This window comes from Staurois parvus, unplaced genomic scaffold (genome assembly GCF_062004578.1).
Source record: "Staurois parvus isolate SC_StPar_1 unplaced genomic scaffold, SC_StPar_1.0 ptg000140l, whole genome shotgun sequence".
In the NCBI taxonomy this organism is placed as follows: Eukaryota; Metazoa; Chordata; class Amphibia; order Anura; family Ranidae; genus Staurois; species Staurois parvus.
This window is the reverse complement of record NW_028317936.1, coordinates 2286094-2430272: the sequence shown is the minus strand read 5'-3', so window position 1 is coordinate 2430272 and position 144179 is coordinate 2286094. Positions and strand designations below refer to the sequence as shown.

Genomic DNA, 144179 nt, shown 5'->3' with positions numbered 1-144179 from the left:
CACAGGGCCCCATGATCCCCTATTGCCTGGGGGCACACTTCTTCACTGACCACCAATATAAGAAGACACTTCTCCACTGACCATCAATGTAAAGGGGCCCTTCTCTACTAACCACCAATATAAGAAGACACTTCTTCACTGACCATCATCGTAAAGGGATCCTTCTCTACTGACCACCAATATAAGAAGACACTTCTCCACCGACCATCAACGTAAAGGGATCCTTCTCTACTGACCACCAATATAAGAAGACACTTCTCCACTGACCATCAACGTAAAGGGATCCTTCTCTACTGACCACCAATATAAGAAGACACTTCTCCACCGACCATCAACGTAAAGGGATCCTTCTCCACTGACCATCAACATAAAGGGATCCTTCTCTACTGACCACCAATATAAGAAGACACTTCTCCACTGACCATCAACGTAAAGGGATCCTTCTCTACTGACCACCAATATAAGAAGACACTTCTCCACTGACCATCAACGTAAAGGGATCCTTCTCTACTGACCACCAATATGTATTAAAGCATATTTTTTAAATATATTGAATATGGCCAAAATTGTAGTATTTCAAATGTGTCAATATATTTGGGAAGAATATTTTTTAAATATAATTTAAATATATTTTTCTTCCATGTGGGCTTTTATTTACACATCTCGAGTAAACCCGTTCTCATTTCTGTCCAGTACAGCAGAAAAATTTTAATTTTAACCTCTTTACCCTGGGCAATGTTACCAGAAATTCACACCTTCCCCCATGTAACATCACCAATTAACACATGTCCCAGACTCCAGGGCACCATAGTGTTTGAATTATGTAAATTATATTTTGTGTTTGTTTGTTTCATTTTCAATGCTCTCTTGGGTCCTTTTCATTCTTCTCCAGGGACTGACAATTACCTAGTGCATATCAGCGTATTAGTGAAGTGTTTTATGCCGTTCATGCATGCACCGCCGATCCTGCAAAGAATTCAGAATTTAAATCTGTTGTTTGAATAGTTGTGGGTTTTTTTTTTTCATTTAGATTTCAGTTTATTGTTTTATCCATCAAGTATTCCCTTTGTTCTATAAAACATGTCCTGTTCTGTAGCAGAGACAGAAGACGGCATTCCTGGCATTTAAAACACATTCTGGGTTCTATTCTTTCCATGAGTACTGTGTTGGAATTCTAGATTTCTAGGTTAGATGTTCAAATTTTTTAAACAAAGGGCCAGTTTACTGTCCTGTAGACTTTGGTGGTGGTGGGGGGGGGGGGGTCTGTGACCAGTGGGAGTAAACAATACCCCTTAATTAGTATAAGTGACAGGAATATTGCCCCATCATTGGTGTCAGTGGGAGGAAAAGTGCCCCAACATTGGTGTCAGTGGGAGGAATAGTTCCCCATCATTGGTATCAGTGGGAGGAATAGTGCCCCATCATTGGTATCAGTGGAAGGAATAGTGCCCCATCATTGGTGTCAGTGGGAGGAATAGTGCCCCATCATTGGTGTCAGTGGGAGGAATAGTGCCCCATCATTGGTATCAGTGGGAGGAATAGTGCTCCATCATTGGTATCAGTGGGAGGAATAGTGCCCCATCATTGGTATCAGTGGGAGGAATAGTGCTCCATCATTGGTATCAGTGGGAGGAATAGTGCCCCATCATTGGTGTCAATGGGAGGAATAGTGCCCCGTCATTGGTGTCAGTGGGATGTATAGTACCCCTTCATTGCTATTAGTGGGAAGAATAGTGCCCCATCATCGGTATCAGTGGGAGGAATACTGCCCCCGTCATTGGTGTCAGTAGGAGGAATAGTGCCCCATCATTGGTGTCAGTAGGAGGAATAGTGCCCCATCATTGGTATCAGTGGGAGGAATAGTGCCCCATCATTGGTGTCAGTAGGAGGAATAGTGCCCCATCATTGGTATCAGTGGGAGGAATAGTGCCCCATCATTGGTATCAGTGGGAGGAATAATACCCCATCATTGGTATCAGTGGGAGGAATAGTGCCCCATCATTGGTATCAGTGTGAGGAATAGTGCCCCATCATTGGTATCAGTGGGAGGAATAGTGCCCCATCATTGGTGTCAGTGGGAGGAATAGTGCCCCATCATTGGTATCAGTGGGAGGAATAGTACCTCATCATTGGTGTCAGTGGGAGGAATAGTGTCCCATCATTGGTGTCAGTGGAAGGAATAGTGCCCCATCATCGGTATCAGTGGGAGGAATAGTGCCCCATCATTGGTATCAGTGGGAGGAATAGTGCCCCATCATTGGTATCAGTGGGAGGAATAGTACCCCATCATTGTTGTCAGTGGGAGGAATAGTGTCCCATCATTGGTGTCAGTGGAAGGAATAGTGCCCCATCATTGGTGTCAGTGGGAGGAATAGTGCCCCATCATTGGTATCAGTGGGAGGAATAGTGCCCCATCATTGGTGTCAGTGGGAGGAATAGTGCCCCATCATTGGTATCAGTGGGAGGAATAGTGCCCCATCATTGGTATCAGTGGGAGGAATAGTACCCCATCATTGGTGTCAGTAGGAGGAATAGTGCCCCATCATTGGTGTCAGTAGGAGGAATAGTGCCCCATCATTGGTGTCAGTAGGAGGAATAGTGCCCCATCATTGGTATCAGTGGGAGGAATAGTACCCCATCATTGGTGTCAGTAGGAGGAATAGTGCCCCATCATTGGTGTCAGTAGGAGGAATAGTGCCCCATCATTGGTGTCAGTGGGAGGAATAGTGCCCCATCATTGGTATCAGTGGGAGGAATAGTGCCCCATCATTGGTGTCAGTAGGAGGAATAGTGCCCCATCATTGATGTCAGTAGGAGGAATAGTGCCCCATCATTGGTATCAGTGGGAGGAATAGTGCCCCATCATTGGTGTCAGTGGGAGGAATAGTGCCCCATCATTGGTATCAGTGGGAGGAATAATGCCCCATCATTGGTATCAGTGGGAGGAATAGTGCCCCATCATTGGTGTCAGTAGGAGGAATAGTGCCCCATCATTGGTGTCAGTAGGAGGAATAGTGCCCCATCATTGGTATCAGTGGGAGGAATAGTGCCCCATCATTGGTGTCAGTGGGAGGAATAGTGCCCCATCAGTGGTATCAGTGGAAGGAATAGTGTCCCATCATTGGTATCAGTTGGAGGAATAGTGCCCCATCATTGGTATCAGGGGGAGGAATAGTGCCGCATCATTGGTGTCAGTGGGAGGAATAGTGCTCCATCATTGATATCAGTGGGAGGAATAGTGCCCCATCATTGGTGTCAGTGGGAGGAATAGTGCCCCATCATTGGTATCAGTGGGAGGAATAGTGCCCCATCATTGGTGTCAGTGGGAGGAATAGTGCCCCATCATTGGTATCAGTGGGAGGAATAGTGCCCCATCATTGGTGTCAGTGGGAGGAATAGTGCCCCATCATTGGTGTCAGTGGGAGGAATAGTGCCCCATCATTGGTATCAGTGGGAGGAATAGTGCCCCATCATTGGTGTCAGTGGGAGGAATAGTGCCCCATCATTGGTATCAGTGGGAGGAATAGTGCCCCATCATTGGTATCAGTGGGAGGAATAGTGCCCCATCTGGCCCATGGGCTGCAGTTTGGAGACCACTGTCCTAGAGGATTCACTAACTTTCCTTCACTATTTGCACAAAATTCACCCTATTTGTAAAACATAACATTCTCCAATAATAAAATGGGGGGGGGGGGGGAATAATTTGTCATGACATTGGCACATTTGGCACCTTAAATTTTGCTCCGGGAAGCATAAAACCTAATTTTTGTTATGTAAGCGCTCCCGGTTTGGCTTGGATCACCTTGGCGGCCTGAGCGGACGTTCTGCCCCGTCCCCTTTTCCCACAGCCTTCTTGGACATATCATAGATCCCAGAAGGCTGTGGGACCATTCACAAAGTGCAGCGCGGCTCGCACATGCTCAGTGGGAAGCCAGCTTTGAAGCCACAAGGAGTCACAGTTCGCTTCCCACAATAACAGCTTGCCCGCCGCCCTATAGTAGAGGTACTGCTATGGGGCGGAAGGGCTGTGCATAATCAAGTGATTCGCATTTCTGGGTACGAGATGTGCGAGCCGCCCTACCCGCGCTGTCACTGGCGGCTAGGGATGTCAATCACCGGGTCCCAACCGAAGATTCCCCCCCCCCACCCGGCGATCAACATGTAGAACTGACAGGGGAGAGACCTGTTTGCAAAGAGATCTCTCCCCTGCCAGCAAGGACATGCTGCTGTGTATCTCTCTGCACAGCATGTCTCCCTAGTAAAACCCAGCACACAGTTAACCCTTTGATTGCCCCAGATGTTAACCACTTCCTGCCCAGTGCCATTAGTACAGTGTCAGTGCTTTTTATTAGCACTGATCATTGTATTGGTGTCACTGGGGATGTCAGTGGCAGTTACTCCGCCCCCATCAGTGTCAGAATGCCCGCCGCAGTCCCACTATAAGCCGCTGATCGCCGCCATTACTAGTATAAAAAAAAATGATGGCACCTACAATGGTGCCACCTCTCCCTCACTCCCCCTCTCTGTTGGGGTCCCCCAGGGCTCTGTCCTTGGACCCCTTCTCTTCTCCATCTACACCTCCTCCCTTGGCAAACTCATACACTCCCACGGCTTCAACTACCATCTCTATGCTGATGACACTCAAATTTACCTCTCCACCCCTCACCTCACCTCCACTTTCTCCGCCCGCATCACTCACCTCCTAAACGACATCTCTGACTGGATGTCGCTCCATTTCCTCAAACTCAACCTCTCCAAAACCGAGCTTCTCGTCTTCCCTCTTGCCCGCGCCCCCCCCCCCATCCTATCCATCACTACTAACATCACCACCATCAATCCCGCCCCGCAAGCCAAAGTCCTTGGAGTCATTCTGGACTCTAACCTCTCCTTCCAACCTCATGTCAAATCGCTCACAAACACATGCAGACTCCACCTCCGCAATATCGCCAAAATACGCTCCTTCCTTACCCCAGACACCACTAATCTACTCGTTCACTCCCTGATTATCTCACGCCTTGACTACTGCAACTCCCTCCTCACCGGCCTACCCCAGTGCAGGCTCTCCCCGCTTCAGACCATCCTCAACTCAGCGGCTAGACTCATCCACCTCACCACCCGCTCCACCTCTGCCACCCCCCTCTGCCTCTCCCTCCACTGGCTCCCTATCGCCCAACGCATCAAATTCAAACTACTCACTCTGACCTACAAAGCCATTCACAACACTGCCCCTAACTACCTCACCAACCTGATTCCCAAGTACCACCCTACCCGTACCCTTCGCTCCTCACAGGACCTCCTTCTATCTTGCTCCCTGGTCTCCTCCTCACACGCACGTCTGCAAGACTTCTCCAGGTCCTCCCCCATCCTCTGGAACTCACTACCCCAATCCATCAGACTGTCACCTTCCCTCCTCACCTTCAGGCGCTCCCTGAAAACCCACCTCTTCAGGGAAGCCTACCCCACCCTCACCTAACTGCTGCTCTCCTTCATTCCTCCTACCACTCCATTCCCCACAGCCACTTCCTCCTGTACCACTACCCCCTCCCTCCTAGATTGTAAGCTCAAAAGAGTAGGGCCCTATAACCCCTCGTGTGCTGTTTGTAGTTGCTGTAATGTTTCATGTATTGTCCCCCCCTCTATTGTACAGCGCTGAGCAAACCCTTTGGCGCTATATAAACTCAATGTAATGTAATGTAATGTAATAATTAGCACTGATCATTGTATTGGTGTCACTGGGGATGTCAGTGGCAGTTACTCCGCCCCCCCCAGTGTCAGAATGCCCGCCGCAGTCCCACTATAAGCCGCTGATCGCCGCCATTACTAGTATAAAAAAAAATTTAAATTCCAGTATCTATTCATCCATTTGTAGGCGCTAACTGTCACAAAAATCAATTAATTTAAATGAATCAGGATTTTTTTTTTTAGCAAAGAGCAGAATATATTTTGGCCTAAATTTAAGACGAAATTTGATTTTAAAATTTTTTTTACTGAACAAGTTTAATAGCAAAAAGTCTAAAATATTGTTTTTTTTTAATTGTCTTTTTTGTTTATAGTGCAAAAAAAAAACGTACAGCCGATCAAATACCACCGAAAGAAAGCTCAATTTGTGGGTAAAAAAGAACTTACATTTCATTTAGGTGCAGCATTGCATGACCGCGCAATTGCAGTTAAAGTAACGCAAAATATGGCCTGGTCGGGGGGGGGAATCCTCTGGAGTGGGAGGGGTTAATCATGCAAATTGATACATATAGTAGATCTCTTTTTTTCCATTATGGTAAACAAGGCTTTCTTTTGGTTACATAAATGATTTTTCTTACTGATTCTAATCCCATGCAATCCATAGACAACAAACATAACAAAAGTCGATAAAAAGCATAAATGATATTCTATAATTTTTCTCGTTTTAAAATGCCACTAAAATTATATTTCTGCTACACAACATTGAAAATTTATATACAAATAAATAAAAACTCTTTTTTTTCAATATTGTGGGGGGGGTTTTTTTGGTAACAAAAAAAATAAATAATAATATAAAAAAACAAATTTACATATTAATGTTTAGAAAAATAGAAATAAACAACATAAAAAAAATCAGCAGGAAAAAATTAGCTAAGGGGAGAAGAGGAAGAAGGAATTAATTAGGGCTGATAATGGTAAACTCTTGGTTAATAAGGGGTTGACTAGGGTCACATTTTATTTAAAAAAAAACTTTTTTTTTTACTTGTCAGGTTGCTTTAAAGTGGTCCTAAAGGCTAAATTTTTTTTTTTTTTGTTACCTTAATGCAGTCAAGCCTAGGTTAGTAAATATTCAACTATTAGTTCTGAAGATCATTCTTTTAAGAGGAAATGCCAGCCACACATCAGGACCTGACATACGAAACTTAACTTTTATTTATGTTACTAAGACTTTCTGTTTCGTAGCAGCTTTCTAGATTTGTTCATACTATTGCTCATGCTTAATATAAATAAAAGTGCAGCGCTAAGTAATAAATCTGAAAATTGTCCACTGTAAGTCCCGTTCATATAAATGTGCCAGGTGACAAATGGAAATCCACTATGGTGATCTGTGAGGAAGTAGCAGAAATGCGCACTCACCAGAAGACATTCCTTCACATGTGTGTTGTTCTGTGCTCACATAGGTGAGCACAGAACAACACACATGTGAAGGAATTAAGAGCAGCATGGAGGAGTACCTCTTTGCAGAGTCCTTATTAGGAATTCAAGCATCCACCTAAGAGGAGGAAGAATTTCGCTCTGCACCCTTGAGGAAAGGAAAGGCCAATCCACAGTGACCAGACCTGTTTCTTCTTGACCGAGGATCCATGAGCTTTTGATATATACTGCTTATATATATCCGCCTTCTGGTGAGTGCGCATTTCTGCTACTTCCTCACGGATCACCATTGTGGATCTCCATTTGTTACCTGGCACGTTTATATGAACTGGACTTACAGTGGACAATTTTCACATTTATTACTTAGCGCTGCACTTTTATTTATATTATTCTGTATAAGTATTTATTGGTTACTTAGAGGGCTTAGCTGCTTTCTAGGATCAGCGCTCACTTTTTTCATTTCTATTGCTCATGCTTGTTCTACATACACTATATTGCCACAAGTATTGGGCTGCCGGCCTTTCCACGCACATGACCTTTAATGGCCCCCCAGTCTTAGTCCGTAGGGTTCAATATTGAGTTGGCCCCGCCCTTTGCAGATATAACAGCTTCAACTCTTCTGGGGAGGCCATCCACAAGGTTTAGGAGGGTGTCTATGGGAAGGTTGGACCATTCTTCCAGAAGCACATTTGTCAGGTCAGGCACTGATATCGGGGGAGGAGGCCTGGCTTGCAGTCTCCACTCTAATTCATCTCAAAGGTGTTCTATGGGGTTGAGGTCAGGACTCTGTCATGTTCCTCCACCCCAAACTGGCTCCTCCATGTCTTTATGGACCTTGCTTTGTGCACTGGTGCGCAGTCATGTTGGAACAGGAAGGGGCCATCCCCAAACTCTTCCCACAAAGTTGGGAGCATGAAATTGTCCAAAATGTCGCCTTAAGAGTTTCCTTCACTAGAACTAAGGGGCCAAGCCCAACCCCTGAAAAACAACCCCACACCATAATCCCCCTCCACTAAGCTTTACACTTGGCACAATGCAATCAGGCAAGTACCGTTCTCCTGGCCACCGCCAAACTCAGACATGTCCATCAGATTGCCAGACAGAGAAGTGTGATTAGTCACTCCAGAGAACACATCTCCACTGCTGTAGAGTCCAGTGGTGGCGTGCTTTACACCACGGCATCCGACGCTTTGCATTGCACTTGGTGATGTAAGGTTTGGATGCAGCTGCTTAGCCATGGAAACCCATTCCATGAAGCTCTCTACGCACTGTTGTTGGGCTCATCTGAAGGCCACACCAAGTTTGGAGGTCTTTAGCTATTGACTCTGCAGACAGCTGGTGACTTCTGTGCACTGTGCGCTTCAGCATACGCTGACCCCGCTCTGTCATGTGACGTGGCCTACTACTTGGTGGCTGAGTTGCTGTTGTTCCCAGTTGCTTCCACTTTGTTAGAATCCCACTAACAGTTGAGCGTGGAATATTTAGTAGCCTGGAAATGTCACGGATGGACTTATTGCACAGGTGGCCACCTATCACGGGACCACTCTTGGAGTCACTGAGCTCCTGAGAGCGACCCATTCTTTCACCAATGTTTGTAGAAGCAGTCTGCAAAAGCATTGTCAAGTACAAACCAAAGGTCTGTAAAGTGGTAGCGGAAATAGAGATGGCAGCAGGAGTGACAAAGCGAGATTTTGGCTGGAGAAGAGCACAATAATCTGGGAAACAGGAAATGCAAAGGCATGGCTAAAGTAGGAAGTTTATGGGAGGAGCAAAGGGTTCAGGGTTGAATAAAAACAAGGATCAACGCAAGATTGTTCAAGTAATTGTCCATGGAGCTGTCCAGCATCCCACGTAGCTCAGCGAGAGTCCACCTTTAATTTTTTGGTCATGTCCATCTAAATCTACTAGTGTGTCTAACACCACCCTCTTTCCAGACTTACAATGCTACAGTCCAAGGGTGGAACCATTGCTACTCCATTCAGAGGGGTGACATCATAAGCCCCTAAGACAGGAAGTTTTTTATTGGCTGGATAAGCAGGTAAAAAAAATATATTGGCTGAAGAGAGTACAATAATCTGGCAAACAGGACGTGCAAAGGCATGACTAAAGTAGGAAGTTCATGGGAGGAGCAAAGGGTTCAAGGTTCAAGAGAAGCAAGGATCAACGCAAGATTGTTCAAGTAATTGTCCAGGGAGCTGTCAAGCATTGCAGGTGGCTCAGTAAGAGCCCGCCTTTAATTTGTTAACAAAGTCCATCTAAACTAGTGCATCCAACACCACCCTCTTTCCAGACTTGCAATGCTATTGGCCAAAGGTGGTTCAATTGCTCCTCCATCCAGAGGGGAGGCACCCTAAGCCAGGGCTTGAAAAAGCTAAATACAAGGAGAAATTCCTCTGTGGCGAGCGGCAAGCACAGATGAAGAAGCATGGAGCGACTGCACATGCGCTCCAAGCCTCATTGTGAAGCCGAGTTCCGGTTTACAACTTCCGGTTTTCACGGCATCGCCATTACAGTGGCAGCGCCGCTGAGGGGACACGTGCAGGAGAGGTCCGCTCTTCTACACTGAGAGGAGACACCCTCTCCACCGCCGCGGGGGACACGAGGCCTGCTCTCAACCCCCTTGGGGGACACGAGGCCCACTCTACACCTCCTTGGGGGACACAAGGCCCGCTCTCAACTGCCTTGGGGGACACGAGGCCCGCTCTACACCTCCTTGGGGGACACGAGGCCCGCTCTCCACTGCCTCGGGGGACACGAGGCCCGCTCTCCACTGCCTTGGGGGACACGAGGCCCGCTCTCCACCGCCTTGGGGGACACGAGGCCCGCTCTCCACCGCCTTTGGGGACATGAGGCCTGCTCTACACGCCTTGGGGGACACAAGGCCCGCTCTACACTGCCTTGGGGACACGAGGCCCGCTTTCCACCGCCTTGGCGGACACAAGAAAGGTTTGTTCTTGGCTAGTAGGTCTGGACTCGAAATTTTAACCCCTGCCCTAAGCCCCAAAGGCTCAGTTCTCATCTGTGCAGGTGATGCTGCTGCAGAACCCACACAAATACCGGCAGCTTCAACCATCCACAGAGAGAAATGCAGGACCCGCGAGCGGGTGCCATTAATCCTAATAGTTCGCCGACCGTACTGGAAACCGCAACAGTACTAGGAACCTTGGTTCCAGTGTGGGCTGCGATTTCAAAAATAGTGCAGGGAATTCTTTCCCCAGGACGAGGCAGCCCATTCAAATGAACATTCGCTTATGCCCTTTCAAATTGTGACCCTCACGGCCGCACAGGTGTTAACCTAGCCAAAGACAAGAAGTTTGTTATTGGCTAGATACCCACATGAAAGAAAAATATATTTTAAATATATTTTTTAAATATTCTTCCCAAATATATTGACATATATTTGAATTGCTACAATTTTGGATGTATTCAGCATATTTCAAAATATATATTTATATATATATATATATATATATATATATATATATATATTTATATATACTGTATGTTAAAATGCGTTTATATTACAAAATATATGAAAAGTATTTTTCAAAATACATTCAATCTACAGTTTTGTAATGCATTTATAAATATATGTAAAAATATATGTTAAAATGACTTTTTTATATGTTAAAAAAATCTGAACAATAAATTTAAAAATAGAGATTTTTAAAAATATTTTTAAATATATTGAATACGGCCACAATTATAGCATTTCAAATACATGTCAATACATTTGGGAAAAATATTTTTATAATATATTTAAAATATATTTTTCTTCCATGTGGGTAACCGGGTTAAAAAAACAAATGCAGCCACCACATTCAAGGATTAGTAATCTCCAATATATCACATTTCTGTTTTTGGGTTTATTACTGCCTCAAGTACATAAGATATGTCCTCGAAGTTTAAAAGCCCACCAGAATCGGGATACCCCCCCATGCTATAAACCTCAAACGACTTACATTCTCACTATCTTACTCATTTCTGGATCCTAACCGGATATATGAATTTTCAGTTTTTAATACCACAAGCCTTCTGATCTACAAATGAGCCATCGAAAAACACAGAGAGCCCAGAGGGGGCTTTGTGCCAGAGATCTAACGTTACCGAGAAAAGAATGAAACAGTTAAGAGGAAACCGAGCCGTCTCTGTTTTTTTTTTTTTTTTTTTTTTTTTTTGTAGGTAATAGAACAAAACAAAATTGACTATAAAAAAAAAAAAGTTTCTTGGAACTACACAGAATTTCTCTGTGACAAAGAGAGTTTTTTTCCGCTGTTGACTGGGCAGTGCGTGTATGTTGTCTTCTCTTAGAAGAAACAGGAAGCGTAAATGTTAATAAAGCCAAGAATGATGCAGTCTGGAAAGCCAAAAACAAGTGAAAGTTTCCACCTTGCAAGCACAACAAATATTGACAGTGTGGGTTGTTTTCCCTACCGACTAGAAGCTGTTAGTTCAGCAAAAAAAAAAAAAAAAAAAAAATTTTTTAGACTGATTTTTTCCTTAATTGGCCACAAAAGAAACATGTTTCTCTTTCTTTTTTTAATAGATGATAGGAATATTTATACTGATTTTTATGGAGAGTTGGGTAACTTTCATGAGTTTGGTACTAGGATGCTTAAAGCCCATCTCTGTGCAAAGCTTACCCTCTCCTAAATCCTGATCTGCATCAATAGTAGGGATGCACCGAGTACCAATACTCTTTATCAGGTACTCACGATACCAATTACCGATACCAATCACTGATACTTATTACCGATACCAATTACCGATACCTATTTTTCATGCAGTGAGGTGCAATTTGAGCCCAAACCAAATGAATGGGCTCAACTTGCAGTGCAAAGAATCACACGTGAGAGCCCACATATATCAGATTCCCCCTTTAGAACCCTTCATACATCAGATTCCCCCATCACAGCCCCCCATACATCAGATTCCCTCATAACAGTCCCCCATACATCAGATTCCCCATCACAGCCCCCCATACATCAGGTTTCCCCATCAGAGCCCCCATCAGAGCCCCTTTTAAATCAGATTCCCCCATCAGAGCCCCCATACATCAATTTCCTCATCAGAGCCCACATACATCAGATTCCCTCATAACAGCCCCCCATAATCAGATTCCTTCATAACAGCCCCCCATACATCAGATTCCCTCATCAGAGCCCCCATGCATCAGGTTCCCCCATCAGAGCCCCCATACATCAGACTCCTCCATCAGAGCCCCTTTTAAATCAGATTCCCCCATCAGAGCCCCCATACATCAGATTCCCTCATCACAGCCCCCACATCAGATTCCCTGATCAGAGCCCCCATACATCAGGTTCCCCCATCAGAGCCCCCATAAATCAGGTTTCCCTATCAGAGCCCCCCATACTTTATGATTCCCTCATCAGAGCCCCCATACAACAGATTTCCTCATCACAACCCCCTTTACATCAGATTCTCCCATCACAGCCCCCATACATCAGATTCCTTCATCACAGCCCATACATCAGATTCCCTCATCAGAGCTCCTATACATCAGATTCCCCCATCAGAGCCCCCCATACATCAGATTCCCTCATAAAAGCCTCCCCATACATCAGGTTCCCCCATCAGAGCCCCCATACATCAGATTCCTTCATCAAAGACCCCATACATCAGATTCCCTCATCACAGCCCCCCATACATCAGATTTCCCCACCAGAGCCCCCATACATCAGATTCCCTTATCACAGCCCCCCATACATCAAGTTCCCCCCTCAGAGGCCCCATACATCTGATTCCCCCATTAAAGACCCCATACATCAGATTACTCCATCAGAGCCTGTTTTACATCAGATTCCTTCATCAGAGCCCCCATACATCGAGTTCCCCCATCAGAGCCCCCATACATCAGATTCCTCCATCAGAGCCCCCCCTTACATCAGATTCCCCCATCATAGCCCCTTTTACATCAGATTCCCTCATCACAGCCCCCCATACATCAGATTCCCCTATCAGAGCCCCCATGCAACAGATTCCTTCATCGCAGCCCCCCATACATCAGATTCTCCCATCGCAGCCCCCCATACATCAGGTTCCCCCATCAGAGCCCCTTTTAGACCAGATTCCCTCATCAGAGCCCTTTTTAGATCAGATTTTCCCATCAGAGCCCCTTTTCGATCAGATTCCCCCATTAGAACCCCTCATACATCAGATTCCTCCATCAGAGCCCCCCTACATCAGATTCCCCCATCAGAGCCCCCATACATCAGGTTCCCCCATCAGAGCCCCCATACATCAGATTCTACCATCATAGCCCCCCATACATCAGGTTCCCCCATCAGAGCCCCCATTCATCAGATTCCCCCATAAGAGCCCCCCCATACATCAGATTATCCCATCAGAGCCCCCATACATCAGATTACCCCATCAGAGCCCCCATACATCAGATTCCCTCATAACAGCCCCCCATACATCAGGTTCCCCCATCAGAGCCCCCATACATCAGATTCCCTCATCAGAGCCCCTATACATCAGTTTCCCCCATCAGAGCCCCCATACATCAGATTCCCCCATCAGAGCCCCCCCCCATACATCAGATTCCCCCATCAGAGCCCACCATACAACAGATTCCCTCATCATAGCCCCCCATACATCAGATTCCCCCATCAGAGACCCCATACATCAGATTCCACCATCAGAGCCCCATGCATCAGGTTCCCTCATAACAGCCCCCATACATCAGGTTCCCCCATCAGAGCCCCCCCCCCCATACATCAGATTCCCCCATCAGAGCCCCCATACATCAGATTCCACCATCAGAACCCCCTTTACATCAGATTTCCCCATCAGAACCCCCCTTACATCAGATTTCCCCATCAGAACCCCCCTTACATCAGATTCCTCCATCAGAGCCCCCTTTACATCAGATTCCCCCATCAGAGCCCCCATACATCAGATTTCCCCATCAGAAGTCCCATACATCAGATTCCCCCATCAGAGCCCTCATACATTAGATCCCCCCATCAGAGCCCCCATACATCAGATTCACTCATCAGAGCCCCCATACATTAGATTCCCCCATCAGAACCCCCCTTACATCAGATTCCCTCATACATCAGATAGAATTTTTTTTGTTGCTATTTGATCTGTTGTATTTGACTGGGGATTTTGTTTGTTTGTTTGTTTTTTGTAACATAAACATTAAAAGACTGAAAAGTTTGAAAAAATACATATTTTTTGTTATTATTTATAATTTTTTTGTTATATGTTATAAAACAGAATGGAATTTGTTTATCTGTTTCAAAGTTGTGCAAAATTCTATATCTAAGGGATACATCCTAATTAGAGATGAGCGAATCGAAGTATCCGAAGTGGAATTCGAGTCGAATATCGGAAAAATTTCGATTCGTGCCGAATCCGAAAAACAGCCTAATTCGGACGCGCGAATCGAAATTTTTCCGAAAATGGCGGCTGACATGTGCGGCGACGGAGCGGGGATGTCGGGGAAGGCGCGCAGACAAGGCGCGCTGCCCCATAATGCATTCCTCAACGACATGTGATCGCATCAGCCAATCAGCAGCCAGCCAGCCAGCACTGTGTAATGGTCGAGGTATATATAGCGGCCATTTTGGAAATCTTCATTTGCCTGCAGTCATTGAACAGAGGCAGACCGCTCTGTACTAGGGACAGGGACAGAGTTAGGGCCACAGAAACGAGAATTGGGGACAGAGAGAAGTTACTTAGGGACAGAGAACCATTACTCAGGGACACAGACTTGTTAATGAGGGCCACAGAATCGTTATTTAGGGACAAAGAAACGCTAGTTAGGGCCACAGAATTCATACTCAGGGACAGACAGAATTGTTACTCAGTGCCAGAGAATTGTTACTTAGGGCCACAGAAACGTTATTAGGGCCACAGAATTTTTACTCAGGGACAGACAGAATTGTTACTGAGTGCCAGAGAATTGTTACTCAGGGACAGACAGAATTGTTACTGAGTGCCAGAGAATTCTTACTAAGGGCCACAGAATTCATTCTCAGGGACAGACAGAATTGTTACTCAGGGACAGACAGAATTGTTACTGAGTGCCAGAGAATTGTTACTCAGGGACAGACAGAATTGTTACTGAGTGCCAGAGAATTGTTACTCAGGGACAGACAGAATTGTTACTGAGTGCCAGAGAATTGTTACTCAGGGACAGACAGAATTGTTACTGAGTGCCAGAGAATTGTTACTCAGGGACAGACAGAATTGTTACTGAGTGCCAGAGAATTGTTACTCGCACAGACACAAAATTGTTACTTGCACAGACACAGAATTGTTACTCGCACAGACACAGAATTGTTACTCAGGGCCACAGAATTCATACTCAGGGACAGACAGAATTGTTACTGAGTGCCAGAGAATTGTTACTCAGGGACAGACAGAATTGTTACTGAGTGCCAGAGAATTGTTACTCAGGGACAGACAGAATTGTTACTGAGTGCCAGAGATTTGTTACTCGCACAGACACAAAATTGTTACTTGCACAGACACAGAATTGTTACTCGCACAGACACAGAATTGTTACTCAGGGCCACAGAATTCATACTCAGGGATAGACAGAATTGTTACTGAGTGCCAGAGAATTGTTACTCAGGGACAGACAGAATTGTTACTGAGTGCCAGAGAATTGTTACTCAGGGACAGACAGAATTGTTACTGAGTGCCAGAGAATTGTTACTCGCACAGACACAAAATTGTTACTTGCACAGACACAGAATTGTTACTCGCACAGACACAGAATTGTTACTCAGGGCCACAGAATTCATACTCAGGGACAGACAGAATTGTTACTGAGTGCCAGAGAATTGTTACTCAGGGACAGACAGAATTGTTACTGAGTGCCAGAGAATTGTTACTCAGGGACAGACAGAATTGTTACTGAGTGCCAGAGAATTGTTACTCGCACAGACACAAAATTGTTACTTGCACAGACACAGAATTGTTACTCGCACAGACACAGAATTGTTACTCAGGGCCACAGAATTCATACTCAGGGATAGACAGAATTGTTACTGAGTGCCAGAGAATTGTTACTCAGGGACAGACAGAATTGTTACTGAGTGCCAGAGAATTGTTACTCAGGGACAGACAGAATTGTTACTGAGTGCCAGAGAATTGTTACTCGCACAGACACAAAATTGTTACTTGCACAGACACAGAATTGTTACTCGCACAGACACAGAATTGTTACTCAGGGCCACAGAATTCATACTCAGGGACAGACAGAATTGTTACTGAGTGCCAGAGAATTGTTACTCAGGGACAGACAGAATTGTTACTGAGTGCCAGAGAATTGTTACTCAGGGACAGACAGAATTGTTACTGAGTGCCAGAGATTTGTTACTCGCACAGACACAAAATTGTTACTTGCACAGACACAGAATTGTTACTCGCACAGACACAGAATTGTTACTCAGGGCCACAGAATTCATACTCAGGGACAGACAGAATTGTTACTGAGTGCCAGAGAATTGTTACTCAGGGACAGACAGAATTGTTACTGAGTGCCAGAGAATTGTTACTCAGGGACAGACAGAATTGTTACTGAGTGCCAGAGAATTGTTACTCAGGGACAGACAGAATTGTTACTGAGTGCCAGAGAATTGTTACTCAGGGACAGACAGAATTGTTACTGAGTGCCAGAGAATTGTTACTCGCACAGACACAAAATTGTTACTTGCACAGACACAGAATTGTTACTCGCACAGACACAGAATTGTTACTCAGGGCCACAGAATTCATACTCAGGGATAGACAGAATTGTTACTGAGTGCCAGAGAATTGTTACTCAGGGACAGACAGAATTGTTACTGAGTGCCAGAGAATTGTTACTCAGGGACAGACAGAATTGTTACTGAGTGCCAGAGAATTGTTACTCGCACAGACACAAAATTGTTACTGGCACAGACACAGAATTGTTACTCGCACAGACACAGAATTGTTACTCAGGGCCACAGAATTCATACTCAGGGATAGACAGAATTGTTACTGAGTGCCAGAGAATTGTTACTCAGGGACAGACAGAATTGTTACTGAGTGCCAGAGAATTGTTACTCAGGGACAGACAGAATTGTTACTGAGTGCCAGAGAATTGTTACTCGCACAGACACAAAATTGTTACTTGCACAGACACAGAATTGTTACTCGCACAGACACAGAATTGTTACTCAGGGCCACAGAATTCATACTCAGGGACAGACAGAATTGTTACTGAGTGCCAGAGAATTGTTACTCAGGGACAGACAGAATTGTTACTGAGTGCCAGAGAATTGTTACTCAGGGACAGACAGAATTGTTACTGAGTGCCAGAGAATTGTTACTCGCACAGACACAAAATTGTTACTTGCACAGACACAGAATTGTTACTCGCACAGACACAGAATTGTTACTCAGGGCCACAGAATTCATACTCAGGGATAGACAGAATTGTTACTGAGTGCCAGAGAATTGTTACTCAGGGACAGACAGAATTGTTACTGAGTGCCAGAGAATTGTTACTCAGGGACAGACAGAATTGTTACTGAGTGCCAGAGAATTGTTACTCGCACAGACACAAAATTGTTACTTGCACAGACACAGAATTGTTACTCGCACAGACACAGAATTGTTACTCAGGGCCACAGAATTCATACTCAGGGACAGACAGAATTGTTACTGAGTGCCAGAGAATTGTTACTCAGGGACAGACAGAATTGTTACTGAGTGCCAGAGAATTGTTACTCAGGGACAGACAGAATTGTTACTGAGTGCCAGAGAATTGTTACTCGCACAGACACAAAATTGTTACTTGCACAGACACAGAATTGTTACTCGCACAGACACAGAATTGTTACTCAGGGCCACAGAATTCATACTCAGGGATAGACAGAATTGTTACTGAGTGCCAGAGAATTGTTACTCAGGGACAGACAGAATTGTTACTGAGTGCCAGAGAATTGTTACTCAGGGACAGACAGAATTGTTACTGAGTGCCAGAGAATTGTTACTCGCACAGACACAAAATTGTTACTTGCACAGACACAGAATTGTTACTCGCACAGACACAGAATTGTTACTCAGGGCCACATAATTCATACTCAGGGACAGACAGAATTGTTACTGAGTGCCAGAGAATTGTTACTCAGGGACAGACAGAATTGTTACTGAGTGCCAGAGAATTGTTACTCGCACAGACACAAAATTGTTACTTGCACAGACACAGAATTGTTACTCGCACAGACACAGAATTGTTACTCAGGGCCACAGAATTCATACTCAGGGACAGACAGAATTGTTACTGAGTGCCAGAGAATTGTTACTCAGGGACAGACAGAATTGTTACTGAGTGCCAGAGAATTGTTACTCGCACAGACACAAAATTGTTACTTGCACAGACACAGAATTGTTACTCGCACAGACACAGAATTGTTACTCGCACAGACACATAATTGTTACTCAGGGCCACAGAATTCATACTCAGGGACAGACAGAATTGTTACTGAGTGCCAGAGAATTGTTACTCAGGGACACCTAATCGTTGAATTAAATAGTATGTCAGACAACATGCAGAGGAGTGGCAGAGGAGGCAATGTTTTAGGAGCGAGCAGACGTGGCAGCAGAGGAAGGGGTCGAGGCAGCAGTATTCGCAGCCAGAGGCCAGTGCTCCCGGTGTCATCCAGCGGTCGTGTCTCCACCGACAACCCTGCCGTCATTGATTGGTTGGCTCGGTCGTCTTCCTCTTCCCAGGTCACCTCTGACACCTACAGCCAACGGTCGGTGGGTACGTCAGACACAACCGTTAGTTGGCATGGCCCGGGACCAAGCCCACTGAAATCACGTGTCCTCTACCTGCCCCTGTCCTTTGCTGTTCCCTCACCAAGCGAAGTATCGCATGCTGTGGGCTCAGCCCCACTGTACAGTGAGGAAGAGCTAACAGAGGGCGGTCAGGAACGGGGGGAGACATCGGCCTTTTCAGCAGCCAAGCGAACAAGTACTGGCGAGGAGAGTGGCTCGGTAGCCGGTCTAGAGACAGGTCTGTCTCCTGACCCAGACGCAGCCGAGGGGGCTAGTAGTGAGGCGGAGACCCTACTTGATGATGAGGAGGTTGATCGCACTTGGCAGCCTCGTCGTCATCAGGCAATTTCTTCCGCATCATCAGGAGAAGAGGGTGGCAGCTTGGCAGCGAGCAAAACAGTCGGTGGGTTGCCCAGGAGACAGCAGCAGGGTCGCATCAGTGTCAGTGGAGCCAAACGTCCACGGAGTAGAGCACCAGCTCCACTGCAGCCTACCACCACGCCGTGCCGTTGCGCACGGAGGAAGTAGCAGTCAGCCAGTGAAGAGTAGCGGGGGCAAAGTTTCCTACTCGGTGGTGTGGCAATTTTTCCTCAAGCCGCCCGAGGAAGTAAACGTAGCCGTATGTCGACTATGTGGCCAGAAATGCAAGCGTGGCCAGGGGGCCCATGTTGGGACTACAGCGTTGCGTCAGCATATGCAGCGTCACCATTCGGTGGCCTGGGAAAACCGTGATAAACATACGGCGGTTCTGCCTGCCCCAGCCCCCGCTCCATCACCCGCTCCGTTACTTGCTCCGTCACCCGACGTCGTCAATCGCCCTCTATCAGCCAGTCAAGGCTCCAACACCTCTGCTGAGGGGAGTTGTCGCTCATTGGCATCTTCCGCTCGTTCAGATGCTCCTTCTCCTGCTACTCCTCTTCTCGGATTCCGTCAACAGTCTTTCTTGGAATCCGTATCCAAGAGACAACAGTTTGCGAGCACGCACCCGACGGTGCAAAAGCTGAACGTCCTCCTGTCCAAGTTGCTGGTGCTGCAGTCCCTCCCTTTCCAACTGGTGGACTCAGCACCTTTCCGAGAAATGATGGCTTGTGCCGCGCCGCGGTGGAGAGTGCCAAGCCGTCATTTCTTTGCCCAAAAGGCAGTGCCAGCCCTGCATTCACATGTAGAAGAGATGGTGGGCCAGTCTTTGAGCATGTCGGTCTCTGCCAAAGTGCACGGCAGCGCCGACGTGTGGAGCTGTAACTACGGTCAGGGACAGTACATGTCATTTACGGCCCACTGGGTGAACGTGGTGCCGGCACAGCCGCACCAGCAACTTGGACAGGTCACGACGCTTTTGCCTCCACGTTTGCACGTCCTTGGTCCAGCAAGCATGTCCGCCTCTACCACCTCTTTTTCCGCCGTGTCCTCAGCCGCCACCCCCGTGCCAAGTCCCATTACCCGACCGGCATATCACATGTGCAGGGCGCAACGGTGTCACGCTGTGCTGCACCTGGTATGCCTTGGCGAACGTAGTCACACAGGGGAGGAACTGCTGAGTGTAATGAACAGAGAAATCGACAGATGGCTGTCTCCGCGCAAACTAAAAATCGGAACCATGTTGACTGACAACGGAAAGAACATGGTGTCTGCTCTGCGTCAAGGAAGGTTGTGCCATGCGCCATGCATGGCTCACGTGTTCAATCTGGTTGTCAAGCGGTTCCTAAAATCCACCATCCCACTGCAAGACATCCTTAAAATGTCACGTAAACTGTGCATGCATTTCAGCCATTCCTACACCGCAAAGAACACCCTCATTGAGCTGCAGCGGCAGAACGGAATTCCACAGCATCGCCTGATCTGCGACGTTGCAACAAGGTGGAATTCAACCCTACACATGTTAGACCGCCTTTACGAGCAGCGAAAGGCCATCACCGATTTCCTGATGTTACAAGCGGATAAAGGTACTCCCCTGTGTAACTTAGATGTCAGCCATTGGCAGCTCATGCGTGACACCTGCCGCTTGCTCAGGCCCTTTGAGGAGGCCACGCTATTCGTGAGTCGGCAGGACTATGGGATGAACGACGTCATTCCTCTGTTGCACGTCCTGGAACAAATGCTGTTAACAATGGCTGGTCAGGGTGCGGTAGACGTGGCGCACAGATCTCAACGCCACATGACCCCTGTGGGGGCAGGACAGGAAGAAGAGGAGGAGGTAGAGGAGGACATTTGTGCTCAGGAATTATTGAGTGAAATGGGTGGTTTTTCCACTCAGCGGACAGGAGTGGAGGAGCAGGAGCATCTGGTAGAGGAGGAGGAGGAGGAGACAGAGGACCCAGACGCACCGTGGCAGTATGCTGTGGAGATGGAGGCAGGGAGTCCCTCGCATTCCTTGGCACAAATGGCCCATAGCATGCTCGGTTGCTTGCGTAGCGACAGCCGAATAATAACCATCAGACAGAGGGATGACTTTTGGCTGTCCACCTTGTTGGACCCTCGCTACCGGTCCAAAATGGTGGCCTTTTTCACACCTGCTGAGAGGGAGGCCAAAATTACGTACTATAAAAACCACCTATGTAGTCAGTTGGTCTCTGCCTTTGTGCGCCAACGTCCATCCTCAGACACTGTGGGCCCTGTGCGCTCGCGTTCCGCTGGCATGGCAGCAGGGGAGGGGTGGGGTGGTAGGAGCAGTGGCAGCTCCACCAGCAGTGGCTGCCTCAGTCTGCAGTCGATGATGAGTAGCTTTCTTCACCAGCGCAGTGAGGAAACTACTAACCAGCCGCAGCAGCAGCAGCAGCATCAGGTGGACCTGGAGCAGGAGCTCAAACAACAGGCTTGGGCCTACTTGGACAGCACCCTGCCAACCGAGGTAGACAATCCCCTTGACTACTGGGCAACGAAACTTGACCTTTGGCCCCAACTAGCTGAATTTGCCCTTGAAAGGCTGTCATGCCCGGCCAGTAGCGTGGCATCGGAGCGCGTGTTTAGTGCGGCAGGAGGTATTGTAACTCCGCGGAGGACACGACTGTCCACCCAAAGTGTGGAGAGACTCACGTTTGTGAAAATGAATCAGGCGTGGATTAGTCTGGATTTCAAACCACCAGTTCCTGACACAACTGACTAAATCCGCCATGAATCATGCCTCAAACATGTGCCACTTTCAGGTCTCCTCACACTGCTGGTGTGTTTAATTTTTTGACATAGGGTGCTGGCAGATTACGGGCCTCCTATAGCTGCTGCCAGGCCCCTAATCTGCCATGGGCCCCTATATACCGCCTCCTCATGCTGCTGCCAAGTCTAGAGTCTCTCATGGGTCCCTGTACGGCCTCCCATTGCTGCTGTCTCCATCGCCACACTCTGCTGCCATGTGCCACTTTCAGGTCTCTTCACACTGCTGGTGTGTTAAATTTTTTGACATAGGGTGCAGGCAGATTACGGGCCTCACATAGCTGCTGCCAGGCCCCTAATCTGCCATGGGCCCCTATATACCGCCTCCTCATGCTGCTGCCAAGTCTAGAGTCTCTCATGGGTCCCTGTACGGCCTCCCATTGCTGCTGTCTCCATCGCCACACTCTGCTGCCATGTGCCACTTTCAGGTCTCTTCACACTGCTGGTGTGTTAAATTTTTTGACATAGGGTGCAGGCAGATTACGGGCCTCACATAGCTGCTGCCAGGCCCCTAATCTGCCATGGGCCCCTATATACCGCCTCCTCATGCTGCTGCCAAGTCTAGAGTCTCTCATGGGTCCCTGTACGGCCTCCCATTGCTGCTGTCTCCATCGCCACACTCTGCTGCCATGTGCCACTTTCAGGTCTCTTCACACTGCTGGTGTGTTAAATTTTTTGACATAGGGTGCAGGCAGATTACGGGCCTCACATAGCTGCTGCCAGGCCCCTAATCTGCCATGGGCCCCTATATACCGCCTCCTCATGCTGCTGCCAAGTCTAGAGTCTCTCATGGGTCCCTGTACGGCCTCCCATTGCTGCTGTCTCCATCGCCACACTCTGCTGCCATGTGCCACTTTCAGGTCTCTTCACACTGCTGGTGTGTTAAATTTTTTGACATAGGGTGCAGGCAGATTACGGGCCTCACATAGCTGCTGCCAGGCCCCTAATCTGCCATGGGCCCCTATATACCGCCTCCTCATGCTGCTGCCAAGTCTAGAGTCTGTCATGGGTCCCTGTACGGCCTCCCATTGCTGCTGTCTCCATCGCCACACTCTGCTGCCATGTGCCACTTTCAGGTCTCTTCACACTGCTGGTGTGTTAAATTTTTTGACATAGGGTGCAGGCAGATTACGGGCCTCACATAGCTGCTGCCAGGCCCCTAATCTGCCATGGGCCCCTATATACCGCCTCCTCATGCTGCTGCCAAGTCTAGAGTCTCTCATGGGTCCCTGTACGGCCTCCCATTGCTGCTGTCTCCATCGCCACACTCTGCTGCCATGTGCCACTTTCAGGTCTCTTCACACTGCTGGTGTGTTAAATTTTTTGACATAGGGTGCAGGCAGATTACGGGCCTCACATAGCTGCTGCCAGGCCCCTAATCTGCCATGGGCCCCTATATACCGCCTCCTCATGCTGCTGCCAAGTCCAGAGTCTGTCATGGGTCCCTGTAAGGCCTCCCATTGCTGCTGTCTCCATCGCCACACTCTGCTGCCATGTGCCACTTTCAGGTCTCTTCACACTGCTGGTGTGTTTAATTTTTTGACATAGGGTGCAGGCAGATTACGGGCCTCACATAGCTGCTGCCAGGCCCCTAATCTGCCATGGGCCCCTATATACCGCCTCCTCATGCTGCTGCCAAGTCTAGAGTCTGTCATGGGTCCCTGTACGGCCTCCCATTGCTGCTGTCTCCATCGCCACACTCTGCTGCCATGTGCCACTTTCAGGTCTCTTCACACTGCTGGTGTGTTAAATTTTTTGACATAGGGTGCAGGCAGATTACGGGCCTCACATAGCTGCTGCCAGGCCCCTAATCTGCCATGGGCCCCTATATACCGCCTCCTCATGCTGCTGCCAAGTCTAGAGTCTCTCATGGGTCCCTGTACGGCCTCCCATTGCTGCTGTCTCCATCGCCACACTCTGCTGCCATGTGCCACTTTCAGGTCTCTTCACACTGCTGGTGTGTTAAATTTTTTGACATAGGGTGCAGGCAGATTACGGGCCTCACATAGCTGCTGCCAGGCCCCTAATCTGCCATGGGCCCCTATATACCGCCTCCTCATGCTGCTGCCAAGTCTAGAGTCTCTCATGGGTCCCTGTACGGCCTCCCATTGCTGCTGTCTCCATCGCCACACTCTGCTGCCATGTGCCACTTTCAGGTCTCTTCACACTGCTGGTGTGTTAAATTTTTTGACATAGGGTGCAGGCAGATTACGGGCCTCACATAGCTGCTGCCAGGCCCCTAATCTGCCATGGGCCCCTATATACCGCCTCCTCATGCTGCTGCCAAGTCCAGAGTCTGTCATGGGTCCCTGTAAGGCCTCCCATTGCTGCTGTCTCCATCGCCACACTCTGCTGCCATGTGCCACTTTCAGGTCTCTTCACACTGCTGGTGTGTTTAATTTTTTGACATAGGGTGCAGGCAGATTACGGGCCTCACATAGCTGCTGCCAGGCCCCTAATCTGCCATGGGCCCCTATATACCGCCTCCTCATGCTGCTGCCAAGTCCAGAGTCTGTCATGGGTCCCTGTACGGCCTCCCATTGCTGCTGTCTCCATCGCCACACTCTGCTGCCATGTGCCACTTTCAGGTCTCTTCACACTGCTGGTGTGTTTAATTTTTTGACATAGGGTGCAGGCAGATTACGGGCCTCACATAGCTGCTGCCAGGCCCCTAATCTGCCATGGGCCCCTATATACCGCCTCCTCATGCTGCTGCCAAGTCCAGAGTCTGTCATGGGTCCCTGTACGGCCTCCCATTGCTGCTGTCTCCATCGCCACACTCTGCTGCCATGTGCCACTTTCAGGTCTCTTCACACTGCTGGTGTGTTAAATTTTTTGACATAGGGTGCAGGCAGATTACGGGCCTCACATAGCTGCTGCCAGGCCCCTAATCTGCCATGGGCCCCTATATACCGCCTCCTCATGCTGCTGCCAAGTCTAGAGTCTGTCATGGGTCCCTGTACGGCCTCCCATTGCTGCTGTCTCCATCGCCACACTCTGCTGCCATGTGCCACTTTCAGGTCTCTTCACACTGCTGGTGTGTTAAATTTTTTGACATAGGGTGCAGGCAGATTACGGGCCTCACATAGCTGCTGCCAGGCCCCTAATCTGCCATGGGCCCCTATATACCGCCTCCTCATGCTGCTGCCAAGTCCAGAGTCTGTCATGGGTCCCTGTACGGCCTCCCATTGCTGCTGTCTCCATCGCCACACTCTGCTGCCATGTGCCACTTTCAGGTCTCTTCACACTGCTGGTGTGTTAAATTTTTTGACATAGGGTGCAGGCAGATTACGGGCCTCACATAGCTGCTGCCAGGCCCCTAATCTGCCATGGGCCCCTATATACCGCCTCCTCATGCTGCTGCCAAGTCTAGAGTCTGTCATGGGTCCCTGTACGGCCTCCCATTGCTGCTGTCTCCATCGCCACACTCTGCTGCCATGTGCCACTTTCAGGTCTCTTCACACTGCTGGTGTGTTAAATTTTTTGACATAGGGTGCAGGCAGATTACGGGCCTCACATAGCTGCTGCCAGGCCCCTAATCTGCCATGGGCCCCTATATACCGCCTCCTCATGCTGCTGCCAAGTCTAGAGTCTCTCATGGGTCCCTGTACGGCCTCCCATTGCTGCTGTCTCCATCGCCACACTCTGCTGCCATGTGCCACTTTCAGGTCTCTTCACACTGCTGGTGTGTTAAATTTTTTGACATAGGGTGCAGGCAGATTACGGGCCTCACATAGCTGCTGCCAGGCCCCTAATCTGCCATGGGCCCCTATATACCGCCTCCTCATGCTGCTGCCAAGTCTAGAGTCTCTCATGGGTCCCTGTACGGCCTCCCATTGCTGCTGTCTCCATCGCCACACTCTGCTGCCATGTGCCACTTTCAGGTCTCTTCACACTGCTGGTGTGTTAAATTTTTTGACATAGGGTGCAGGCAGATTACGGGCCTCACATAGCTGCTGCCAGGCCCCTAATCTGCCATGGGCCCCTATATACCGCCTCCTCATGCTGCTGCCAAGTCTAGAGTCTCTCATGGGTCCCTGTACGGCCTCCCATTGCTGCTGTCTCCATCGCCACACTCTGCTGCCATGTGCCACTTTCAGGTCTCTTCACACTGCTGGTGTGTTAAATTTTTTGACATAGGGTGCAGGCAGATTACGGGCCTCACATAGCTGCTGCCAGGCCCCTAATCTGCCATGGGCCCCTATATACCGCCTCCTCATGCTGCTGCCAAGTCTAGAGTCTCTCATGGGTCCCTGTACGGCCTCCCATTGCTGCTGTCTCCATCGCCACACTCTGCTGCCATGTGCCACTTTCAGGTCTCTTCACACTGCTGGTGTGTTAAATTTTTTGACATAGGGTGCAGGCAGATTACGGGCCTCACATAGCTGCTGCCAGGCCCCTAATCTGCCATGGGCCCCTATATACCGCCTCCTCATGCTGCTGCCAAGTCTAGAGTCTCTCATGGGTCCCTGTACGGCCTCCCATTGCTGCTGTCTCCATCGCCACACTCTGCTGCCATGTGCCACTTTCAGGTCTCTTCACACTGCTGGTGTGTTAAATTTTTTGACATAGGGTGCAGGCAGATTACGGGCCTCACATAGCTGCTGCCAGGCCCCTAATCTGCCATGGGCCCCTATATACCGCCTCCTCATGCTGCTGCCAAGTCCAGAGTCTGTCATGGGTCCCTGTAAGGCCTCCCATTGCTGCTGTCTCCATCGCCACACTCTGCTGCCATGTGCCACTTTCAGGTCTCTTCACACTGCTGGTGTGTTTAATTTTTTGACATAGGGTGCAGGCAGATTACGGGCCTCACATAGCTGCTGCCAGGCCCCTAATCTGCCATGGGCCCCTATATACCGCCTCCTCATGCTGCTGCCAAGTCTAGAGTCTGTCATGGGTCCCTGTACGGCCTCCCATTGCTGCTGTCTCCATCGCCCTACTCTGCTGCCATGTGCCACTTTCAGGTCTCTTCACACTGCTGGTGTGTTAAATTTTTTGACATAGGGTGCAGGCAGATTACGGGCCTCACATAGCTGCTGCCAGGCCCCTAATCTGCCATGGGCCCCTATATACCGCCTCCTCATGCTGCTGCCAAGTCTAGAGTCTCTCATGGGTCCCTGTACGGCCTCCCATTGCTGCTGTCTCCATCGCCACACTCTGCTGCCATGTGCCACTTTCAGGTCTCTTCACACTGCTGGTGTGTTAAATTTTTTGACATAGGGTGCAGGCAGATTACGGGCCTCACATAGCTGCTGCCAGGCCCCTAATCTGCCATGGGCCCCTATATACCGCCTCCTCATGCTGCTGCCAAGTCCAGAGTCTGTCATGGGTCCCTGTAAGGCCTCCCATTGCTGCTGTCTCCATCGCCACACTCTGCTGCCATGTGCCACTTTCAGGTCTCTTCACACTGCTGGTGTGTTTAATTTTTTGACATAGGGTGCAGGCAGATTACGGGCCTCACATAGCTGCTGCCAGGCCCCTAATCTGCCATGGGCCCCTATATACCGCCTCCTCATGCTGCTGCCAAGTCCAGAGTCTGTCATGGGTCCCTGTACGGCCTCCCATTGCTGCTGTCTCCATCGCCACACTCTGCTGCCATGTGCCACTTTCAGGTCTCTTCACACTGCTGGTGTGTTAAATTTTTTGACATAGGGTGCAGGCAGATTACGGGCCTCACATAGCTGCTGCCAGGCCCCTAATCTGCCATGGGCCCCTATATACCGCCTCCTCATGCTGCTGCCAAGTCCAGAGTCTGTCATGGGTCCCTGTACGGCCTCCCATTGCTGCTGTCTCCATCGCCACACTCTGCTGCCATGTGCCACTTTCAGGTCTCTTCACACTGCTGGTGTGTTAAATTTTTTGACATAGGGTGCAGGCAGATTACGGGCCTCACATAGCTGCTGCCAGGCCCCTAATCTGCCATGGGCCCCTATAAACCGCCTCCTCATGCTGCTGCCAAGTCTAGAGTCTCTCATGGGTCCCTGTACGGCCTCCCATTGCTGCTGTCTCCATCGCCACACTCTGCTGCCATGTGCCACTTTCAGGTCTCTTCACACTGCTGGTGTGTTAAATTTTTTGACATAGGGTGCAGGCAGATTACGGGCCTCACATAGCTGCTGCCAGACATGTAATCTGCCATGGGCCCCCGTACCGACTCCTCATGCTGTGACGTTGCAACAAGGTGTAATTCAACCCTACATATGTTAGACCGCCTTTACGAACAGCTAAAGGCCATCACAGATTTCCTGATGTTAAAAGCGGATAAAGGTACTCCCTGTGTAACTTAGATGTCAGCCATTGTCAGCTCATGTGTGACACCTGCGCTTGCTCAGGCCCTTTGAGGAGGCCACGCTATTCGTGAGTCGGCAGGACTATGGGATGAATGAGGTCAAATCGGCCATGGGCCCCCGTACCGCCTGTTCACGCTGATGCTGGTCCCACAGTGTGACCTGGGTCCCTGTACGGCCTCCCATTGCTTCCACTCTGCCATGTGCCACTTTGAAATCTCCTCACACTCCTGCGGTTGTCCATTTTGTCATAGGTTGCTGGCAGATTACAGGCCTTCCATAGGTGCCACCAAGCCCCATATCGGCCATGGGCCCCCGTACCGCCTGGTCACGCTGCTGCTGGGCCCATAGTGTGACCTGGGTCCCTGTACCGCCTCCCATTGCTCCCACTCTGCCATGTGCCACTTTCAGGTCTCCTCACGCTCCTGCTGGTTTCCATTTTGTCATAGGTTGCTGTATGGCCTCCCATTGCTGCTGCCTCCACCGCCACACTGTGGCTCCAAACACTGGTTTTGGCCCCGTGACTGGCCAAAGGAGTGAAGTGTGCAGTGATTCTAAGATCGACGGCACTCATCTGCATGTCATACTGACAGACAGTATTATTTCTCTTCCCCAGCAGACTCCAAGGGCATTTAAATTAAAGGTACAGTGTTCTGCACTAATATTAAGTCTCTCTGAAGCCTAGAAACACCCTTTTTTAAGTTAAATTCACAGCGAATTTATTCGACTCGAATCGAATATTGTCCACGAATTCGCCGAATCAGTCGAATCGAATTTTTCATTTCTTCGCTCATCTCTAATCCTAATGTATGTTTTTATAGTTCGGTCATACTTCTGTAAATCCTAATTGAAGGTCCTGAGGAAGCACACAGATGCGAAACGCGTTGACCTCTTCTGGATCACTGGGACTGAAGAGTGATCTGTGCTGGAGAGATGGTCTGTAAAATTCAGCGATGACCGAAGACTGTCTTGAATGATGTTTGTTAGTTCCCTAGTACCAGTAAAGTCCGCCATTTATCTTTTGATCTTTATTATTATTATACAGTATTTATATAGCGCCAAAAAGTTTTCTCAGCGCTGTACATTAGCGAGGGGGACAGAGCATGAGACAATATAGTAACAATACAATACAAGAGGAGTTCGAGGGCCCTGCTCCTTGGAGCTTACAATCTAGGAGGGAGGGGATAGTGGTACAGGAGGAAATAGCTGTGGGGGGGATGGAGTGATATGAAGAGTGGAGGAGATTGGCTGTTAGGTGAGGGCGGGGTAGGCTTCCCTGAAGAGATGGGTTTTCAGGGTGCGCTTAAAGGTGAGGAGGGTAGATGACAGTCTGATGGATTGGAGTAGTGAGTTCCAGAGGATGGGGGAAGACCTGGAGAAGTCCTGGAGTCGGGCATGGGAGGAGGAGACCAGGGAACTGGAGAGTAGGAGGTCTTGTGATGAGCGAAGGGTACGTGTTGGGTGGTATTTGGATCTTTATATGAACTTTGGGATGTTGGTACAAGAAGAGCCGGCGATACTTTATTTTAGATGTTATAAAACATATCCAATACAAAAATGTAAAAAATCTAATGTTTGGCAAAAATGTGTTCTGCCACACAGGGCTATTTTCCAGCAGGAATGCAGGGGGAAACGGGGGGAACGCGGAGTGTCGTAGTTCCGGTATCTCCACCACTAAATATATGTAGCGGTGAGGGGTGCTGAGGTGGGCTGGAGGGTCTATGGATGCTGGCTGCTGGATGATCTATTGTTGCTGGGGGGTCAGTTGTTGCTGGGAGCAATCTACTGTTGAGGGAGGGGTCTATTGTTGCTGTCTGCTCGGAGATCTATTGTTGCTGGCTGGGTCTTTTGTTGCTGGGGTGGATCTATTGTTGCTGGGGGAAAGTATTGTTGAAAGTGGGCCAATTGTTGCTGGGAGGGATCTACCATTGAAAGAGGGGTCTATTGCTGCTAGCTGCTGAGAGATCTATTGTTGCTGATGGGACCTATGTTGGATCTCTTTTTGCTGGGGCGTATCTCTTGTTGATAGGGGGAAATATTGTTGAAAGAGGGTCAATGGTTGCTGGAAGGGATCTACCATTGAGGGAGGGTCTTTTGATGCTGGCTGCTGGGAGATATATTGTTGCTGGTGGGATCTATTGTTGCTGGGATAAATCTCTTGTTGCTGGGGGGATCTCTTGTTGCTGGGAGGAAATATTGTTGAAAGGGGGTCAATTGTTACTGGGAGCAATCTACTGTTGAGGGAGGGGTCTATTGTTGATGTCTGCTGGGAGATCTATTGTTGCTGGCTGGGTCTTTTATTGCTAGGGTGGATTATTGTTGCTGGAGGGAAATATTGTTGCTGGAGGAAAATATTGTTGAAAGGGGGTATTTTGTTTCTGGCTGCTAGAGGATCTATTGATGCTGGCTGCTTGGAGATCTATTGTTGCTGGCTGGGTCTATTATTGCTGGGGTAGATCTATTGTTGCTGGTGGATCTCTTGTTGCTGGAAATATTTTTAAAAGGGGGTCAATTGTTACTTGGAGGGATCTACTGTTGAAGGAGAGGTCTATTGTTTCTGGCTGCTAGATCTATTGTTGCTGGGGTGGCTCTCTTGTTGCTGGGGGGATCTCTTGTTGCTGGAGGCAAATATTGTTGAAAGTAGGTCAATTGTTGCTGGGAGGGATCTACCATTGAGGGAGAGGTCTATTGTTGCTAGCTGCTGGGAGATCTATTGTTGCTGGTGGGATCTATTGTTTCTGGGGTGGATCTCTTGTTGCTGGGGGGAAATATTGTTGAAAGGGGGTCAATTGTTGCTGGGAGGGATCTACGGTTGAGGAAGGGGTCTATTGATGCTGGCTGCTGGGAGATCCATTGTTTCTGGGGTGGATCTATTGTTGCTGGGGGATCTCTTGTTGCTGGAATAGGTCTATTGTTATTGGGGGGAATTTTTTTTTAATTGCTACTTGAAGGGATCTACTGTTGAGGGAACGGTCTATTGTTGCTGGCTACTGGGAGATCTATTGTTGCTGGTGGGATCTATTGTTGCTGGGGTGGAATGCTGGGGCGGATCTCTTGTTGCTGTTGGGATCTGTTGTTGCTGGGGGGAAATACTGTTGAAAGGGGTTCAATTGTTGCTGGGAAGGATCTACCATTGAGGAAGGGGTCTATTGTTGTTGGTTGCTAGAGGGTCTATTGATGCTGGCTGCTGGGATCTATTGTTGCTTGGGTGAATCTATTGTTGCTGGGGGATATCTTGTTGCTGGGAGAGGTCTATTGTTGTTGAGAAATATTTTTGAAAGGGGGTCAATTGTTACTTGGAGGGGTCTACAGTTGAGGGATGGGTCTATTGTTCCTGGCTGCTGGGAGATCTATTGTTTCTCCTGGGGTCTCTTGTTGCTGGGTTGGATCTACTGTTTTTTTGTGGTGTCTGTTGTTGTTGGGGAAAATATTATTCAAAGGGGGAGTACTATTGATGGCTTGATGGATTTCAATATATTTATATATATATATATACAGTGGGGATCGAGAGTTTGGGCACCCCAGCTAAAAATTTGTATTAATGTGCATAAAGAAGCCAAGGAAAGATGGAAAAATCTCCAAAAGGCATCAATTTACAGATTAGACATTCTTATAATATGTCAACAAAAGTTAGATTTTATTTCCATCTTTTTACACTGTCATGGATTGTTCTCAATCATCGTCTGGGAAGACCAGGTGATGTCAATCTCAAAGGTTTTAAATGCCCAGACTCATCTGACCTTGCCCCAACAATCAGCACCATGGGTTCTTCTAAGCAGTTGTCTAGAAAACTGAAACTGAAAATAGTTGACGCTCACAAAGCTGGAGAAGGCTATAAGAAGATAGCAAAGCGTTTTCAGATGTCAATATCCTCTGTTCGGAATGTAATTAAGAAATGGCAGTCATCAGGAACAGTGGAAGTTAAAGCAAGATCTGGAAGACCAAGAAAAATATCAGACAGAACAGCTCGCAGGATTGTGAGAAAAACAATTCAAAACCCACGTTTGACTGCACGATCCCTCCAGAAAGATCTGGCAGACACTGGAGTTGTGGTCACTATTCCACTATAAAGAGATACTTGTACAAATATGGTCTTCATGGAAGAGTCATCAGAAGAAAACCTCTTCTACGTCCTCACCACAAAAATCATCGTTTGAACTTTGCAAATGAACATATAGACAAGCCTGATGCATTTTGGAAACAAGTTCTGTGGACCGATGAGGTTAAAATTGAACTTTTTGGCCGGAATGAGCAAAGGTACGTTTGGAGAAGAAGGGGCACAGAATTTAATGGAAAGAACCCCTGTCCAACTGTTAAGCATGGGGTTGGATCAATCATGCTTTGGGGTTGTGTTGCAGCCAGTGGCACAGGGAACATCTCACGAGTAGAAGGAAAAATGGATTCAATAAAATTTCAGCAAATTTTGGATGGTAACTTGACGCCATCTGTGAAAAAGCTGAAGTTAAAGAGAGGATGGCTTCTACAAATGGATAATGATCCTAAACACACCTCAAAATCCACGGGGGATTACATCAAGAGGCGTAAACTGAAAGTTTTGCCATGGCCTTCACAATCTCCTGACCTCAACATAATTGAAAATCTATGGATAGACCTTAAAAGAGCAGTGCGTGACAGACAGCCCAGAAATCTCAAAGAACTGGAAGACTTTTGTAAGGAAGAATGGGCAAAGATACCTCAAACAAGAATTGAAAGACTCTTGGCTGGCTACAAAAAGCGTTTACAAGCTGTGATACTTGCCAAAGGGGGCAGTACAAGATATTAACTCTGCAGGGTGCCCAAACTTTTGCAGACGCCATTTTTTTGTTTTCTGTTATTTTGAAAGTGTAAATGATGGAAATAAAATCTAACTTTTGTTGACATATTATAAGAATGTCTAATCTGTAATTTGATGCCTTTTGGAGATTTTTCCATCTTTCCTTGGCTTCTTTATGCACATTAATACAAATTTTTAGCTGGGGTGCCCAAACTTTCGATCCCCACTGTACATATATATATATATTGAAATATATTGAATATGACCAAAATTGTAGTATTTCCAATATATGTCAATATATTTGGGAAGAATATTTTCAAAATATATTTCAAATATATTTTTCTTCCAAGTGGGATCGCTTGCAAGAAGCCGCCCCGCACTAAGATGCTCATGTGAGCACTTTCAATTCATGACGCAGAATCCGGAGTTTAGCTGGAAAGAATGAAACTCAACCTGAAAATGCAAGTGCGATAAAGCGGGGTTTTGCTTTCGGCGGTTGCCAACTGCTTATGCGTAATTAAAGCCAAAGTGTTACCATCGAGCTTTTTTTAAGCTGCGACAGCAGAGAAATACTGCCTGGGGGGGGGTGTTATGTTTCAAGAGGGGTGATATGTTCCTGATGAGTAGTCATGGTAATGAAGAGGTTGTCATACTAGCAGTATGTTCCAGAGAAGTTTTACTGCATGTTGTCTGAATATTGCCAGAAGCCCGAGCTGGTCTAATTTTCTTGAGGTTCAGATTTGTGAACCTATGGTGTTGAGGGATACATCTGGAAAGCTACCCCATGATTCCATGTAGCTGATACTTTTTATCCTGTCCATGGGGGAGGTAGGATGGCAAGTGCCCCCTGGGCCAACATTAATTAGACATTTTGGGCTGATGGTGGAGATTCTTGAGCCTTCAGACTCTGACCAGCGTCTGAATGCTGAAGAATCTCCACCACAACCCAGGAGGAGGACATTTGCCCCAGTTGGGTCAGTATTGAAAAGTGTATTCATTTCAGGCAGGTGGTAGGGATTCTTCAGTATTCTGACTCTGATGGCTGAATGCTGAAGAATCTCCACCACCAGCCTCAAATATCTTATCAGTACTGGCCCAGGAGGGCAGATGACCTCTTACCTACCTTGTGGACAGGATGACAAGGCACGTTGAAGGTGTCAGCTACATTACAGCACGGGGACATGGTGAAAGGAGGGTGTTCCTCAAGGACATGGTTTATTCTGAAACTTCTTTTTACATCTTCAGTCATCAACTTCTATTCAGGTTCTAGGCACTGAGTCACATGATGAGGAGGAGGACACCTTATTCCCCCTCAGGCCAGTGTTGATAATAGTATTAATTTTGGGCTGATGGTGAAGATTCTAAAGCCTTCTGACTCTGACCAGCATCTGAGTGCTGAAGAATCTCCACCACAACCCAGGAGGAGGACATTTGCCCTAATTGGGTCAGTATTGAAAAGTGTATTAATTTCAGGCAGGTGGTAGAGATTCTTCAGTATTCTGACTTTGATGACTGAATGCTGAAGAATCTCCACCACCATCCTCAAATATCTTATTAGTACTGGCCCAAGGGGGCAGATGCCCTCGTACCGACCTTGTTGACAGGATGATAAGGTACGTTGAAGGAGTCAGCTACATTACAGCACGGGCACATGGAGAAAGGTGGGTGTTCCTCAAGGACATGGGTTATTGTGACACGTCTTTTCACATCTGCAGTCATCAACTTCTATCCAGGTCCTAGGCATTGAGTCACATGATGAGGAGAAGAACACCTTATTACCTCTCCCCCCCCCAACCCCCCTCCCGGGCCAATATTGATAATAGTATTAATTTTGGGCCGGTGGTGGAGATTCTAAAGCCTTCTGGCTCTGATCAGCGTCTGAATGCTGAAGAATCTCCACCACAACCCAGGAGGAGGATGTTTGCCCCAATTGGGTCAATATTGAAAAGTGTATTAATTTCAGGCAGGTGGTGAAGATTCTTTAGTATTCTGACTCTGATGAATGAATGCTGAAGAATCTCCACCACCAGCCCAAAATATCTTATCAGTACTGGCCCAGGAGGGCAGAAGATCTCTTACCTACCTTGTGGACAGAATGATATGGCACGTTGAAGGTGTCAGCTACATTACAGCACGGGGACATGGTGAAAGGTGGGTGTTCCTCAAGGACATGGTTTATTGTGACACATCTTTTCACATCTTCAGTCATCACCTTCTATTCAAGTTCTAGGCATTGAGTCACATGATGAGGAGGAGGACGCCTTATTCCCCCCCCCCCCCGGGTCAGTATTGATATGGTATTAATTTTGGGCCTGTGGGTGCTCCTCAAGGACATGGTTTATTGTGGCACATCTTTTCAAATCTTCAGATTTGTGAACCTATGGTGTTGAGGGTTACATCTGCAAAGCTACCCCATGATGCCATGTAGCCGATACTTTCTGTGTGCCTTGTTATTCTGTCCATGGGGGAGGTAGGATGGCAAGTGCCACCCTGGGCTAACATTAATGAGAAATGTTGGGCTGATGGTGGAGATTCTTGAGCCTTCTGACTCTGACCAGCGTCTGAGTGCTGAAGAATCTCCACCACCAGCCCAAAATATCTTATTAGTACTGGCCCAAGGGGGCAGATGCCCTCCTACCTACCTTGTGGACAAGATGATAAGGCACGTTGAAGGTGTCAGCTGCATTACAGCACGGGGACATGGTGAAAGGTGGGTGTTCCTCAAGGACATGGTGTATTGTGACACATCTTTTCAAATCTTCAGTCTTCAACTTCTATTCGGGTTCTAGGCATTGAGTCACATGATGAGGAGGAGGACGCCTTATTCCCCCTCGGGCCAGTATTGATATTAGTATTAATTTTGGGCTGATGGTGAAGATTCTAAAGCCTTCTGCCTCTGACCAGCGTCTGAATGCTGAAGAATCTCCACCACAACCCAGGAGGAGGACATTTGTCCCAACTGGGTCAGTATTGAAAAGTGAATTAATTTCAGGCAGGTGGTAGAGATTCTTCAGTATTCTGACTCTGATGAATGAATGCTGAAGAATCTCCACCACCAGCCCAAAATATCTTATTAGTACTGGCCCAAGAGGGCAGAAGATCTCTTACCTACCTTGTGGACAGGATGATAAGGCACGTTGAAGGTGTCAGCTACATTTCAGCACGGGGACATGGTGAAAGGTGGATGTTCCTCAAGGACATGGATTATTGTGACACATCTTTTCACATAAGAAATGGGACTCAGCGAGCGCCTACAAACAGCAGCTATTGCACTAAAAAAGGAACCACAAACCTTCTCAATAAACAATATAATAAAAAGGTGCAGTGCTAAAGCAATAAAATATAAACGCACAACTGTCATGTGGTGCAGTATAAAACAAGGACGTGAATGTCACTACCAGTACATTAAAGGTAACTTCGGCAATTAAGAGGTTACACCAATAGACATGATCTATGTAGGAAGAAACGTCCAAATAAAGTGCAAAAGTAATTATATATCCCAAAAAGAGGGGCTAAACACTAAAAATTGTAATATCAATAGTTCAACAATGGATGGATGTTCAAAAATGGATGTATCCAGATGAATAACTTTACAATCCCAGTGTGAGAAGATAATAATCCGGTGACGTGTGATAAATAGTAAGATTGCACACTCACCAGAAGCGCAATCTTAATGCGCATTTGTCATATAAATCAGCCAGAGGTCTCCTCTATGGTAGGGTAGAATACAGCCTGGTGTGGAATCACCTCCTCTGTGGATCTGGGCGTTTAGACGTCAATTAGAGGTCCCCTTTAAGGGTTAGCTGTGATGGGGTCTGGTCACAAATCTCCCTTCTCTGGTCTGGGATGATCACCTAGGGTCCTAGGGGGGGTTTAAATGCTCGATACAGAGCAGAAAATATAGGTGCCCACAGTGTAGTATTTTCTCACAAGTTTATTAAGTATCCAAAGAATCAAGTGAATGAAAACACACACATGTAAAATCCTAACATAGTCTCCTTAGGTAGATGTAATGGAAGATATGCAGCTTAAAGCTACTTAGTGCACTGACCAGCTGGTGGTGAAAGATGGCCGCCGGACCTCCGTGATCCGGCAGCGTGACGTCACGGCGTACAAGGTTCCACCATAAAGGACCACTCACCATGTCACTGAGGTTCGGCGGCTGATCAGAGCCAGAATGCTTAAGAATCTCCACCACCCACCCATAATTATTACTCTTATCAATACTGGCCCAGGGGGGGGCAAATGTCCTCCTCCTCATGTGACTAAATGACTAGGGCCTGAATGGACTTTGATGCTTGAAGATGTAAGGACCTCTCACCATGTCACGGAGCTCCAACGGCTGATCAGAGCCAAAATGCTTAAGAATCTCCACCACCCGCCCATAATTATTACTCTTATCAATACTGGCCTGGGGGGGGGGGCAAATGTCCTTCTCCTCATGTGTCTATATGCCTAGGACCTGAATGGACTTTGATGCTTGAAGATGTGAAAAGGTGTGTCACAATAAACCATGTCCTTGAGGAACACCCACCTTTCACCATGTCCACCAAAAACAATTTGAGGGTTACATTTAGCGAGCTACCCCTTGTTGTCATGTAGCTGGCACCTTCAATGTGGCTTATCACCCTGTCCACAAAGGAGGTAGGAGGGGATCTGCCCTCCTGGGCCAGTACTAATAAGATACGTTGTGCTGGTGGTGGAGATTCTTCAGCATTCATACACTCATTAGAGTCAGAATACTGAAGAATCCCCACCACCTGCCCGAAATTAATACACTTAGCAATACTGGTCCATGGGAGCAAATGTCCTCCTCCTGGGTTGTGGCTCAATGCCTAGAGCATGAATGGACCTCTCACCATGTCCACCATAAACAATCAGAGGGTTACATTTGGTGAGCTACCCCTTGCTGCCATGTAGCTGACACCTTCAACGTGTTCTCCTCCTCATCACATGACTCAATGCCTAGAACCTGCATAGAAGTTGATGACTGAAGATTTGAAGACGTGTCACAATGAACCATGTCCTTGAGGAACACCCTCCTTTCACTATTTCCCCTTCCTGTAATGTAGATGACACCTTCAATGTACCTTATCATCCTGTCCACAAGGTAGGTAAGAGGGCATCTGCCCCCCTTGGGCCAGTACAAATAAGATATTTTGGGCTGGCGATGGAGATTCTTCAGCATTCAGACGCTGGTCAGAGTCAGAAGGCTCAAGAATCTCCACCATTAGCCCAAAATACCAATACTGCTGGCCCAGGGGGGGCAATTGCCATCCTACCTCCCCCAGCTACATAGCATTAAGGGTTAGCTTGCCAGATGTAAACCTTATCACCATAGGTTCACAAATCTGAACTTTGAGAAATTTAGACCAGCTGGGGCTACTGGCAATTTTCAAAATGTCTCCAAAACATGCTGCTTGTGTGGCACTTCTTGGGTGACATGACTACTCACCGATAACAAACGGCCTTCTCCTCACGTGACTCAATACCTGGAGCCCCAATGGAAGTTGATGCTTGAAAATGTGAAAAGGCGTGTCACAAAAAAATCATGTCCTTTAGGCAACACCCACCGTTCACCACGTCCACCAAATACTAAGGCACCATGACACACGTTCAAGAAACTTGGACCTACCGTGAAAGTGACACTTAGCTGTACTTATTACATTGGCATTGCCATACGGAAGAAAAATATATTTGAAATATATTTTAAAAATATTCTTCCCAAATATATTGACATATATTTGAAATACTACAATTTTGGCCATATTCCATATATATATATATATATATATATATATATATATATATATATATACTGCATGTTGAAATGCCTTTTTATTACAAAACATGAAGAAAAATATTAAAATAGAAAAATATTAAAATACTTTTAAAAATACATATTCAAATATACCATATGTCTTTAAAAATACAAATCTACATTTTTGGAATGCATTTACAAATATATGTAAAAATATATGTTAAAATGACTTTTTTATATGTTAAAAAAAAAATCTGAAGAATATATTTTTTAAAAAATATATTTTTAAAAATATATTTTTAAACTTATTTTAACATATAAAAAAGTCATTTTAACCATTTTAACATATATATTTGTAAATGCATTTAAAAAAATGTAGATTTGTATTTTTAAAGACATACGGTATATTTGAAATGTATTTTTTTTAAATATTTTTAATATATTTTGTAATAAAAACGCATTTCAACATGCAGTGTGTGAATATATATATATATATAGAGCGCTGAGCGAACTATTGGCACTTTATAAATACTGTATAATAATAATAATATATATACATATATTGAAATATATTTTTAAATATATTGAACTTGGCCAAAATTGTAGTATTTCAAATATATGGAAATATATTTGGGAAGAATATTTTTAAAATATATTTCAAATACATTTTTCTTCCATGTGGGTTGGAACACCTATTCCAATGACACCTGTCCAAGGAGTGATTTGCTCTCACTTCAGAAAGATTTCCTTTCATTTCCTGTTGCGTTTATGGGGTAGGAAGTGAAGGGATGTCTCCCCAGTAGAGCACACAGCAAAAAAAAAAAAATCCTAATGAAAACCGTAGAAGAGTGATGGCAGGAAAAGATCAAGTAGTCCATTAAGTCCGTCCTTTATTTGTTTATTTAATTAGTTCTTGTTGACTTTTTTTTTTTTTAACCATTGTATAGATATAATTTTGCTTTTATTTTTCCCTTTTCTATCCAAATGTGAAAAAAATAAACTTTGGCCTTTAGATTTGATGTGGATTGTAGAAAATGTTCACAAAATGGAAGATTGAGCTAGAGCACTCAATATATTTGGTTTTCATCAGTTGAGGAAGAAAAGTCCTGGATGAAGATTTCGTGGGCAGGGAGTCAGCAGGGACTTTCCACAGACGGACATTTGCTGGTATTGTTAGTTTCTGCTTGCAATTATTATTGGTTTGTTCAGTTCGGGAGTCTCCAGACTCTCTAAACAAAGGGCCAGTTTGCTACTCTCCAGGCTTTAAGGGGGCCCAGCGTGAGTGGGAGTACACATTGTCTCAGACTTGGTGGTCACCCACATGGAAGAAAAATATATTTTAAAAATATTCTTCCCAAAATATATTGATATTTATGTGAAATACTACAATTGTGGCCATATTCAATATATATATATTTTAAAAAAAATTATATATATATATATATGTGTGTGTGTGTGTGTACTGTATGTTGAAATGTGTTTTTATTACAAAATATATGAAAAATATTTTTAAAAAACATTTTCAAATATACTGTATGTCTTTAAAAATACAAATCTACATTTTTGGAATGCATTTACAAATATATGTAATTATATATGTTGAAATTACTTTTTTTTATTTGTTAAAAAAAATCTGAAGAATACATTTAAAAAAATATATATTTTTAAATATATGCCTTTATAAAATATATTTAAATTTTACATTTTATAGAATACATGTTAAAATATATTAGAGTAGGCCAATATAGAGTAGGTAAATATATGTCACATATATGATTTTTTTTATATGTTAAATAAAATCTGTAGAATATTTTTAAAAATATATATTTTTTAAATATGTTCTTCAGATTTTTTTTAACATATAAAAAAGTAATTTTAACATATATTTTTACATTGTAGAAGGTTCTACTAAGTCCAGATGCTGTTTTTTGAGATCCCATCTATGGAAGAGCTAGTGGGCCTGCACCTAAAGTCATCTTCAACCCTTCAAGACCTCACCTGAGGGATCCAGTCTGCAAAACCTCACTAGAAGGCACCTGGAGGAAGCTGAATGGATGCAGCTGCTCCCTGGCCTTGTGAGTATTGACCGTTTTTCAAGATCCTGGTGACTGAGTGCTTTTGGGATATTGGAGCCAAGTAGTTATTCTTCCACGAGGTTCCTACCTCTGGCCTTCCGAGGAACTGTATTCCAAAGTCTAGCAGAAGATTTTTCTCAGAGGATCATAGCATTGGTTCAGCCGGAACTGGCGGAAAACTGTGACATGGTGGATCCCAGTAGATAGCTGAGGAGGCAGATCTCGAGAACAACATTGTCTTCCTGTTGAAGGGATTCCACTTGGCTGGGTGGGGGGGTGTCTACCATTCTCCCTTGTAGAAGGTTCTACAAAGCCCAGATGCTATTTTTTGAGATCCCATCTATGGCAGAGCTAGTGGGCCTTCACCTAAAGTCATCTTCAACCCCTCAAGACCTCACTTGAGGGATCCAGTCTGCAAAGCCTCACTAGAAGGCATCTGGAGGAAGCTCAATGGATGCAGATGCTCCCTGGCCTTGTGAGTATTGACCATTTTTCAAGATCCTGGTGACTGAGTGCTTTTGGGATATTGGAGCCAAGTAGTTCTTCCACGAGGTCTCTACCTCCAGTCTTCCAAGGAACTGTATTCCAAAGTTTAGCAGAAGATTTTTCTCCGAGGATCATAGCACAGAGAAGAAAATCCTCCTAATAAACTTCACTGTCTGGAGTATCCCATACCCTGCACCCTCTCCCATTGTTCAGGTTTGGACATTCCCTTAGAACAGCCATTCTCAACCAGGGTTCTGTGGAGCCCTAGGGTTCCTCCAGAAGTTGCTAGGGTTTCCTTGAGCTGCGGTTGATTGCCTTCCTATCTGATGGTGCTTGCCTAGTTCCTGGGCTAACAACACTTAGCAAAACCAACAGCATGACACCAATCTTTTTAGCTGGCTCTAATGGTTGAATTCTTCCAATTGACCACCAATGTGACGGGCATTGTTCCCATAGACCTCCAATGAGTTAGCCACAGCAAGGGTTCCTCGAGACCTGAGAATTATTTGATGGGTTCCTCTGAAGTAATGAGGCTGAGAAATGCAGCCCTCGAATGTGTTCTTCTGTCAACGTGGTTTAGACTGTACTCTGGTATGATGGCAGCCTCCGTACAAGCGGGGAGAGACCCCAAGTCATCCCCATCATCTGTGCTGCTGTCATCATTATCATCTACTAGAGCAGGGGTGTCAAACTGGTGGTCCTCCAGCTGCTGCGAAACTATCATGCCTCTGCCTTTGGGGGTCATGCTTGTAACTGTCAATCTTGCAATACCTCATGGAACTTGAAGTTTGGCAACTGCTGGAGGGCCACCAGTTTGACACCCATGTTCTAGAGGGTCCTATCTGGGGTTATCTCTACCCAACCTTAACAATGTTCTTTAGATCCGCCAACAAACATGTAGTACGACCCCCACATTTTGTTCAATTTTTTGTAGAGCTGGAACCCCTAATCCCAAATCCCACCTTCAATATTATCTCTTTTTCTGATGTATCTGTGAAGGTTCTTTTATTTGTCTTTTTTATTATTTTTATTCAGATTTTTAATTTTTCTTTCACAATATAAAAAAAGGAAAACAATATTAAGGTTCTTTGTTATCCAGGTCATGGCATGTCTACTAGGAGCCAATCACATTCAGCCAAAATTGTTTTGCTTCTCCAAACCATTTCTTCATTCTTTTGAGGTCGTTTTTTTTTCTCCTCCCATTTTAACAATTTGTGGTCTTCTTCAGATGTTGTTGCTTTTGAAGTTATTGTACATTTGATTCTCATCATGAGTCACTCTCATTCCTTCTCCATCAATCATTATTGTCTTATTCCTCCGATATGCTGCCTTCCATACACATTGTAAAGAACATGTAAACCCTAACTAGACAGTGTTCAGTTTGCCAAATCCTGTTTTTTTTTTCTTTCCATAAAATACTATTTTTACCATTTTGCCTCATCTCTTTGCTTATGATTTCCTTCAGCTGCATTCAGCCATTGCCTGTCTACATGCACCTGAGCCTGTATGAGGTCTTAGTCATTTGATTTATAGCTGGGTCTTTTTTAAATTTTGCACCATTCTTAAATGCTACACTGAAAAAAAGAAAACAGCAAAACAATAAAAAAAAGTTTATATATATATATATATATATATATATATATACACCCACAGTGTGTTTATATATATATATATATATATATATATATACACATATATATATATATATATTATTGCTAAAAAAACAGAACAATATTAGCAATATTAGGGGAGGAATTTTGCACAATTTTTAATGCAAGACTAAAAAAAGAAAAAAAAAAAACAAAGACAATAAAAATGAAAGAATAAAAAAATACTATTGGTATATTGGTAAAAATAAAAATCAGAAGAAAAATAAAAGCTACACTGAAAAAAAGAAAACAACAAAACAATAGAAAAAAGTTAATTTACATATATATATATACACACACACACATAGTATAAATATATACACACACACATATATATATATATATATATATATATATACAGTGAGGAACAGAAGTATTTGAACACCCTGCGATTTTGCAAGTTCTCCCACTTAGAAATCATGGATGGGTCTGAAATTCACATTGTAGGTGCATTCCCACTCAGAGACAGAATTTAAAAACAAATTCAGGAAATCACATTGTATGATTTGTAAAGAATGTATTTGTCTTGCACTGCTGAACAGAAGTATTTGAACACCTAAGAAACAGCAAGAATTCTGGCTCTCAAAGACCTGTTACTGCGCCTTTAAAAAGTCCACCTCTACTCCACTCATTAATCAAACTTAGTAGCACCTGTCTGAGCTCTTTAAAGACACCTGTCCACCCCACAGTCAGTCAGACGCCAGCTACTACCATGGGCAAGACCAAAGAGCTGTCAAAAGACACCAGAGACAAAATTGTGGACCTCCACAAGGCTGGAAAGGGCTACGGGGCAATTGCCAAGCAGCTTGGTGAAAATAGATCAACTGTTTGAGCAATTGTTAGAAAATGGAAGAGGCTAAAGATGACTGTCAGTCTCCCTCGGACTGGGGCTCCATGCAAGATCTCACCTCGTGGGGTATCACTGATGATAAGAAAGGTGAGGAATCAGCCCAGAACTACAAGGGAGGAGCTGGTCAATGACATGAAGAGAGCTGGGACCACAGTTTCAAAGGTCACTGTCGGTAGAACACTACGCCGTCATGGTTTCAAATCATGCATTGCACGGAAGGTTCCCCTGCTCAAGTCTTCACATGTCCAAGGCCCGTCTGAAGTTTGCCAATGACCACCTGATGATCCAGAGGAGGCATGGGAGAAAGTCATGTGGTCAGATGAGACCAAAGTAGAACTTTTTGGTCTAAAATTCACTCGTCGTGTTTGGAGGAAAAAGAAGGATGAGTTGCATCTCAAGAACACCATCCCTACTGTGAAGCATGGGGGTGGTAACATCATGCTTTAGGGGCGCTTTTCTGCGAAGGGGACAGGATGACTGCACTGTATTAAGGAGAGGATGAATGGGGCCATTTATTGTGAGATTTTGAGCAACAACCTCCTTCCCTCAGTCAGAGCATTGAAGATGGGTCGTGGCTGGGTCTTCCAACATGACAACGACCCGAAGCACACAGCCAGGATAACCAAGGAGTGGCTCCGTAAGAAGCATATCAAGGTTCTGGATTGGCCTAGCCTGTCTCCAGACCTAAATCCAATAGAACATCTTTGGAGGGAGCTGAAACTCCGTGTTGCTCAGCGACAGCCCCGAAACCTGACAGATCTAGAGGAGATCTGTGTGGAGGAGTCGGCCAAAATGATTTCTAAGATGGCCTTCATGATTTCTAAGTGGGAGAACTTGCAAAATCGCAGGGTGTTCAAATACAGTACTTCTGTTCCTCACTCTATATATATATATATATATATATATATATATATATATATATAAAAGCAGAACAGTATTAGCAATATTAGAGGAGAAGGGGGGGATTTTGCACAATTTTTAACACTAGGCTGAAAAAAGAAAAAAAAAACAAAGAAAATAAAAATTAAAGAATAAAAAAATAAAAATCAGAAGAAAAATAAAAGCTACACTGAAAAAAGAAAACAACAAAACAATAAAAAAAAATTTAAAAATTGTATGTATGTACAGGTGAAACTCGAAAAATTTTAATATTGTGCAAACATTCATTTATTTCAGTGCAGCAACTTAAAAGGTGAAACTAATATATGAGATAGACTCATTACATGCAAAGCAAGATAGTTCAAGCCGTGATTTGTCATCATTGTGATGATTATGGCTTACAGCTCATGAAAACCCCAAATCCACAATCTCAGAAAATGAGAATATTGTGAAAAGGTGCAATATTCTCGGCTCAAAGTGTCCCACTCTAATCAGCTAATTAAGCCATAACACCTGCAAAGGGTTCCTGAGCCTTCAAATGGTCTCTCAGTCTGGTTCAGTAGCAATCACAATCATGGGAAAGACTGCTGACCTGACACCATCATTGACACCCTCCATAAGGAGGGAAAGCCTCAAAAGGTAATTGCAAAAGAAGTTGGATGTTCCCAAAGCGCTGTATCAAAGCACATTAATAGAAAGTTATGTGGAAGGGAAAAGTGTGGAAGAAAAAGGTGCACAAGCAGCAGGGATGACCGCAGCCTGGAGAGGATTGTCAGGAAAAGGCCATTCAAAAGTGTTGGGGACTTTCACAAGGAGTGGACTGAGGCTGGAGTCAGTGCATCAAGAGCCACCACACACAGACGGATCCTGGACATGGGCTTCAAATGTCGTATTCCTCTTGTCAAGCCGCTCCTGAACAACAAACAACGTCAGAAGCGTCTTACCTGGGCTAAAGAAAAACAGACCTGGCCTGTTGCTCAGTGGTCCAAAGTCCTCTTTTCTGATGAGAACAACTTTTGCATCTCATTTGGAAACCAAGGACCCCGAGTATGGAGGAAGAATGGAGAGGCCCAAGGACCCCGAGTATGGAGGAAGAATGGAGAGGCCCAAGGACCCCGAGTATGGAGGAAGAATGGAGAGGCCCAAGGACCCAGAGTATGGAGGAAGAATGGAGAGGCACAGACTGCAAGATGCTTGAAGTCAAGTGTGAAGTTTCCACAGTCTGTGGTGATTTGGGGAGCCATGTCATCTGCTGGTGTTGGTCCACTGTGCTTCATTAAGTCCACGGTCAACGCAGCCGTCTACCAGGAGATTTTGGAGCACTTCATGCTTCCTTCCGCAGATGAGCTTTATGGGGATGCTGACTTCATTTTCCAGCAGGACTTGGCACCGCTCACACTGCCAAAAGCACCAAAACCTGGTTCAATGACCGTGGGATTACTGTGCTTGATTGGCCAGCAAACTCGCCTGACCTGAACCCCATAGAGAATCTATGGGGCATTGCCAAGAGAAAGATGATATATTTGCTAAAAAAGCAGAACAATATTAGCAATATTAGGGGAGAAGGGAGGGATTTTGCACAATTTTTAATGCTAGATTGAAAAAAGAAGAAAAAAAACACAAAGAAAATAAAAATGAAAGAATAAATGAATATTATTGGTAAAAAGAAAAATCAGACTAAAAATAAAAGCTAAGTGGAGAAGGGGAGGAAGGAGTTAATTAAGGCTTGCTAGGGTTAAACTGGCTGTAAAATTTGGTATTACCTTATGTCTGTCCCTTTGATCTCCTTCAGCTTCATTCAGCCATTCCCTGTCTACATGCACTCACCCCCAAGCTTATTTAAGATTTTAGATTCCATTTAAATGCTTTTTTTAAATTTTGCGCAATTTTTAATGATTGATTAAAAAAATAAATAATAAAAATAATAATAAAAAAGGAAATAATAATAAAACACAAAAAAAAATAAAAAATGTTAGGTGTTTTATTATTTTTTATTTAATAAAATTAAAGTAATTAAAATAATAATAATAATAAAGGAAATTATTATTATTATTATACAGGATTTATATAGCGCCAACAGTTTGCTACAATATAATAATACACATTAAAAAAAACACATATTTTAATAAAATATGTTTTACTTTTTTTTAATTTAATAAAAATTTTAATAATTAATAATAAAATTAAAAAAGAAAAGTAATAAAACACAAAAAAAACACATTTTACTAAAATGTGTTTTATGTTCTTTTTTAATAAAAAGTAAAATAATTAAAAATAATAATAATGATGATAATAATAATAATAATAATAAAGGAAATAATAATAAAACACAAAAAAACACAAATTTTAATAAACCGTGTTTTAATCTTTTTTTAATTTAATAAAAATTTTAATAATTAATAATAAAATTAAAAAAGAAAAGAATAATAAAACCCAAAAAAACACATTTTACTAAAATGTGTTTTATGTTTTTTTTAATTTAATAAAAAGTAAAATAATTAAAAATAATAATAATGATGATAATAATAATAATAATAATAATAATAATAATAATAAAGGAAATAATAATAAAACACAAAAAAATACAAATTTTAGTAAACCGTGTTTTAATCTTTTTTAACTTAATAAAAATTAAAACAAATAAAAGTAATATTAAATAAAACTACAATAAAACACAAAAAATACACATTTTAATAAAATGTAATTTAAAAAATGTAATTTAATAAAAAAATAAATTAATAATATAAAAATAATTAATACATAAATAAAATAGTTAAAATAATTATAAAGAAAGGAAAAAAGCCTGCAAAAAGAAATTAAACTAATGCAGACACCCCATCTAAGGACTGGTAAGTTGCATTACATGACATACTGTATCTGTTCTTGAGTATAGATACACTTTATGTGAAAATATACAACAAGATCTTTCACAAAGTCTACTACCTGCTAATAAAAAACAAAAAGGCAGAGATCATACAAGATTTTGCCTGAACTGCAAAAAAAAATGGTTTATGTAAACGAGTTGGTAACAAAAAAAAAAACTGAATGGGCTCATCTTACTGTAGAGAACTTAGACTTAGGGTTCTGATATGAATCAATGTGACAGCTGTGCTATCCGCGGGGCCGCGAGGGCTAATATTTGCCTCAGTGATTGACAAGTGGTCTCTCCTGATAGATCATATCATTGAAATTTCATCAGCCCGGAGCGATGCTTGAGGCTCGATTTATGAGACCTGCAATTTAATGGCACTGGGAAGTCTACAAACCAGATTCTTCAAGGGCATTGTTTTTAAATAGCCCTGCAAAACAGTGCCGAGTACACAGAATAATTGCCGTATTCACATTTTATTTTTGAATGTGAGTAGCCAATTTGAAATATTTATAATATTTACGGTAATTAGTTTGGACCTTAGGTAGAACCCCCCCCCCCCCCCCCCATTCCCTGAGAAATGAGGAGTTCACGGCCCACTACTAACAATTGTCCTAAGGACGAACTCCAGCATGATAAATAAATCAATGAATTAAATAGAACGACGCAATGAACTCGGGCTAGAGCTGAGAGACCATTTAAATAAATATTTATTTAAATTATTATCTCATTTAAATAAATATTTAAATAAATATCAAATTTGAATAAATTGTCTCATTTAAATAAAAGAATTAAAAAAAAAAATAAACTTTTGCTGCAATGCTAAACTTGAATGCGTAGTACCATCCCCTGTAGTAATTCCTTTCCACCACTAGCTGTTGGGGAAGAATGACCACCAGCATGACCCCAGGCTGCCCTGGATCCGCCCCCCCCCCCCCTAGAGATGGGTCTTCTTGCCAGCCTGAACTAAAAATACAACTGCAGTAGGTGGAAAAATGTTACATATATATATATATATATATATATATATACAGTATGGAAATTATGGAGACACCAGGTAGGAGAATATGGTGTTGGACCGTCTTTCTTTGGCATCCAAGAGGACCTGATATCTCCTGGGAATTGACAAATAGAAGTCTTGGATGGTGCAAGAATCGTTCTACATTCCAGAAGCAGAAAACAAGCTTGAACCTTGTTCTCCAAAATTGACCATAATGGCTCTAGGACGTTGAGGTCCTTGTTGATGGCCCAGGTGCTCTCATGCCTACTATCTAGAGATGGGTCACCTTGCCAGCCTGAGCTAAAAATATGACTGCATTAGGTGGAGAAAATTTTATATATATACAGTATGGAAATTATGGAAACACAGAGTAGGAGAATATGGTGTTGGACCGCCGTTGGCATCCAAGACGACCTAATATCTCCTGGGAATTGACAAATAGAAAGTCTTGGATGGTGCAAGAATCATTTTAGATGCCAGAAGTGGAAACCAACTTGAACCTTGTTCTCCGAAATGACCACAGTGGCTCTATGATGTTGATGTCCTTGTTGATGGCCCAGGTGCTCTCATGCCTACTATCTGGAGATGGGTCATCTTGCCAGACTGAGCTAAAAATACGACTACATTAGGTGGAAAAATTTTATATATATACAGTATGGAAATGATGGAAACACCAGGGAGAAGAATATGGTGTTGGACTGCCTTTCGCATCCAAAACAACATGATATCTCTTGGGAATTGACAAATAGAAGTCTTGGAAGGTGCAAGAATCATTTCAGTTCTCGTAGAGATGCCAGAAACAGGAAAACGAGCTTGAACCTTAACCATTTGCCGCCCGCCCTATGGTCGAATGGCGGCCGGCAAATGTCACCAGCGTTCCGGGTGGACGCCATATTTCGTCCTCCCGCACATGCGCAGATTGCGCTCCTGCAGAGCCGCGCAGCGGTGCGATCTGTCACAGATCTGAGTATCAGCCCCCGTTGCCGGTACCATGTGACCTGCTGTGACGATCCATGCCATGCCATCTATTGTATACTAGTGTCTAGCTGTGAATGGTCACAGCTAATCACATGCACATGTCATGTGATTAGCTGTGGCCAAATCACACCTAAGCACAAAAAAAAAAAAACCCTGAATGAATCGATGTCATTCAGGTAAATGCTTGCTTATGGCAAAGTAATTCTTTGCTATAAGCAAATTGTGTAAAAAAAAAAAAAAAAAATACTGATCACTTCCCCAAAGTAGTACAATGTTACTATGGTAACATTGTACTACTTTGGTCATAGTGAAATATGAAAAAAAATCTTTAAAAAAAGAAAAACATTTAATAAAAAATAATAAAAAAAAATAAAAAAAATATATATTTTTTTTTTCATACTGTCACCAGTCAGTGTCCCTGATCACCGCCATGCCAGTTATATGATGACGCTGTACTGCACTGGTGACAGTATGTAAAAAAAAAATAGTGAAACTAATTTTTTTAATTTTTTCATTTTCCGAAAAATTATGACAAAAAAAATACAACTTCAAAAAACTCGCCATGCCTGTTATGAAGTACATCGGACTGTCTACTCTGCAAAAAGGGGTCATTTGGGGGATATCTGTACTGTCCTGACATTTGGGGGGATATCTGTACTGTCCTGACATTTGGGGGATATCTGTACTGTCCTGACATTTGGGGGATATCTGTCCTGTCCTGACATTTGGGGGATATCTGTACTGTTCTGACATTTGGGGGATATCTGTACCGTCCTGACATTTGGGGGATATTTGTACTGTCCTGACATTTGGGGGATATCTGTACTGTCCTGACATTTGGGGGGTATCTGTACTGTCCTGACATTTGGGGGATATCTGTACTGTTCTGACATTTGGGGGATATCTGTACTGTCCTGACATTTGGGGGATATCTGTACTGTCCTGACATTTGGGGGATATCTGTACTGTTCTGACATTTGGGGGATATCTGTACTGTTCTGACATTTGGGGGATATCTATACTGTCCTGACATTTGGGGGATATCTGTACTGTCCTGACATTTGGGGGATATCTGTTCTATTCCGACATTCTTGGACCTCAAGAAATTAGATTGGCTGTCAGTACTTCAGGATTGATCAATATTCAGATCTATACCATAGTTTGTGAACTCTATAACTTTCCTACAAACTAAATAATACATCCTAATTTGGGTTATTTTCACCAAAGACATGTAGCAGAATACATCTCGGCCTAAATTTATGAAGAACAATTATTTATTTGCAAACTTTTATAACAGAAACAAACAAAAACGTGTGTTTTTTTCAAAATTTTTGGTCTTTTTTTGTTAATTTAGCAAAAAATAAAAACCCCAGTGATGATTAAATACCACCAAAAGAAAGCTCTAGTTGTGTGAAGAAAATGATAAAATTTTAGTTTGGTTACAATGTTGTATGACCGCGCAATTGTCATTCAAAGTGTGAGAGCGCTGAAACCTGAAAACTGGCCTGGGCAGGAAGGTGTAAAATTGTCTGGTTTTGAATTAGTTAAAAAAAAACAAAATTGGTGAAGCGCTTCACATAAAAAACTTGACATATAAAACTTGATGTGTATAGTACAATGATATAAAATACATATAAAGTGACCACACTGTAATGGTAAACTAAATATACTAGTGCTTAATATTCCCCAAAACAATATATAAGTGCCAAGTGCTAAAAGTGCAAAACAGGTCATGCGGTTGCTGACTAAATAGTGCCAAAATACAGTATATGCAAAGTAAAAATGATTCAAAAAGACATTGCACACTCTAAATAAAGTGACAAGTGACTAATAAATAAAGTGACTAAATACGGGTATAAATATGGGTCAGAAATGAAAGTCCACAATAAAGTGCAATAATAAGTGCTTGACAGTTGATGTGCAAACAAACACCGCGATCAGGGGCGGACCGACCATTTGGAAACTCGGGCAGTGCCCGAGGGCCCGGGGTCAGTAGGGGGCCCCATGAGATGCCCCTGGTACCTTTTTCATAGGCTTTTTTGAGTTTGGGCAAGGACACAGGGGCCTCATGACCCCCTGTTGCCTGGGGGCCCCATGAGTTGTCAGTCCGCCCCTGACCGCGATATCAGTGTTTCAATTCTCCACTCCAAACATGCCACACATGTATATCTTAATCCAAAAGTGGCTAGAGTGCCTCCTCACCTTAACTATGCGACCCCTAAGGGCCACAATGCTTAAAGCAATATTGTTCCACAAAACTGGAAATCTCTGTTAATTGGCTCCTGTAGTACCACTCAGCCTCCTCTGCCAGGTCACTTGTGCCCTCAGATGGTAACAACCCCAGGATTATCACCAGGCCATAGAGAGGTAGACAAGGAGAGCCTCCATAGTGAAATGCCGTTTATTCCATTAGCAGATAAAAACAAGCCAAAAAGAACACTCACAGTATTTGCAGGTATCATACAGCAGGTTTCCCATGTGCTGTGGGTGTACTGCAAAGTGCTGGGTGTCCAAAGATGGCGTCTACCGGATATGCGTAACTGGAAGTACGTCACCGCGCTCTACGCGTTACTCCACGATGTCACGTGGCTTCGTCAGGATTCATCTGAGGGCACAAGTGACCTGGTAGAGGAGGCTGAGTGGTACTACAGGAGCCAATTAACAGAGATTCCCAGTTTTGTGGAGCAATATAAGCATTGTGGCCCTTAGGGGTCACATAGTTAAGGTGAGGAGGCACTTTAGCCACTTTTGGATTAAGATGTACACGTGTGGCATGTTAACACGCATCATGTTTGGAGTGAAGAATTGAAACACTGATATCGCAGTGTTTGTTTGCACATCAACTGTCAAGCACTTATTATTGCACTTTATTGTGGACTTTCATTTCTGACCCATATTTATACCCGTATTTAGCACTTGTCACTTTATTTAGAGTGTGCAATGTCTTTTTGAATCATTTTTACTTTGCATATACTGTATTTTGACACTATTTAGTCAGCAACTGCATGACCTGTTTTGCACTTTTAGCACTTGGCACTTACCGTATTTTCCGGCGTATAAGACGACCCCCTACTTTTCCTGTTAAAATGTAGTGTTTGGGCTATACTCGCCTTATGAGACTACCCCTCTTCCAATGCACACCAGTGGGAAGAATCGTGCCCCATCATTGGTGTCAGTGGGAGGAATAGTGCCCCATCATTGGTATCAGTGGGAAGAATCGTGCCCCATCATTGGTGTCAGTGGGAGGAATAGTGCCCCATCATTGGTATCAGTGGGAAGAATCGTGCCCCATCATTGGTGTCAGTGGGAGGAATAGTGTCCCATCATTGGTATCAGTGGCAGGAATAGTGTCTCATCATTGGTATCAGTGGGAGGAATAGCGCCCCATCATTGGTGTCAGTGGGAGGAATAGTGCTCCATCATTGGTGTCAGTGGGAGGAATAGTGCCCCATCATTGGTATCAGTGGGAGGAATAGTGCCCCATCATTGGTATCAGTGGGAGGAATAGTGCCCCATCATTGGTGTCAGTGGGAGGAATAGTGTCCCAACATTGGTGTCAGTGGGAGGAATAGTGTCCCAACATTGGTGTCAGTGGGAGGAATAGTGTCCCAACATTGGTGTCAGTGGGAGGAATAGTGTCCCATCATTGGTATCAGTGGGAGGAATAGTGCCCCATCATTGGTGTCAGTGGGAGGAATAGTGCCCCATCATTGGTGTCAGTGGGAGCAATAGTGTCCCAACATTGGTGTCAGTGGGAGGAATAGTGTCCCATCATTGATGTCAGTGGGAGGAATAGTGTCCCAACATTGGTGTCAGTGGGGGGTGGAATAGTGCCCTATCATTGGTGTCAGTGGGAGGAATAGTGTCCCAACATTGGTGTCAGTGGGAGGAATAGTATCCCATCATTGGTGTCAGTGGGAGGAATAGTGTCCCATCATTGGTGTCAGTGGGAGGAATAGTGTCCCAACATTGGTGTCAGTGGGGGGTGGAATAGTACCCCATCATTGGTGTCAGTGGGGGGGGAATAGTGCCTCATCGTTGGTGTCAGTGGGGGGGGGAGGAAAAGTGCCGCATCGTTGGTGTCAGTGGGAGGAATAATGCCCCATCATTGGTATCAGTGACACCAATGATGGGGCACTATTCCTCCCACTGACACTTGCTGACCCCTGTTCTAGTAAGGTGCTGCAGGCAGCATATGTGGTTGCAGCAGCACCTCTGCACGGCACACTTACCGGCCGCTCCTTCACTCGATTTTCGCGGGGCTGCTCGGCTCCACCTCCTCGCTGGTGATTGGCCACCTGTATGCCTTTCCTGAGCTACAGTTCTGGCGGCCAATCACCGGTGAGGAGGCGGAGCCGAGCAGCCACGCGAACATCCAGTGGCCGAACTGAATGAAGGAGCAGCCGTGCTTCCTGGACCGGATCGTCGCGGGACCGGAGCCAGGTAAAAGACAGCAGCCCCTGCCCACCCCTGTACTTAGTGTCCCTTCCGTTGGAAGGGGGGGCGGCGGCGGCACTGCGCCGCCCCCCTAAAAAGTGTCAGCATGCCGTATACCAGCGTATAAGACGACCCCCGACTTTTGAGAAGATTTTCAAGGGGTAAAAAGTCGTCTTATACGCCGGAAAATACGGTATATATTTTTTGGGGAATATTAAGCACTAGTATGTTTAGTTTACCATTACAGTGTGGTCACTTTATATGTATTTTATATCATTGTACTATACACATCAAGTTTTATATGTCAAGTTTTTTATGTGAAGCGCTTCACCAATATTGGTTGTTTATGTTATACATCCTGTGGTATTGGGAATAGGTGGTAGCAGCTTGCATATATTTGGGGTTGTGTCTCTTTATACCAGTGGAGCGCAGGGGGAATATTTTTGTTTATATTTGTTGAGCTTGAACCTTGTTCTCCAAAATTGACCATAGTGGCTCTATGACATTGAGGTTCTTGTTGATGATCCAGGTGCAGAAAGTGAATCAAGGCTGGACAAGCCAACAGTTTTGGCAACCTATTTTTAATAACAGGTTGGCCACTATCACCTTTTGCCTCACCAAAACTACGACTGTCATCACTGATCGCTCTGATTCTCACTGTCAACATTTCTTTTCATCATTTTCCTGCGAGATCAAGACTGGAGTTCGGCATAGCCAACATAGGCCATGGTGTACGTTGGAAGGTCTACCAGGGGTGACACACAGTTGTCCACAGATTATTTTACCGAAGGCCAGTTACACTTTTCCATGTATAATATAAGGGCTCAATCAGCTGACCTTCCTGCCGGTGTAATTCAGGGATCGTGGTTGGCAGGGACGCTGTTTTGAGTAGAAATTCACAACCAACCTTTTTTTTCAGAATGCCTTGTTCCCATTTGATGAGTTTAGAGAGGTCTGAAAAAAAGGCTATTCTTGTGTGACTTATGCAGGCCATAGATGGGGAGAAAAACGGCAGATTTTTCTTTTAAAAAACGAAAAATCGGTCGTTCAAGCGGCCGACGTTACCATCAATGGTAAAAAAAATTGGCCGATTTTCATCCCGTCTAGAGCCGGCAAAAAGTGTCCCTGCAGAGAGCTCCGCTATTTCTTTGACAGTTCTCTGACAGTTCCTTGACATTTACAGAGGTTGCAACATTGTATCTATTTGTTTCCATTTAGGATACAGATGTTTTTATTTGGAAACAAATAGATACAATGTTGCAACCGCTGTAAATGTCAAGGAACTGTCAGAGAACTGTCAAAGAAATAGCGGAGCTCTCTGCAGGGACACTTTTTGCCGTACTGGAATTCCTCTAATTTTTCATTCTTCTTCTTCTCCTGCTTCATCATCATCCTTCTTCTTCTTCTTCTTCATCATCCTCTTCTTCTTCTTTTTCTTCATCATCATCATCATCTTCTTCTTCTTCTTCTTCATCATCATCCTCTTCTTCTTCCTCTTCATCATCATCATCCTCTTCTTCTTCTTCTTCTACTACTACTTCTTCCTCTTCATCATCTTCATCCTCTTCTTCTTCTTCTTCTACTTCTTCTTCCTCTTCATCATCTTCATCCTCGTCTTCTTCTACTTCTTCTTCTTCCTCTTCATCATCTTCATCCTCTTCTTCTTCTACTACTTCTTCTTCCTCTTCATCATCCTCTTCTTCTTCTTCTTCTACTTCTTCTTCCTCTTCATCATCATCATCCTCTTCTTCTTCTTCCTCTTCATCATCATCATCCTCTTCTTCTTCTACTTCTTCTTCCTCTTCATCATCATCATCCTCTTCTTCTTCTTCTTCCTCTTCATCATCATCATCCTCTTCTTCTTCTTCCTCTTCATCATCTTCATCCTCCTCTTCTTCTTCTACTTCCTCTTCATCATCATCATCCTCTTCTTCTTCTTCCTCTTCATCATCTTCATCCTCCTCTTCTTCTTCTACTTCCTCTTCATCATCATCATCCTCTTCTTCTACTTCTTCTTCCTCTTCATCATCATCCTCTTCTTCTTCTACTTCTTCCTCTTCATCATCGTCCTCTTCTTCTTCTACTTCTTCCTCTTCGTCATCATCATCCTCTTCTTCTTCTACTTCTTCTTCCTCTTCATCATCATCATCCTCTTCTTCTACTTCTTCCTTTTCATCATCATCATCATCCTCCTCTTCTTCTTCTTCTACTTCTTCTTCCTCTTCATCATCCTCTTCTTCTACTTCTTCTTCTTCTTCTACTTCTTCTTCCTCTTCATCATCTTCATCCTCTTCTTCTTCTACTTCTTCTTCTTCCTCTTCATCATCTTCATCCTCTTCTTCTTCTTCTTCTTCTTCTTCTTCATCATCATCATCCTCTTCTTCTTCTTCTACTTCTTCTTCCTCTTCATTATCTTCATCCTATTCTTCTTCTTCTTCCTCTTCATCATCATCATCCTCTTCTTCTTCTACTTCTTCTTCCTCTTCATCACTTCTTCTTCTTCTTCCTCTTCATCATCATCATCCTCTTCTTCTTCTTCTTCCTCTTCATCTTCATCCTCTTCTACTTCTTCTTCCTCTTCATCATCATCATCCTCTTCTTCTACTTCTTCTTCCTCTTCATCATCGTCCTCTTCTTTTTCTACTTCTTCCTCTTCATCGTCATCATCCTCTTCTTCTACTTCTTCTTCCTCTTCATCATCATCATCCTCTTCTTCTACTTCTTCTTCCTCTTCATCATCTTCATCATCTTCTTCTTTTTCTTCTTTTTGTCTTCCTCTTGCAGGTCACTGCTCATGCGCAGATTTTTTTATCGGTAAAAAATCGACCGATTTGCCCATTATTGCCGCGAAAATCGGGCCGATCGGCAAAATCGGCCGATTTTTTTCCAACTTTACAGAAAAAAAAAAAATGGCCAAAACACCGAAAAACGGCCGACCAAATCGCCCACTAACGATCCGAAAATCGGCCGATTTTCGACCCATCTATGGCCTGCATTAGGATGGATCAGAGTCATCAAGACAACGGGTGACTCAGCCCACCTATGGACCTATCCAAACCCACCTGAAAGCCCTGCAAAGGAGCCAAGACTGGGACCCCTCCCGTGGCATCAAGAGTGACCTCTATAATCTTGTGCAGGGACCGGGTATTCACCGGCGTTCCAGATCTTACTACAATGCAAAGTATTCTCAGCTCTGTTGAAGGGGCTCACCGTTAATGTACTGTTTCTTCGATATAAAACATCTTTGGGCCCTATGTCTTATGACATGAAGCTTCAATCCATGGATTTCCTCAACCTTAGAAGGCCAGCTGCAGTCCGGGCTGCCATGATTGTATTCATGAATTTAAAGGCCAAAACCCTATGTAGAGGCAACTCTACATCCGGCGCTTCTTCTCCGAAGGCACCATTGGCCTGGGTCCTCGTTGTTGCCCGCTCTGCACAGCTTGTGCAATTTCATTGCCAGGGAAATATACTGAGAGGTTGCTGTTCACACATTCAGATTCCCAGGCAGCATTTCTTTCGCTTATATTTTCATCTACATCCTTTTGTAGGAACATTTCTATGTACACATCGGATGCCGGCTGCCTGGGAATCTGAATACAATCATGGCAGCCCGGACTGCAGCTGATCATCCTCTTCTTCTTCTTCTTCTTCTCCTTCTTCTACTTCTTCCTCTTCATCATCATCATCATCCTCTTCTTCTTCTACTTCTTCCTCTTCATCACCATCATCCTGCATGTTAAAAAGGGCACTAACACTTGACCTGACCATAAAGACATGGATTGACAACTACGGAGTGGAGGAACTTGAGTCGCCAGCACAGAACCATGACCTCCACCCTACTGATTACCATTTGGATGAATTGGAACTCTGAGCCAGGTCTTTCCGTCAGTACCTGACCTGACCATAAAGACATGGATTCACAACTATGGTGTGGAGGAACTTGAGCTGTGAAACAGAACGATGACCTCAACCCTACTGAATACCATTTGGATGAACTGGAACTCTGAGCCAGGTCTTCCTATTACACAACAGTTCCTGACCTGACCATACAGACATGGATTGACAACTATGGAGTGGAGGAATTTGAGTTGCTGACACATTACCCTGACCTCAACCCTACTGAATACCATTTGGATGATTTGGAACTCTAAGTCAGGCCTTCCCATCACACAACAGTACCTGACCATAAAGACATGGATTGACAACTAGGGTGTGGAGGAACTTGAGTTACCAAAACAGAACCATGACCTCAACCCTACTGAATACCGTTTGGATGAACTGGAACTCTGAGCCAGGTCTTCCTATTTTACAACAGTTCCTGACCTGACCATGAAGTGGAGGTTCTTAGAACCTCAAAGGGGTCCAACGCCATATTAATGGCCATGTTTTGGAATGGGATTACTACCAAGGTCATATAGGTGTGATGGTCCACAAACATTGTAACATACATGTGATGTTAAAATTGTACTTCAAATACAGATGGGGTAGGAAAAAAAAAAAGTACTTGGAACAACATGGGGGAAAAAAAAAATCACATTTTTATGACCGATGTGTGCGTGGATGCTGGTTTTTTTTTTCTACGTAATTTTCCTGCTCTCGGTTATGCTTAGTCATTGGATGCGTAAGTTTGGGCGTTCATTTGGGTTTAAACCTTTTTTTTTTTAATATTAAAATTGAACAAGTTTTGAGAAACCAGGCAAGGAAAGATGCTTTGATTTCTTCCTAGCAGACAATAGATCTGGGTAGATAACATGCAGTGTGGGAGTTCATATGATGAGACTAGAATAGCTGTATGTATTGCAAAACAGTTCCTGCAACTCAGAAAACTTTCAGAAGCTGAAAATGATGGAACCACAAGATCTTGCTAGCCGTGAGCTGCGTGCCATTAAGAGAACCCTGTGCTACATCAGCAGCACTGCCTGCGCACTCTGTCTAGTCTGCACAGCAACCACACTGGTGCTTTTACTAGGCGACCGAATGGTAAGTGTCCTCGTTTCTCAGCTTATGTCATTCAAATGGATTCTGTGTTTGTACAGTTTGATGGAGGTCTCAAGGTGACTTCAATCGTCTGTTCTCAACTGGTGGGACGTGCACCCAGGGGAGTCCTCCTGATAGGGCCACGGGGCTCCTACTGTATATACGTAGGTTTGGATCTTTATCAAATATTTGAACTCCTTTGTAGTTGTCTGCAGACATAATGGGTTGTTCAGAAGATAGTTATACACAATATGAGGTACCGGTGATAAATGGACCTACACCTAGGACCACAAAAAAGAGAGAAAAGAAAGAAAGAGAGAAAAGGAAAGAAAGAAAGAAAGAAAGAAAGAAAGAAAGAAAGAAAGAAAGAAAGAAAGAAAGAAAGAAAGAAAGAAAGAAAGAAAGAAAGAGAGAGAGAAAGAAAGAAAGAAAGAAAGAAAGAAAGAAAGAGAGAAAGAAAGAAAGAAAGAGAAAGAAAGAAAGAAAGAAAGAAAGAAAGAAAGAAAGAAAGAAAGAAAGAAAGAAAGAAAGAAAGAAAGAAAGAAAGAGAAAGAAAGTGTTATGGTTTACTATTATGTCCACTGACACCAATGTTGGGGGATAATATTGTGGAGAAAGAAAGAAAGAAAGAAAGAAAGAAAGAAAGAAAGAAAGAAAGAAAGAAAGAAAGAAAGAAAGAAAAAGAAAGAAAGTGTTATGGTTTACTATTATGTCCACTGACACCAATGTTGGGGGATAATATTGTGGAGAAAGAAAGAAAGAAAGAAAGAAAGAAAGAAAGAAAGAAAGAAAGAAAGAAAGAAAGAAAGAAAGAAAGAAAGAAAGAAAGAAAGTGTTATGGTTTACTATTATGTCCACTGACACCAATGTTGGGGGATAATATTGCGGAGAAAGAAAGAAAGAAAGCAAGAAAGAAAGAAAGAAAGAAAGAAAGAAAGAAAGAGAAAGAAAGTGTTATGGTTTACTATTATGTCCACTGACACCAATGTTGGGGGATAATATTGTGGAGAAAGAAAGAAAGAAAGAAAGAAAGAAAGAAAGAAAGAAAGAAAGAAAGAAAGAAAGAAAAAGAAAGAAAGTGTTATGGTTTACTATTATGTCCACTGACACCAATGTTGGGGGATAATATTGTGGAGAAAGAAAGAAAGAAAGAAAGAAAGAAAGAAAGAAAGAAAGAAAGAAAGAAAGAAAGAAAGAAAGAAAAAGAAAGAAAGTGTTATGGTTTACTATTATGTCCACTGACACCAATGTTGGGGGATAATATTGCGGAGAAAGAAAGAAAGAAAGCAAGAAAGAAAGAAAGAAAAAGAAAGAAAGCAAATGTCAGGGTTTACTATTGTGTTCACTGACACCAATGTTGGGGGATAATATTGTGGCCTCTGCCAGAAAGAGAGGTTTCTTCCAATAGCACCAAGGGGCAGAGCATGTTAAAAAGGGCACTAACACTTGACCTCTGACACCAATGTTGAGGGTTATTATTGCATCCACTAACACCAATGTTGGGGGTTATTATTGCAGTCACTGAGACCAAAGTTGGGGGTTATTATTGCATACACTGAGACCAATGTTGGGGGTTATTATTGCATACACTGAGACCAATGATGTTGGGGGTTATTATTGCATCCACTGACACCAATGTTGGGGGTTATTATTGCATCCACTGACACCAATGTTGGGGTTATTATTGCAGTCACTGACACCAATGTTGGGTTATTATTGCATACATTGACACCAATGTTGGGGTTATTATTGCTTACGCTGACACCAATGTTGGAGTTTTTATTGCATCCACTGACACCAATGTTGGGTTATTATTGCATCCACTGACACCAATGTTGGGTTATTATTGCATCCACTGACACCAATGTTGGGTTATTATTGCATACATTGACACCAATGTTGGGGTTATTATTGCATACGCTGACACCAATTTTGGGGTTATTATTACATCCACTGACACCAATGTTGGGGTTATTATTGCATACACTGACACCAATGTTGGGGGTTATTATTGCAGTCACTGAGACCAATGTTGGGGTTATTATTGCATACGCTGACACTAAAGTTGGGGTTGTTATTGCATCCACTGAGACCAATGTTGGGGTTATTATTGCAGTCACTGACACCAATGTTGGGGGTTATTTTTGCATCCACTGACACCAATGTTGGAGTTTTTATTGCATCCACTGACACCAATGTTGGGTTATTATTGCATACATTGACACCAATGTTGGGGTTATTATTGCATACGCTGACACCAATGTTGGAGTTATTATTGCATCCACTGACACCAATGTTGGGTTATTATTGCATACATTGCCACCAATGTTGGGGTTATTATTGCATACGCTGACACCAATGTTGGGTTATTATTGCATACGCTGACACCAATGTTGGGTTATTATTGCATACATTGACACCAATGTTGGGGTTATTATTGCATCCACTGACACCAATGTTGGGGGTATTATTGCATCCACTGACACCAATGTTGGAGTTATTATTGCATCCACTAACACCAATGTTGGGTTATTATTGCATACACTGAGACCAATGATGTTGGAGGTTATTATTGCATCCACTGACACCAATGTTGGGCGTTATTGTTGCATACACTGACACCAATGTTGGGGGTTATTATTGCATACGCTGAAACCAATGTTGGGGGTTAATTTTGCATCAACTGACACCAATGTTGGGGGTTATTATTGCGGCCTCTGACACAAATGTTGGGGTTTACTGTTGCGTCCACTGACACCAATGCCGGGGGTTATTGTACTCCAACTTTTTCAGTGTGCATTGCAATACGCTGTATAAAATTCCGCAGGACCAGATAGATAGATGGACAGATAGAGTTGTTTACTTTCAACTTTGGGCTTCTTGCACTCTTTGTATAGCAGGGCTGAAGTTTGATAGGAGGAGAGAGCAGAGTGATATAGAGATGAGCTCATCATTGGGCTGTTTTTCCTTTCACTGCCTAGTCACAGGATGGGGGGGGTCCAGGATGACCTGGGGTCAGAGGAAGTGAGTTGAATGATGCTGGCTGTCAGACTGAGGACATCTAGTGGCAGAAAAAAGTACTGCGAGAAAAATGTCTGCATTGGAGCTGAATATTGCAGTAAACACTGATTGGACTGTCCATTGTTATCCTGTTATTTTTGAGCAGCATTCATATGATGGTACTTTAGTGTTGGGTGGAGTGGGGAAGGGTTGGACCCTCTGTCAGTTTTTTTTTGTTGCCTGTAGAGTTTCATCTCTCTATTTGTACTGGTGACCATTGTCACCAATAAAGAAGGAGATGGGGAATCCAACATTGTGGGTTGTCTTCAGAACAAGAGGCAAGGGGAAATCTTCCAATTACCCGTTGCCTGTAGAGTTTCATCTCTCTATTTGTACTGGTGCCCATTGTCACCAGGAAAGAAGGTGATGGGGAATCCAAAATTGTGGGTTGTCTTCAGAACAAGAGGCAAGGGGAAATCTTCCAATTACCTGTTGCCTGCAGAGTTTCATCTCTATATTTGTACTGGTGACCATTGTCACCAAGAAAGAAGGTGATGATGAATCCAAAGTTGTCTTCAGAACAAAGGGCATGGGGAAATCTTCCAATTACCTGTTGCCTGTAGAGTTTCATCTCTCTGTTTGTACTGGTGACCATTGTCACCAAGAAAGAAAGTGATGGGGAATCCAAAATTGTGGGTTGTCTTCAGAACAATTGAGGCAAGGGGAAATCTTCCAATTACCTGTTGCCTGTAGAGTTTCATCTCTATATTTGTACTGGTGACCATTGCCACCAAGAAAGATGGTGATGGGGAATCCAAAGTTGTGGGTTGTCTTCAGAACAAAGGGCATGGGGAAATCTTCCAATTACCCGTTGCCCGGAGAGTGTCATCTCTATATTTGTACTGGTGACCATTGTCACCAAGAAAGATGGTGATGGGGAATCCAAAGTTGTGGGTTGTCTTCAGAACAAAGGGCATGGGGAAATCTTCCAATTACCTGTTGCCTGTAGAGTTTCATCTCTCTGTTTGTACTGGTGACCATTGTCATCAAGAAAGAAAGTGATGGGGAATCCAAAATTGTGGGTTGTCTTCAGAACAATTGAGGCAAGGGGAAATCTTCCAATTACCTGTTGCCTGTAGAGTTTCATCTCTATATTTGTACTGGTGACCATTGCCACCAAGAAAGATGGTGATGGGGAATCCAAAGTTGTGGGTTGTCTTCAGAACAAGAGGCAAGGGGAAACCTTTTTTACGCAGCTCTTTACATATACTGTATATTGTACATTTACATCAGTCCCTGCCCTCAAGGGGTGTGCAATCTAAGGTCCCTAACCTTGGATTGATTTTATACCATTTTATATACTGACTTGTCAAATACCTTTGTGAATATCGGATATTATTATACAGTGGAGTTTTATGGAAGATATCACCGGATTCCAGTGCACTCTCTATCTGTTTCGTAGAGTTGTGCAAAGATTCCCAGGCTGGAGAGCACTGCAAAGCCGTGGATATTATTATTTACTACAGAAGGAAACGCTTGAATGTATTTTTAATAGACATTTCTCTACAGTCGGGATAGTATCCTTTCATCACTTGTGCGTTGACAGTTTGTATCTATTTGCCAACAACTCCTCAGTCTAGGTGCCTATGGCCTACGGCCAAACTGTACATTGCTGTTTTCTGAGGTCCATGGAGAATACTTGGACTGACATAGGAAAATACTTTTTTTTTTTTTTACCACAATATATCAGCCTTTCTCAACCTTTTTAACACGGAGGAACCCTTAAAAAAGACTTTAGGTCTCAAGAAACCCCTGCTAATTGCTACTATATTTATAGCACATGGTACATTGAGTACTGTGGCATTGTACGATGGCATGAACTGTGAGTTATGAATAAATAAAAGAATAACAAAGGTGGCATGCTTGGCATATTTGACACTCAGGGCTGCTCTGTTCAACAAAATTATTTTCAATAATGAAAATGAAAAGAAATACAGTAATCATGTTAATGGACAAGAAAGAATGCCTACCCTACATTGCTGGTCAGTGAATGCCTACCCTACATTGCTGGTAAGTGAATGCCTACCCTATATTGCTGTTCAGTGAACGTCTACCCTACTTTGATGGTCAATGAAAGCACACCCTACATTGGTGGTCAGTGAAAGCATACCCTATATTGATGGTCAGTGAAAGCCTACCCTACATTGGGGGGTCAGTGAAAACGTACCATACATTGATGGTCAGTGAAAGCCTACCCTACATTGCTGGTCAGTGAATGCCTACCCTACATTGCTGGTAAGTGAATGCCTACCCTATATTGCTGTTCAATGAACGTCTACCCTACTTTGATGGTCAATGAAAGCACACCCTACATTGGTGGTCAGTGAAAGCATACCCTATATTGATGGTCAGTGAAAGCCTACCCTACATTGGGGGGTCAGTGAAAACGTACCATACATTGATGGTCAGTGAATGCCTACACTACATTGGTGGTCAGTGAAAGCCTACAATACATTGGTGGTCAGTGAAAGCCTACCCTACATTGGGGGTTCAGTGAAAGAGTACCCTAGATTGATGGTCAGTGAAAGCCTACACTACATTGGTGGTTAGTGAAAGCCTACCTTACATTGATGGTCAGTGAAAGCCTACCCTACATTGATGGTCAGTGAAAGCCTACCCTACATTGATAGTCATTGAATGTCTACCCTACATTGGGGACCACTGAAAGGCCTACCCAACATTGAGGTCAGTGAATGTCTACCCTACATTGGTGGCCAGTGAAAGCCGACCCTACATTGATGGTCAGTGGAAGCCCACCCTACATTGGTAGTCAAAGTATATCCTATGCTGATGGTCAGTGAAAGATTATCCTACACTGGGGGGTCAGTGAAAGAGTACCCTACATTGATGATAAGTCAAATCCTACCCTACATTGGTGGTCAGTGGAAGCCTACTCTACATCGGGGTCAGTAAATGTCTACCCTACACTGATGGTTAGTGAAAGCCTACCCTACATTGATGGTCAGTGAAAGCCTATCTTACATTGGTGGTCAGTGAAAGCCCACCCTACATTGATAGTCATTGAATGTCTACCCTACTTTGGGGATCACTGAAAGCCTACCCAACATTGGGGTCACTGAAAGCCTACCCAATATTGGTGGTCAATGAATGTCTACCTTACATTGGTGGTTAGTGAAAGCATATTCTACATTGGTAGTCAGTGAAAGCCTACTCTACATTGGTGGTCAGTGAAAGCCTACCTTACACTGACGGTCAGTGAAAGCCTTCCCCACATTGATGGTCAGTGAAAGCCTACCCTACATTGGTGGTTAGTTAACGTCTACCCTGCATTGGTGGTTAGTGAAAGCATATCCTACATTGGTGGTCAGGTAAAGCCTGCCCTACATTGGTGGTCAGTGAAAGCCTTCCCTACACTGGTGGTCAGTGAAAGCCTTCCCTACATGGATGGTCAGTGAAAGCCTACCCTACATTGGTGGTTAGTGAATGTCTACCCTACATTGGTGGTTAGTGAAAGCATATCCTACATTGGTGGTCAGTGAAAGCCTACCCTACATTGGAGGTCAGCGAAAGCCTACCCTACATTGGTGGTCAGTGAAAGCCTTCCCTACATGGATGGTCACTGAAAGCCTACCCTACATTGGTGGTCAGTGAAAGGCTACTTTACATTGGCAATCAGTGAAAGTCTCACTCTACACTGGGATTCGGTGGAGAAGCCACCATAGATTGGTGGTCAGTGGAAGAAGGACCCTTCTACATTAATAGTCACTGGGCAAGGGCCCCATTACACTGGTGATCAGTGGGAATAATGTCTCTTACATTCACACTGAATAGGAAGAATGTCCCCCTTATAGATAGCTAACAAGGATCATTGGTGTCTCTAGTCATTTATCTGAGAGGCATGAATTGCCCATTGCTCAAGGAACCCCTAGCAACTCCTAAAGGAACCCAAGGGCTCCACAGAACCCTGGTTGAGGATAACTGGCATTTATGTTTTTTATTTTGTTTTTGTTTTTTAAAATAAGGGGCTACATCCATTTAAAATGAAAAAAGGGAAGCGACTCCGTGTGATCATTTTCTAGCATTGGATCACTTCCCAATTTTTGCCTGATTCATCATTCGCATTCAAATTTCTTCTCGCTTACAAATGAATACAAGAGACAAAAAGAAACCCGCAAGACCACATGCTGTTTTCCTGATGATTTAAAGCAAACGCCAGCTTATAATCAGCAGAAGCATATATAATTCTCCCCGCTGTGCGCTGTGGATTGCTTAAAAGGGTTTTTTTTGTTTTTTTTTTAATGATATTTTGTTTTAATTGTATTTTAAATTCTATTAAAGAGAAGGAAAACAAATTGTGATAAATTTAAACCTCACCAGGATCAGACAGCAATGAATTAGAAAAAATAAAACCAAAATTAATCACAAAGTGGGATTATTGTTATAAATAATGAATTGCATTCTTTTTTTCTTTTTTTTCAATTTAATTGCTAACTCTGCGGGTTTCTGTACCTTCCTTAGGTATGCAGAGAAGAGGTGATTTTTTGCGAGTTCTGGGATTCTTAATTGCTGAATTACATTTATAATTTATATTTACATTTATAAATATTTATTTATATTTTCATTTATAAATTACATTTAGAATTGATACTTATTGTTGCAATAAAGTGTTACTAAACCCCGGACCCTGCGTTCACTATATTTGGTCTCCCTGGACCCTGCATTCATTATATCCGCTCTCCCCTGACCCTGCATTCATTATATCCGCTCTGCCCGGACCCTGCATTCACTATATCTGGTCTCCCCGGACCCCGCATTCACTATATCCGCTCTCCCCGGACCCTGCATTCACTATATCCGCTCTCCCTGGACCCTGCATTCACTATATCTGGTCTCCCTGGACCCTGCATTCACTATATCTGGTCTCCCTGGACCCTGCATTCACTATATCTGCTCTCCCCGGAACCTGCATTCACTATACCCGCTCTCCCTGGACCCTGCATTCACTATATCTGGTCTCCCCGGACCCCGCATTCACTATATCTGGTCTCCCCGGACCCCGCATTCACTATATCTGGTCTCCCCGGACCCTGCATTCACTATATTCGCTCTCCCCGGACCCCGCATTCACTGTATCTGGTCTCCCCGGACCCTGCATTCACTATATCCGCTCTCCCTGGACCCTGCATTCACTGTATCTGGTCTCCCCGGACCCCACATTCACTATATCTGGTCTCCCCGGACCCCGCATTCACTATATCTGGTCTCCCCGGACCCTGCATTCACTATAATCGCTCTCCCCAGAACCCTGCATTCACTATATCTGGTCTCCCACAGTACACAGAACATGGAAATGCAATTATTTTAGTAAATATCAACTGCTAAATCCCTTTTCTCATCAGCAGTATATAGCCGTCTTGTGACTTCTATCAGTGTCCAGCAGAGCACTGGTTAAAGCTTGTAGGAGGCGTTTTCGTTCTTCTCTCACTGTCCTATGAGCCTGCGGGACCCCTGACCCTCAGTCTGGACAGTGCTGATTGGCCCTGTGCTGATCACATGCACTCTCCCAAGAAAAAAAAAAAAAAAACCTCTCTAGAAATACACACCAAACTGAGCATGTGCAGCTTGCCTCCTAGGCTCTGTTCTATCAGCAGATGTATTGGGGACAGTAAAAGAAGGGGAGGATCAGAGAAGACAGGATCAAACAGCCTTTTTACACAATGCAGAGGATTAACCCCTTAGGTTCCACAGTGAGTATAACAAGCATGCTTTACTGCATATACAGACTGATTGTACTGTTGGGGGTTTAGTAACACTTTAACATCAGAAGGTAAGGACTAGACTTGAGGAGCTTCTAATTTAGGGGCCAGTTCACACTATGGTCAAAACTGAATTGCACAGGAACGCGCTCTGCGCGATGCGATTTCAAGCCCACTCATTCGAATGGGCTGAAATCGCATGGCACGGCACCAAAAGTAGTGCATACCCTACTTTTTGAAAAATGCGGCAACCGCATAGCATGGAACTTTCTACCATGGGCCAGTGTGGGCAAACGCAATACGTTTGCGAACAGCGTTTGGTTTGTCGTAACTTTTAACTGACCCCTGCAGCAGATCACAAGGGCATTCAGAATTCTAAACAAGCCCTTCACCTTTTTTTTTATATGGGGCCCATTAATTTTTTTTCCTGTTGCAGAAAACTGGTCTGTGTTTTATAAGAGATTTTTTTTTGCCTTCCTCTGGGTCCTAGCATTGGAAAAATGTGATGCCTTAAAGTAGAACAAAAGATGAAACTTTTTTTTTTTCAGTTTGATGGAGAAAGGGCTGCTTCACACCGTAACGCAAGTTCCCACGCGTTTCATTTTTGATAGCCCAATAAATTCAATGGGCTCCCAAATGCATGGGAATGTGTGAAAAGTACGGCAGGCAAGAAAAAATTGTGCTGCACCAAAACGTATGGTATCCTGGTGCCATGCAGGTCGGTGGCTGCAAACACAGCTTAGCTGCCCACTTTTACCGCCAATGTGAGAGAGACCTAAAACACAGAGGAAATACATACATGAGACATGGCCAGATCTAGGGGGGTACTGGGGGCATGCTATGCCCCACCATATTTTAGTTGCCCCCCCAAAGCTAAAGCTAGCCCTGTCCTCTGCCCTGCCGAATGTGACTCCTGTCCTCTTCCCTGCTGACCCCTGTCCTCAGCTCTGCTAACCCCTGTACACTGCCCTGCTGACCCCTGTACACTGCCCTGCTGACCCCTGTACACTGCCCTGCTGATCCCTGTCCTCAGCTCTGCTGACCCCTGTACACTGCCCTGCTGATCCCTGTACACTGCCCTGCTGACCCCTGTACACTGCCCTGCTGACCCCTGTACACTGCCCTGTTGACCCCTGTACATTGCCCTGCTGATCCCTGTACGCTGCCTTGCTAACTCCTGTACACTGCCCTGCTGACCTCTGTACACTGCCCTGCTGACCTCTGTACACTGCCCTGATGACCCCTGTACACTGCCCTGCTGACCCCTGTACACTGCCCTGTTGACCCCTGTACATTGCCCTGCTGATCCCTGTACGCTGCCTTGCTAACTCCTGTACACTGCCCTGCTGATCCCTGTACACTGCCTTGCTGACCTCCCATTTTCTGCCCTCCTGACATTTTTTTATTGCACTCCCAAATCAGACAGGCTAGATCCGACCCTGACACGGGAGCTACTTTACCTGCCAAGGATTAGTATTTCTGTCCATCCGGTCTGCTCCACCACACAGCGCAGCCATCCGATGCCATCTACTGTGGAGTCCTTCAGTCACACAGCATTGGCCAACCCTAGAGCTACCACTGTGTTAAAAGCAATCAATGTATTTGCTCGTCTGGATTCTGAATGCACATGTGCTCTCGAATTGCTATTTAGTATTATTGGAATCAGACGAATGCTATGAAAGTGAAGCACAGATATTCATTTTATTTCCTTCCTGCCCAACGGACTAGTTGGTTGTTGTGTCCAAAACTTAGACAATCATTATGAAACTCATTATGATGATGCAAATTAGGTCATTGCAGGAAGTGGGCATAAAATGTGTTACTAAATAACATAAAAATGTTACTCACACCCCATGAATTTCTGCACTATAGAAGAAAGTGCAAAGAGTGAGCAAATGTCAGCATGATTGGTAAGATTCATCGCCCCGTCACATCTCACCGACAATTTCTAAAAGTGAAGAAATAAGGATGACAATTCTTCTCCAAATTTTATTGCAGAATTGCTGAAGTCACCCAAGTCTGTCTCTTGGCAGCTGGGGTGCGTTGAGTTTAGAGTTGCCAGCTTTGGACAAAAATAGGTGGTATCGTAAAACGGCTTTCTTCTGTGGGTGTTGTCCAATGGCTCTATCTGTGGTCACTGGTCAGCGATATTAATGAAAAGCTTGCAAAAGCTTCCAGAACCCACTGAGTCCTCTGTACCACATTGTACAGTATGTCAAATAGTGAGGCACTTGAGCCGCTGCTGAAGGGCCTGGCATGCAGATCAAGCTATAGGAGCTGTTGCATCTCCAACAATTGTCTACCTTGGTGTTCCCTATGTTGGCCATGAACGTTCACCTAACCAACCTTTTTCTTTCAACACCTCACCTTCATGACCCTTTCTCCATCTGTCATGCTGGCATATGCAGTTCAGTTTTGGGCACCAATTCACAAAAAGAACATTGGGGAACTGGAGAAAGTACAGAGAAGAGCAACTAAACTGATACGAGGCATGGAGGAGATCAGCTATGAGGAACGATCAGAGGAACTGAATTTATTCTCTCTTGAGAAGAGGAGATTAAGGGGGATATGATCAATATGTATAAATACATCAGTGGTTCATATAGTGAACTCGGCGTAGACAGGGGTGTATTTACCACAAGGCATTTGCCTAGGGCGGCATTTTTCAGGGGGCAGCAGTTTTTTCAGGGGGGCAGTAAAGAAGGAAAAGATAGAAGGAAAGGAAGAAGGAAAGAAAGAAGGCACACACGCAGCACGGGGATCTGAGAGGCTGAGGTCTATTAATGGTGTATCCAGAGCCTGACTCTTGTTGCAAGGGATGTCTTGAGCTGCGAAGGTGGTGTCTTATCTCTTGCTGGAGTGGGGGGGGGCATTTGCCAGTGTATGGGGGGCAGTGGTAGTAAAAGGCTCTCTCGGGTGGGGCTGGGGGGCCTGGGGTGTTCTTCATGGGGCAGAGGGGAGCCAATTTTTGTGTTACCTAGGGCAGCACGAAACCTAAATACACCACTGGGTGTAGAGCTATTCACCCTGAGGTCAACACAAAGGACAAGGGGACACTCTTTACATCTGGAGAAAAAGAAATTTAATCTCCAAACACGGAAAGGTTTCTTCACAGTGGGAGCTGTGAAAATGTGGAATAGACTCCCTCAAGAGTTGGTTCTGGCCAGCTCAGTGGATTGCTTCAAAAAAATTCTGGATTCTTTCTTAGATACACAGAATATAACTGGATACTAACATTTATAGGTAAAGTTGTTCCAGGGAATATCCAATTGCCTCTTGGGGGATCAGGAAGGAATTTTTTCCCAGCAGGTGCAAATTGGATCATGCTTTGCTGGGGTTTTTTTTGCCTTCCTCTGGATCAACTGTGGGTATAGGATTATAACTTTTTTTTTTGTTTCCTATGGTTGAACTGGATGGACTTTTGTCTTTTTTCAGCCAGACTAACTAACTATGTAATCTAGGCACACCAGAACCCTGGAACCTTACCAACCTACTGCCCACCATTACCCCGTCAACCATACAACACTCTGTGGGAATATTTAAGATGCTGGGACTTAAATTCTGAATAGTGGCCATGAATTTTTCCGTCGCTTGAACGTTTCCATGTTGCCACTGGTCTGGAGCCCTCACCAAACCAATTTCTTTCTTTCTACTCCCCACCCTCTTGACCATTCCCCCATCTGTTTTAGTGACATTCTAGAACCCTGGAACCTCACCAACCTACCCTCCACCATTGCCCTGTCAACTGTACAATACTCAATTGGAATATCCAAGATGTTCTGGGACTTACATTCCCTATAGTGGCCATGACTTTTTCCCACTCTTGAAACAATTTATTTCTCCACTATACTGCCATGGAACCTATGTCTAACTAACCTTTTTCTTTCTACTCCCCCATCTGTCATGCTGGCACACCAGAACCCTTGGACGTTACCAACCTACTATCTACCGTTGCCCCATCGACTATACAACACTCAACGAGAATATGCAGGATGTGCTGGGACCTAAACTCTCAATAGTGGCCATGAATTTTTCCCTCTCTTGAACACTTCCATCTTGCAATGGTGGTACTACTCTGGAATCCTCCAATAACCAATTTTTTTCTTTCTACTCCCCACCCTCTTGACCATTCCCCCATCTGTTTTAATGACATTCTAGTACCTTGGAACCTCACCAACCTACCCTCCACCATTGCCCTGTTACCTGCACAACACTCAATGGTTATATCCAAGATGTGCTGAGTCTTTAATTCTCAATAGCGGCCATGATTTTTTCCCTCTCTTGAACACTTCCATTCTGCCATGGTGGTACTACTCTGGAATCCTCCCCTAACCAATCTTTTTCTTTCTACTCCCCACCCTCTTGACCATTCCCCCATCTGTTTTAGTGACATTCTAGTACCTTGGAACCTCACCAACCTACCCTCCATCATTGCCCTGTCAACTGTACAACACTCAATGGTTATATCCAAGGTGTGCTGAGACTTTAATTCTCAATAGCGGCCATGAATTTTTCCAACTCTTTAACCTTTCTATCTTGCCATGGCAATCCTACTTTGGAACTCTTACCTAACCTATTTTTTTCTTTCCACTACCCAGATTCTTGACCCTTCTTTATCTGTCATTTTGACACTTGGTGGCATCCTAGAACCCTGGAACCTTACCAACCTGCTGTCCACCATTGATATGTCAACTGTACAACTCAAAGGCAATAACCATGATGTGCTGAGACTTAAATTCTCAATAGCTCAGTACTATAGAAGGGCAGTCGTAATCCATAGAACCCATTGGTCCTGGTAAAGCTGCTCTTGTAGAACAAGGCACCCTTCACCAGATGACGAAGAGGAATTAGACATCTAGAAGAACACAAACCAATGAGTCCAAGGCAACTTTAATCATTCGCATTATGGCTATAAAGGACAACTAACGTATTTTGGTGGCAAAAACACCCCCTTCATTAGGGAAAAAAAACAGATACAGACAAAATATATGTAAAATTCAAATTCCAATCCACAAGTCCGCCCTTGGTAACAGTAAGGTGATTGTCATTCAGTCATAGCACAGCCCTACTTCAATCAACTATGAGGTTTATTTACTAAAGATTTAAGAATGTTTGCACAATAAAATATGTGAAGACCCAATTCAGTTTTCCAATCATGTAGAAAGAAAATCCATTTTCACTTTTTTCATCTGCACATGATTGGGTCATTGAAGTGAATATTCAGGCAATTTATTGAGTAAAGGATTTACTAAATCCTTTAGGGAATTTACTAAAGGATTTACTTAATCCCTTAGTAAATTAGTCTCTAAGTGTGACTGATGTGAACATAAGGTATGTCTAAGCCAAGGACAGGTAGCTGGAGAGCTGTCAGCATAGTCAGTACACTAGTAGGGACCAGTAAGGAGATAGAAGTTGTCAGGAAATAGTTGAACCTAAGTTCAGGAAATTCACTTTTACCTTAAAGGGTAAGTTCACCTTTTTACAAAAAAATGAAAAGATGAACTAACTCTAAATATCTTGATCACCCTCTGCTGGTAGCGGCATTGAAGCCCTGTGCTGTTGGTGTAACTCTTTGTAAACCATGCACCATAATACACAGCCCTGGAGTGTGTATCCATCATAATACTTGTAATGCCAAGCACTCAATGTGACTGCACTGTCCAATGAAAAGAGCTTTTCTCTTCTGGGGCACCTTACCAGAAGAAGCCTCAGATGTGCTTCTCATTGGTTGGCATTTTCATGTGGTCCTGCTGACCAATAAGTGCTTGCCACTATGAGCATTATCATGTTGGGGGTGTAAACAGGGGCGGACTGACAACTCATGGGGGATAGAGAATATAGGGCCCCTGTGTCCTTGCCCAAACTCAAAAAAGCCTATGAAAAAGGTACCAGGGGCATCTCATGGGGCTCCCTACTGACCCCGGGCCCTCGGGCAGTGCCCGAGTTTCCAAATGGTCAGTCCGCCCCTGGGTGTAAATATACAAACCATCACACCGGCAGAATGGGGACTTACAGACGCAAGGTCCAGAGAGGCGACCAAGATATTTGAATTTAGTTCACCTTTTCGCTTTTTGAGAAATGGTAGACTTATCCTTTAAAAATATTTAAAGCCAAAACATTTTTTCTATTTACCTCCTCATTAGGGGGATTTTTTTTCATATTTACCTGTCCTGTAGACTCTACATTAAGTGAGAGGACATTTTTCCAATGTCACAAGTGTCCCAATTGGAAGATTTCCCTTCTGGTTGCAACTCAAAATTTTGAATTTGCCCATGGTTTTATTCCTCATGTATATCCCTATTATTGCTCTATGATAAGGAAATTCCTGTGACTCCCCATGATCACTTCCTGTCTTGTAGACTCAACAGGAAGTGAGAGAACATCTTACCAATGCCACAGGAACAGGTGTCCCAATTCAAAGATTATTTCTCTATTACTGTTCTGGTGGCAACTCGAAATTTTGGACTTGGCCTCATTTTTTTTCTTCACGTTACCATGTACATCCCCATATTCCCATGATTTCTTATGATCAAAATATTCCCATGACTCCCCATGATCACTTCCTTCACTTCCTGTCTTGTAGACTCAACAGGAAGTGAGACAACATCTTTCCACTGTCACAGGAACAAGTGTCCCTATTGGGAGATTACCCCTCTGTTCCTTTTCTGGTGGCAACTCAAAATTTTGAATTTGCCCTTGCTTTCATTCCCTCTGTTACCATGTTTATCCCCATATCCTCACAATTTCCCTATGATCGGAATATCCATGATCATTTCCTTCACTTCCTGTGTTGTAGACTCAACAGGAAGTGATAGAACATCTTACAAATTCCACGGGAACAAAAGTTCCCATTGTAAGATTACCCCATTATTTATGTGCTGGTGGCAACTCCAAATTTTGAGTTTGTCCTCACTTTTTTTCTTTGTGTTGCCACGTATATATCCCAATATCTCCACAATTTTCCTATGACCAGGATATCCTCATGATTCCCCATGATCACTTCCTTCACTTCCTGTCTTGTAGACTTAGTAGGAATGAGAGAACATTTTCCAATGTCACAGAAAAAATTGTCCCCAATGGAAGATTTCCATGTTCTTCTATTCCTGTTCTGGTGGCAACTCAAAATTTTGAATTTGTTCTCACTTTCATTCCTCACAATACCATGTATATCCCCATGGCTTCCTATGATCAGGGCAATTAGAGAGACAAACCTCTGTGATGTGATGTGGGGACCTCTGATTTAATGGGGGGGGTCTCTGATGTGATGGGGTACCTCTAACATGAAGGGGAACTTTGATGTGGAAGGAGGCCTGTGATGCGATGGAGGCCTCTAATATGAAAGGGGGTCTCTGGTGTGGAGGGAGGTTCTGTTGTGATGGGAGGACCTTTGATGTGATGGGGGACCTCTGATGTAAAGGGGGGCTCTGATGTGGAAGGAGGCTCTGATGTGATTGGGGACTACTGATGTGAAGGGGGGACCTCTGATGTGGAGGGGAGCTCTGATGTGGAAGGAGGCTCTGATGTGATTGGGGAATACTGATGTGATGGGGGGATCTCTGATGTAAAGGGGGGCTCTGATGTGGAAGGAGGCTCTGATGTGATTGGGGACTACTGATGTGATGGGGGGGACCTCTGATGTGGAGGGGAGCTCTGATGTGATTGGGGACCTCTGATGTGATAGGGGGACCTCTGATGTGATAGGGGGGACCTCTGATGTGATAGGGGGGACCTCTGATGTGAAGGTAATTTCCTCAAAGTGGTTGTGTGAATCATCCCAAGCTCAGGTTTCCCATTTAAAAGTCAGAAACAATTGAGTACTGTCCGTGATACTTTTTTATTTGCACTAACATACAATTTTGAGGACAAGCTTTCGGGGTATGTCCCCTTCTTCAAGGTCCAAGCAGTACTAACTAGATAGTACTGCTTGGACCTTGAAGAAGGGGATACTCCCTGAAAGCTTGTCCTCAATATTGTATGTTAGTGCAAATAAAAAAAGTATCACGGACAGTACTCAATTGTTTCTGTCGCAAATGCACTAATAGGGCTACAATCACCTCAAGCCATTTATAAGTAAAATTTAATTTTTTTTACAGTTTAGATTTACAGTTTAGACTGTGGGGACCTTGAGATTGTTTTCTTTTAAAGGTGCCACAATTTAATAAAATCTGGCCTAGAACATGCACAATATAATGTGTACTTTTTTTTGCTGAATGAAAACCATGTTCCGTTGGAATTCTCCAACAGAGATTTTCCATCCATGCACCTTCGAATTTTGGTAAAAAATAATAATTGATTTGACCCTACTAACCATTAGAGAATTGAACAAATGTTCCAAACTTTTTCTGGTACCAAAAAAAGCTTTGTTAAAAGAATTTTGGAACATACCATGTATAAATGTTGAAGGTAGCATGAAACAAGAGGTTGTATGTTAGAAATATTAACCCACACAGGGGTAGTATGTGGATAATTGAAATGTATAACATGGTTAAAAAGTTACGTGGAGCCAGGGGCGGACTGACCATTTGGAAACTCGGGCACTGCCCGAGGGCCTGGGGTCAGTAGGGGGCCCCATGAGATGCCCCTGGTACCTTTTTCATAGGCTTTTTTGAGTTTGGGTAAGGACACAGGGGCCCCATGATCCCCTATTGCCCCATGAGTTGTCAGTCCGCCCCTGCGTGGAGCAAAAGTCTTCTGCACTAAAGAGTAGCGTAAATCTCATGTAAGTATGTTAGTGCAACCTAACCCCTATCATTGCAACTGTGAGTGTGCTCAGGTGGATGGTGGGGTGGCAGGAAACTTCCATGAGTCCCACCAATTACCTCAAATGGAGAAGGAGCACTCATAGTGTCTAGATAACATTAAAAGGAAAATTATAGAAAAAAAGAGAAAAGAGGAGAGGAGAAATGAATTAGGAGGGGGAATATGGTAAAGAAAGGTATAGGGAATCTGTGAATGTTCTCCACAGGGAGTAGGCGGCTATGATTCTGCCCCTGTAATTCCAGAGAGAAGCAGTAAAAGAGTACTAGATCACAGTTGGAGCAGTCTTGTGGTGAAATGGAAGACCGGCTGATAGTCAAGCCAAGGCTGCCAAATTGAGAGAAATTTATCATGTTTGCCTCAAGCACCGCTGTTAATTTTTTGTTAATAATGAATCCCTGGATTCTGGAGTTTCAAACCAGGGGCAGACTGACAACTCATGGGGCCCCCGGGCAATAGGGGATCATGGGGCCCCTGTGTCCTTGCCCAAACTCAAAAAAGCCTATGAAAAAGGTACCAGGTGCATCTCATGGAGCCTCCTACTGACCAAATGGTCAGTCCGCCCCTGTTTCAAACTTTTTCAAATGAAATTCGACTAGTGCATGGCCAGTTTTAGTGCTCACGAACATTATCACATCATCACCCTAACTCAGCCAATCTCATCCAGGCTTCCATGGAACTCTCGGGTTCTTCCAGGGGTGCCTAGAAGATTCCTTGAGCTGTGGGTAACTGACCTCCCATCTGATGGTACCTGCATAGTTCCAAGTCCAACACCACTTGGAAGAACCAGTGGCATGACTGCAAGGGAGTCATACTGGCTACCCTGTAAGTGGGGCATTCTTCCCATTTACCAACACCAGTGTAATAGGCATTTTCCCAATGATGCCTGATAGATTGATCCTACCAGGGGTTACTAAAATATGAAAATTATTTCAAGGGTTCCCCTGGAGTAAAAAGGCTGCCCTAGATGGACTTGTTTCTTTTCAGCCTGTCTATGTCACTAATGGCTTGTGGTGGTTGGTAAATGCTTTCAGGTGCATCCAGCTTGCATTTGAGGTCAGTTTGAGATGCTTCTGAGATTATTCAGAATTAACTGGTTGATTTCCTATAACAGCCTCCCTACTGGGACTCCCCCTTGCAGACATGTGGGTTGCGCTGCCTGTAGTTATGCCAACGTCTGCAACAATGATTGTAGGATGAGGTGAAACAGAAACAAAGAAGAGCAAGGACTGAAAAAAGATGAAGTGGTCCATTGAGTATTCCCCCTTTGGGTGTGTGTGTGGGGGGGGGGGAACAGGGGTATGTATTTAAGTTTATTAAACCATTTTGTCTGAGGATAGACCTGTGTTTAACCCAAGCATGTTTAAGTTCTCTTACTGTTGATTGACTCATCACCTTTTGCTGGAAGTCTGTTCCAAGAAACCACTAGTGTTCCAGTAAAACAATATTTTCTACAGTTAGTTTTATACTTTTGACCTGCTAGTCTGAGGTCATTTCTCCATATTTCTAATCCTAGTATCATACTGAATATACTGAACCTCATTCTCCCCCGTTAAGCATTTTACCTCTTTCCCACATAATTTCTATGTGTGACATATGTGTGAGGGTGGGCTTTAACATCGTCACACTGCTTCCATGTTCTCCCAGCACAGTGACCAAGCTGCCATGAAGAGCTCTCAGTCTCTAGTCACGATTGGAATTCGCAGAATGGGCTCCTGAACATGTGGCCACTGTGACAGCCAATTAAAGTGGTCACATGATTGGGAAGGCAGTCTCTTCCATTGGGGTTGGGCAGGAAGGGGTTAAAGGTTACACTCATGCCCTCCTAAACCTTTTTTTTCCTTGAGGCTGTATATTCATTGGAATGCAATTTCTCAATGCCACTTTAATAGTGATGAGTCTGAATTTGGTCCACACTTGGATCCAGCTGAATCTGGAAGTTGGCTGTCATCCCTGAATCAATGAGCTGCAGTCGGGACAAGGGACGGACTGACCATTTGGAAACACGGGCACTGCCCGAGGGCCTGGGGTCAGTAAGGTGCCCCATGAGATGTCCCTGGTACCTTTTTCATAGGCTTTTTTGAGTTTGGGCAAGGACACAGCGGCCCCATGATCCCCTATTGCCCCATGAGTTGTCAGTTCATCCCTGGTCGGGACATGGTGTCAGGAGCATGAGGTCACAAGAATAACTGCCCTATTTGTGTATGTGCAGTAACAGGGCGAGGATGCCCATGACATCTTTGACCTAATATGGCCACATAGGTATATTAGGTCAATAACACTGACCTAGTATGTCCATGGGGCCATAATAATTCAATGATTTCACAAGCATCCCCACAGCTTTGTGTACGAGTGGATTCTCCCCCTTAAAACTCATTGGTCCAGCATTAGAAGTTCACTTCCAGACTCAGCCGAACATGGGTTTGGATCATGCCCAGAGCAGAACCTAAGGTCACTCCTACAATGAGCTGCAGTAGGAACATGGTGTCACGAGCATGATGTCACGAGTGTCCCTGCCCTTCTGTGTATGTGCAATTGCAGGGCGAGGATGCCCATGCCATCATTGATCTAATATGACCACATGACTATAGTAGGTCAATAACACTGAACAAATGTGGCCACGGGGTCATATTAGTTCAATGATGTCACAAGCACCCCTTTCTATACGAGTGGAATCTCCCACCCGCAACTCTTTGGCCCAGCATTAGAAGTTGACTTCCAGTTTTGGCTAGACATGGATTTGAAACATGCCTGTAGCCAAACCCAAGGCCACCGCTACAATGAGCTTCAGTTGGAACATGGTGCCACGAGCATGATGTCACAAGCATCCCTACCCTTTTGCGTATGTGCAGTTGCAGGACAAGGATGCCCATGACATCATTGACCTAATATGGCCACATGGCCCTGTTAGGTCAATAACATTGACTTAATATGACCATGGGGCCATATTAGTTTAATGATGTCATGAGCATACCCACCCCTTTGTCTATGAGTAGAATCACCCACCCAAAACTCATTAGCCCAGCACTAGAAGTTGACTTCCAGCTTCAGCTAACCATGGGTTTGGATCACATCCGGAGCCAAACCGAAGGTCACCCCTACAATGAGCTGCGGCTGGGACATGGTGTCACAAACATGATATTACGAATATCCCTGTCTTTTTGTGTATGTGCAATTGTGGAGCGAGGATGTCCATGATTTCATTGACCTAATATGGCCACATGGCCCTGTTAGGTCAATAACATTGACTTAATATGACCACGGGGCCATATTAGTTCAAATATGTCACAAATATCCACACCCCTTTTGTGTACAAGTGTAATCCGCCACTTGAAACTCATTGCCTGTCAAGGTCCTACCTTTTCCCAGAGGTTATGCTGCTCCATGTGCTGGCATCCATCTTGGGTTTCTGCAGAGCATGGTGGGAGTCTTTTATGCCTTCAGGCCTCTGCGGTCCATCCCCCAGAGGGATGTGGGTGATCACATATAAGCCTGTTGTCTGCACCTAATGTCCTTTGTTGCTAGATAATAAGTGGCACCATTGGTCACTATTGATGCTGCCAACATGTAAATATTGTGGGACCATTGTGGCTAACCCTTTCTTGCCACTGACTAGCTGTTAACACTGGGAGGCTAGGGCGGACTTCCTGATCACATGATCACTATGAGGGGCTGTCACGGCGGTCACAATTCTGGGAGTGAGAGGGAGGCCAGGCCACTGTGTTGGTACTGACAACAACTTGGATCTTGCTGTCAACTTTATGGAAGGGGAATTCAGTATAGCTAACCCCTTTTGCCCCTGACTAGATCTGAACACTGGGAGGAGGAGCAAACTTCCTGATCACATGATCACTATGATTGGCTGTCACAGTTGTTACATTATTGGGAGGTGGCAAGAGGCTCAGTTGCTGTGCAGGTATGGACAACATCTTAGATCTTGCGGCTAAGTTAATGGGGGAGGGACCAGCATGGCTAACACCTTTCCATTCCTGAAAAGGTCTTAGCACCGGAGGACATCCTGATTAGGAGCGGACTGACCATTTGGAAACTCGGGCGCTGCCGGAGGGCCCGGGGTCAGTAGGGGGCCCCATGAGATGCCTCTGGTACCTTTTTCATAGGCTTTTTTGAGTTTGGGCAAGGACACAAGGGCCCCATGATCCCCTATTGCTCGGGGGCCCCATGAGTTGTCAGTCCGCCCCTGATCCTGATCACATGATTACTATGACTGGCTGTAACAGTGGTTACATTGTTGGGAGCCAGTGGGAGAGCTTAGTCACTGTGCTGGGTATGGACAACATCTTGGATCTTGCTGTCATTCATGGAAGGGGGGTTCATCATGACTAACCCCTTTCCACCCCTTCCTTCAGGTCCACCTCCCCTTGGCCTATCCATTAAATACATGTGCCTCTACTACGTTATGGACCTGAGGGAAGGGGTTAGCCATGATGAACCCCCCTTCCATGAAGTTGACAGCAAGATCCAAGATGTTGTCCATACCCAGCACAGTGATCAAGCTCTCCCATTGGCTCCCAACAATGTAACCACTGTTACAGCCAGTCATAGTGATCATGTGATCAGGATGTCCTCCCGGTGCTAAGACCTTGTCAGGAGTGGAAATGTGTTAGCCATGCTGGTCCCTCCCCCATGTGTGCTAACTAAACCCCTGTTTTTAACGCATATTGTTAGACAGGTTAATTCGGTTTGTTTGCAGGCTGGTTGGTAAGCTGAGCCGGGAATTTTTCTCTTTTGTTGTTTGACATGCGTCACCCTTCCATGCGCTCCTTGCTGTGAAGGCCAGCTATAGACTGGGGCAGCAGCCATTTTTTGTAAAGCCTTTCCACCCCGACTAGGTCTCAACACCAGGAGGCGGGGAGGACATCCTGACCACATGATCACTATGATTGGCTGTCACAGCTTTCACATTATTGGAAGCTGGCGAGGGTCTCATCACTGTGCTGGGTATGGACATCATCTTGGATTTTGATGCCAACATCTTGGAAGGGGGGTCGATCATGGCTAAGCCCTTTCCACCTCTGACTAGGTCTTAACACTGGGAGATGGGGAGGACATCCTGACCACATGATCACTATGATTGGCTGTCATGGCTTTCACATTATTGGGAGCTGGCGGGGGTCTCGGTCACTGTGCTGGGTATGGACAACATCTTGGATTTTGCCACCAACATCTTGGAAGGGGGGTTGATCATGGCTAACCCCTTCCCACCCCTGACTAGGTCTTAACTCCGGAAGGCGAGGAGAAGATCCTGACCACATGATCAGCATGATTGGCTGTCACGGCTTTCACATTATTGGGAGCTGGCGGGGGGCTCGGTCACTGTGCTGGGTATGAATAAAATCTTGGATTTTGCCGCCAACATCTTGGAAGGGGGGTCGATCATGGCTAACCCCTTTCCACCTCTGACTAGGTCTTAACACTGGGAGATAGGGAGGACATCCTGACCACATGATCACTATGATTGGCTGTCATGGCTTTCACATTATTGGGAGCTGGCGGGGGTCTCGGTCACTGTGCTGGGTATGGACAACATCTTGGATCTTGCTGTCATTCATGGAAGGGGGGTTCATCATGACTAACCCCTTTCCACCCCTTCCCTCAGGTCCACCTCCCCTTGGCCTATCCATTAAATACATGTGCCTCTACTACGTTATGGACCTGAGGGAAGGGGTTAGCCATGATGAACCCCCCTTCCATGAAGTTGACAGCAAGATCCAAGATGTTGTCCATACCCAGCACAGTGATCAAGCTCTCCCATTGGCTCCCAACAATGTAACCACTGTTACAGCCAGTCATAGTGATCATGTGATCAGGATGTCCTCCCGGTGCTAAGACCTTGTCAGGAGTGGAAATGTGTTAGCCATGCTGGTCCCTCCCCCATGTGTGCTAACTAAACCCCTGTTTTTAACGCATATTGTTAGACAGGTTAATTCGGTTTGTTTGCAGGCTGGTTGGTAAGCTGAGCCGGGAATTTTTCTCTTTTGTTGTTTGACATGCGTCACCCTTCCATGCGCTCCTTGCTGTGAAGGCCAGCTATAGACTGGAACAGCAGCCGCCATTTTTTGTAAAGCCTTTCCACCCCGACTAGGTCTCAACACCAGGAGGCGGGGAGGACATCCTGACCACATGATCACTATGATTGGCTGTCACAGCTTTCACATTATTGGAAGCTGGCGAGGGTCTCATCACTGTGCTGGGTATGGACATCATCTTGGATTTTGATGCCAACATCTTGGAAGGGGGGTCGATCATGGCTAAGCCCTTTCCACCTCTGACTAGGTCTTAACACTGGGAGATGGGGAGGACATCCTGACCACATGATCACTATGATTGGCTGTCATGGCTTTCACATTATTGGGAGCTGGCGGGGGTCTCGGTCACTGTGCTGGGTATGGACAACATCTTGGATTTTGCCACCAACATCTTGGAAGGGGGGTTGATCATGGCTAACCCCTTCCCACCCCTGACTAGGTCTTAACTCCGGAAGGCGAGGAGAAGATCCTGACCACATGATCAGCATGATTGGCTGTCACGGCTTTCACATTATTGGGAGCTGGCGGGGGGCTCGGTCACTGTGCTGGGTATGAATAAAATCTTGGATTTTGCCGCCAACATCTTGGAAGGGGGGTCGATCATGGCTAACCCCTTTCCACCTCTGACTAGGTCTTAACACTGGGAGATAGGGAGGACATCCTGACCACATGATCACTATGATTGGCTGTCATGGCTTTCACATTATTGGGAGCTGGCGGGGGTCTCGGTCACTGTGCTGGGTATGGACAACATCTTGGATTTTGCCGCCAACATCTTGGAAGGGGGGTTGATCATGGCTAACCCCTTCCCACCCCTGACTAGGTCTTAACTCTGGAAGGCGAGGAGAAGATCCTGACCACATGATTAGTATGATTGGCTGTCACAGCTTTCACATTATTGGGAGCTGGCGGGGGGCTCGGTCACTGTGCTGGGTATGAACAACATCTTGGATTTTGCCACCAACATCTTGGAAGGGGGGTCGATCATGGCTAAGCCCTTTCCTCCCCTGACTAGGTCTTAATAACTCGAGGCGGGGAAGACATCCCGACCACATAATCACTATGATTGGCTGTCACGGCTTTCACATTATTGGGAGCTGGCGGGGGGCTCGTCACTGTGCGGGGTATGGACATCATCTTGGATTTTGATGCCAACATCTTGGAAGGGGGGTCGATCATGGCTAACCCCTTTCCGCCCCTGACTAGGTCTTAACACCGCGAGGCGGGGGGGACATCCTGACCACATGATCACTATGATTGGCTGTCACGGCTTTCACGTTATTGGGAGCTGGTGGTGGGCTCGGTCACTGTGCTGGGTATGAACAACATCTTGGATTTTGCCGCCAACATCTTGGAAGGGGGGTCGATCATGGCTAACCCCTTCCCACCCCTGACTAGGTCTTAACTCTGGAAGGCGGGGAGGACATCCTGACCACATAATCACTATGATTGGCTGTCACGGCTTTCACATTATTGGGAGCTGGCAGGGGGCTCCGTCACTGTGCTGGGTATGAACAAAATCTTGGATTTTGCCGCCAACATCTTGGAAGGGGGGTCGATCATGGCTAACCCCTTTCCGCCCCTGACTAGGTCTTAACACCACAAGGCGGGGAGGACATCCTGACCACATGATCACCATGATTGGCTGTCACGGCTTTCACATTATTGGGAGCTGGCGGGGGGCTCAGTCACTGTGTTGGATATGGACAACATCTTGGATTTTGCCGCCAACATCTTGGAAGGGGGGTCGATCATGGTTAACCCCTTTCCACCCCTGACTAGTTCTTAACACCGCGAGGCGGGGAGGACATCCCGATCACATGATTACTATGCTTGGCTGTTACAGCGGTCACAATACTGAGAGCTGGTGGTAATCTCAGTCACTATGCAGGGTACCGACATCTTGGATCTTGCTGCCAACTTCATGGGGGGGGGCAGCATGGCTAAACCTTGTCAGCCCCGGTTTAGGTCTTAACACCAGGAGGTGGGGTGGACTTCACTCTGATTAGCTGTTACAGCGTTCACATTATAGAGAGCTGGTGGAAGAGCTCAATCACTGTGCTGGGCATGGGCAATATTTTAGATCTTGCTGGTATTTCTTGACACTAATTAGCCCAGAGATTGTGCAGTTTTTGTTTTAATATTTCAAATTTTGTTGCTTTTTCATTCGTAACCGAAACAGATTATACCCTTTATGTGCAGCTCTGATGGCTCTAAAACTGAACCGTTAACAATCAGTTTTGCAGTTACCCTCGTTCCATTCTGAGACGGCTTTTTATCTTCTGCATGGAGGTAAATAACAAGTACAGACATGTATACAAACATGTTCCGGCAAAGACGGCTGACTTCACGCCCGGCGTACAGTTGGAAAAAAAGATGAAAACAGAGGAAACCACAATACTGCACACACACAGCAGAAGCTGACTGAGTTATGACCCGAACCACCGAAACTGTGACATCACCCCGATGCCCTAGAAACTGAATTTATTAGTATTCTTGGCGGTGTGTGAAAAAAAAAATCCCTCAGCATTAAGATACCATTACCTGTCCTTTTCACAGAAGAGCAACCGCTCTGCGAAAAAAAAAAAATCACAGGTTGCAGAATTTTACTACTGTATGGAAAATCCAAAGATCACCCATAAAAAAATTTTGCACATGCAGTAGATTCCACCTGCCTACAGAAAACAAAACTGATTTATGAGAACTGGAGGAATGAAAATTGGAGGGTTTGTCGTTCATGGCAATGTTGGGATAGACTCACTCAACATTCAGGAAAAAGATATGGAACTGTGCCCCTCCCCCCTAATGCATGATGTAGATAGATGTACTGGCATCCTCCCACTGGGCTCTAATTGCCCATAGTTGACTTGGAGCACTATGCATGCATGGCATCTGTTCACTTTCTAGCAGCTGGGGGGGGGGGTTTGCTCATGCATGTTGTGTTTTTATTGTTGGCTGTGGGTGGTTGGGGCAAGAACGTTGGAGTGAGGGCTTGTTGGAGCAACAGTAGCTATCATAGTAGACAAAAAGCCCAGTAGAAAGAAATGTGTTCTAGTTGCCCACCACTGATCTCAATCACGCATGCAGCTTGTAGGCAGGTGGTAGAGTGGGTTCCCCTTTAAGGTGCTCTTTCCCCTGGGAGAAGGCTGGGAGACTAGGCAGGACCTAGGATGGAGGTGAGGTTGTCTGGGGAAGTAAGAGAAGAAGGAAAGATTATCTGCTGTCCTCCTTCTTTCCTCAACCTCCCCTTCCCGGGGGAGAGCAGGGTGCCCTGGGGTTCCCATCTTAGCTCCAGGAGAGAGAAGGAAGAGCCATGGAGCTGGTTTACCCCTCCATTTCCCCCATCCTTGGTCAGCAAGAACCAAGGCCCATCTAACTGAAAGAGCAAGAGCAGCTACCAGCGGGGCCTGGAACCAAGAGTGTGTTTGCCACTGAATTTTGTACTATTGGAGCGATGGCCAGTTTAGGAATACACACAACAAGAGGGCTACTACCCATATATCTTGGATGAAGAAGAGCCACAGGTGGCCAATCCACAGTTGCTCAACTGCAGGGCTGAGGGCTTGTTGGAGCAGCAGTAGCTGTCATAGTAGACAAAAAGCCCAGTAGAAATAAATGAGTTCTAGTTGCCCACCACTGATCTCAATCACGCATGCAGCTTGTAGGCAGGTGGTAGAGTGGGTTCCCCTTTAAGGTGCTCTTTCCCCTGGGAGAAGGCTGGGAGACTAGGCAGGGCCTAGGATGGAGGTGAGGTTGTCTGGGGAAGTAAGAGAAGAAGGAAAGAGTATCTGCTGTCCTCCTGCTTTCCTCAACCTCCCCTTCCCGGGGGAGAGCAGGGTGCCCTGGAGTTCCCATCTTAGCTCCAGGAGAGAGAAGAAAGAGCCATGGAGCTGGTTTACCCCCCATTTCCCCCATCCTTGGTCAGCAAGAACTGAGGCCCATCTAATTGAAAGAGCAAGAGCAGCTACCAGCGGGGCCTGGAACCAAGAGTGTGTTTGCCACTGAACTGTGTTGTACTATTGGAGCCATGGCCAGTTGAGGAATACACACAACAATAGGGCTACTACCCATATATCTTGGATGAAGAAGAGCCACAGGTGGCCAATCCACAGTTGCTCAACTGCAGGGCTGAGGGCTTGTTGGAGCAGCAGTAGCTGTCATAGTGGACAAAAGGTCCAGTAGAAATGAGTTCTAGTTGCCCACCACTGATCTCAATCATGCACACAACTTGTAGGCAGGTGGTAGAGTGGGTTCCCCTTTAGGGAGCTCTGTCCCCTGGGAGAAGGCTGGGAGACTAGGCAGGACCTAGGATGGAGGTGGGGCTGTCTGGGAAAGTAAGAGAAGAAGGAAAGATTACCTGCTGTCCTCCTGCTCTCATCAACCAACCCCCCCATCCTAGCCCCAGGAGAGAGAAGAGAGAGCCATGGAGCTGGTTTACCCCTCCATTTCCCCCATCCTTGGTGAGCAAGAACTGAGGCCCATCTCACTGAAAGGGCAAGAGCAGCTACCAGCAAGGCCTGGAACCAAGAGTGTGTTTGCCATTGAACTGTATTGTACTGTTGGAGTCATGTCTGGTTGAGGAATACACACAACAACTACCCATATATCTTGGATGAAGAAGAGCCACAGGTGGCCGATCCACAGTTGCTCAACTGCATACAATAGTAAGATAAAAAATACTCACGACTACAGCATGAATGCCCTTTAGATGCTTGTTTTTATTTGGAGACCACAGTATAAAACTTGAAGATACAGAAAAGTTGACCAACTTTTCTGTACCTGAAACTTTTATACTGTGGTCTCCAAATAAATACAAGCATCTAACCAGCATGCACGGTTGTGCGGCTCCTTCCTTAATTACTATTGTATGTAGGCTTTCAGTAAAAGAACAAAAACCACACCCAGCCTCTCGGTGCCCTTATTCAGCAAGAATGCTGCCCTAAAGAGGATGAGCGTAAGTTCTACTGGTATTCCCTGGCCGTCAGCCTGGAGAAGGTGCCCAGTTTCTGGAACCCCTGGGAGTGGAGGGGAGGAAGCACACAGTTAGAAGGGTGGATCAGGGGTCAGTTGTCGCCTGCCACCCACACATCGAAGAGAGTTGTCGGGCAAAGTCCTGTATTGCTCACTTAGATCAGCCTGCCACCGCCAACAAGCTGCCCATCCTGCCCTTCCCTCTCATCCTGGCCTTGGTTCACTAGAGAAGCGCACAAACCTTCTTCATCAGAGCTCAAGGAGGTTTGGCCTTCGAAACTGAGTGCTTACCCCCACGATGGGACTCGCCCTGGCTCTCTATCTCTGAAGTCCCTGTGAGGACTTACATGCCTGATTTTATTCGCTGTTTGTGAGTACCTTTTTTATTAATAAAAATTTTTGTGTACTGAGGTAATGCGCAAGGTTTGTGCGCTTCTCGTTTTTATTTCGCTTTGTAGTGTTGGTCGGGCTTCCCCAGCCTTGTTTGGAGCCGCACAACCTTTGATGCACTGGTGGTCGCTGTTTTCCAGTTCTGGTTCCACCTATTTACCACCCGCCTGGGTCCTAGAGCGCAGAAGAAATCGTGCTTGGTTCACTAGAACCAATTAAACAAGAACTTCACTCATCTCTGTATTTTTTTTTTACCTGATTTCCTAAATTAACCTCAACACACATACTTACATGTGCAGCAAATCCAGCGTTTTCCTGCCATAACCCTCTAAAGGCTTGCAGATCTTGCACCTCCATTGCTTACGTCATTGGGAGCTGGTTCTTGCTGACTGACCCTTGATGACACACAGCAGCACATACGCACTGTGTCCTAAATGGCCCAAAGCCTTCTGGGATGTATGATGTGGGTATCTCAGAAGGCTTCTGGCAGCCGGAGAGGTCATTCTCCTCTAGGTAAGAAAGGCCGAAACTCAGGCAGCGCTCCACAAAAATAATTTCCTCCTCCAATAAAATGTATCTACAATTTCTTGAAAAGATGTGTAATGTTCTCTTAAGAAGGAAAAAAAGGGAGTGAAGGTTCGCTTTACAGTGGATCTCAACCTTAAGTCGAAGATATATAGTTAGCTAGTTGGGTAGTTGAGGCATTGAAGCTGATTTGATAAGGAAATTGAGAATCTTCACCCAATAAATTGTCTGGATGTTGACTTCAGCTATCCAATCATGTGAAAAGTGAATCTCGGCTTACCTACTTCACCTACACGTGATTGGATAATTGAAGTGACCATCTACATGACACTCTAGGGCAGCAATGGGCAAACTACGGCCCACGGGCCGTATACGGCCCGGCGGACCTTTTAATCCGGCCCGCAGAGCGTGATACATTGGCTGTCAGGATGTGTGTAGGCGGGGCAGCGTGACGAACGTGAGGGGAGCTAGGCTCCTCTCACAGTCCGCCCTGAAGACCGGAACGGCGCAGGAACACGGCGAGAGGAACGCGCGGAGCAAAGGTAAGTGAGTTGACACAGGGGGGACTTGGCTTACTACTTGGGGGGGAATAGTACTATGGGGGATGAATTAATATGGGGAATGAATTACTATAGAGGGGATGAATTACTATAGGGGGGATGAATTACTATAGGGGGGATGAATTACTATAGGGGGGATGAATTACTATATGGGGGATGAATTACTATGGGGGATAAATTACTATATGGGGGATGAATTACTATATGGGGGATGAATTACTATGGGGGATGAATTACTATATGGGGGATGAATTACTATGGGGGATGAATTACTATATGGGGGATGAATTACTATGGGGGATGAATTACTATATGGGGGATGAATTACTATGGGGGATGAATTACTATATGGGGGATTAATTACTATGCTTACTATGGGGGAATATTACTATACTTACTATGGATGACACATACACAGCATTCATCTACTCTTGGTCCGGCCCCCGGGTCCAATATATGAACCCATTGCGGCCCTCAAGTCAAAACGTTTGCCCACCCCTGCTCTAGGGTGTGGGTGGGCCTTTGGCTTTGGAGAACCTACATGTAAACCAATGTTCGGTTCCCCTTCTGGCCTCATGTACTAGGCTATTTAGTATTGTAGGTGAAGTTGGTAGGTGGAGTTGGTAGTGGGGTTCAGATAGTGTGTTCAAGATGGAGGTCGTTTAGTAGTACCAGGTGCCCACGGGTGGTCTCTACTCCTGTGAAGGGCATTCGGAGATGTACCTGGATGTCAATACGAGACCAGACATGTCATCAGATAAAGGGTGAGCAGGGGCGGACTGACAACTCATGGGGCCCCCGGGCAATAGGGGATCATGGGGCCCCTGTGTCCTTGCGCAAACTCAAAAAGCCTATGAAAAAGGTACCAGGGGCATCTCATGGGGCCCCCTACTGACCCTGGGCCCTCGGGCAGTGCTCGAGTTTCCAAATGGTCAGTCCACCCCTGAGGGTGAGCTGCAAGTTACTGGGAACAATGTATAGCATATATTAGAATATAGCACCATAGCAACCCCCTCCTAGATAACTTAAAGGGCACAGGGTCCTTAATAGGGTCCTTGTCAGCCATGCCAATATTTGGAAACGTGTAGGCAGGTATAGTTCAGAATTCCTGCACAGGTGGCACTGTTACGGCCAATGTCGGGACAAGGTCATCTAGCACCCAGGGCGAAGATGCCAAAATGTGTCAGCAAAATCCCCTCCTTCACCTTCACCCCTCCCCCCCCAAAAAAATTCAAGCATTAATCTTCACACTTCCCCTTGCAAGTCAAAATTCTCCCTAAACAAAAAATTCCCCCTCCAAGATTAAATCTGCGCTCTCCCCAAATCTCCCCTCCAAGCACAAATCCTGTACCCCTCAAATTTCCCCCCTGAGCCTAAATCCCCCCAAAAAATCCCCCTCTACTAGCACAAATCCCCTCTCCTATCACTAATCCTCCCCCCAATCTCCCCTCCTAGCACAAATCCTGTACCCCTCAAATTTCCCCCCTGAGCCTAAATCCCTTCCCCCTAAAAATCCCCCTCTCCTAGCACAAATCCTGTACCCCTCAAATTTCTGCCCGAGCCTAAATCCCCCCCAAAAAAATCCCCCTCTACAAGCACAAATCCCCTCTCCTAGCACTAATCCTCCCCCCAATCTCCCCTCCTAGCACAAATCCTGTACCCCTCAAATTTCCCCCCTGAGCCTAAATCCCCTCCAAAAAATCCCCCTCTCCTAGCACAAATCCCCACTCCTACCACTAATCCTCCCCCCAATCTCCCCTCCTAGCACAAATCCTGTACCCCTCAAATTTCCCCCCTGAGTCAAATCCCCCCCCCAAAAAAAAACCTTTCTCCAAGCACAAATCCCTCCAAATCCCCTCTCCTAGCACTAATCCTCCCCCCAATCTCCCCTCCTAGCACAAACCTGTACCCCTCAAATTTCCCCCCTGAGCCTAAATCCCCTTCAAAAAAATCCCCCTCTCTTACCACAAATCCCCTCTCCTAGCACTAATCCTCCCCCCAATCTCCCCTCCTAGCACAAATCCTGTACCCCTCAAATTTCCCACCTTAGCCTAAATCCCCCCCAAAAAAATCCCCCTCTCCTAGCACCATTTTCCCCCAAATCCCCTCTCCTAGCACTAATCCTCCCCTCAATCTCCCCTCCTAGCAAAATCCTGTACCCTTCAAATTTCCCCCCTGAGCCTAAATCCCCCCCCCAAAAAAAATCCCCTCTCCTAGCACAAATCCCCCCAAATCCCCTCTCCTAGCACTAATCCTGCCCCCAAAAATCCCCTCCTAGCATAAATCTCCCCAATCATCCCTACTAGCACAAATCCCCCCAAATCCCCTCTCCTAGAACTAATCCGCCTCCCCAATCTCCCCTCCTAGCACAAATCTTGTACCCCTAAAATTTCCCCCCTGAGCCTAAATCCCCCCCCCCAAAAAAAATCCCCCTCTCCTAGCACTAATCCTCCCCTCTGATCTCCCTTACTAGCATAAATGCCCCCCAATCATCCCTACTAGCACAAATCCCCCCAAACCCTCTCTCCTAGAACTAATCCTCCCCCCCAATCTCCCCTCCTAGCACAAATCCTGTACCCCTCAAATTTCCCCCTGAGCCTAAATTCCCCCCCAAAAAAAATCCCCCTCTCCTAGCACAAATCCCCCCAAATCCCCTCTCCTAGCACTAATCCTCCCACTCAATCTCCCCTCCTAGCATAAATCCCTCAATCATCCCTACTAGCACAAATCCGCCCCCCAAATCCTTTTTCCTAACACAAATCCTCCCTTCTAGTAAAAATCCCCGTCCAAATCACCCCTTTTAGCATAATCCTCTGAACCTCCAACTGCGCCCAAGGCAGCCGCCCCTCCAGCCCACCCCTCATCCCGGCCCTGGTTACAGCAGCCGCTATGCAGAGAGGATGGAGGAGAAGAGGAAAGCCTCTGTAGGCGTCAACAGAGAAGCAGCCATCTGATTGGATACTGTTGTGCTGGATGACTTTAGCAGCCATCTTTAGTCAGGGCAGTGCTAATACATAAAATAAAGACCTTTTTGCGTTCACCTGTTAAATCTGTGCTGTCAATCAAGCAAAAGTGACCAGCTTTCTAAGAAGTATATGTGTAAAAGTGCCGCGCTCACAAAATCCGTAAATACGCATAAATCAAATAATAATATGATTTAATAATAATAAATAGCATGGTCCCACTGCAGATGGCGCGTATTTGTGATGTGGCTAGGACAGGGACACGTACCCGCCAGTGGGGGGCAGTATGTGGACAGGGAAGGCAAAATATAAGCAGATAAAAACTTCAGCTTTAACGTGTCACTAATGGCAAAACTTTTTTTTTTTTCATTTTGGATAGAGCAAGGGAGAATTATAACCTCCGTTTTTTTTTTTTGCGATCTGTGTCCCATTGGGGAGACTTTCCTTCACTTCCTGTCCTATAGCCAAAACAGGAAGTGAGGGAAAATCCCTGGTAGTCACTAGAACTAGCGCCCCCTTTGGAATGGGAGTGTTTTTTTTAATAATTATCAATCAATTGCTGCACCTGCAGGGTTCTAATGAGGAAAGTGGCAGGGTCTGCATTCCTTTAGGCATAATTTCCCTTTGGAAGTATCTCACCTAAAATTAAATTTTTGTTGCAGGGGATGCCCAAAACCTGACTTGCCTTGTATCTTGTGTATCTTGTGTATCTATCGATCTATCTATCTATCTAACTATTATCTATCTATCTATCTATCTATCTATCTATCTATATCTGTCTGTCTATCTATCTATCTATCTATCTATCTATCATCTATCTATCTATCTATCTATCTATTATCTATCTATCTATTATCTATCTATCTATCTATCTATCTATCTATCTATCTATCTATTATCTATCTATCTATCTATCTATCTATCTATCTATCTATCTATCTATCTATCTATTATCTATCTATTATCTATCTATCTATTATCTATCTATCTATCTATCTATCTATCTATCTATCTATCTATCTATCTATCTATATCTGTCTGTCTATCTATCTATCTATCTATCTATCTATCTATCTATCTATTATCTATCTATTATCTATCTATCTATTATCTATCTATCTATCTATCTATCTATCTATCTATCTATCTATCTATTATCTATCTATCTATTATCTATCTATCATCTATCTATTATCTATCTATCTATCTATCTATCTATCTATCTATCTATCATCTATCTATCTATCTATCTATCTATCTATTATCTATCTATCTATCTATCTATCTATCTATCTATCTATTATCTATCTATCTATCTATCTATCTATCTATCTATCTATCTATCTATCTATCTATCATCTATCTATCTATCTATTATCTATCTATTATCTATCTATCTATCTATCTATCTATCTATCTATCTATCTATCTATCTATCTATTATCTATCTATCTATCTATCTATCTATCTATCTATCTATTATCTATTATCTATCTATCATCTATCTATTATCTATCTATCTATCTATTATCTATCTATCTATCTATCTATCTATCTATCTATCTATCTATTATCTATCTATCTATCTATCTATCTATCTATCTATCTATCTATCTATTTTTTTTTTTGAAGTTACCCTTTAATATATATATTTTTACCAAACTTTAAATGATTAATATATAATTTAATATGTATTATTTATTTGTTATTATTTAATTATTTATTATTTAACGTAATTTATTAATTCATTTATTACCTGATTATTCCACTAACAGATTATTATTTCTGCTATTTCTCAGAAATCTGGTGAAAAATCAGCTGAAGCAGAACATCAAACACAAAGACAAGGTAAGATTTTTTTTGTTTGTTTTTTTGTTTTTTTTTCCCCACTTCATTTTATCACGCAGGACAAGGAAATACGATATATAGAGTGTGGGACGCGGAGGCTATCACATTGCCAACATCTCTTACTCAGCACATGTGTAGATCATACAATAATTTTTTTTTTATCATAAAAACAATAGCAAAACTTTATTTACAATGCCTATAAAAGAGAGCAATATCCAATTGCATATCAGCTGGCATATACAGTATGTACGATACAATATCAGTATTGTCCATGGTTGGTTGTTAATATACACTTTCCATAGTGCTTGACTTGTCTGCACCATTTCCAGACCAGGACAGACCCGACGTGTTTCAGAAAACCCTTCTTCAGAGGTTAGTAGGGTAAGCCATGCATTTGCTATTGTACAAAAGAAGACAAAAATGAGCAATCTGTAAAAAGCAAAATCAAGGTTGCCAAGCACATATCCTTCCATCTACTAGGGGCGGACTGACCATTCGGGTAGTGCCCGAGGGCCCAGGGTCAGTAGGGGGCCCCATGAGATGCCCCTATTACCTTTCATAGGCTTTTGTGGGTGTGGTTTTAAGTGTGGTTGAGGACACAGGGGTCCCATGATCCCCTATTGCCCAGGGGCCCCATGAGTTGTCAGTCCTCCCCTGGCATCCACTGTGGCCACCATGAGGCCAGTCTGTGACTCCTTGGAGCAACTGCATATACGATTGGTGCCTGTAACTAACATCAGCCTGCGCTCCCCGTACCTGTGTAGGAGGGGAAGGGTTTTGGTGATGAGGCAGGGGAAGGTAATGAGGAGGAAAGGTTATTAAGATGAGGAGGGGGAGATGATGAGGATGAGGGTTTATAGAGAAAAGAAGGAGAAAAGAGATGAAGAAGAGGGGTTATGAAGATGAGGAGGGGGGGAGGCAATATGGAGGAGGAGTTATGGAGATGAGGAGGGGGGGAAGGCAATGAGGAGAAGGGGTTATGGAGATGAGGAGGGGGGAAGGCAATAAGGAGGAAGAGTTAAAGAGATGAGGAGGAGGGGGGAAGGCAATGAGGAGGAGGGGTTATGAAGATGAGGATGGGGGAAGGCAATGAGAAGGAGGGGCTATGGAGATAAGGAACTTGGAAGACAGTGAGTAGGAGGGGTTATGGAGATAAGCAAGGGAAAAGGTGATAAGGAGGAGGGGTTATAGAGATGAGGAGGGGGGGAAGGCGATGAGGAGAGAGGCTATGGAGATAAGGAGCTTAAAAGACAATGAGGAGGAGGGGTTTTGGAGATAAGGAGGGGGAAGGCGATGATGAGGAGGGTCTTTGGAGATGAGGAGGGGGGAAGATGATGAAGAGTAGGATCTATGGAGATGATTATGAGGGTAGATGATGAGGAGTATAGTCTATGGAGATGAGTAGGGGGGAAGATGATGAAGAGTAGGGTCTATGGAGATGGGTAGGGGAGAAGATGATGAGGAGTAGGGTCTATGGAGATGTGGAGGGAGAATATGATGAAGAGTAGGGTCTATGGAGATGAGGAGGGGGGAAGGCGATGAGTAGGAGAAGCTATGGAGGTGAGGTGGGGCTATGGAGATAAGGAGCATAGAAGACAATGAGAAGGAGGGGTTATGAAGATAAGAAGAGGGAAAGGTGATGAGGAGGAGGGGTTATGGAAATTAGGGGGGAAGGTGATGATGAGGAGGTGCTATGGAGATGATGAAGAAGGAAGATGATGAGGAGTAGGGGCTATGGAGATGAGGAGGGGGGAAGATGATGAGGAATAGGGGCTTTGGAGATGAGGAGGGGGGAAGGTGATGAGGTGGAAAAGCTATGGAGATGAGGAGGGGAAGGGCAATGAGGAGGAGGGGTTATGGAGATGAGGAGGGGGAAGCGATAAGGAGGAGGAGTGTGATGGGAGCCACTTTGGGTGGGGGGCCCATAGAACCCAGCTCACTTTGGAGAGGTGGAGAGGTGGAGAGACCCCTATCTCTGCTCCCCATATCCCTATTATGTGTAAGTCACCCTGTGCCTGTTAGGGGTACAGAGTGATCTGTCCTAATATTGGGGTGGGGGGTTGTTGATTGTTTCATGCCATGTGGTTGCATCCCATTGTTCTATTGTTTGTCTTGCTTGGGAGCAAACTATTATGGTACGTATGTGTTTATGGGGGTTGTCTCCAGCAGCCCTCCCCCCTAATGGGACTGTCTGCTGGAGTGAAGTATGAATACCTGTGTGTCTCTTGTTACTAAACGTAGATTGCCCCACCCTGTGTCATTATGCAGGGAGGTGGGTTGTTCCCTAAGAATTTATATATCTTGTATCTGTGTTAAAAGAAAGTAGTCTATTTCCTGGTTTACTTCAAGACTGGTGTCGTCTAGTCTTGTATGGTCTGCAGTGGGGTCTGTGGTCGGTGTTCGGACAGGGGAACGTTATCCTAACGGAAGTGCCCAAGTGCAGTCTGGGAACGGTTCCGTTACAGGGAGCTATAGAGGTGAGGAGGGAAAGGTGATGAGGAGAAGGTGCTATGAAGATGTGGAGGGGGAAGGCAGTGAGGAGGAGGGGCTATGGAGAAGATCAGAGGGGAAGGCAATGAGGAGGGGTTATTAAGATTCAAAGAGGGAGATTATGATGATAATGAGGAGGAGGGGTTTTAGAGTTGAGGAGGGGTATATGGAGATTAGGGGAAGGATTTATCGAGATGAGGAGGGGTGTAGATGAGATGATGAGCTGGAAAGATTTAGAGATGGGGGGGATGAGGAGGAGGTGGACGGGGAGATGAGGAGGAGGTGGAGGAAATGAGGGAGAAGCAGGGGCGGACTGACCATTTGGAAACTCGGGCACTGCCCGAGGGCCCAGGGTCAGTAGGGGGCCCCATGAGATGCCCCTGGTACCTTTTTCATAGGCTTTTTTGAGTTTGGACAAGGACACAGGGGCCCCATGATCCCCTATTGCCCAGGGGCCCCATGAGTTATCAGTCCGCCCCTGGGGAGAAGTATTATGGATATGAGGAGGGATGGGAGAGATAAGGGGAAGATGTAAATGAGGAATTTTAGAATTGAGGGGAGACAAGATAAGGAGGAGGAAGGTGATGGGGGATGGGAATGAGGAGGAGGGGTCCAGGATATGGGGACAGGCTATAGGCTATGGAGATGAGGAGAGGGGAGATGATGAGGAGGAAGGGAGGAGATGAGGAGGATTATGAAGATGAAGGGAGGGATTTTGAAACAACAATCTGTATTCTTTGTAATCCATCAGAAATGAAGTAGGCAGGGCTGACACCACATGCTCAGGAATTCAGATCTGTATTGTCACATCAGAGAGGAAGAAAGGGTCACGCCGGATTTCTGGCAAAGCAACAGTTTTTTTCTGTACTGGCAACATGCTTAAAGGGGTTACCACCATGGCTTCCTCCATAGATACAACATAGTAAGTTATTTTCTAGGACAGAAAGTGAGTTATTTGCAGGATAGCCATGTAAAAATGAAGGAAAAGGCCTAAACAACAGAAGACTAATGCAGCCACAATATCTAAGGAGTACTAGGCTGCAATATATTCCATTTTAGTTTTGGAGGTTTTCAAATTCTTAAAGACTTAACTCCAGCTGAGTCGAATATAAAAGATGTGGTTGACGTCTCTACTGCATGCGAGTAGTTCAAAGTGAGCAGCCTTAGTGGTGCGGCCAGATCGTCGTTCTTCAGGGGGAGGCCCCGATATCAGCTGGAGTCTGATAGTAAGTTTGGTGAGACCATGTGTTTCAGGCACTGGGCCAGCTTCCAGTTTCGCTTCCCCTAATTCAGACTGGTGATGTACAGGAACTTTGGCCAACTTCCTTTATTGCCACTTCACAGTAAGACGGCATGAGTCCTGAACTCATTGTTTGTTTACTGAATATGCAGTAAGAAGACTTCTTTTACATGTTTCATCATACACATCCTTTTTTTTTTTGCATTTTTACGTGTTTACAGCCAAAACCGCAAGCTTACGCACGGGTAAACAGCAGGGTGACTGTATGTGCTGGGTCCTGGTAGAGCTGCTGGGTGCAGCAGAAGCCACAGAGGCCAAGCACCATTTTTAAAAATGGCGCTAGGGCAGCTCTGGGATGAATAGCCGCTATCCTCGCACCATCTTAAAAGGGTACTGGGGGCTAAAGTGGTTACTCATCGAGAAAGTGGGCTATTGGTGCTGGAACCTAGAGTTTGTTTGGTCTTTTGGTCGGTAATGTATTTCTCAACCAGGGGGCTGTGGCATTTTGAGTTGCCACTTTGTTTTCCCAGGGCTGCCATGAGCACAAGACCCATTTTGCTCTGGATCAGAGATGGATGAGAGGTCTCTATGATGGAAGATGCTATCATGGGGGTGCTCTGATGTAATTGGGGGCTCTCATGCATAGGGGAGACTTTGACATGTGGGGCAATGCAAGATAAAGGGGTACTTTGATGTGATGGGGCCTCTAATGCGGTGATGGGGTGCCATTTGAGTTTACTCGGGGTTGCCATGAGCACAAGTCCCAGTTTGCCCTGAATCAGAGAATTCTGTTATTGGCAGTTACTCGGATGTGATTGGGGTCTCTAATGTATAGTGGTGCTCTGATGTGATGGGGGCCTCAAATGTGGTGATGGGGTGCCATTTGGGTTTACTCGGGGTGCCGTGAGCACAGGACCCAATTTGCCCTGGATCAGAGAACTCTGTTATTGGCAGTTACTCTGCTGTGATTGGGGTCTCTAATGTATAGGGACTCTGACGTGATGGGGGGGTCTCTGACTCTGTGATGGAAGTGCAGTGAGGGGATCTTGATGTGATGGGGGAACTTTGACAGGATGGGGGACTCTGACATGAAGAGGGGACTCTGACATGATAGGGTCCTCTGACTCTTTGATAAGGGTATTCTGAAGTGGCGGGGTTCCATAATGTATAGGGACTCTGTCGATAAGAGGGGGCCTCTGACAGGAAGGGGGACTCTGTTATGATAGGGGCCTTTGACTCTTTCATAGGGAGGCTCTGTGATGGGAGGCTCTGTCATAAAGGGAGGACCTTTTGCAGGATGGGGCACTCTGAGATGAAGAGCGGACCATTCGGAGTATAGGGGAACTTGACATGAAGGGGGATTTCTGGTATGATGATAGACCTCTGATGTAAAGAGGGGGCCTCTGATGTAATGGGGAGTCCTCTGATGTGTTGGGGGACCTCTGATGTGATAGGAGAACCTCTGATGTGATGGGAGGACCTTTGATGTGATGATAGACCTCTGATGTGATGGGAGGACCTCTGATATGAAAGGGGATCTCTGACGTGATGGGAGGACCTCTGATCAGATGGGGGACCTCTGATGTGATGCTGAGACCTTTGATGTAATGGGGGACTTCTAAAGTGATGGTAGGACCTCTGATGTGACGGGAGGACCTCTGATGTGATGAGGGATCTATGATGTGGTGGTAGGACCTCTGATGTGATGTGAGGACCTCTGATGCGATGGGGGGACCTCTGATGTGATGTGGAGATCTCTGATGTGATAGGAGAACCTCTGATGTGATGGGAGGACCTTTGATGTAATGATAGACATCTGATGTGATGGGAGGACCTCTGATATGAAGGGGGATCTCTGATATGATGAGAGGACTTCTGATCAGATGGGGGACCTCTGGTGTGATGGGAGGACCTCTGATGTGATAGCGAGACCTCTGATGTAATGGGGGACTTCTAAAGTGATGGTAGGACCTCTGATGTGACGGGAGGACCTCTGATGTGATGAGGGATCTATGATGTGATGGTAGGACCTCTGATGTGATGTGAGGACCTCTGATGTAATGGGGGGACCTCTGATGTGATGGGAGGACCTCCGATGTGATCGGGGGACCTCTGATGTGATGTGGAGAGCTCTGATGTAATAAGAGGACCTCTGATGTGATGGGAGGACCTCTGATGTGATTGGAGCACCTCTGACGTGATGAGAAAACCTCTGATGTGAAGGGGAGCTTCTGATGTGAAGCAAATTTCGTCAAGTGGTTGTGTGCATAGACCCAGGCTCAGGTTTCCGATAGATAAGTACCATTTACATCTTTTACATTTTAAACTGGGGGGAGGGACTCTAGATTTTGGGTACCTTTATAGAGTGCTGCCATTGAAAAAAAGTTGACAGAAGCTGGTGTAGATACAAAGAATATGAATATTGGGCTTCATCCTCTGCACACCAAAGTGTTTTCATGATCGTCTTGGGCTGTTGTGCGGATATATAAATCCAAACATTTAGATTTATCAGCTCAATGCTCGCAACAGTAATTTTTTTGCCAAGCCACATGGAAAAGGGATGGCAATCTATTAACGTTGGTTAATTAATTACATTAAAGGAATTGCTGGGAAAGTAGATGGAAAAAAAAATTTGCCCCAAATTAATAAAATGATCCATCAGAATTCTAGATTTTTGACTATGGATTTTTTCGGTGCAATGGGAGCTAGATCTAGTTAAATTTTCAGTGTTTCAGCTCTTGGGTTAGGATACTATGTATATGAAGGAAAGCCATTTTATAATTGTTATAACTACTGGATATACACCGATCAGCTATACTGTTTTGCCCACCATCCTAAGTAGGTCCACAATTTGCCACCAAAACAGCCCCAACCTATCAAAGCCTGGACTCCACTAGACCTCTGATGGCATGCTGTGGTACTTGGCATCAAGCCATCAGTAGCAGATCCTTTACGTCCTGTAAGTTGCGAGGTCGGGGTCTCCATGGATGGGACTTCCCATACTTCACCCTGCATCCCTTCCCCAGCTCATCAGACCAGGCCACCTTCTTTCACTGCTACGTGGTCCAGTTCTGATGCTCACGTGCCCATTGTAGGCACTTTTTGCTGTGGACATGTGTCAACATGGGCACCCTGACTGGTTTTCAGCTGCGCAGCCCCATACACAACAAACTGCAATGCACTGTGTGTTCTGACACCTCTCTTTTGGAACCAGTAGTCACTTCTCCAGCAATTTGAGCTCCAGTAGCTCCTCTATTGGATCAGACTGCACAGGCCCACCTTCACTCCCCACAGGCATCAGCAGGGGCGGACTGACCATTCGAGCACTCGGGCACCGCCCGAGGGCCCGGGGTCAGTAGGGGGCCCCATGAAATGCCACTGGTACCTTTTATAAGCTTTTTTAGGTGTGCTTTGAGTGTGGGCAAGGACACAGGGGCCCCATGATCCCTTATTGCCCGGGGGCCCCATGAGTTGTCAGTCCAACCCTGGGCTTCAGTGAGACCTGGCCACCCATGACCCTGTCCCCGGTTCTCAGGTTTTCCTTCCTGGGACCACTTTTGGTCGGTCCTGACCAGTGCAAACCGGAGACATCCCACAAGAGCTGCATTTTGGAGTTGCTCTGACCCAGTCGTTCAGCCAATACAATATGGATCTTGTCAAAGCCCCTCCAATCATTAAGCTTACCCATTGTTTCTGCTTTCAACATGTAGCATCCTCTTAGTGCAGGAGCCCCCCACCTGTCCCACTGTCCCCCCATCACGCTGTCACCCTCATTTTCTGCTGCCCCCCACCTGTCCCACTGCCTACCATCTATCCCACTGCCCCACACCTGTCCCATTGTTCCCTACCTTTCCAGTTGACCTCGTCCTATCCCATGCCCCCCCCCCATCATACTGCCATCCTCCTATCCTGCTGCCCCCCACCTGTTCTGCTACCTCTGCTGTCTCCCTCCTGTCCCGCTGTCCCTATCAAGCTTCCCCACACCCGTCATGCTGCCCCCCACCTGTCCCACTGCCCCCCCATCACGCTGCCACCCTCCTTTTCCGCTGCCTCCAACCTGTTCTGCTGCCTCCCACCTGTCCCGCTGCCCGACACCTGTCCCATTGTTCCCTACCTGTCCCCCACCTATCCTGCTGCCCCCCACCTGTTCTGCTGCCTCTCTCCTGTCCCATTGCCCCCTCCTGTCCTTTTGCCCCTATCCTGTCCCACTGCCCCCCACTTGTTCTGCAGCCCTCCCCCATCATGCTGCCCCCACCTGTCACACTACCCCTCACCCATCCTGCTGCTCCCTGTCACACTACCCCCTTCCCTTCCCGCTGCCCCCCACCTGTTCTACTGTCCCTTCCTGTCCCACTACCCCCCACCTGTCCCATTGCCTCCCACTTGTCCCTTTGCCCCCTCCTGTCCCATGGCCCCCTGTCATGCTGTCCCCCTCCTTTCCTGCTTACCCCCACCTGTTCTGCTTCCCCTCTCTTGTCCCATTGCCCTCTTCTGTCTTGCTGCCCCCCACCTGTCCTACTGCCCCCCTGCTACCCTATTTCCCCCCTTCCCATCATGCTGCTCCCCTCCTGTCCCACTGCCCCCCACTTGTTCCGCAGGCCTCCCCCATCATGCTGCCCCCACCTGTCACACTGCCCCCCACCTGTTCGATTGCCTCCCACTTGTCCCGTTGCCCCCTCCTGTCCCATGGCCCCCTCTTGTCCCATGGCGCCGTCATGCTGTCCCCCCCCTTTCCCGCTTACCCCCACCTGTTCTGCTGCCCCTCTCCTGTCCCGCTGCCCCCTACCTGTTCCATTGCCCCCTTCTGTCTCGCTGCCCCCCACCTGTCCTACTGCCCCCCTGCTGCCCTATGGCCTTCCATCATGCTGCTCCCCACCTGTCCCACTGCCCATCACTTGTTCCGCAGGCCTCCCCCATCGTGCCACCCCCGTCACACTGCCCCCCCCCCTTCTGTCCCGCTGCCCCCCTCCTGTCCTGTCCTGAAGGGGTGGATCTTAAACAGGAAAGGGCAGGAAAAATTTATATTGGGGGGGCACCCAATTTTAGTCTTGCCTAGGGCAGCACAAAGCCAAAATATACCACCGGGTGTATATCCTGCGTCTGTAGTTCTATCGATTATATTTTACGGGAATTTGGAACAGTTATCGAACATGTGCTGATCTAACGTAAATATGTAAAGCATTCAAAAAACGAGAAATGAAAGTTGCTCTGAGATGACTAACAAACAGTTCAAAAGGGACAATAAAGGAAAAATGCAAGAGCGCAGAAAAGTCGTAGGGCAACCCCCACCCTTCTTTTTATAGATCTTTTACCATCGAATTGCACCATCGCCAGCAGACACAGTATGAGGAAACAGGGAGGTGGTGAAAGTCGGTCTGACTTGTCATAGAGCTCATCATCGTACGTGATTTATGGGTTACTACAACCCACCGCTCTGTTCCCTTTGCTGCCGCTACTAACATTTTGAGTCGAATTTGGCTCATTGAGAATCTCCACCTCTGCAGTGGCGGCTTTGGAAGAGAAAGTCGACATCTTTGTCAGCAGAATTGTTTCTGCAGTCGGCTTGTTCCTATAGAAAGGGAGTTCACCTTTCCGTGTTATATACAGTATCGTACCGCCAGCATGATGCATATGATGATGCCGATTTTCCAACCATTAGCCAACTTTACACCCAAACAGAGAAACATAGAAGAGTGATAATCAGGGCTTTGTTCAGCAGTAATGTGGGGGAATGCAGCTCTGGCACCTCACTCTGAATGTACAGCATGTAATGGTATGGGGGGTGCTGGGGGTGCTGGAGGGTCTACCGATGTTGGAGGGTCTACCGATGTTGGAGGGTCTACCAATGCTGGAGGCTGCTGTCTATTGTCAATGGATATACTGTATTGGTGCTGGGAAGGATCTACTGTTGAGGGAGGGGCCAGTGGGAAGAATGCCCCTTACATTGGTGATCAGTGGGAAGAATGTTCCTTACATTGGTGGTCAGTTGGAAGAATGCCCCTTACATTGGTGGTCAGTGGGAAGAATGTTCCTTACATTGGTGGTCAGTGGGAAGAATGCCCCTTACATTGGTGATCAGTGGGAAGAATGCCCCTTACATTGGTGATCAGTGGGAAGAATGCCCGTTACATTGGGGGTCAGTGGGAAGAATGTCCCTTACATTGGTGATCAGAGGGAAGAATGTCCCTTACATTGGTGATCAGAGGGAAGAATGTCCCTTACATTGGTGGTCAGTGGGAAGAATGTTCCTTACATTGGTGGTCAGTGGGAAGAATGCTCCTTCTATTGGTGGTCAGTGGGAAGAATACTCCTTACATTGGTGGTCAGTGGGAAGAATGCCCCTTACATTGGTGATCAGTGGGAAGAATGTCCCTTACATTGGTGATCAGTGGTAAGAATGTCCCTTACATTGGTGATCAGTGGGAAGAATGTCCCTTACATTGGTGGTCAGTGGGAAGAATGTCCCTTACATTGGTGGTCAGTTGGAAGAATGCCCCTTACATTCGTGGTCAGTGGGAAGAATGTTCCTTACATTGGTGATCAGTGGGAAGAATGTTCCTTACATTGGTGATCAGTGGGAAGAATGCTCCTTACATTGGTGATCAGTGGGAAGAATGTCCCTTACATTGGTGATCAGTGGGAAGAATGTCCGTTACATTGGGGGTCAGTGGGAAGAATGTCCCTTACATTGGTGATCAGAGGGAAGAATGTCCCTTACATTGGTGATCAGTGGGAAGAATGCCCCTTACATTGGTGGTCAGTGGGAAGAATGTCCCTTACATTGGTGGTCAGTGGGAAGAATGCTCCTTACATTGGTGATCAGTGGGAAGAATGTCCCTTACATTGGTGATCAGTGGGAAGAATGTCCCTTACATTGGTGATCAGTGGGAAGAATGTTCCTTACATTGGTGGTCAGTGGGAAGAATGTTCCTTACATTGGTGGTCAGTGGGAAGAATGCTCCTTACATTGGTGATCAGTGGGAAGAATGTCCCTTACATTGGTGATCAGTGGGAAGAATGTCCCTTACATTGGTGATCAGTGGGAAGAATGTCCGTTACATTGGGGGTCAGTGGGAAGAATGTCCCTTACATTGGTGATCAGAGGGAAGAATGTCCCTTACATTGATGATCAGTGGGAAGAATGCTCCTTACATTGGTGATCAGTGGGAAGAATGTTCCTTACATTGGTGGTCAGTGGGAAGAATGCTCCTTATATTGGTGGTCAGTGGGAAGAATGCTCCTTCTATTGGTGGTCAGTGGGCAGAATGTTCCTTACATTGGTGGTCAGTGGGAAGAATGTCCCTTACATTGGTGATCAGTGGGAAGAATGTCCCTTACATTGGTGATCAGTGGGAAGAATGTCCGTTACATTGGTGGTCAGTGGGAAGAATGTTCCTTACATTGGTGATCAGAGGGAAGAATGTCCTTTACATTGGTGGTCAGTGGGAAGAATGCTCCTTACATTGGTGGTCAGTGGGAAGAATGTTCCTTACATTGGGTGATCAGCGGGAAGAATGTTCCTTACATTGGTGGTCAGTGGGAAGAACGCTCCTTACATTGGAGGTCAGTGGGAAGAATGTCCCTTACATTGGAGGTCAGTGGGAAGAATGTCCCTTACATTGGTGATCAGTGGGAAGAATGTCCCTTACATTGGTGGTCAGTGGGAAGAATGTCCCTTACATTGGTGATCAGTGGGAAGAATGCTCCTACAATATTACATTTACAAAGTTATTGATGAGTCACCTGGTCACATGACTAGAACGTCAAACTTCAGTTTGATCACGAAGGTTTTGATAACTCCTTGGACATGGAAGGGTTAAATGTTGGGCTACAGAACCAGGAAACCTGCAAGACTTGCAAAAATGATGTTCGCCATTTGGACCCAATCATTCTTTGCCTGGAAAAGAAACAGTTGTTTCCCAGTAATCCTCTGTAACACCCAAGGTAATCATGTTTTATGAAGCAGAACATGTGGAACACGAAGTCTCTTCATCGGATTGCAAAGTGTACATTTAGCCGAAATAATGATGGCATTAGAACAGATCATACGTTCCAGTTGTGTTCCTCTTCAAGGGAAAGTGCTTCTTCTAGACTCAACTTTGTCATCTGTGCTCGTCCAATGTCTGCCAATAAAATCAATATCTGTAACTGTTATTATTAGGAATTCTTTTCATATTGTATTGACTCTAATGGACTCTATTAAAGGCTGTCAATATTTAATATAGTAAAGCTGATCTTCTGGCGCACTAACTTGTATTTAAATATATTCCTTAATATATAAGACTGAAATAAATAGAGATACGAGTGTTCCTCAAATGTTTCTGCACTTTTTTTTAACATATATATATATATATATATATATATATATATATATATACAGTGAGGAACATAAGTATTTGAACACTGCGATTTTGCAAGTTCTCCCACTTAGAAATCATGGAGGGGTCTGAAATTCACATTGTAGGACATTCCCACTCTGAGAGACAGAATTTAAAAACAAAATTCAGGAAATCCCATTGTATGACTTTTAAAGAATGTATTTGTCTTGCACGGCTGAACAGAAGTATTTGAACACCTGAGAAAATCCGTGTTAATATTTGGTACAGAAGCCTTTGTTTGCAATTACAGAGGTCAGACGTTTCCTGTAGTTCTTGACCAGGTTTGCACTGCAACAGGGATTTTGGCCCACTCCTCCACACAGATCTCCTCTAGATCTGTCAGGTTTCAGGGCTGTCGCTGAGCAACACGGAGTTTCAGCTCCCTCCAAAGATGTTCTATTGGATTTAGGTCTGGAGACTGGCTAGGCCACTCCATGACCTTGATATGCTTCTTACGGAGCCACTCCTTGGTTCTCCTGGCTGTGTGCTTCGGGTCGTTGTCATGTTGGTAGACCCAGCCATGACCCATCTTCAATGCTCTGACTGAGGGAAGGAGGTTGTTGCTCAAAATCTCACAATAAATGGCCCCATTCATCCTCTCCTTAATACAGTGCAGTCGTCCTGTCCCCTTGGCAGAAAAGCACCCCCAAAGCATGATGTTACCACCCCCATGCTTCACAGTAGGGATGGTGTTCTTGGGATGCAACTCATCCTTCTTTTTCCTCCAAACATGACGAGTGAAGTTTAGACCAAAAGTTCTACTTTGGTCTCATCTGACCACATGACTTTCTCCCATGCCTCCTCTGGATCATCCAGATGGTCATTGGCAAACTTCAGACGGGCCTGGACATGTGATGACTTGAGCAGGGGAACCTTCCGTGCAATGCATGATTTGAAACCATGACGGCGTAGTGTTCTACCGACAGTGACCTTTGGAACTGTGGTCCCAGCTCTCTTCATGTCATTGACCAGCTCCTCCCTTGTAGTTCTGGGCTGATTCCTCACCTTTCTGATCATCACTGATACCCCACGAGGTGAGATCTTGCATGGAGCCCCAGTCCGAGGGAGTCTGACAGTCGTCTTTAGCCTCTTCCATTTTCTAACAATTGCTCCAACAGTTGATCTATTTTCACCAAGCTGCTTGGCAATTGCCCCGTAGCCCTTTCCAGCCTTGTGGAGGTCCACAATTGTGTCTCTGGTGTCGTTTGACAGCTCTTTGGTCTTGCCCATGGTAGTAGTTGGTGTCTGACTGACTGTGGGGTGGACAGGTGTCTTTAAAGAGCTCAGACAGGTGCTACTAAGTTAGATTAATGAGTGGAGTAGAGGTGGACTTTTTAAAGGCACAGTAACAGGTCTTCGAGAGCCAGAATTCTTGCTGTTTCTTAGGTGTCCAAATACTTATGTTCAGCCGTGCGAGACAAATACATTCTTTACAAATCATACAATGGGATTTCCTGAAATTTTTTTTAATTCTGTCTCTCAGAGTGGGAATGCACCTACAATGTGAATGTCAGACCCCTCCATGATTTCTAAGTGGGAGAACTTGCAAAATCGCAGGGTGTTCAAATACTTCTGTTCCCCCATATAACAACAAACAAAAATAAATGTAATAATTACAAGCACGTAAAATGTTTCTGCACTTTATATATAAGTATATATATTTATATATATATATATGTACACACAATATGTAATATTTATTTTTATATATATATATATTATATATATATTGTGTGTTGCGTGTGTATGTATATACAGTATATATACTGTACATATAACTGTTCTGTATCTGCCACCCCTCTCTGCCAATCCCTCCACTGGCTTCCCATTGCCCAACGGATAAAATTCAAAACATTAACTAGAACATATAAAGCCATTTATAACTCCGCCCCAAATTACATCACCGATCTTGTCTCTAAATATCACCCAAACCGTCCTCTCCGCTCCTCACAAGACCTCCTGCTCTCTAGCTCCCTTGTCTCCTCCTCCCATGCTTATCTTCAGGACTTCTCCAGAGCTTCCCCCATCCTCTGGAACTCTCTACCCCAATTTATCAGACTATCGCCTACTCTGCTCACTTTTAGGCAATCTCTGAAAACCGATCTCTTCAGGGAAGCCTATCCTGCCCTCAGCTAATAATGGAATCCTCTACTCTTCCAACCAGTCCATCCCCCACAGTTACTACCTTTTGTACCACTAGCCCCTTCCTCTTAGATTGTAAGCTCCAAGGATCAGGCCCTCCTATCCCTCTTGTATTGAACTGTATTGTTGCTGTATTATCTCCCATTATATTGTAAAGTGCTGAGCAAACTGTTGGCACTATATAAATCCTGTATAATGATAATAAATATAAATATATATATATAACCTTTTTTAGGACCCCCATATAACAATAAACAAAAATAAATGTAACAATTACAATAAGTATGTAAAATGTTTCTGCACTTTGTTTAACATATATATATATATTTTTTTTATATAAGGATAAAAGTGCAGAAACTTTTTGAAGATCACCATATAACAATAAATAAAAATAAATTTGAAAATTACAATAAATGAATATTTTTTATAATAGGGAAAAAAAGACTATAACTCCACTTCATGTGCACCAAATTACTTTGCAAACTTAGATATTACCTTGTAAAAGTATCAGTGACATGTTCACGGTGTATGTCTTCTATTAAAGGCTGTCAATATTTAATATGGTTAAAGCTCATTTTCTGGTGCACTAACTTGCATTTAAATATATTCCTCAATAGAATAAAAAAAAGAATGAAATAAATAGAGATAAAAGGGTTGCTCAAAAAGTTTCTACACTTTTTTTAACACATATATATATGCATAAAAATGGAAAATCTTTTTGAAGACCCCCATATAACAATAAACAAAAATAAATGTAACAATTACAATAAGTACGTAAAACGTTTCTGCACTTTTTTAACACGCATATATATAGAGAGAGAGAAAGAGAGAGGGGGAGAGAGAGAGGGAGAGGGAGATAGAGGGAGGGGGGAGAGAGGGAGGGGGAGAGAGAGGAAGAGGGGGAGAGAGAGGGAGAGAGAGGGGAGGAGGGAGGAAGGGAGGAAGGGAGAGAGAGAGGAAGAGGGAGAGAGAGGGAAGGAGAGGGAGAGGGGGGGGGGAGAGAGAGGGAGGGAGAGAAGGAGAGAGGGGGTGGGAGAGAGAGAGGGAGTGAGGGGGATAGAGGGGGAGAGACAGGGGGAAAGAGAGGGAGAGAGAGAGAGGGGGGAGAGGGAAGGAGAGAGAGAGGGGGGGAGAGGGAGAGAGGGGGAGGGGAGAGGGAGAGAGGGGGGAGGGAGGGAGGGAGAGGAGAGATAGAGGGGGGAGAGGAGAGAGAGGGGGGGAGAGGAGAGAGAGAGGGGGGGTGGAAAGAGAGGGGGTGGGGGAGAGAGAGAGAGACAATATATATAATATATATTTTTATTTATTTATTTATATATATATATATATATATATGTGGATAAAAGTGTGGAAACTTTTTGAAGACTACCATACAACAATTAATAAAAATAAATTTTAAAATTACAATAAATAAATATTTTTAAAAATAGGGGAACAAAAAACTATAAATCCACTTTGTTTGCACCAAATGACTTTGCAAACCCAGATATTACCTTGTAAAAGTAGCAGTGACATCATCACTGTGCTCTACATAGCCTGCGCAGAGAGCAGAGCTATAGGAAGGGGCCCATAGGTTCCACCTACAACAAACAACTTCAGGAGGGGCGATTTTGCAGTTCTGTGTAGGGGGTGCGCCCTACCCACACCACTTTTGGCGGCCTCGGCTGTCAATCACCGGGTCCCATCAGATGATTACTCGCCGACACCCAGTGATCGCAGAGTATCTGACAAGGGAGAGACTGGTCAGCTCCTGGACACTGCTTTGTATGGCTCTGCATGGCACAGCCATCCAAAGCAGCATGCTTACAGTGAAACACAGCACACAGTTAACCCTTTGGTCACCCCATGTTAACCCCTTCCTGCCCAGTGCCATTAGTACAGTGTCAGTGCTTTTTATTAGCACTGATCACTGTATTGGTGTCACTGGGGATGTCAGTGACACCAGGTCAGTTCCCCCCCCAGTGTCAGAATGCCCGCTGCAGTCCTGCTATAAGTCGCTGATCGTCGCCATTACTAGTATAAAAAAAATAAAAATCCCATTATCTATACCGCCATTTGTAAACATTATAACTTTCACATAAACCAATTAATTTACACGTATTGGGATTTTATTTTTAGCAAAGAGCAGAATACCATTTGGCCTAAATTTATGAAAAAATTTTTTACTGGACATGTTTTATATCAAAAAATAAATAGTCAAAAATATTGTGTTTTTCTCAAAATTGTCAGGTTTGTTTTTTTATAGTGCAAAAAATTAAAACTGCACAGGCGATCAAATACCACCAAAAGAAAGCTCTATTTATGGGGAAAAAAAGGACATAAATTTAATTTGGGCGCAGCGTTGCAGTTTTCAGTTAAAGTAACACAGTGCTGAATCACAAAAAAATGGCCTGGTCAGGAAGGGGGGGGGGGATCCTCTGGAGGGCAAGTCGTTAATAGTAATAATAATAGTAATAATAATGATAATAATATCAATAATAATGATGATGATAATAATAATAACAACAATATAATCATTAATAATAATGATGATAATATTACCATCATCATCATTATTATTATTTATATTATTATTATCAATATATAAAATAATAATAATAATGATATTATAATAATTATTATAATCATCATTATTATTATTGATATTATTATCATCATTATTATTATTGATATTATCATCGTTATTATTATTGATATTATTATCATCAATATAAAAAAAATAAACATATAATAATAATGATGATGATGATTATAATAATATCAATAATAATAACGATGATAATATCAATAATAACGATGATAATATCAATAATAATAATGATGATGATAATATCAATAATAATAATGATGATTATAATAATTATTATAATATCATTATTATTATTATTTTATATATTGATAATAATAATATAAATAATAATAATGATGATGATGGTAATATTATCATCATTATTATTATTGATTATATTGTTATTATTATTATCATCATCATTATTATTGATATTATCATCATTATTATTATTGATATTATTATTATTATCATCAATATATAAAAAAATAAATACATAATAATAATAATGATGATGATGATTATAATAATTATTATTATAATATCATTATTATTATTATTTTATATATTGATAATAATAATAATAATAATATAAATAATAATAATGATGATGATGGTAATATTATCATCATTATTATTATTGATTATATTGTTATTATTATTATCATCATCATTATTATTGATATTATGATCATCATCATTATTATTGATATTATTATTATTATTAGCAATATATAAAATAATAATAATGATGATATTATAATAATAATTATTATCATCATCATCTTCATTATTATTATTATGTATTTTTTTATATATTGATATTAATAATAATACCAATAATAATAATGATGATAATAATACCAATAATAATAATGATGATGATAATATCAATAATAATAATGATGATAATAATAATATTATTATTTTTATATTATTAATAATAATAATATAATCAATAATAATATCATCATTATTATTGATATTATTATTATTATTATTTGATGATGTTAGTATTATTATTTTTTATGAGGATGCAATATAATTATTTTTAATTTTATATATGACATGTCCTGCCTGCAGCAAACTGATGACATCATCTAAGCCTAGGCAATGTCACTTTGTTTAAGGAGGTCAAGGATGACTTTTCAATAATAAAAGGCAGAGCGATCCTAAAAAATGAATCTCTCATTATATATTGTGACATGTAAAGTAGCTGAATGTTCCACTATATAACCTGCTTTAAAATAAGACCATTTGAAAACCTGCCCTTTGTGATTGTTGTCCCTTATGTGTCTTGTCTGCATGTGAGAGTATAGAGATGTATTGAGGGTAAAAAATAAGGAGGTAAGGGCATATTTGAAACTTTACATTAAAAAAAAAAAAAAAAAAAAATCAACCTTGCTTAAAAAAAAGCAAGAGATCTGGAAGATAATGTATAATTCTTATGACCAATTAAACTCTTAGGAAAAAATGGGTAATGGCTTAAAATGACACGGAAACCGTACCATTTCCATAAAAATTAATTTTCATGCCAAATTTTATTTTGGGAATCAGATCAGCCAAATTCCTGGAAAAATTGTCATGAATCGTATAATTATATTTTTCTGTAAATCTTGATAAGCTATTTGAGATCTCTGAGCATTATTTAAAGCAGAAATAAATAAATGTGTTTGGAGCTAGAGGTTTTTTTTTTGTAGAAAAAATAACATTTTGCATGAAAATTTTGCTGCTGAAAAACTTCTTTCCTATCTCTTTTTAATTGTGCTCTGTGAGATGCCAAGAATAAGAATTGTGCTATTACCCCAAGTAGCATCTTCAAATTTGAAAAGCAATTTTTTTTACATCTGTCTGGAGGGACTTGCAACTTGCTCTTTGCTACAAAATTTGCATTCTCAAAATTTGCCAAAATTGTTTTTTAATCTCTCTGGAAGGACCTGAATTTTGCTCTTTGCAACAAAATTTGCATTCCCAAAAGTTGCCTTTTTATCTTTATGGAAAGATCTGTGTCTTGCACTTTACTACAAAATTTTCATTCCCCAAATTTGCCAACATTTTTAAAAATCTGTCTGCATCATGGCCTTCGCTACAAAATTTGCATTCCCCAAATTTGCCAATTGTTCTTTTATGTTTCTGAAAGGACCTGTGTCTTGCTCTTTGCTACAAAATTTGCATTCCCCAAATTTGCCAATTGTTCTTTTATGTTTCTGAAAGGACCTGCTTCTTGCTCTTTGCTACAAAATTTGCATTCTCAAAATTTGCCAAAATTGTTTTTTAATCTCTCTGGAAGGACCTAAATTTTGCTCTTCGCTACTAAATTTGCATTCCCAAAAGTTGCCTTTTTATCTTTATGGAAAGATCTGTGTCTTGAACTTTACTACAAAATTTTATTCCCCAAATTTGCCAACATTTTTAAAAATCTGTCGGCATCATGGCCTTCGCTACAAAATTTGCATTCCCCAAATTTGCCAATTGTTCTTTTTATGTTTCTGAAAGGACCTGTGTCTTGCTCTTTGCTACAAAATTTGCATTCCCCAAATTTGCCAATTGTTCTTTTATATTTCTGAAAGGACCTGCGTCTTGCTCTTTGCTACAAAATTTGCATTATCAAAATGTGCCAATTTAAAAAAAAATCTTTCTGAAAAGACCTGCATCTTGCTCTTTGCAACAAAATTTGCATTCCCAAAATTAGCGATTTTTTTTTCAAATCTGTCTGGAAGGACCTGCATCTTGCAATTTGATCAAAAAAAACAATTAGCTTTCTCAAAATTTACCAAATACTTTTTTTTTTTAAATCCTTCTGTAAGGACCTGAAACGTGCTCTTTGCTACAGAATTTTCATTCCCCAAATCTACCTTTTTTTTTCAAATCTGTCTGGAAACACCTGCATCTTCCTCTTTGCAACAAAATTTGCATTTCCAAAATTTGCGATTTTTTTTTTTAATCTGTCTGAAAGGACCTGCATCTTGCTCTTTGATAAAAAAAAATAGCATTCTCAAAATTTGCCAAAATGCTTTTTTTAAATCCTTCTGTAAGGACCTGCAGCTTCCTCTTTGCTGCAAAATCTGCATTCCCCAAATCTTCCTTTTTTTTTTTCAAATCTGTCTGGAAGGACCTGCATCTTGCAAACTGATTAAAAACAACTACATTCTCAAAATTTGCCAAAATCCTTCGGCAAGGACCTGCATCTTGCTCTTTGCTACAGAATTTTCATTCCCCGAATTTGTCTTTTTTTTTTTCAAATCTGTCTGGAAAAAACCTGCATCTTCCTATTTGCAACAAAATTTGCATTCCCAAAATTTGCAATTTTTAAAAAAAAAAATCTGTCTGGAAGGACCTGCATCTTGCTCTTTGATAAAAAAAAAATAGCATTCTTAAAATTTGCCAAAATGCTTTTTTTAAATCCTTCTGTAAGGACCTGCATCTTGCTCTTTGCTGCAAAATCTGCATTCCCCAAATCTCTCTTTTTTTTTTTTTGTTCAAATCTGTCTGGAAGGACCTGCATCTTGCAATTTGATAAAAACAATTTGCATTCTCAAAATTTGCCAAAATTGTTTTTTTTAAATCCTTCAGCAAGGACCTGCATCTTGCCCTTTGCTACAAAATTTTCATTCCCCAAATTTGCCATTTTTTTTTTTCAAATCTGTCTGGAAAAACCTGCATCTTCCTCTTTCAAACAAAATGTTTGTTCCCAAATTTGACCAACTTTTTTTTTTTTTTTTTTTTTATTAATCTGTCTCGAAGGACCTGCATCTTGAGGCCTCACTGTTTTCTGCATCCCTTGACAATTAGATTCAGGATTGGATCTTCTGGTACAGAAAAACTCACAGGGTATTCAAAGTGCTACCTTTTTTTTTTTTTTACAACATCTGAAATCTGTCTTTTCTAATGTTTTTAGTCGGTCTGTATATCACCAGCCTGTGCACAGACATGTGGAATTCTTGGTAATTTTTTTTTTTAGGTAAAAAAAAAAAAAAAAATTAAAAAAAAATTTTTTTTTAGGTTTATTTAATTTATTAACGGATTGATTTATTTTAATTATTTTTTTTCTGCAGGTCTGCCAAATTTGCATGAGGGCTCCATATGGACCATGTTTGGCAAGTATCTGTAGAATCTGATTTTTAAAAACATATATCTTTAATGGGAATCTAATCCCAGCTACTAAAATTTCATATAATCCATGACATGGTAATTCGCCAATCAGCTGGCACCATTCAGCGGTCCATAAAAATTAGGTAGAGCTCTTTAAGGACTCTCGGGTGCAAGTCGTCCGGTCCTGGTGATTTGCTTGTGTTGAGATTTTCTCGTTTTTTTCGGACTCTGGCTTCTAGAAGTCACAAGGGTACAATCTGTGGCGTGTTACTAATGATACATTCTCGTGCACGCCCCCTACCCAAAGTGCAAAATCACATATATACGTGATTTTGCGCACCCATACCGCCCTGTAGCAGTATTTCTGCTATAGGGCAGACAGGAAGCGGTTAATATGTTACTAAAGTACTACCATTTTTCCTCTGTGTTCAATGTTTTAGGGATTTGGTTCCATTAAATAGCTTGTAGTATTGAGCACAGTTTAGAGAAGTTGGCTCTCTTGAAGTTTAGTGTTTTTGTGCTACCCCTGTGCCTCCTCTTCCAATCGTGTATGATGAATGTAGTTATCCTGTGATTGATGGTTCCCAAGTTGTCCCGTATTTCCACATCCGTGACCAGATCTGTGTTATTCTTCATTAATAGATCTAGCAATGTGTTCTTTCTACATGGCTCAAAAATAACACTTTGTAATCAGAGTCTGGCATCAAGACAATGAAACTCCTGGGAAATTGATCTGGTCAGGTAAGTAGCAGAGGGGGACGGTAATCAATTTCAGCTGCCTTGGTGGTAATGACATTAATAACAGGTGCACAAGATGGGCAACAATGAGATGACCCCCAAAACAGGAATGGTTTTGCTGGTGGTGGCCACTGACATTTTTTCCATACTCATCTTTTCTGACTGTTTTTCACTAGTTTTGCATTTGGCTAGGGTCAGTGTCACTACTGGTAGCATGAGACCATACCTGGACCCTACAGAAGTTGCACAGGTAGTCCAACTCCTCCAGGATGGCACATCAATACGTGCCATTGCCAGAAGGTTTGCTGTGTCTCCCAGCACAGTCTCAAGAGCATGGAGGAGATTCCAGGAGACAGGCAATTACTCTAGGAGAGCTGGACAGGGCTGTAGAAGGTCCTTAACCCATCAGCAGGACTGGTATCTGCTCCTTTGTGCAAGGAGGAACAGGATGAGCTCTGCCAGAGCCCTACAAAATGACCTCCAGCAGGCCACTGGTGTGAATGTCTCTGACCAATCAGAAACAGACTTCATAAGGTGGCCTGAGGGCCCGATGTCCTCTAGTGGGCCCTGTGCGCACTTCCTGGCACCATAGAGCTCGCTTGGCATTTGCCATTGAACCCCAGAATTGGCAAGTCCTCCACTGGCACCCTGTGCTTTTCACAGATGAGAGCAGGTTCACCCTGAGCACATGTGACAGACATGAAAGGGTCTGGAGAAGCCGTGGAGAACGTTCTGCTGCCTGTAACATGGTTCAGCATGACGATTTTGGTGGTGGGTCAGTGATGGTCTGGGGAGACATATCCATGGAGGGATGCACAGACCTCAACAGTGAAACACCGATCGTCGGACGGGACCTCTGTACGAGGTCCCGATCATGTGATCACTGATTGGCCAATCAGTGATCACATGCAAAGTAGTAAGCAAGATGTCACTTGTGACATCATTGCTTACTACGTGTGAAATCTGTGAATGATCACAGAGATCACATGGTACAGGGCTATTCACAACAGCCTTGTACCATGTGACAAGCTGTGACCAATCACAGCTCACTCAGTACTTCTCAATGACTGCAAGAATGCAGACAGAGAGAAAGAGAAATGATTGCTTTTACATCCTATATGGGTGTAAAAGCAATCAGTGTAAAAAAAAAAAAAAATCATCACCCCCACAAGTAGTACAGTGACAGTATGTAAAAAAAAAAATAAAAATAAAAAATAATCTAAAAAAATAAAATAAAAATGTAAAACAAAAATGTTTAAAAATTATCATTTTTGGATATAAATTTTTTTTTTTTTTACTAAAAAGATAACGGAATAAATTTTGGCCAAGATTTATGATGAAATATTATTTATTTGCAAAATTTTATAAACTAAACACTTTTTTTCAAAATTTTTGGACTTTTTTTTCATTTACATAGCAAAAAAAATTAAAATCCCAGCGGTGAATAAATACCACCAAAATAAAGCTTTATCTGTCTCAAAAAAATGGTAAAAAATTCATTTGGGAACAGTGTTGCATGACCGCGCAATTGTCATTCAAAGTGTGATAGCACTGAAAGCTGAAAATTACCCTGGTCAGGAAGGGGGTAAAAGTGTCCGGTCTGGAAGTGGTTAACAATGAAGACCAGTCACGACAGAAAAAAAACCTCATTGTTTATTCGTTATTTTTTTGGTCTACAAATTGTGTAGGAAATTTAAAAAAAAGTGTAAAGAATTATAGTCAAAAGAAAGTCTAGTTCCCCCCTCCCAAAAATAATGTTTTTTTTTAGTTTTGTTTTATTTGGTTTTTTGGATTGAACAACTCCTGTTATTTATTTATTTTATTTAATTTTTTTACCATCTGTGTCCCATTGGGGAGATTTCCCTTCACTTCTGGGCCAAGAGCCAAAGCAGAAAGTGAGAGGAAACCCCTCCAAAGCGCGAGAAGCCACCAGAATTAGTGTCCTCATTGGAAGATTTCCCTGCTATTCCTGTTCTGAGGACAACCCAAAATTTCGGATTTTCTTTCACTTTCCTTGATAATAGTAAACAGGACAATTAGAGACAGCAAATCTCCCAAATGGAGGCACAGCCAGTAATAAACACTTGACAGGGGTTCTAATCCCATTCCACTCGAGCTAAAAAAAAAAAGTGCTTTTAGTTACACTTTAATTAACGGCAAACATTTTTTTCTACAAAAAAGAAAAAAAAAAGGCCAACTTATCACCAAATACTGTAAATAGGCCCACAGTAGAAATGTAAAAATCACCCTGGTCCATATTGGGTGTATAGCTATAAGAGCTGAAGTGATTAATTACCTACCTAGATATAAAATAAAAAAAAATAATAAATAAAAAAAAATAAATAAATAATAAATAAAAAAAATACAAAAAAGTGCCTTTAGTTATACTTTAATTAACGGCAAACATTTTTTTCTACAAAAAAAAAAAAAAGACTTACTTGTCACCAAATAAACAGGCCCACAGTAGAAAAGTAAAAATCACCCTGGTCCATATTGGGTGTATAGCTATAAGAGCTGAAGTGATTAATTACCTACCTAGATATAAAATTAAAAAAAATAATAAATAAAAAAATACAAAAAAAAAGTGCCTTTAGTTATACTTTAACGGCAAACATTTTTTTCTACAAAAAAAAAGACTTACTTGTCACCAAATAAACAGGCCCACAGCAGAAATGTAAAAATCACCCTGGTCCATATTGGGTGCACAGCTATAAGAGCTGAAGTGATTAATTACCTACCTAGATATAAAATAAAAAAAATAAAAAATAATAAAAAAAAAAAAATGCCTTTAGTTATACTTTAATTAATGGCAAAAAATGTTTCTACGAAAAAAAAGGCCAACTTATCACCAAATAAATAGGCCCACAGTAGAAATGTAAACCTCCCCTGGTCCATAATGGGTGCACAGCTATAAGAGCTGAAGTGACTAATTACTTACCTAGATGTAAAAAAATAAAATAAAAAATAATTAAAAAAAAAAAAGGGTTTTGACTTTTGCCTTTAGTTATATTTGAATCTAATCGATATAAAGCTGTCACATGACCCAGCTCTTTCCCAGCCTGTCTGCAGGGAAACAGTGGTAGGAGGAACTTCTAGTCCTCCGCTGTTGGTCACATGCTCAAAATAATAAAAAAAAAAAAAAATACAGAGTAAAATCAAATCAAAAATATCTATAAACTGTTTTAAATAATCATGCAAACATATATTTGAAATCAAATCTTTATGAATTTTTTGGCAATAACATGGCACGGGCAGATTTCTGCCAGTCACAGGCTTTGTCAAGCCCCCTCCAGCCTGTGTCTAAGGCTGCTTTCATGCTGAGGAGTTTTTCAAGCTTTTCGCGTTAAAGCTCAGGAAACCTGCTTCCCTGTGTACATGAAGGTAGATCTACATATGTTATGTGTTGCGCTTGCGGTTTCAAAACTCCCGCTTGGGGCATGTTTGGTGAGTTAATAAAAAAATTGACCCAAAAACACCTCTTCCCATTGAAATCAATGGAAAACGCCTGAAAAGAGCCTCAAAAACACCTCTGAGAAGCGTTTTTGGTGCAGTTTTTAAGTCAAATGTCCTTTAAAAAACGCACAGAAAACGCGATAAAAAAAACTACGCGTTTTTGTTGTGGATCAGTGTGAGCAGGGGCGGACTGACCATTCGAGCACTCGGGCACTGCCCGAGGGCCCGGGGTCAGTAGGGGGCCCTATGAAATGCCACTGGTACCTATTTTTATAGGCATTTTTGGGTGTGGGCAAGGACACAGGGGCCCCATGATCCCCTATTGCCCGAGGGCCCCATGAGTTGTCAGTCTGCCCCTGAGTGTGAGCCTAACGCGGTGCTCAATTCTCAGCGTTCTCTGTGCGAATTCCGCACCGCATCACAATTGCACCCCGTTCATGCGAACCCCCGCGGGTGTGTATGTCAACAATACCCCGAAAACGGTCCGCAAAACGCGGTGTGATGTGCAGAATCAGAGCGCATGGGTGTGAATACCCATGTGATCTGATTCTAGTGCGGACCAAAAAAAGGGTCCTGTACCTTTTTGGTGTGGATGCGGTGCGATTGGAACCGTACAAAATGTACGGCTCTAATCGCACCGCACACACAGTTCACATGTGATTTGCGCAGGGAGGCGGAGCGGTTCCGGTGTGAATCACATGCGGTGTACCACACCGTATAGGTGTGAACCCGGGTTGAAAGTAGCCTTAAAATAACAGGGAAGTGAAGCCTCTATCAATCAAGATGTAATGGTGCGGATGCGGTGCGATTGGAGCCATACAAAATGTATGGCTCTAATCGCACCGCACAAACAGTTTGCATGTGATTTGCGCAGGGAGGCGGTGCAGTTCTGGTGTGAATCACATGTGGTGTACCGAACCGTATAGGTGTGAACCCGGGTTGAAAGTAGCCTTAAAATAACAGGGAAGTGAAGCCTCTATCAATCAAGATGTAATATCCCCCCCAAGATGTAAGCATTCTTTTATTTGATGGAAATTGTAATTGTTTTTTTGCCTTAGAATAACAGGGAGGTGAAGCCTCCATCAATCAAGATGTAATACCCCCCCCCAAGATGTAATATCACAGCATTCTTTTCTTTGATGGAAATTGTAATTGTTTTTTTGCCTTAGAATAACAGGGAGGTGAAGCCTCCATCAATCAAGATGTAATATCCCCCCCCCCAAGATGTAATATCACAGCATTCTTTTCTTTGATGAAAATTGTAATTGTTTTTTTTGCCTTAAAATGACAAGAAGGTGAAGCCTCCATCAATCAAGATGTAATATCCCCCCCCCCTCAAGATGTAATATCACAGCATTCTTTTTTTTTTTGATGGAAATTGTAATTTTTTTTTGCCTTAGAATAACAGGGAGGTGAAGCTTTCATCAATCTAGATGTAATATCACCCCCAGGGGCGGACTGACAACTCATGGGGCCCCCGGGCAATAGGGGATCATGGGGCCCCTATGTCCTTGCCCAAACTCAAAAAAGCCTATGAAAAATGTACCAGGGGCATCTCATGGGGCCCCCTACTGACCCCGTGCCCTCGGGCAGTGCCAAGTTTCCAAATGGTCAGTCCGCCCCTGATCACCCCCCCCCCCCCATTGTGTTTAGCTGGTAAGTGGGCATAGAGGAGGAGAGAGGGAGTGGGCTGTCACCGTGTATACGCCCATATGTGCGACTCTTTTGTCACATGGGCTGCTCGGATGTGAAATGCTCAGTTTAGAAACTGTCCATGTCCCCAGTGCAGTTGGGGATTTATCAGAGTAGTGTTGGCAGCTCTGCACATGCTCAGTTTTCAGTAAAACTGAGCATGTGCAGAGCTGCCAACACTACTCTGCTAAATCCCCAACTGCACTGGGAACATAGACAGGAGGGGGAGACAGAGAACAGCCGGATCAAACAGGTTATTTGCAGAAAACAGAAAGTGAATCCCATAGTGGCTGAGTGCGGATGAACAGCCTGCAATACGGGATTTATCGATCGATTTTTTTTTTCTATGATGCGGGTTCGATGACACTTCAGACGCCTACCTAAACCGTGCACTCGCCACAAATGATATTGATCAATAATGTACTTTGAAAGTCATATCCTTTGAAAAAGATCAGACACCGAGCTCATTGCTTCAGCAGCTCGCCGAAATTACCGCTTCCTTTTATTCCTGCCAGTAAAATATGGGAGGACTAATGGCTCCCTGCTTCACCGTGCGCCTCTATTCATAGATGACAAAAGAAGCAAAAAAAAAAAAAAAAACAATTACGATCTCCGCCAAAGAAAAGAAATAAAAAAAAAAAAGAAAACAGCTCTGCGCTTTCACATCCAGATCCAGCAGGGGGAGATATTCATTACACTTAATAGCCGCTTGTTGTTTTCAAATGATTTTTTGGGGGGAGGGCAGATTGCGTTGGCGTCAAACGAAAGAGAAAAGTGACAATTCCTAAGTGTTGGATCGATCGAGCGACACAAACCCCGGAAACTACTACAGACATTGCTCTTGTGTATTGAGACCCAGTCGAACATTCATATTTAGTACTTTAAATGCTTGCCAGGCACAGCACACGGGCTTCGTGGTCTTACAGTAGGTGATTTCTAAGGCTACATGTACACTAGGGTTTGTCGGTGTCGCGCCTCTGAAAAGCGGTCTGTGGTCAGGTCGCTTTTCAGAGCTATTTGACAGGGTATGTCGCTTCCTCATTGCCTGTTGTAATCAGGGCTTTTATTTACTTAGTGAATGGGTACAGGTATTTTCCCTTTCCGGACCACCCTTGTCTCTGCCCTCTACTTCCCTCTGAGTGTTGTACCTTGGTTCCACCCCACCTTACCCGCCTCCAAGCACCGTCCCTTGTTTCCACCCCTCCTTACCCACCTATGAGCACTGTCCCTTAGTTCCACCCCACCTTACCCACCTCCAAGCACCGTCCCTTGTTTCCACCCCTCCTTACCCACCTATGAGCCTATGAGCACCGTCCCTTGGTTCCCCCCTCTCCTTACCCATCTCCAAGCACTGTCCCTTGGTTCCCCCCTCTCCTTACCCACCTCCAAGCACCGTCCCTTGTTTCCACCCCTCCTTACCCACCTATGAGCCTATGAGCACCGTCCCTTGGTTCCCCCCTCTCCTTACCCATCTCCAAGCACTGTCCCCTGGTTCCCCCCTCTCCTTACCCGCCTCCAAGCACCGTCCCTTGGTTCCACCCCCCCTTACCCACCTCCAAGCACCGTTCCTTGGTTCCACCCCTCCCTTACCCGCCTCTGAGCACCGTCCCTTGTTTCCACCCCTCCTTACCCACCTATGAGCACTGTCCCTTGGTTCCACCCAACCTTACCCGCCTCCAAGCACCGTCCCTTTCCTCCCCCCCTCCTTACCCACCTCCAAGCACCGTCCCTTTCCTCCCCCCCTCCTTACCCACCGTCCCTTGGTTCCACCCCTCCTTACCCGCCTCCGAGCACTGTTCATTGGTTCCACCCCTCCTTACCCGCCGCCAAGCACTGTCCCTTGGTTCCCCCCTCTCCTTTCCCGCCTCCAAGCACCGTTCCTTGGTTGCACCCTCCCTTACCCGGCTCCGAGCTCCGTCCCTTGGTTCCACCCCTCGTTACCCACCTACGAGCACGTCCCTTGGTTCCACCCCACCTTACCCGCCTCCAAGCACCGTCCCTTGGTTCCACCCTCCCTTACCTGCCTCCGAGCACCGTCCCTTGGTTCTCCCCCCTCCTTACCCACCTCCAAGCACCGTCCCTTGGTTCCACACCTCCTTACCCACCTACGAGCACCGTCCCTTGGTACAACCCTTCCTTACCTGCCTCCGAGTACTGTCCCTTGGTTCCACACCTCCTTACCCACCTATGAGCACCGTCCCTTGGTTCCACCCTACCTTACCTGCCTCAGAGCACCGTCCCCTGGTTCCACCCCACCTTACCCACCTACGAGCACCGTCACTTGGTTCCTCCCCACCTTACCTGTCTCTGTGCGCCGTCCCTTGGTTCCACCCTTTGTTACCCACCTCCAAGCACCATCCCTTGGTTCCCCCCCCCCCTACCTGCCTCCGAGCACTGTCCCCCTCTGTAGGGAATACAGAACCAAGTATCATATTGTGGTGATAACAAATTTGTTAATGATAGAAAAGCAGTAAAATAGATTCCCTGCGGCCAGCAACAATAGACCCCCCACACACACACACACACACACTTACGAAAATACCCCATCGGCAACAATTGATTCATTCCAGCAACAAGAAAACCACACCAACAATAACAGATCTCCCAGCAGCCAGCATCAATAGACCGCCCAGCAGTCAGCAACAATAGACCCTATCCTCAACAGTAGATCCTTCCTAGTCACATAAAACCCCTGCAGCAACGATAGACTCCCACCACAACAATAGATGCTCCCCAGTGACTATAGACAACAGCTATAGTCAACAGTAGATCCCCCCCAGCAACATAAGACTCCCCAGAAACAATAGACCTCCCCAGAAACTAAAGACACCCCATTGCAACAATAGGTGACCCCAGTGATAATAGACATCAGCTGCCAGCATCAATATACCTTCCAGTAGCCAGCAACAACATACTCTTCCTTCAACAGTAGATCCCTCCCAGCAACATAAGACCTCCCCAGCAACAATAGACCCCCCATTGCAACAATAGATGCCCCCCCCCAGTGATAATAGACATCATCTGCTCACATCAATAGACCCTCCAGTAACAAGCAACAACAGACTGTTCCCTTAACAGTATATCCCTCCCAGAAACATAAGACCCCCCTGCAACAATAGAACTCCCCAGCAACAATAGACCTCCCTTCGCAACAATAGATCCCCCCCAGTGATAATAGATGACAGACAGCTGCCAGCATCAATAGACCCTCCATTAGCCAGTAACAATAGACCCCTCCCTCAGCAGTAGATATACCCAGCAACATAAGACCCCCCAGCAACAATAGACCCCCCCATCACAACAATAACTACCCCCAGTGATAATAGACAACAGCTGCCAGCATCAATAGACCCTCCAGTAACCAGCAACAACAGGTTCTTCCCTCAACAGTAGATCCCTCCCATAAACATAAGACCCGCCTGCAACAATAGATGCCCCCCAGTGATAATAGACAACAGCTGCCAGCATCAATAGACCCTCCAGTAGCCAGCAACAAAAGACCCCCTTCCCCAGCAGTAGATCCTCCTCAGCAACATAAGACACCCCCCCAAAACAATAGACCTCTACAGCAACAATAGATACCCCACCTTCCCACAGCAACAATGGAGACAACAGCCGACAGCATCTATAGATCCAGTAGTGAAACCTATAGCTTTACAACCAGAAAAGTTCAAGCTCATTGCTGGCTCAGAGTGGGATTGTAGGTGGGCCCCAAGCTATTCAATGCAGGGGAACCCCTAAAGCTCAGGCCCTACCATCAGATAGGGCCATCCAGTCTTCTGTATCTGCCCAAGCCCTCACAGACCTGCCCATCTACAAAATATTAATGGTGTCCTCCTGATCCAAGTCTACAATAATCCCCCAAACACCTGGAACACCCTTCACACAGGGCCCTGTAATTCCAACATGGTTCAGATTAGGGCTCCAGAAGTCCAGCCAAACATTCAGGGCCCATGAGACATGGGGGGGCTCAGGTCCAACAGGGCAGCTCCTTTCCCTAATCACCACCAGCTCCTAAACCAATCAGGCTTGCACTGGTTAATCAGGTTGCAGTCCGCAGTGCCTTATCAATTATTTAGGGAAGCCAATGCCAATCGTAGGCGCAGGCTTCCCCAAAATGGCTGCCTGGAGCCCATAACAGAGGACAGCATAGTCCCCAGTGACTTCCTGCCAGCCTGAAGAAGCGAAACAGCACCATCTTCAGGTCAGTGAACAAACTGCAGCACGACTTTTGCCTAGGGGATGGATTCAGTAGTTAAATAAAAGAGAACTGGACAGGGCTGACACCATTTCCTGCAGTTTTCTGGACAGATCATCGTGCATTCCACAGGTTCTTGGTACAATATTGTGATTTTTGCCTTCCAGATTTAGTTCAGCATTTTCAGTTTAATTTACAAATCTTTGTTCCATTTCAGGTAACAGTACACACCCTCTCTACCAGACTACAGCTCATGCGCAGCTCAAATGTAAGTACAAGGCATTTAGAAATGCCTCAACTTCAGGAGTTACAAAAAAATACCCCTGCTGTGCACACTCCCCCTTCCTTGCAAGGGTTAACTCTAGGGGATGAGGAATAAGGTGTAATATTTACTTGACTCCTAACTTCGGCGGGCTCCAGCACTCACCTTCACGCTGGCTTTTGGGTGGTTTCTCTCCTTCCTCACGTAAAATGCAGGGCTATTGGTCCTGCATTGTACTTGATGACGTCATTGTGTGACCATGACCTTGAGTGCCTTATAGATGAAGCTCTGAGGAGGTGGTTGCTTAATTAGGGGAGTACTCCAGCAGGCTCCGGTACTCTCCTTCACTTCAGCTTGTGGGTGGTACCTTGCCGTTCTCACATAAAATGCAGGGCTATTGGTCCTGCATTGTACTTGATGACATCATTGTGTGACCATGGCCTTGAGCTCTTTATAGATGAGGCTCTAAGGGGCTGGTTGCATAAAAGGAGGGAGTGCTCCAGCAGGCTCTGGTACTCTCCTTCACTTTGGCTTGTGGGTGGTCCCTTGCCGTTCTCACCCAAAATGCAGGGCTATTGGTCCTGCATTGTACTTGATGACGTCATTGTGTGACCATGGCCTTGAGCTCTTTATAGATGAGACTCTGAGGGGCAGGTTGCACAAATGAAGGGAGTACTCCAGCAGGCTCTGGTACTCTCCTTCACTTCGGCTTGTGGGTGGTCCCTTGCCTTTCTCACATAAAATGCAGGGCCGACAGCCCTGCATTTTACTTGATGATGTCATTGTGTGACCATGACCTTGAGTGCCTTATAGATGATGCTCTGATGGGGCTGGTTGCTTAAATAGGGGAGTACTCCAGCAGACTCCAGTACTCTCCTCCACTTCAGCTTGTGGGTGGTCCCTTGCCGTTCTCACCTAAAATGTAGGGCTTTTGCTCCTGCATTGTACTTGATGACGTCATTATGTGATGATGATGTTGTGGAATGGCCTGTAGATGAGGCTTTAAGGGGCTTCCAGCATTGAAGGAGGGAGAACTTTGTAATTCTGCGGTGGTGCTCAAAAATTAAAGACCCGTATCTACTGTATATGAAATAAGTGCTTGTGTACACACACAAAAGTAAGCTTAAGGCTTGTCTTTTGTCCACCGCCCCAAAGGAGTAGGACCTTACCCTGAACCCCCCCGGGATTCAAGGCTCCTGACAGGGACAAACCATGGTCCACCTGGCCAAAAGGCTTGGCGGACCACTCTCCTCATAGTCAGCCGAAACCGACCAACAAGTACTAGGTGTTTGGCTCTACCGAAGAGAGACTTCCCCCACCCCCAAGTTCAGAGGAGGAAAAAACCTGATGGCCACACAACCTCCCCCTAGACTTCAGGGTAGGCCAGAGAACCCACACCCTCCATCCAGTGAAAAAAAACTCAGACAAAAGGGCAAAGTGACAAACATGAAGAGAAATATATTAAATAAATAAGTACCCGGGCTAGTGTACAGGCTAGACCCTGAGGCCTGGTAGCTAAATAATTGCTCCGAACTTAGCCAAAAGGCCTACCCCAAAGAGACCTGGTGCAAAACAAAAGAGTATAGTGCTGTGACCATCTACCTGTTTACACTAGTGGTGTTCCCACACCTACATGTTACTAAGAGCACCCCTGGGGCAACCGACTCCCAGGGGGAACAGCACCATGGATTCTTTGCCTTCCAATCCCATGGCCAGACAAGGTAGACCCATTCACACCTGGAGGCACTGGGACCCTCCAGTCTTCCAGGGGGAATTACTACCATGCCCCACACCCCATGGGCACCCCAGTTTCTGTTCCTGCCTTCACTAGCCTTCAGAGCTCCCATTATACCCATAGGGATACTGTACAGCCAGCCATTCCTACCAAAAGGCCAGAATGATGGTGGAGCACCTCTACTGGACAGTGATAAGAACAGATACTATACTTGATCCTTACCTGGAGCAACCAACTCCCAGGGGGAACAGCACCGTGGACTTTTTGCCTTCCAATCCCATGGCCAGACAAGGTAGACCCATTCACACCAGGAGGCACTGGATCCCTCCAGTCTTCCAGGGGGAATTACTACCATGCCCCACATCCCATGGGCACCCCAGTTTCTGTTCTAGCCAGCACTAGCCTTCAGAGCTCCCATCATACCCGTAGGGATACTGTACAGCCAGCCATTCCTACCAAAAGGCCAGAATGATGGCGGAGCACCCCTAATGGACAGTGATAAGAACAGATACTACACTTGATCCTAGCCTGGAGCGACCAACTCCCAGGGGGAAAAGCACCATGAATTTTTTGCCTTCCAATCCCATGGCCAGACAAGGTAGACCTATTCACACCAGGAGGCACTGGTTCCCTCCAGTCTTCCAGGGGGAATTACTACCATGCCCCACATCCAATGGGCGCCCCAGTTTCTGTTCTAGCCGGTACTAGCCTTCAGAGCTCCCATCATACCCATAGGGATACTGTACAGCCAGCCATTCCTACCAAAAGGCCAGAATGATGGCAGAGCACCCCTACTGGACACTGATAAGAACAGATACTACACTTGATGCTAGCCTAAAGGCCGAGCATTGTACATGATGATGTCATCGTTGTGACCACGTCCTCGAATGCCTTATAGATGAAGCTTTGAGGAGCTGGTTGCATGTACGGAGTATATAGAATTAGTCAACATTTAACACTTGCATTCCACGAACGGGAGGAGTTGGACAGGGGGTGCTGTTTGTGGAGGTCCTTGCAAGGGTAGTTTTCTTGTAATTGGACACCTAGTGGAAGATGCATGTGACAAATCAAATTTTGCCTACTTTGTAGTAGTCACAGTATATTTTGATTTGTTTTTTGTTTGTTTTTTTAATTTCCTTAATTTATTTCACTCTCTAGTGTTGCCTGGCACATCCTCTACTTTGTTGTGGAGAAACAACAGGTCCAACAAAGGCATGAAGTACCAAGATGGAAACCTTACCATTTTGACCAAAGGGCTATATTTCGTCAACTGCCAACTCCAATTTGTCGTTAGGGAATGTCTGGAAAAAAATGAAGACTTAAGGACGCACCTGGTTTTGAATGGAAAAGAAGAACACCGAACAATGCAGACTTTCAGAAAACAAAAAAGAAACAATACAACTGATGATTGTAAGATGTTCACCAACCAACACTTCAGTCTCCAGATCAAACTCGAAGTTTATGACAACATCTCGATCCTTACAAGCCATCCACACTGGCTCAGTAATGACGGCTTGACAGCGGACAGCAGTGTGTTTGGAGCATTCAAGATATCGGAGGGCTCATAAGGGATAAAAAAAATATGTAGACTTAATGTTTTACAATAACCCCAACCCCCCAAAAAAAAAAGTAGTTTAAAGTGTAGGTCAAGGCTAAAGACAAAAATACTTTTTTAAAAAGCTGCAAAAACTGAAAAATATCTGTTGCTCGGAGAGAAATGCCTAATTTCTATTGAGTTGACAACACAGTTCCTCTGCTGTATGGAAATCCCAACCGGCGTTGTCACCTACCTTACCTGCTGGACTACAGAACTCCACTTATCCCTCGCCCCTCTCTGTCTACATGCATACATTGGTTTATTTCCTATTAAAAAAAAAAACATTTTTCCTGCTAAGAACCTGCCCAGGAACTCTTGGGAGATATAGTTCTGGGGGTGTGCCAACATCAACAGGAATAGAGCTCCCAGGAGCTGCCCCTGCAAGAATGATACAAGCCTGGGGTTGACATCACGCAGAGTAATAAAAGCTTCCCACTGCAGGAGCAAGATTAAAAAATAATAATATTGTAACATGGTCGCTAGGGGGAGAGAAAGAGTTGGGGCAAATTTGAGTATGCCCGGACATACATTTTGATGAAAATGTAATCACCAATTTTATTTGGATTATTAGATTAATTCTAATAATATACTTGCAACTTTTTTAGACTTTTTTTGAAGAATTATTTTTTAGATTTACCTATACAAACAACGGGTGTGAAATATTTTGGATAGGTGATACACAGGCCATTGAAAATCCCAGAAAGAAGCATCATTAAATTGAAGGTTGGCCTGGGGGACAACCCCTTCTAACTAATCATGACAATAAAAAAAATATATATATCTAAATGGCCCAAAAAATGTTTGAATCTATGGTCACAGTACACTCTGGATTCTGATTCTTCTCTCTCGTGAACTGCAGATTGGTAGGGTTTATCTTGGGAGGACCACATTGCTACCTGGTGATGTGGGCACTTCCCATTGGGACCATCGGTGGAGTCCTCACAGGGTTCTAAAGACTCCAGTGGTGGTGTGATGGCATCAGAGGAGTGGCAAGACCAATTGGCCTTGGCCAGGGGACAACTCTCAATAAATTTTACAGCCACTCCCTCTAGTTAATCACACCAATAATAATTACCAAAAAAATCTAAAGATCTAAATGGTCCAAAAACATTTGAATCCATGGTCACATTACACACTTGGGTTCTGATTCTTCTCTCTTGTGAACTGCAGATCGGGTGCAGGTGATGGCATCAGAATGAGGAGTGGCGAGACCAATTGGCCTTGGCCAGGGTACAACAGTCCATAAATTTTACATCCACTCCCTCTAGCTAATCACGCCAATAATAATTACCAAACAAATCTAAAGATCTAAATGGTCCAAAAACATTTGAATCCATGGTCACATTACACACTTGGGTTCTGATTCTTCTCTCTCGTGAACTGCAGATTGGGTGCAGGTGATGGCATCAGAATGAGGAGTGGCGAGACCAATTGGCCTTGGCCAGGGGACAATCGTCAATAAATTTTACATCCACTCCCTCTAGCTAATCACCCCAATAATAATTAATAAAAAAAAAGTCTAAATGGCCCAAAAACTTTTGAATCCATTAATACATTACACACTTGGGCTCTGATTCTTCTCTCTGATGAACTGCAGATTGGTTGGGTTCTTCTTTGGTTGCCCACATTGCTGCCTAGTGATGTGGACACTTCCCATTGGGTTCATCGGTGGGGTCATCACAGGGTCCTGAAGAACCCAGTGGTGGTGTGCTGGCATCAGAATGAGAAGCTACAAGTCAGGCTGGCCATGGGCCTAGGCTGCATTGGTGGTCACTGGTCTTTCTTCTCTTCCAGAAGAGGCATCACAAAAGGTTACATTTGGGTGGATATAGGTAAGTAGAAAAGAGGTTAGGATTTTTTTTTTGTCTTCTTTTGTGAATAAGTGGGGGAAATAGGGGTTTTTCCAATTTTTACTGGAGATAGGCTTTAAAGCTGACTTCCTCTTAGTTTAAGAAGAATTTGTTCAGGGTCCATAGGCTAGTCTATAAAGCATACTGGTAACCCAGCTTCTACGATTTGATCATTCACATTAAAAACATTTTTACAACCCAGCCAGTAAACAAAAATGAGCAAAAAGTCCTTTGTAGAGCCTTGTTTTTCATAGTCATTTAACTGCTGGTGCCTCTATAGCAGGGGTCTCCAAACTGTCTAAGCAAAGGGCCAGTTTGCTGATCTTCAAAATTTAGAGGGAGCACAACTCTAGCCAGTGCAGGTAGCAAAAACCCTGGCATCAGTGGGAGGAATAGTGTCACATAATTGGTGTCAGTAGAAGAATTAGTTCCAAATCTCTGGTGTCAGTGGAAGGATTAGTACCCCATCATTGGTGTCAGTAAGAGGAATAATGCCCCTTTATTGGTTTCAGTGGGAGGAATAGTGTCCCATCATTGGTGTCAGTGGGAGGAATAGTGCCCCGTCATTGGTGTCAGTGGGAGGAATAGTTCCCCATCATTGGTATCAGTGGGAGGAATAGTCCCCCATCATTGGTATCAGTGGGAGGAATAGTGCCCCATCATTGGTATTACTGGGAGGAATAGTGCCCCATCATTGGTATTACTGGGAGGAATAGTGTCCCATCATTGGTATTACTGGGAGGAATAGTGCCCCATCATTGGTATCAGTGGGAGGAATAGTGCCCCATCATTGGTATCAGTGGGAGGAATAGTGCCCCATCATTGGTGTCAGTGGGAGGAATAGTGCCCCATCATTGGTATCAGTAGGAGGAATAGTGCACCCATCATTGGTGTCAGTGGGAGGCATAGTGCCCCATCATAAGTATCAGGGGGATTTATAGTGCTCTATTATGGAAGAATAGGGCCCCATCATTGGTATCAGTGGGAGGAATAATACCCCATCATTAGTATCAGTGAGAGGAATAGTGCCCCATCATTGGTATCAGTGGGAGGAATAGTGCCCATTCATTGGTGTCGGTGGAAAGAATAGTGCCCCATCACTGGTATCAGTGGGATTAATAGTGTCCCATTTTTGCTATCAGTAGAAGAATAGTGCCCCATCATTGGTGTCAGTGGGAGGAATAGTGCCCCATCATTGGTGTCAGTGAGAGGAATAATGCCCCATCATTGGTATCAGTGGGATGAATAGTGCCCTATTGTTGGTATCAGTGGAAGGAATATTGCCCCATCATTGGTGTCAGTGGAAGGAATAGTGCCCCATCATTGGTGTCAGTGGGAGGAATAGTGACCCATCATTGGTGTCAATGGGAGGAATAGTGTCCCATCATTGGTGTCAGTGGGAGGAATAGTGACCCATCATTGGTATCAGTGGGAGGAATAGTGCCCCAGCATTGGTGTCAGTGGGAGGAATAGTGCCCCATCATTGGTGTCAGTGGGAGGACTAGTGCCCCATCATTGGTGTCAGTGGAAGGAATAGTGCCCCATCATTGGTGTCAGTGGAAGGAATAGTGCCTCATCATTGGTATCAGTGGGAGGAATAGTGCTTCATCATTGGTGTCAGTGGGAGGAATAGTGCCCCATCATTGGTATCAGTGGGAGGAATAGTGCCCCAGCATTGGTGTCAATGGGAGGAATAGTGTCCCATCATTGGTGTCAGTGGGAGGAATAGTGACCCATCATTGGTATCAGTGGGAGGAATAGTGACCCATCATTGGTGTCAGTGGGAGGAATAGTGCCCCGGCATTGGTGTCAGTGGGAGGAATAGTGCCCCATCATTGGTGTCAGTGGGAGGAATAGTGCTCCATCATTGGTGTCAGTGGGAGGAATAGTGCTCCATCATTGGTGTCAGTGGGAGGAATAGTGATCCATCATTGGTATTAGTGGGAGGAATAGTGCTTCATCATTGGTGTCAGTGGGAGGAATAGTGCCCCATCATTGGTATCAGTGGGAGGAATAGTGCCCCAGCATTGGTGTCAATGGGAGGAATAGTGTCCCAGCATTGGTGTCAGTGGGAGGAATAGTGACCCATCATTGGTATCAGTGGGAGGAATAGTGCCCCGGCATTGGTGTCAGTGGGAGGAATAGTGCCCCATCATTGGTGTCAGTGGGAGGAATAGTGACCCATCATTGGTGTCAGTGGGAGGAATAGTGACCCATCATTGGTATCAGTGGGAGGAATAGTGACCCATCATTGGTATCAGTGGGAGGAATAGTGCCCCAGCATTGGTGTCAGTGGGAGGAATAGTGCCCCATCATTGGTGTCAGTGGGAGGACTAGTGCCCCATCATTGGTGTCAGTGGAAGGAATAGTGCCCCATCATTGGTGTCAGTGGAAGGAATAGTGCCTCATCATTGGTATCAGTGGGAGGAATAGTGCTTCATCATTGGTGTCAGTGGGAGGAATAGTGCCCCATCATTGGTATCAGTGGGAGGAATAGTGCCCCAGCATTGGTGTCAATGGGAGGAATAGTGTCCCATCATTGGTGTCAGTGGGAGGAATAGTGACCCATCATTGGTATCAGTGGGAGGAATAGTGACCCATCATTGGTATCAGTGGGAGGAATAGTGCCCCGGCATTGGTGTCAGTGGGAGGAATAGTGCCCCATCATTGGTGTCAGTGGGAGGAATAGTGCTCCATCATTGGTGTCAGTGGGAGGAATAGTGATCCATCATTGGTATTAGTGGGAGGAATAGTGCCCCATCATTGGTATCAGTGGGAGGAATATTGCCCCATCATTGGTATCAGTGGGGGGAATAGTGGCCCATCATTGGTATCAGTGGGAGGAATAGTGCCCCATCATTGGTGTCAGTGGGAGGAATAGTGCCCCATCATTGGTATCAATGGGAGGAGAAATAGTGCCCCATCATTGGTATCAGTGGGGGGAATAGTGCCCCATCATTGGTGTCAGTGGGAGGAATAGTGCCCCATCATTGGTATCAGTGGGAGGAATAGTGCCCCATCATTGGTATCAGTGGGAGGAATAGTGCCCCATCATTGGTGTCAGTGGGAGGAATAGCGCCCCATTATTGGTATCAATGGGAGGAGGAATAGTGCCCCATCATTGGTGTCAGTGGGAGGAATAGTGCCCCATCATTGGTGTCAATGGGAGAAATAGTGTCCCATCATTGGTGTCAATGGGAGGAATAGTGCCCCAAGGACCAGATAAAGGCAAGCAAAGGGCCACATCCAACCTATGGACCACAGATTGGAGACCCCTGCTCTATAGCTTTAGTTCTGGATTTCAACCCAATGGCAGTTGTTTTTTGTTATGGCACTCCTTTAGTCACCAGTCACCCTTCTCTTTTTGGAGGGCTATAACTTTCTTCAGATAGTTTGGCACAATGAATACTTTTTTTGTTTTTTTAGATGTTTTTTTTTGTTTATTGTTTGTCTGATCGTTTTACATTTAAAAGGTATTTTTATTGTAGATTAGGTCTGACTATCGCTTCTGTTTTGAACTTTAAATTTTAAAAAATTGTAAGGGAAATTAAAACTTCGTAGCCGATCACATGTCTGCCACCCAACAACTTGATCCTAAATTTAATGCTGAAATTCTAACCCCGCTCGTTTTCTTCAAGACTTATGAAGATCGGGACAGTTGCTTCAAATAATAACTTGGAAAGCCAATCATTTGGGTAGCTATTTTCATAGCAAATTTTTTATTTATTTTTTATGTTTTGTTAGATTGAACAGCAGAGGAAAGGGTTAGAACCTCTGCCAGGTTTCCATTGCAGTCTGTACCCCTCACTATTTGCCCTGGTAGACTGGTCCACATGGAAGAAAAATATATTTGAAATATATTTTAAAAATACTCTTCCAAAAAATATTGACATATATTTTAAAAACTACAATTTTGGCCATATTCAATATATTTTTTTATATATATATATATATATACTGCATGTTGAAATGCCTTTTTATTACAAAATATATGAAAAATATTTTTAAAAATACATTTCAAATATAATGTATGTCTTTAAAAATACAAATCTACATTTTTGGAATGCATTTACAAATATATGTAAAAATATATGTTGAAATGACTTTTTTATATGTTAAAAAAAATCTGAAGAATATATTTTAAAAAAAATATTTTTAAAAATATGTATTTTCTAAATATATTCTTCAGATTTTTTTTAACATATTAAAAAGTAATTTTAACATATATAACAGTTGCGAAACTACAAGTCCCATCAATCCTCTGCCTTTGGGAGTCATGCTTGTAACTGTCAGTCTTGCAATGCCTCATGGGACTTGTAGTTTGGCAACAGCTGGAGGGCCACCAGTTTGACACCCGTGGGAGTGTTGAGGTAGAGAGGTGTTAGAAGGGAAGGCTTCAACGTCTTCCAAAGATTCCCTACCCAACAGATATGTTAACTTACCCTGACTTTAGAAAAATGACCTCTTATTTCTTGTTGTGTTTTGGGACCGGAAGAAAAGTGAAATCTCCCAAACACAATACAGACAGAAAAAAAGCCAACAGTTTTAACCATTCTCTACTCTATCGAAAACCAAAAAAAAGCTTTGGTTTACGATATACCTCAAAGTTGAGGGTTTCTTTGAGGATCCCCGAGTAGTCTGAGAAATGTAGAAAGAATACAATGCCAATGTGATTTCAATAGATTTTTATTGTACCTGAGGAAAGAAGACAATGTGTTTTGAGGGTTCAAAACTTCCTTTTCATCGAGGCTTAAAATGGCGGCAATGATTGAGGGGAAAAAAAACGGACAAGAATGTTTGCGTTTCAAGGAACCATGGCTATTAAAAGTTGCCTGACCTTATGCTTTTACTTTTTTCAGGTACAATAAAAATCTACTTGACTTACATTAGTGCTTTGGTGCTCAAAAAAAAAAGGCAGAAGTTCTAATAAGGCACGAACCAAAATTGGACACCTGACCATCACACCTAGAAAAACCTTTGGATATCCAATTCCAAATCGGTGGCCATTGAGATATAGTACGCTCCCCAGCTGTAGGAGAGCATTTGTGAGGTCAAGTAATGATGTTGGGTGAGAAGACTTGGGTCACAGGTAGCGTTCCAATCCCAAAGGTGTTCAGTAGGGTTGAGGTCAGGGATCTGTGAAGACCACTTACGTTCCTGGCAAGGAAGGGGAAGGAGATGCTGTCTTCATTCCAGTGGGTACCAATCTGCCAGTACAAGGGGGAAAGGGGAGGGGACAAAAACTCAGAAACAAGGGGGCACTTGATGAAAAGGGGGACTTTATTGGGAACAACTAATATAATAGGGAATATTCAATAGAGAAGATGGGACTTTCAGGGTGCATAGACATGAATACCACACATTAAAAGTTATATAATTTTTATTTCTTATTTTGATAAAAAACACAAGAAAGGAAAAAATACAGAAACATAAAAACAATTTCAATTCTAAGAATACCAACTGAGATTCAAACTTGGTTAGGTAAATGTAGTTACTCCCTACACGTTTCGCCCTCACGGGCTTCTTCAGGGGAACTTTTTTGAGGAAATTTCTACCGCCAAGGCAGTCCTGGATGTGAAAGCTCACGGAGCTAGGAGAAAATGACCTAAAAAAGATCTTAATTGGCCTACACGTCCAAAACAGTTGTAGAGGATATAATGGGCATCAGATATCATCTGTTAAATGCTTTAGAAGGATATATAGGTATAACCTAACAAAGATCTGTTTGACCTATTTGTTCACAACCATAAGAGAGGAAACAATGGACATCAAACATCCATCTGTTAAATATTGCAATTCAAGTAGTAAGGAAAATGTAGGGAAAAGGGATTTTAATTGAGGATCAATTTTCAATTCCACCACCAGATATCAGCAAAGGACAAAATTCCAGATGATATTAGCTCCATTCAGATCCAAAACAGCCTCCAGGATATTCAGTGTGCACTAGTGATTAGCAGAAAGTCTTTGCTGAAAAGTCCTTGTTTTGGACGTGTAGGCCAATTAAGATCTTTTTTAGGTCATTTTCTCCTAGCTCCGTGAGCTTTCACATCCAGGACTGCCTTGGCGGTAGAAATTTCCTCAAAAAATCTCCCCTGAAGAAGCCAGTGAGGGCGAAACATGTAGGGAGTAACTACATTTACCTAACCAAGTCTGAATCTCAGTTGGTATTCTTAGAATTGAAATTGTTTTTATGTTTCTGTATTTTTTCCTTTCTTGTGTTTTTTATCAAAATAAGAAATAAAAATGATATAACTTTTAATGTGTGGTATTCATGTCTATGCACCCTGAAAGTCCCATCTTCTCTATTGAATATTTGCAATTTTAAGGGATGTGGTGCAATAATCATACCTGGTCACTCGCTCGCAGTCACTTGACTGTTTCTAATATAAGAGGGACTTTACTGGGGACACCTGACCATCACACCTAGAAAAGCTTTTGGACATCCAATTCCAAATCCATGGCCATTGAGATGTAGTTCGCTCCCCGTTTGCGGCTGTAGGAGAGAATTTGTGAGGTCAAGTAATGACGTTGGGTGAGAAGACTTGGCTCGCAAGTGGCATTCCAATCCCAAAGGTGTTCAGTAGGGTTGAGGTCAGAGATCTGTGAAGACCACTTAAGTTCCTGGAAAGGAAGGGGAAGGAGATGCTGCCTTCATTCCAGTGAGTACCAATCTGACAGTACAAGGGGGAAAGGGGAGGGGCGCAAAAACTCAGAAACAAGGGGGCACCTGATGAAAAGGGGGACTCTATTGGGAACAACTAATGTAAAAGGAACTCTGCTGGGGACACCAGTTGTAAAGAGGGACTCTATTAGGGACACCTAATGTAAAGGGGGACTGTATTGGGGACACCTGATGCAATGGGGGACCAGGGGCGGACTGACAACTCATGGGGCCCCCGGGCAATAGGGGGTCATGGCGCCCCTGTGTCCTTCCCAAACTCAAAAAAGCCTATGAAAAAGGTACCAGGGGCATCTCATGGGGCCCGCTACTGACCCCAGGCCCTCGGGCAGTGCCCGAGTTTCCAAATGGTCAGTCCGCCCCTGTGGGGGACTGCAGTGGGGACACCTGATGTAATGGGGAACTGTATTGGGGACACCTGATGTAAAACGGAACTGTATTGTGGACACCTGATGTAAAGGGGGACTGTATTGGGGACACCTGATGTAAAGGGGGACTCTATTGGGGACACCTGGTGTAAAGGGGGATGTTATTGGGGACACCTGATGTAAAAGGGGACACTATAGGGGATATCTTGTGTAAAGGGGGGACTGTATTGGGGACACCTGATGTATAGGGAACTGTATTGGGGACACCTAATGTAAAGGGGGACTCTATTGTGGACACCTGGTGTAAAGGGGGACTGTATTTGGGACACCTAGTGTAAAAGGGGACTGTATTGGGGACACCTGATGTAAAGGGTGACTGTATTGGGGACACCTAGTGTAAAGGGGGACTTTATTGGGGCTGTCTGATGTAAAGGGGACTCTATTAGGGACACGTGGTATAAAGGGGGACACTGTAGGAGCCACCTGGTGTAAAGGGGGACTGTATTGGGGAAACCTGATGTAAAGAGGGACTCTATTGGGGATACCTGGTATAAAGGGGGACTTTATTGGGGACACCTGATGTAAAAAGGGACACTATAGGGGACACCTGATGTAAAAGGGGACACTATAGGCGACACCTGATATAAAAGGGGACACTATAGGGGACACTTGGTGTAAAGAGGGACTGCATTGGGGACACCTGGTGTAAAGGGGGACTATTGGGGACATCTGGTGGGGGGGGCCCAATTTTTCATCTTTACCCTGGGCAGTGGATGACCCTCTCCCGCCACTGTTTCAACGTCATAGTATTTTTGCCAATTTTCATACTACTGGCCATGAAATGTGTATTTCTTGTCGGCATACATTTCCTAGTAAATAAAATAAAATGTGGCCCTTGCCACATGGTCAAACGAGTCGGTGTCACTAAGGGTTCTATGTATGAAGTGTTCCTTGCATGGATGGGAGAGACACCCACACAATCAGGACAAAAAAAAATTGCTATACTGCCTCTTGTATGTGTTGTTTCTATATCACCAGTGCCATCTACTGGCCACAATATATATTTTTTCCCTGATTGAGGTATTTCTGGCAGGGGGGAGAAATAACACATTATGGCCATTAGGTGGCGCTGACAACATGGGAACAACACATATTAGAGACAAAACAGCAATTTTCGTCAGGATTGTTCGATGTTTGTCATATCTGCACATTTGTTTATGCTTTGACCTCTCACAGTTTCATTTTGTATGTCACACATGTAAATAATTCTATCTGTTATTTATTTGAACCCCGGCATATTATAGACCAATCCTGTGTTAATATATTTTGGAAAAAAAAATGTGTTTGTGTGTTTTTGTTTTTGTTTTAATCTGTCTAGCTATTTATAAGAACATTTCTCAATATATGAAGCGATTTGTAGTATTTGAAGTATTTGTCAACCCAATCACTAAATTATTTTATAAAGCTGAACATGTTTCTATCTATTTAAAAATGTAATTTTGGTCTTTTTTTTAAATCTGTTTCCATTAAAATAATACCTGGTCACCATTTTTCATTATATTTATTTACATTTATATTTCATGATCATTTTTCATTCATAATACCTCGTTACCGTTATTTTCATTAAAAGAATACTAAAGCCTTGTTTTTAAATTTTTTTTATAATTTCACTTGAAAAAGTCCAGACTTGCATAACATGATAGTCTTCTTTCTTCAAAATCTGTGTGGGCCCTCACACAGAGATTCCTCGAGCAGCACGATGACATCACTTAGAGCTTCTAGGTGAATAGGCTCTAGATGACGTCATCACACCACCCGAGGTATCGCTGCGTGAGGGATTCTATACACAAGGGACAACAAGCAGTTAAATGCTTAGAGGTGGAGTGCCCATAAACACACAATGGAGGGGGGGGTGTTAGCCTTATTAGCAACTAGCGCCCATGTAACCAGGTGAGAGCACAACTGGTGTTTCTGTTTGCGAGTGGAGTTTACAGCACACAGGTGAATATTCAGCTTTGGGTGGAGCTGCATGGATTGAAGACTCGCTTGAAAAAATAAAGATATACAATGTCTTACTGTTTGATTGTCTTTCAAAAGCAGCCACAGCTTGAGTAGCAGAGTCTGTGTCCTGCCAGCATTCTGCAGAAAAGTCATTTATAATGATGAAATGAAGCAAATGATAGTGATGAAGAGAAAGGTAGTGCAGACATAAAAATGGGAGTTCCCTCCCATTGATGGTCACTATAAAAGTGTTCCTTTCCATTGGTGGCCATTGAAAACATGCCCCCTTATGTTGGTGGTCATTGGGAAAGTACCCTCTTACGTTGGTGGTCAGAGATGTGTCCATTTACAGAGGTGGTTAATGTAGTGCCCCCTTGAATTGTAGATTAGTAATGTACCCATTTACAGAGGTGGTCAGTGAAGTGCCACCTTACATTGGGGGGCAGTGATGTGGCCATTTACATTGGTGGTTAGTGTAGTGCCCCCTTTCATTAGTGGTCATTGGAAAAGTTCCCACTTGCACTGGTGGTCAGTAATGTGGCAATTTACATTGGTGGTTAGTGTAGTGCCCACTTATATTGGTGGTCATTGGAAAAGAACCCACTTGCACTGATGGTCAGTAATGTGGCCATTTACATTGGTGGTTAGTGTAGTACCCCCTTATATTGGTGGTCATTGGAAAAGTATCCACTTGCACTGGTGGTCAGTATTGTAGCCATTTTCTTTTTTTGGTTAGTGTAGTGCCCCCTTACATTGGTGGTCATTGGAAAAGTTCCCACTTGCATTGGTGGTCAGAGATGTGTCCATTTACAGAGGTGGTTACTGTAGTGCCCCCTTACATTGGGGGACAGTGACGTGGCCATTTACAGAGGTGGTCAGTGAAATGCCCCCTTACATTGGGGGGCAGTGATGTACCCATTTACAGAGGTGGTCAGTGAAGTGCCCCCTTACATTGGTGGTCATTGGAAAAGTACCCACTTGCATTGGTGGTCAGTGATGTGACCATTTATTATTATTATACAGTATTTATATAGCGCCAAAAGGTTTGCTCAGCGCTGTACATTATAGTGGGGGACAGTACATGAGACAATACAGTAACAAAACAGTACACGAGGGGTTCGAGGGCCCTGCTCTTTCGAGCTTACAATCTAGAAGGGAAGGGATAGTGGTACAGGAGGAAGTGGCTGTGGGGGATGGAGTGGTAGGAGGAGTGGAGGAGATCGACTGTTAGGTGAGGGTGGGGTAGGCTTCCCTGAAGAGATGGGTTTTCAGGGTGCGCCTGAAGGTGAGGAGGGTAGGTGACAGTCTGATGGATTGGGGTAGAGAGTTCCAGAGGATGGGGGAAGTCCTGGAGAAGTCCTGCAGTCTGGCATGGGAGGTGGAGACCAGGGAGCTAGAAAGTAGGAGGTCTTGTGAGGAGTGAAGGGTACGGGTTGGGTGATATTTGGGTATCAGGTCGGTGAGGTAGTTTGGGGCAGTGTTATGAATGGCTTTGTATGTCAGTGTTAGTAGTTTGAATTTAATGCGTTGGGCAATCGGGAGCCAGTGGAGGGAATGACAGAAGGGGGGTGGAGCCAGTGGAGGGAATGACAGAGGGGGGTGGAGCCAGTGGAGGGAATGACAGAGGGGGGTGGCAGAAACGGAGTGGTTGGTAAGGTGGATGAGTCTGGCCGCTGAGTTCAGGATAGACTGAAGCGGGGATAGCCTGTGTTGGGGTAGGCCGGTGAGAAGGGAGTTGCAGTAGTCCAGGCGTGAGATAAGGGAGTGAACGAGTTGTTTAGTAGTGTCTGAGGTTAGGAACGAACGTATCTTGGAGATGTTGCGGAGGTGGAGCCTGCATGAATTTGCCAGCGATTGGACATGGGGTTGGAAGGACAGGTTTGAGTCTAGGGTGACACCTAGGACTTTGGTATGCGGAGTGGGATTGATGGTGGCATTGCTGGTCGTGATGGAGATGATGGGGGGGGCGCTGGCTTGGGGGAAAACTAAGAGCTCGGTTTTGGAAAGGTTCAATTTGAGGAAATGGAGCAACATCCAGCCTGATATGTCGTTCAGTATGTGGGTGATACGGGCGGATACTGAAGGGGTGAGGTGAGGGGTGGAGAGGTAAATTTGCGTGTCATTGGCGTAGAGGTGATAGTTGAAGCCGTGGGAGTGTATCAGTTTGCAGAGGAGGAGGAGTAGATGGAGAAAAGAAGGGGCCCGAGGACAGAGCCTTGGGGGACCCCAGCAGAGAGGGGGAGAGAGGGGGAGGTGGTAACGTTATAGGTAACGCTGAAGGAGCGTTGGGATAGATAGGAGGAAAGCCAGGAGAGAGCGGAATCTCTGATGCCAAGGGAGTGTCGTTTATTAAGGATGAGGGGGTGGTCAACTGTGTCGAAGGCCACGGAGAGGTCGAGGAGTAGGAGGACTGATTAGTGGCCATTAGCTTTGGCGGTTAGCAGGTCATTAGTGATTTTGAATAGGGCAGTTTCGGTGGAGTGTAGGGGACGGAAGCCGGACTGTAGGGGGTCGAGGAGGTTGTTGTCAGTGAGGTGAGAGCTTAGGCGATTGTAGACTAAGCGCTGAAGGAGCTTGGAAGTGAATGGCAGCAGGGAGATAGGTCTAAGGTTGTTCAGGTCGGTGGGGTCCAGGGAGGGTTTTTTGAGTATGGGGGTGATGTGCGCGTGCTTTAGGGGGGAGGGGAATACGCCAGTAGAGAGGGAGAGATTGAAGATGTGGGTGAGGGAGCGTAGGATGGAGGAGGAGGGTGACCGGAGGAGTTGTGAGGGGACAGGGTCAAGAGGGCAAGTGGTGAGGCAGGCTTCTGAGAAGACCTTAGTGACCTCCTCAGTGGTAGCAGGGCTGAAGGAGCGGAGTGTTGGGGAGGTTATAGTGTGCGGGATTTTAGGTGTGGTGGGGGGCAGGGCGGTTGCGAGGTCAGAGGAGGGGAGAGTTGATGGGGTTATAGTGGGAGGGAGGCTAGGTGGGGAGGTAGATTGAGTATTGGCAATGTCCTTATGGATTGCGTCAATCTTGTTTTGGAAGTGATTGGCAATCTCATGGGCGGTGAGTGAGGTACTGGGTGGGGGTGGGGGGGAGAGAGTAGGGAGTTGAAAGTGGAGAAGAGCCGGCGAGGACAGGTGGAGAGGGTGTTAATGAGGGTTACGAAGTAGGCTTGCTTGGCGGCGTGGAGGGAGGAGGTGTATGTGAGGAAGGCGGATTTGTAGAGGGAGAACGCTCGAGGGGATCTGGTTTTGTGCCACAATCGCTCCAGCACGCGACTGCGTCGTTTGAGATTTTTTGTGTGGTCGTTCTGCCAGGGTTGAAGCGGTCGGGGTCTGATGCTTCGTGTGGTTAGGGGTGCTAAGGAGTCTAGGGCAGCTGACAGCGAGTCGTTATATGCAGTAGTGGTCAGCTGCCGAGTGGAAAGGGGCCGGGTTCAGGTTGTGGAGGTTGCGGCTGGTGATTGTTTGACGTTTTGGGGGGGGGGAGTTAGAGGATGGGGAGATGGAGAACGTAATGAGGTTGTGGTCAGAGAGAGGGAAGGGGGTGTTTGTGAGGTTGTGGGGAGTGCAGAGATGAGAGAAAACAAGGTCCAGGGTGTTCCCGTCGGTGTAGGTGGAGGACTGTGTGCACTGTGTGAGTGCGAAAGAAGAGGTTAGGTTACATTGGCAGTTGGTGCAGTGCCCCCCTTACATTGGTGGTACCCCCTTGTATTGTTGGTCAGTGATGTACTCATTTACAGAGGTGGTCAGTGAAGTGCCCCCTTACATTGGGGGGCAGTGATGTGGCCATTTACATTGGTGGTTAGTGTAGTGCCCCCTTACATTGGTGGTCATTGGAAAAGTACCCACTTGCATTGGTGGTCAGTGATGTGACCATTTACATTGGCAGTTGGTGCAGTGCCCCCTTACAATGGTGGTGCCCCCTTGTATTGTTGGTCAATGATGTGGCCATTTACATTGGTGGTTAGTGTAGTTCCCATTTACATTGTTGGTCATTGTGCTGTCCCCTCACATTGCGGTCAGTGATGTGCCTATTTACACAGATGGTCAGCGTAGTGCCCATTTACACTGGTGGGCAATGTAGAGCTCCCTCCTATTGATGGTCACTGTAATGTGCCCCTTTCCATTGGTGCCCATTGAAAAACTGGTAATTGGAAAAGTACCCTCTTTCTTTGGTCATTAATGTGCCCATTTATACTGGTGGTCAGTGAAGTGCCCTCTTGCATTGGTGGTCAGCGTAGTGCCCATTTACACAGGTGATCTGTGAATTCCCCCCTTACAATGGTGGTCAGTGTACACTGATGATCAGTGAAGTACGGTTGTGTACAAAATAATAGCAGTCAGACATCACTAACTGGATCAATCACTGTTTTTGGTGGAAATGATATTTCTACATGGCAAATAATTTCCTAGCAGGTGTAGTAGAGTAATAGAAACCCAACAGACCCAACAATCATGACATGCATGCTGCTGATTCTGTGTCATTGAATCACTCATTGAGGGGCATGTTCAAAATAATAGCAGTGTGGAGTTCTATTAGTGAGGTCATTCATTCTTTGTAAAACAGGTGGAAATGATTGCCCTTATTTAAGGAAGGAAGGCAGCAAATGTTGTACATGCTGGTTACAGTGCATTTCTCTCTGTAATTCTGAGGAAAATGGGTCGTTCCAGACATTGTTCAGAAGAACAGCGTACCTTGATTAAAAAGTTGATTTGAGAGGGGAAAACATATAAAGAAGTGCAGAAAATGATCGGCTGCTCAGCTAAAATTATCGCAAATGCTTTAAAATGACAACCAAAA

At 44.5% G+C, this 144179-nt stretch overlaps 1 protein-coding gene across 1 annotated transcript; it reads left to right on the top strand.

The window, feature by feature from the left end:
- Positions 1-58940: 58940 nt before the first annotated feature.
- TNFSF8 (TNF superfamily member 8) lies at positions 58941-129351 on the top strand. Its single transcript, XM_089673520.1, has 5 exons — positions 58941-59149; positions 93862-93910; positions 125117-125167; positions 127020-127188; positions 128055-129351. Exons 1-5 carry the CDS (start codon positions 58941-58943, stop codon positions 128462-128464), a joined length of 888 nt encoding a protein of 295 aa, XP_089529646.1. The 3' UTR covers positions 128465-129351.
- The last annotated feature ends 14828 nt before the right edge of the window (positions 129352-144179 follow it).

Coding starts and splice junctions, on each gene's coding strand:
- TNFSF8 (XM_089673520.1), top strand. CDS start 58,941: ATGGAACCACAAGATCTTGCTAGCCGTGAGCTGCGTGCCATTAAGAGA. Junction 125,168..127,019: donor AGCTCATGCGCAGCTCAAAT/GTAAGTACAAGG, acceptor TTATACCCATAG/GGATACTGTACAGCCAGCCA. Junction 127,189..128,054: donor CAATCCCATGGCCAGACAAG/GTAGACCCATTC, acceptor TTCACTCTCTAG/TGTTGCCTGGCACATCCTCT.